At 43.4% G+C, this 144,179-nt stretch overlaps 1 protein-coding gene across 5 annotated transcripts; it reads right to left on the bottom strand.

Annotated features, from left to right (window-relative positions):
• Window positions 1-35,352: 35,352 nt before the first annotated feature.
• On the bottom strand, window positions 35,353-103,161 carry LOC138750372 (uncharacterized). 5 transcript variants are annotated; one of them, XM_069912442.1, is made up of 3 exons: window positions 102,946-103,161; window positions 73,497-73,637; window positions 49,793-52,745 (listed from the first exon to the last, which is right to left on the bottom strand). In XM_069912442.1, the coding sequence occupies exon 3, from the start codon at window positions 52,661-52,663 to the stop codon at window positions 51,671-51,673; it is 993 nt and encodes a 330-aa protein (XP_069768543.1). In that variant the 5' UTR covers window positions 52,664-52,745; window positions 73,497-73,637; window positions 102,946-103,161; the 3' UTR covers window positions 49,793-51,670. The 5 variants fall into 5 exon arrangements, 3 of the variants coding, with proteins under 3 accessions (XP_069768543.1, XP_069768544.1, XP_069768545.1); XM_069912443.1 differs by having other exon boundaries at window positions 103,003-103,161; XM_069912444.1 differs by having other exon boundaries at window positions 102,885-102,949.
• Window positions 103,162-144,179: the final 41,018 nt, after the last annotated feature.

The following is a 144,179-nucleotide window of genomic DNA, read 5'->3' as shown; positions in this document are numbered from 1 at the left end:
TAAGCTGTGTATCTGGTCAATAAGGTGTTTCCTCCAAGATGCAGGAAACATTGGTCTAATGTAGCCCAAAGACATGTCACAAAGTAAGGTTGGTCACCCAGTTGTGCTGCCCCCTACTTTATGTCCAGGTTAGTAATGGCCGTACTGTATGCCTGAACATCGGGGTCCATTGCCTGGATACTGGCTAATTCAGAAATATCAATGTTACCCTGAATATGATATATAGTCGGTCTGGACAGCATATTCGTGATGCCATTGTTTTTACCAGATGTTATCCAAGTAGATGTAAGGGAACTCTAAATCTCTGTCCAAAGTGCCTATAACCCGCTGGCAGGTTTGAACACCATTCTTCAACTCAAGTGGCATCCTAAGACATTCAAAAAGCCCAGAAGGGGTAATAATCACCGTTTTAGGAATGTCTTCCTTATGGATGGGATCTGATGGTATCTTATGACAAGATCAACCTTGGAGAAAACACAGAAATTGTGCAAATGGGAGGCAACATCTTGCACATGAGGGACGTTAAGACAGTGGGTCTTATCCTGAGATATGGTCTGCTGGGCTTCATAAATCATAGCATAGACTAGAGTATAGCTGGAAAGTGATGCTGCAACTGTTTACGGAATTGGTGAGGCCAGGTTTGGAGAATTGTTTTCAGTTCTGGTCTCCAAATAGAGAAAGGAAATGGATAAGGTGGAGAGGGTGCAGAAAAGATTTACAAAAATGATACGTGGCTTACAACATCTAGAGTACAGAGAAAGATGAAGGAGACAGCGACTTTATTCATTGGAACGTAGACGGATGAAGGGGGTTATGATAGAGGTATTCAAAATTATGAAAAGAATAGATAGACTAGACGTGAGTAGACTCTTTCCCCTGAGGGCAGGGGTGGTTGGAACAAGAGGGCATGAGTTCAAGGTAAGGGTGCAAAACTTTAGGAGGAATTTTAGAAGATGTTTCTTCACTCAGAGAGTGGTGGCAGAATGGAATCATCTTCCAGAAGAGATCATTGCGGCAGGGTCCTTGCTGTCATTTAAGAGAAGGTTGGATGTGTACATGGATATGAGGGGGTTGGAGGGATATGGCCAGAGTGTTGGAGGTGAAAACTAGTGGAGTTGTTCATGTGAACTGAAACAGACTCGAAGGGCCAATATGACCCGTTTCCATGCTGGAAACGGTCATATGGTTATATGTGCTGGGCTCCACAGGACAAGATGGGACATCATTAAGAGTTTGCTGCCGGCAGGTTTGAATTAAGCCCGATGAGTATTCTGCGCTTTCCGGCAGGAGACTCCAAAATTCAAAAAGATGAATTAACTATTTCCATGACCCTCCATTTTTACGTCTATTTTTCTAAATCCACTCCATATTCTAGACATCTTTACTTAACCCAACCCACATTTCTTCTCCCATTCAAAGTACTCAACAATATACCAAGGCAGTAAAATAAAAACTCAATGCTGGAAATACTCAGCGGATCATCTACTGGAAAAGTAATTGGAGCTAAAACCTTCAGGTCGATAACCTTTCACTGGGATTCAGAAAGAATATCAAATTAACCTGATTCTCTTTGCTGAGAAAAAAGAAGAGGGGAAATAACAAATTCAATATGTGGGATGAAATGCCCGAGCAACAGACATGGCAGTGGTGCTGGATGAGTGGAGTCGACTCGCTGATCAGCACATCTGTCTGGATGGAGGGGGAAAGGATAAACAAGACAAACATGATGCCGTCACTGTGAGGTTCAATATGACAGCTGCAGAGAATCTGAAATGAAGGAATGGGGAAAATACTTGTTTTTGGATCAATGTGACAAAATTTGACCTGACAAAAGAAAACAAAATTGCTTTGCTCTGCCAGAACTCTCTAGATCAAGGGGCACAATAAAATAGTCCAGAAGTCAACATTATGAAATTGAACAGAGAAGTGATAGAAATTGGCAAGAGATAAAACACAGTTACTTAATTCCATGAAAGTGGTGTCACAGGACGACAGGGATCTAAAGACAGCTTTTGTCATCTTGGCATTCATTAATTAACATATTGAAATTAGGAGTTGGGAAGTTATGGTGAGGTTGTAAAAGATGTTGGTGAGGGAAAAATTAGAGTATTGTGTGCAGTTCTGGTCACCTAGCTACAGGAAGGGTATTAGTAAGATTGAAAGAGTGCAGAGAAGATTTACTAGGAAGCTGCCAGATCTTCAGGAGTTGAGCTACAAGGAAAGGTTGAACATGTTGGGACTTTATTCCTTGGAGTGTCGAAAAATGAGTAAGAGATTGCTTAAAGTGGAATATGAATGGGAAAAAAGGCTGAGAAAGACTGCCGTTGACCCAATTGTGAAGGAAAAATTTTGCTTGAGAAAAATTGTCATTGGTCCATTTCCTCTAGAGTTATGAAACCACACACAGAATAAGTCAATGACGTACAATTAAAACAGTGGTTTTCAAACTTTTTCTTTCCAATCACATTCCACCTTAAGTAATTCCTTACTACAGAGCTCTTCTGGCACAAGGATTAAGTGGAATATGATCCAGGGGGTGGGGGTGTGGAGGAGGAGTTTGAAAATCACTGCTCGAGATGAAAATGATTCTCCATCTCCGTCTTAAGCAGACATCCTTTTATTCTGAGATTGTGCCCACTGGTCCTACACTCTCCCAGTACTGGCAAAATTCACTCTATCCAGCCCTTTCACTATTCATCAGATTTCAATGAGGTCCTGCCTCATCCTTCTAAACTCGGGCGAGTACTGGCCCAGAACCATCAAATTATTCCTCTCATCCCCAGGGTCATTCTTTTAAACCATCTCTGGACCATCACATCCTCTCTTAGAAATGGGGCCTAAAATTGCTCACAACACTTACGAGATCAGGACAACCAAAAGGTGGTCACGTGAGGGAAGACAGCTGCAGGGCTGCCTAGAGTTCATGGATTGGATGGTGTTCAAGGAGTCAGCTGAGGGGAGGTTGGGAGGGGGGGGTCGTGGAAAGATGGCATCGGAAAATGACGTGAGAAGACACCTCTCCCTGACTGAACTATTCAATACTCGAACTGTAGTGAATTATTTGACTTTATCAATGTTTTGAACATTAATTTACTACTGTAGGATTCTGGAAATGAAGAAAGGAAAACAGCAGTGTTGGGCACTGACAGTTGCCCTAATAATCAAAAAGACAAAGACTAAGGGGAGCGATAGGCTTTATTACACACAAGACTGCAGGCCCGCGTGCAAGCTAGGTAAGTGAAGGGATGGAAGACGTTGCTCGACCTTTATGGCCTGGGTCACTGGGGAGGAGTCCAGGGAGGAGTCTCGGAGAGGATGTCATCAGGAGGGTGGCCAGCCCATGCCGATACTGGTCAGTCAATACAATACCATTTCATTACCAGCAACTTAGAAAAAAACCTAGGTTTTCAACCTGTGAAAAGTGCAGAAGAAGCAAGGCCGACCTTCCAGAAGGAAACTCAGGAGCAGTTAGAGATAGATCCAAATCCTCAATGTGGAACCCAAGAGAAGCTGGAAGAAACGTCTGCATCCTCTGCGCCTCCAGAGACGCAAGATATCGCCAAGATCTTTGGCCTGGGGGTGGGCCAGGAGAGTGAGCGTGGAATCCGACCCAAGCCTGGCTTGACTAAGGAGACCAGGGGGGTGGGTGCCCGAATGTGCGCGCGTGTTCGCGGGAAGGCGAATGACTGTATGCAGCGGCCCATCTGAAGATGCTCATCTGGTGCTACTGAGCTTCTCAGCATGGATGGATGTTCTCACATGCAGGAAATCCACAGTAGGGCAGCCAGGTATGAGGTGGAGGAGGACAACTCAGAAATTCGAGAAGAAGAAGAGCACGAATGACTATTTGCTGCAGTTGGACTTACTGAAGGAAGGCCTTAGGCTTTAACAACATCTCCATCTCCAATGAAAGCTGTTGTTTAACCACAGACACCTTCCCCAGTCTTTAAGGCCCCTGCAACAGGGATGGAAGTCAACTTCATGTCTACAGAACTGATCCAACCAAATGAAAAGATGATGTCTTCTATGACCTAATATTTTGAAACTTTAAATGATCAATTTGCTGGTATAAAGGAAATAATGGCTGGTATGTGTGAATAAATTACATTTATTCAAGTTGATATTAATAAGAGTTTAACAGCAGTGGACACTAGACAAGATCAATTTAAGAAGATCGAAGACATTTTTATTGACTGTAAGGACTGTGGGGACCATTATGCGGAGAGCATAGATCATATTGAGGAGTTGTTTACAGGCTAGGATGTCCAGAAGAGAGATTTGTTAAAAAACATTGATTCGTTAGAAAATCAAAGTTGTCGAATTAATATTAAGATAGTTGGTCTGCCGGAAGATATTGATGGTTCAGATCCTGTAAAATTATTTCTGGAAATGGATTCCAGAGATGTTGGGAGTCGAGACCTTTTAGATAGGGCTCATAGGGTGTGAAGGAGAAAACCTTTTCTGGGTCAAATGTCAAGAGCAGTTATTTTAAGATGTTTGTGATATAAGGATAGAGAAATTATATTGTGGCTTGCGGATCAGAAAGTCGCCTTGATCAAAGCCCTACGATGTATCAAGGCAATAGGGTTTTATTTTAAGCTGATTTAAGTCAGGAGATTATTAAGTGATGGAAAGAGTTTAATCTGGTCAAAGCAGTGCTATGGAAGAAAGGGTATAAGTTTACTTTTCGGTGTCCGACGATATTTAAGGTGAATTATGGGCCAGATCAGTCTCAGTGTTTTAAGAGTCCTTATGGTGCATTATCTTTTGCAAATTCCTTCCCAGATTTGAAGGAATTGATGGGGAAAATGCCCAAGGTTAAAATTGGGAACAGAACAGGGAAACGAATTGGAATCAGAATTGGTGAGTGATGTTGAAGATGAAGCTCAAGCTCAATGTGGGTGTTATCACTGGTATGTTTTAATGTTCGGTTGGGGGGGTGGTGATTGACTCTGCTACTTCTAAAGTCATCTGTCAAATGTGGTATTAACTGCAGCTGGTCCACAGAGGGGGGTCCGACTTTTGTACTTGTAGATTTTTACATTTTTTACACGGGTTTCTTATTGTTTGAAAGGGGGGGTTTAGGTTTTTTAAAATATGTAATTGCTCTGTGAAGTGCCAATCTCAAGAGGAAATTAAGTTATGGCTCATTTAAATTTTGTGACCTTCAATGTTAAAGGACTTAATAATCTAATGAAAAGGAAGGGAATATTGGCATATATAAAGAAAATGAAGGTTGATGTTGCCTTTTTGCAAGAAACTCGTTTGTCTGAGAAAGAACATATGAAATTGATGAGAGATTGTGTAGGACATGTTTTTCATCTTCATTTAATTCGAAAGCTCGAGGTGAGTTGCTACTTTGGTTCATAAGAAGATACCGTTTCAGTTGGAATCATTCTCTGCCACATTGGGTAGAGAGCTGTTGGTGAATTGTAAAATTTTTGCTGAAGCATGGACTTTGATGAATGTTTATCCACCCAATGAAAATGACGAAGATGCTATTTCTGAAACTTTTTTGAATCTGGGTCAAGCTAATGAAAATATTTTGGTTGGTGGGGATTTTAATTGTGTGTTGGATAAATTTCTAAAAACTGTACAAAGAACCAAAATGGCTAAATGGATGTTAGACTCAATGAAAGATTTGAATTTGGTGGAAATGTGGAGTAAGTTAATTCTGACAGAAAAATACTTTTCTTTTTATTCACCCAGACATGATCCTTTTTTGAGAATCGACTTTTGCTTAACATCAGCACAATTACAGGGTAAATTTATACATGCAGAGTATATGAGTAGGATTTTATCGGATCATTCCTCATTGTTAAGTAGAAGTACACAATCCTTTTTCCAGACATCTAAAATCCGGAAAGCTCCAAACATCAGCAAGTGGGTGAGAGATGGCAGCGCGAGTCAGGCAGGTGAGGAGTGGAGCAAAAATATCAGTGTGACTGGAATGGAGTGGGGGTGGATACAGCAGCATAATTTGGGTGGGCTTAAATCTGGCTTTCCAAAATCCAAAAAAATCTGAAATTCAGAACACAGTGACCCCCACCCCCCCCAAAGGGATCTGGATAAAGGATTGTGCACCTGCACATGTTCTGGTTTGCATAATGTAGACACCCCTAACCGGTGAAGGTTTAATGGGATGTTATTGAAGCACCCAAAGTTTCTAAGTTAAATCAAAGACCATATTCAATCTTATTTGCCAATTAATACATATTCAGTACAAAGTAAATTTGTTCTGTGGGATGCTTCAAAAGCTTATTTAAGAGGTCTGATAATCAATTATTCTGCAAGAATTAAGACGCAGCATTTGGCAGAGAGGCAAAATTTGGAGAAGGAAATAACAATTTGAGAGAAGGAATTCCAACGAAATTCGACTGTGGATAAAAAGACTTTTTTGATTCAGTTGAAACTGTTATAATATAATGCAAACATATAAATATGAAAAATTAATACAATGATCTAAATAGAATTACTGTGAGTAAGGAGAAAGAGCGCATAAAGTTTTGCTTGGCAATTAAAGACTGAACAGGCATCAAGGACAATAAATGCGATAAGAAATAATATAAGAGTTACTTTTAAACCTCAGGAAATGAATGATGAATTTCACTCATTTTACCAGAATTTATATCCTTTTGATTAAAACAGGATGAGGAACGTGTTGAGTTTTTTTTAGGTAGTTTGGAGTTATCGGTTTTGGACGATAAAGATAGGACAGAATTGGAAGTTCCTTTCAGTGATTTAGAAATTGAAGAAGTGATATTGAATATCACCTGGAGAAGATGGGTTTACAGGAGGGTTTTATAAAGAATTTTATGAAGTCTTGTCTCCTGTTTTGATGGATGTTCTTAAACAAGCTACAGAAGAGCAAAAGCATTTCCAGAATCCTTTTCTAGAGCTAGACTTAGTTATTGCAAAAAAGGAAGAGCCCCATTGAAAATTGCCTCATATCGACCAATATCGTTATTAAATGTAGTTTATAAGATAGTAGCTAAGGTATTGGCTAATAGACTTGTGAAGTATTTATCATGTTTAATACATGTTGATCAAGCAGGTTTTATTAAGAATAGATTTTCTTCTGAAAATATTGTTAGACTGTTGACGTTGATTCCTGTGTCAAGACATTGTTTGAATCAATCAATGATAGTGGCATTAGATGCAGAAAAAGCCTTTGATCGAGTTGAAAGGTACTTTTTATTTAAATACTTGAAAGATTTAAGTTTGGACCTTTTTTGCCTGGTTGGGTTAAAGACTTGTATAAAAATCCCTTGGTGAGGATGGTGACAAATGGACAAATTTCAGATACGTTTAATTTAACACGCTTCACTGGGCAAGGTTGTCCTTTGTCACCATTGGTGATAGAACCGCTAGCCCAAGCTATAAGACAAAATGATAAAATTAGTGGGATTAAAATAAAGGAAGAGAATATAAGGTTCCTTTGTACCAATATATTTAACAAATCCTCAGTAATCGTTATGACATCTGCAAACCTGTTTGGTACAATATGGAGAAATGTCTGGTTATAAGGTTAATCAGGATAAGAGGAAGATATTACCAATTACAGAGGAAGATTATCCTGCTTGTAAACAGATTACACAGCTTAGATGAAAAATGAAACTTAAATATTTAGAGGTAATGGTTGATGTGGATTATCAACATTTGTGTAAGTTGAACTATGTTTCTCTATTGATAAAATTAAAGCTGATTTAATCAAATGGAAAAACCTTCCTTTGACATGAATGGCACATGTGAATTGTATTAAAAAGAATAATTTTCCTTATATTCAATACCTTTTTCAATCAATTCCATCTTCGCTTCCAAACATATTTTTAAAGAGTTATGCAGCAATCAGAATATTTTTATAGAAAGGTACATTGGCTAGAGTATTGTTGCAAAACTTAACATGGCAATATGCATTAGGGACGACAATGGCCTCATTTTCAGAATTATTCATTAAATTATTAGTTAATTATCAGTTAAAATTTATTAATAGGATGTTCAATGTTAATCAACCTCCACACTGGGCTAAAATGTTATTATCACAGATTTCACATTTTATTATACATCAGTGTATATTTAGATGGACTCCTCGTCTTTTGCATTATAATAATGTGCCAGTATTATGACATTTATGTGATACTTGGTATAAAAGAAATCTGGCAATAGGAACTGGAGATAAGGTTTCATTACAAATTCCATCATATCAGGATAAATACATCTCCCTCTCAATGAATAATCTCAGTGTTTAAAGATTTGCCAGATGAAAGGTGTTCAAGTGTTAGCAGATTGTTTTGAAGATGGGATTTTTTTTTCCTATGTTAGGCTTCAGGAAAAAATTGAGGTATTGTTAAATTCTTTGCTTGCATATTTTCAAGTACATGCTCCAGTAGTGAAGAGTTTTGGGCGGGAATTGAACATGCCTAAGTTAACTAAATTAAAAAATTTAATTGTAAATAGGGCAGAAAGGGATTTATTTCAGAAATGTATTCTTTGTTGCAAGAAAAAATAGCTAAACTGGATTTAGATAAATCGAAGCCTAAATGAGAGAAAGATTTATCCTTAGAATTATCCCAAGAAGGATGGACTACTCTGTGTGAAGATAGTGTGACTAAATTTGGTGAACTACAATTTTCTACATCAGTTGTATTAAATGCCTGAAAAGTTAAAAAGATATGGATTTAGTCATTCGGATTTATGTTTTAATTGTGGGACTCAAATTGGTACTTTTTTTTTTCAATTCTGTCTGGTTGTGTGATAAAGTAAGTCTTTTAGGATAAAAATTAAAGAGTTTAAGACGGAATTATTGGAGACTACTTTAATGTTAGATCCACTGCTTTTTTTAAAATGGGGTATATTACAACTTTAACAATGGGTTTAAGAATGGATAAATCTCTAATTGAATGTATTGGGATTACTTGGAAAAATTATGTGGATTTAAATATGAATAGTTGGCAAAATGAAAGCTTGTATTTATTTGGAAAAGATAACAAATTACGTGATTTTTTAAATGTGAAGATTGGTCTAAAATTTACAGTCTTTTGCCTCTCTTCCTTCTTAAAGAGTGGAGTAACATTTACAATTTTCCAGTCCAGACTGGGAAGACAAGGATAGATGGACTTTAAACATGAACATGGTGAGTAATTAGTGAAGCTATTCATTCAGATATACTCCTCACAACGAGGTAATTCCAAAACACCAAAGTTATAGGGTTCCACATGAGAGGCGAGGCCAATAGCCGCAGAGATCAAGACAAAGCTGAATCATACACACCATTACTACCAAGATTTACATTAGTGACATATCAGAGTCAATGTGATACTTCAAGATTAGTTACAGCACACTAACAGACCCTTTAGGCCCACAAACCTGTGCCTCCCAATTCACCTTCAACACGCTCATGCTTTTTGAACAGTGGGAAAAATCTGGACCCCCCTCCCCCACCCTAGGGAAAACCTACAAACACACATGGAGAACATAAAAACTCCTCACAGAGAGAGTAGTATTTGAACCAATGACATAATCAGCGGCAACTGGCACCGTTCCCAAAGCAGGCAGATACATCACCGTGACAGCCCCCACCTCCAGCCTCCGCTCCATGCAAGGAGGTGACTGAATGGAACTGTCCCCAGGGTAACGGTCTGGATGGTTGACAGTTCAGCCTGATCGCGTATGATACTGCAAGACAGGAGATGCAGGGGTACAAACGGTCCTCTGGCGCACTGGTCCTCTGGCGCACTGGTCCTCTGGCGCACTGGTCCTCTGGCGCACTGGTCCTCTGGCGCACTGGTCCTCTGGCGCACTGGTCCTCTGGCGCACTGGTCCTCTGGCGCACTGGTCCTCTGGCACACAGGTCCTCTGGCGCACTGGTCCTCTGGCGCACTGGTCCTCTGGCGCACTGGTCCTCAGGCGCACTGGTCCTCAGGCGCACTGGTCCTCAGGCGCACTGGTCCTCAGGCGCACTGGTCCTCTGGCCCTAATGCAGAACATGGACATTCAAAATACACTGGCTTCAACCTGTTGATGGCAACAGTGTTACCTTTTCCATTCCTGTCAATCTCAAAACACTATGGATGGTGCCATAAGACCTGGAAAGAACCATCGTAAATGGGCTAAAGTGGTTTACGAACAACATCATGCCAAAGAAACACACGAGTACAGTGTTGTAAATCATTTGGCACATCCACTGCAGATGATGCTGCCACATAGGAGAACATCAGAGTAATCTCATTTTTCCAAGAAAATCAAGATAACTGACCTGTTCATGAGCACTGTGTCTGGACTCAGATTCACAAACTCACCTGGCAAGGTCAGCATACAGTCATAGACTAGCTCTACCACTAAACATCCATGATCTGCCCTAAGAGCTGTAGTCACACAAAGGAGAACCATGGGCAAACGTTCGCTCCATGTCGATGATTTGCCACCTGATGTCAATGGTGCTTTTGATCGTCAAGGAAAATGCTCAAAGAAGCTGTTGGCCCTGAAATGCTTAGCCATAATTCAGGTAGTGCCCAGAGGATCAGTGAGAGCTCGGACCAATGCTGACTCGAACTGAGACCCTCGATCTGTTGTAATAGTGCCAAGAACACCAAATGATGGAATCCAATGATCCACAAAAGTCCCATCAATTGTCTCTGCAGAGATGCCGATGATAGGAATTTCATCCTTCCACCTGGTAGTCCTGTCCTCACTCGTGAGCAGAAAAGTACATTGCCGAGATGGCAGAAGTGGACCTTTCAAGCCACAAGGTGCACGTGCTGGAAATGGGAATCCAAAACAACAAAATCCCCTAGCTTGAATTTCATGTGCCTGGAGACTTTAGGGCATTGACCCAGCAAGCAAGTCCTTGCCCATAATCCAACATTCTGTTTTAAATGAACCCAGGTAAGATGTTCCTTAACCAGTTTGATTGATGCTGTTCCACCAGGAATAGATAGATTGTGAAGGGAAAATCTCCTGCCTCATAGCTGCCCACACAAATAGCCTAGTCCTTCCTGTTGGGGGAAAAAAGTCAGACCAACATTTCAGCCAATTCATCCAGGGTCACATCTTGAAGATGGAGACCAGAGTTGATCTGGTTACACCGGATGAAATCGGGATCAGTGCACCGTACATGAGCCATGGCATTGAAATTGATGTCAGTAGTTGTATGTAATCTCGCACCTGGATTGGGTACCAATTCGCTTTCTCTCAGATGTCACGTGTGTCCGATGAAAATTGAAGGATGAAGTGCAAGTGCTGAATCTCCCTTGGCAAGTAGAGATACAGTATGCATAAGAGGCTGGTGGTCTGTACAAATGGTCAAAGGATGACCTTCCAATAAAAAAGCTGAAATATTGGATTGGAAATTGGGATCCATGAGGGAATTACAAAGAAACATTTCCAAATTGTATCTTCTACTTCAAGAGGAATCTCCAAATCCAGACTTGAATAAATCATAAGAAAGATGGGAATTGGATTTGGGAACTGAAATTGACCCTTTTTGCTGGTCTGACATTTGTTGGGACAGTACTTAATGTTTTTGATAGATTAGTTAATAATAACTTATTCATCAATTATATTTAATGGCACATCAATTAATTTATTCCTAATTTTTCAAATTCATGTTTTAGATCTGAATCCCATCTTAAAATTGATTGTGGGGAAATGCAAAATTGTATTTCCTTAGCAAAGGTGACTTATAATATTAGAACTGGGTATGATACCTACTTCAAAATATGGAAACCATATTTAGATATGGGTTTGGATATCTAATGTATTCACTTCTCCACCCCACCACCACTTTTCTTTCATCTTAATGGTTGAACCTTATCATGTTGGTTTAATTCTACTATTTTATTAATATCCTGCCTTTCCTTTTGGGAGGGAATATTAATCACAGGAGCTTTGCACCTAGATCTGTATTTTTTTCTTTTATACTTTTTTTCTCTTCTCACTTTTATGTACAGAACAACATTTATTTTTTTATTCTATTTTGATCATTGAACGTATCATTTGGATACGATTCTATTATTATATTGAACTGTATACAAAACTATAAATATATATTTTTTAAAACAGAAATGTTTCACTGCGAGATAGATAGCTAAGAGTTCTTGCCCAAATGTACTATACTTTGCTTGAACCAGTGACCGCTTGGCTGAAAAAAAACATCAAAGGTTCCAATTGCCCACAGACTAGCTGTTCGAACACTGCTCCCACAGAACTGACAGATGCATCTGTTGTAAGAGAGCAAGGCCTTAGGCATTTGATGTACAAGCTTAGTGACATTTGCAAGAAAAGTGTTCACATCATGGAAAGCATACACAAAGTTAAGGTCTTTTTGAAGCAGACATCAGATCCTTTGAGTGGTTCAGCAAGAGGTAATAGAGATGCTGTGGCATTCACCAGGGAACAGCGATAAAAATTCCTCATACCTAAAATCCATCACAACTGGCCAAACGTAACGGAGGGAGGAAATTCTCAAATTTCATGCACTTTCCATTCATTAGGCAAAATACCATGTTGCATAACTCTAGATCCCAAAAATACAAGATCAGCAGCTCCTGAAACACTTTCCTGGGATTGATCACGGTACCACATTCCTCAAGCCTCGGAAACAATGAGATAAGGTGGCTCTTGTGCTTCTCTTCATCCACACTTACAACCAGAAACTCCTCGATCAACACAAGCACCAAAAAAAACCCAAGGCCAGTGAGTTCGTGGTCCATGAACCACTGGAATGTCTGAGCTGCATTCCATAGACCGAATGGTATTCTCAGAAACACGAACATGCCGAACGGGACCATCACTGCTGTCTTCGTGACATCCGAAGACTCAAATGGAATCTAATAGTAAGCATGTACTAGATCTATTTTAGCAAATGCATATTTGCCGTGGAGGTTGGCTGAGAAGTCTTGTCAATTTGGAATATTGTATCAGTCAGGCACGGTGGAATTGTTCAGGGGACGATCATCTCTGCAAGGCCGCCAATCCCTAGTATTTTTCAGAACCATATGCAACCGTGAAGCCCAGCAGCTGTCAGATCTGTGGACGACACCCAACTCTTGCCAATCCAATCTTGCGATTTTAAGATAATCTGGGGGCATTACGACCTGCGTCTCAGACCCTGCCTTTATATGGTGGCTTATTGCATGTCTGTACACCGTTACGATGGGGTCACGAGGCGAGGAAAACACTTGCGCAAGGCTTAGAAAGGGCAGGAATCAGGTTGAAGGCTTGTCAGGCAGCAGATGGCATTGGAAGGACAACAAATGCAGCTCAGTTGCATTCAAGAGCTGCAGTCCACACAACAACGTTTTTTCAAATACATCACGGAAAAACGTGACAAGAAATCCACTCCCAAAATGGAATTTTCCACATTTACAACTGAAAAACCACCCAAAAAGATTGTAAGACAGAAATGAAGCACGAGTAACCTGTGGCCATGTTTGAAAAAGAGAATCATTTGTAGCTGAAAGAACACATGACATATTAGAAAGACTATGTTCCTCAGGGATTGGAGGGACCAGCACTGATCCAAAGTGACAGATAATTTTGGAATTTTACATAGAGATGGCAAACAAATAACCTACTCCAACAATTGCCTCAAATTGTTTCCATTTTTCTCAGTTGCCTTCGATAATCTTTCTCAAATGAGAACAAGATCCCAAGACAAAAGAACAGAACCAGGCCACCAGGCCCATCGAATCTGCTCCGTAAATACACACTGAGCTACTCTACACTCCTTCCAATTTCCAGCCTTTTCCGCATATCCCTTCATGCCCTCACTAACGAGATACTTGTCTATTTCTTGTTTAAATACTCCCAGTGATCTGGCATCCACTGCTGTATGAGGCAATACGTTCCACAGCTCCATGACACTCTGGCGAAAGAAGTTCTTCCCAATCTCTGTTTTGGATGGATAACCTCTAATTTTCTTGTCCTCGACTCACCCACCAAGGGAAACATCTTACCCGCATCCACCCTAACTAAACCTTTCAAAATACAAAATGTCTCCATGAGCTTTCTTTTTTAATTTCCGATACCCCAATGAATACAATCCAAGAGCTGTCAAACACTCCTCGTACATTATATTTTGTATTCTGGGAATCATCCTGATCATTCTCCTCTGAACCCTCTCCAACAAAATCACATCCTTTCTCAGATAGGGGGCCCAAAACTGCACCCAGTACTCAAAAGGAGGTCTCACCAGTGCCCCATAGAGCCTCATTAACATCTCTTTTCCCTTGTACACTATTCATCTTGAAATGAATGCCAACATAGCATTCGCTTTCTTCATTACCAATTTCACCTGGTCATTAACTTTTAGTTTTCCTTGCACAAGGACACCCAGGTCCATTTGCACATCCAAGGTCTGAATTTTCATCCCATCCAAATAGTATGTTTCCTGTTTATTTCCACTGCCAAAATGTACAACTGTACATTTCTCGGTGTTAAATCTCATCTGCCATCATTTTGCCCAGTTTCCTAATCTGTCAATATCCTTCTGCAACTTTACGGTTTCTACATTTCCGACTCTGTCCCCTATCTTGATGACCTCCGCAAATTTGGCCACAAAACCATTTAAACCACAATTCAAATCATTAATTTCTTTTTCCTTGGAATATATCTATCCTGCATTCCTTTTATTATTGCCACATGCCATTCTAGAATCGATCATGACTGAACCTGAACATGTTTATTGTGATAAACATCTTCTAATAAATGTTCTGGGTTTAATTTTTAAAAATGTTGTTGTGGCTCCTCTTCATCAACTGTTTGGAAGCTGAATTCACAAAATTTTCCAAATATTTTTTCAGCAATAATTCTGTGGTACAGAGGATTACTCATCTTTCCTTGAGGTTAAAAGTTGCATTTTGATTTTCTTGTCTCAACTGAACATTGTACAAGGTGAAGGCTGATTAAAATGGATTCAGTAATGATGGCCTTCAAATGTTGCATTATTGCTGTAGCTACACAGCTTGAATGATAAACTGGTGTTTCTACAGGGAATTAACTCATGGAAATGTTCTAAATACATTCATTGGAGATAGACCTTTGTGAAAAGTTTATTGCCCATCGGCAACAATCCTTGAAAAGAGATGAAACATCACCCAACAGAGCATAATCCCATCTGTCAGCACATGGTCCATACACATCACCCATTATTCCCTCTTGTTCATGTGCCCAACCAAATACCTCTTAAATCGTGGTGATTTCACCACTATCCTGGCAGCGTGGGCCAGACCCCCACCGCACTGTGCAAAAACCTGCCTCACTTCTCTCCTTTTCCCCTCTCAGTTCAATATAGGCATCGTAGTATTTTTACATCTCCCACAGGGGAGGGGGAAGAAGAAATCTACCTTCTCCAGGACTACAATAATTGGATAAATTTCAACCAGGTCATCACTCAGCTTCCAATGTTCCAGAGAAAACTATCCAAATTTGTCCAACCTCTCCCCAGAACCAATGCTCTATCCCAAGCAACCCCCGATAAACTCTTTTTGTCATGCAGCAACTAGAAATGCAGAAAACACTTGAAATGTGGTCTAACCACGTTTATACTTCATGCCCTGCTCAATGAAGAATACTTTTTTTAACACCCTACACTTTTGTTGCCACTTTCAAGGAGCTCGCGCTTGCACCCCAAGATCCCTCATTGCAACACGACTACAACTCTTCTCAAAGTGCAAGACACTTGTCCAGATTAAACTCCATCTACCATTTCTCTGCCCACATTTATAAGTCATCTGGTTTGGAAGGGAAAATATGAGGGGAACTGGGTGGATCAACAGGACAGAGAGAAAACCTGGGGGGGTGTGGGCTGGTTACATGAACTTGGACAATTCCATATTCATACCATCGATTCACAAATTCAATAAGAGATGGTTCCTTTGTATTTGACCTCACCCAGACAATGGAGGAGGCAGAAGACAAAGGTCAGTGTGGGAATGGAATGGAACTTAAAACATCTTGTGGCCATGAGCCAAGATGGCCATTGTGATCCAAGTGGAGGCGCTCAGCCAATCTGTCATTTACTCTGGATTGGGTTTCTTGCCACAGAGGGAGCGGACATGGTTGGAGGAGGTGAATTTGAAACTTACCCTTCATGAGAATCCCTGGATGGTGGTAACTGATGTAGATTGCAGGAGAAAATGCCCGAGGACTGGGAGGAATTAGTAATCTATAATTATTTGAAAGATCGAACTGCAAGATTCATCACCAACGAGTTGGAAAGCCGCTTCACACTATTCTCCCTTTCAGAAAGATTTAGTTAATACACAAAACAATCTTTCAGCACAGCCAGGGGCAAAAGGGCTCTTAATTTAGTCTTACTATCAACAGACTTTGAAGTTACCCACCGTAAATGACTCAAAATTCAATTCTAGATTCTCTTCTGGTGAAAGTATAAGAGCCAGTGGCTTGCTAAATCAGATGAGCCTTATTCTGAGTTTCCATTTTGACTTTCACACCATCAAATGCAAGCCCCAGTTTTTTATCCCCAAGTATTTTCTATCCTTACCCACTTTGCAACCACACCTACCTGAAATTGGAACAAACAACAGCTAATTTTAACATGTATAAATCATATACAAAATAATTTACCCACATTTTCACATCACTGTCGCTACCAAGTGATAACTTGTGCCCGTCAGGAAACTGGACCAGCCACTAAAGGGTGCTATTTACCTTGGTGTTACTGACTCTTTTCCAGTGTTAATTTTAGACATAATGACATATTCAACATGCACAATATTTCTTTTCTTACTGATGAGATCTAGAAAGCATTGTGTAAAAAAGAGAAAAGCTCGTCAACCAGGAGATACAAACTCCTGACTGCAATGTTGCTGTGCACATTTGCTACATTATTGAAGTCTCACAGTACTTACAACAGATATTCAAAGTCAAGCAATAACAGAAATAACAGAATATTACGGCACGGTACAAGCCTTTTGACCCACGATGTGTTGATCTTGATATTTCTAACAAAAAAATAATACCCTGTAGCGGCTACTGCGGTAGATGCTACTAAACAAAGGCAAACACATACAAAGGTAGTCAACTCAAGACTGGTTTATTGCAGACATACACAGACCTTTTATTCCCTGCCTGTCAATGAGAATATTAGTGAACACCTTCCGGTCCACAGGACCAGCAAGTTAAAGCTACGAGCCATTAGTGCCCCATGCCTTTCGGCAGGGGCTTCATCTGATCCACTCACTGCACTTTGGTACCCAGCACTGTTAGCCCGCGACGTGTCAGGTAAGTCTGTGAACTGATGGTGGTGGTTTGTAATACTGCGCTGTGCATCCGCTACAACCCTGTTTTTCATTCACCCATATAAGCCTGTCTAAGAGTCTCTTAAATGCTCCTTACGTGATATTGTAATGGATAAATATATTTGGAGAATTTGGTAATATTTGGGATTTTGGTAAGATTTAGAGTAGGCAAAGGAGGAAAAACCCAACACCCAACCCCAACCAACCAATTTTCCCCTGCAACTGCTGCAACCGTGTCTGCCTGTCCCGCATCGGACTTGTCAGCCACAAACGAGCCTGCAGCTGACGTGGACTTTTTACCCCCTCCATAAATCTTCGTCCGCGAAGCCAAGCCAAAGAAGAAAAAAAAGAAGAGTAGGTTACATACATACACACACATACATTTTAAAACATCTTATTTGAATGACTGAAGAAATATTGAAGGTCTCTGGAGAATGTTATACACATTCACAAGTAGGTGTTAATCGAACTGATGTCATAAAATGAATGACCATTGTTTGGAAATGGAGCCAGGATGGCTACAAGTACCTTTCTGCAGGCTGCTTACAGGAAAGTCACTCCTAGGTTTTGTTTATCTAACACTAGGTTAAGCAGAAGAAAGAACTCCTGTTGTTTGGAATAAGAGGAATGGAACTCTATAGTAGCTTGCAGAAATAAGTTACCATCTGGAAAACCCTAACGGGGCAAAGTTCATCAGTGAGACATTGAGGTGACTAATGGTGGTACCTCAGTTGTGGAAATCCTGGAACAACACATCTCTCTAAAAACCCTACAAGAACTATCCTGAGCGGTAAACATTTACCTTTCGAGCACCAAATCCTGTTGAAATTTATACACATTCCATTCTGTGCACAGCGGAATTGCCTGCATCCAGAGAACTTGGAAGAAAGAGAAGTAAGATTGAACTGTGATCCAAATCACTTTTCTTAAATTTAAACACATTACAAATATGTGCACTTAGAATTATAAAGGGGTTAATTTGGGTTTGTTAAGTATAGAGTTAGGTTAAAGTTTAATTCTATTTTCATGATTAAATTTGATTAAAAATAACTTCTCTTTTAAAAACCACTTGTCTTGCTGCTGGGTTTTGGGATCCTTTGGGCTCTTAACAATATGTGCTTGGATAATGACATTGGGCCTGTTCAAAGTAGGAAATGGCTTCTACCAGCAGGAATTTCTATTTGATAAAAAAATATTGATAGGTGGCTGGCCACATACTTTTCCTAAAAATTAATACCCTCTCCCTCCCTAAACCACATTCAGCCCCGTGACATCTTTCTACGTTGCATTACTGGGACCACCAAAGACCTGACCCATTTCCCATCTCTCCTTGCAATGCCAATAATGGCAGCTGCCATTAAGAACTGACAAATCACATTTTAATTCAGCAAGCAAGATGAAAATCATCCTGACATACTGCTTAAAAAGAAGGGTCAACAAACCTTCCTAATTTTGTCACTTCATTTTTATTTTGCTTCCCATGGGGCATTAGCAAAAACTGTCCTATCCATTGGCTCACCAAATTATGAGTAAAATCATGATCCCTGTTCATGAAAACCCATAATTTTCAATGTTACACAGATAAACTAGGAAGAATTCTGTAATAAAAGTGAATAAAACATTGAAAGAATTTCCCCCTTATCAACGCTGAGATTGTAGCGCACCAGGCAACTGGGCAAGCAAAAAAGGCCAAATCACTGAAACACTTGGACAGTCCAAGATGGCACAGAGTCCCCTTTACCACTGAGCAGGAGCCTGGGCCTTGCACCATGTGCGGGCTGAGATGCCCTTCACTTCCGCGTAGCGGCCAGCCAGCTGGAGAGTGATGCTGGAAATCAGGGGTACGTCACCAGAAGTGGGTGGGCCAGTGAGCACATGTGGGGAATTTAAACCAGAAAAGCCAGTCTTTGTTTTACACTCACCTTGGTTGGATGTCTCTTTATTTGGTAGCGCTGCCGCAGCGGATGCTACAAATGGAAAACTTCTTACTTGCTGCAACCAAACAGGTCTGCAAGATACACCAACCTAAATAGAAAACATGACCAGAAATCTCAGAGATCATAAATTCAAAAGGATTGGTGAAATCTTTACACTGTATTTTTAACACCAAAGTCCCTATATTTTTAAGGCATTCGATCAAGTAACTGAGAAACATTACATTTTAAACACATGGTACATCAGGATCAGAAGGATTGGAGCATTATTGTTCAAGTAACACAACTTTAAAAAAATAACATCTAACTTTATGAAGAATGTGATACAACAACAGGAAAAACGGATGGAATCAGACACATTCTATGAGCATTGGGAAGCAAAAAATGGATTGGTTTTCCATCCCTTCCTCAGCGACCCAATGACCCCGACAGGTCCTCCCCGACCTGCGACCATAGTGTAGTCCAAAGGATCAATCAGACCCCACAATGGTCGCAAGTCGGCGTTTTGCCCCCGTGCGAGGAGCCCTGAAGTCTTGTAGGAGTTTATAAATAGTTATTATTTTAATTAAAGGAGTTTAGTCCAAAGGTCCCACAAAGGTCGAGTCGGGGGGGAGGGTGGGTCCACGATGGTCGCAAGTCGGGGTATTGCCCCCGAGCGAGGAGACCTGAAGTCTTAGAGCCTATTTTTAAAATCAAATGATTTGACAAACGAGAACAGTCACAGGATTGACTTTATGACTCAAGGTCCATTAGCTGGGGGCAGCCATCTTAATTTCTGTGCGCATGCGCCAGTCGTCAGTTGCCGCTAGCGCAAAGGGTTCGTTTCGTCGCCCTCAATCGGCACATGCGTATCTGCAACATACGCGCGAACTCACCACGCATGCGCAAACAAGACTTGCCAATCATCTGACCCCGCCCCTTCCCGCTGCAAGTAACCCCGCGGCCTCCAGCCTCGCCCTGTCGGCGGCATCAGGCCTTGCACCGTCGCCTCGGCTCCACCCAAACACCCCACCGGTACCGGCCGCTCCCGGGTGGGGCCCGGTGGGCTGCGGGTCGCCCGCTTACCCTGGACCGCGCGGCTGTGGAAGGTTCCGGCGCATCCGCCAACTTACTCCCATTCGCTCCCGAGGCGACACGACGGACCCGGAGCAGACGACGCTGCCGCAAATGTCCCGCCTCCTCACATCAAGAGCCAATCAACCCGCGAACCCGCCCATCAATCCAACCCGACTTCAGGGTCTAATCAAATAGCGGCCTCACCGAATCAACCCGTTGCCTCGCGTAACTGAAGCAACCAATCAGCGAGCGAGCGAGCGAATACACAGGTGAACCCAATCAGCATCAGAAGACAAATCAAGCAGTCGAAGGATCAGAAGACCCTTCGGCCCTTCCACTTTTTACTAATCCAACAACAATCAAATCCTTGGGAAACACAGGATCACTTTGTCTTGGCTCCAGGATTCCTCTGATCTCAAGCAATACATTGTACCCCAACTGCAAGGGAGACTATTTATTCTCAATCTTTCCTTCATATTTATTACCGCTTCCAATTTAATGTTTGCTACTTTTTTCAAAGTATCTACATCTAAGTTCAATGCATATGATCCCTCTACGAGTGGGTACGGCAATAAACTCATCACAAGTCCATGGATCCCAATTTCAAATGCACCTTCAAAAGCGGAGAGAATTCCAAGGATATTACATTTTCATTGAAGACATATCTTAAAGTCTAAGCAGCTGATCGGTTATTGGGAAATTGTGACACTTGGTGTTCGGCTCCTTTGCATTATCCTCTCTTGATCCGTGCTGCTGTGTCCTCTCATAATGTTGTAAGGTCATCTCCCTTTTTACCAACGACCAAGAGATCCACATTCAAACTTTCCTTCTATCACCTGCTTAAAACACCCCAGAAACAAATCTGACGATTTTTGTGCACTTCTCATGCTTCAGGTAAGGAAACTGTACACGTGACTCCCGATGTAAGATGAGCAAGACCATTCGATGTGAACTTGGAGCGTGTGCGCTACTGTGATGGGTGTAAAGGCGGACACACGCCCAAAAAAATCAAAGTCAAAGACTCCTTTATTACACTCGCAGCTCTGCTTCTATTCTCTCCCTGCTGCTATCGACTGGAGTGATGTCACATCCATGCCGGCCTCCAATTGTTCGGTGTTCCCTTCTTTGTTGATTCCTGCCGTGCGCGTTGTCCCCTGGTATGAAAGTTGTTGGTCCCCGTGGACTCTGAACAGTTGCCACATTCGTCGGCCATCTTGTGTACAGGGTGGCATCCCAGTTAGCATGATGCCCCACCTCCCTAGAACCAGCGCTGTTCGCTGCTTTCGGTCGCCTATATCTGGGTCGTGGGGGGTGAATTTGTTAATGTCCAGATGTGCTGGTTTGAGGTGGTCAATGGTGAAAGTCTCTTCCTTCGCACCGATATCCAGCACACTCACCATGATGTGTGGAATGAATGATACACACCCGTGAAGTCGAAGTCGAAGACTGGTTCATTGAACTGGCAGCTCTGCTTATATACTCTCCCGCTAGTGATGACAGGTCTTTCGAGACGGCAAAGCCAGCCTCGGATTGGTGGGTGTTCTCGCCATTGCTCATTGCTTCCCACTGTGTGGGATGTCACCTGGGACGAAGATGATTGGTTGCCGCAGGATCTGTGTAGTCACCGCGTTCGTCATCCATCTTGTGTACTGGCTTTCGTCCTGGTGAGCAGGCCGCCTCAACCATATATTGTGGAAGAATATGGACCCCATATTTAGAAAGGGTGGCTCTAACATTCCCTTTCTCCTTAAGGCCTCAGTTTTTGAAAAGGAACGTTAAAGTAATTGGTTCTCCTGTTGGGGGTCCCTTGTCCTCATTTTTCTTCTTTTTCTTTTAGCAAGGGGATGGAGGGCAGATGGGGTGGTTTAATGGGGGGGGGAATTTCTTTATTCCTTCTTTTAACTATGACAAGTGTATTTATATTTGATTTGTGTTATTATTAATTGTGTGAATTCTTTGTGGATTTTATTTATAATTAATATTTTTAAAAAATGATCAGAGGTCAATCCACAGGACGTAAAGTGGCCTAGAGCAACACTGGGGACACCCTCCTGCTCCCCACCATCACAAATATCAATGTGATCCACTATGATCATTGACAAAATCATCGAGGACCCCTTCACCCGGCCAACAGCATCATCCATCTATTCCCGTCGGGAAAGAGATCCAGGATTTCAGAGCCAGTACCTCCAGGCCCAGGAACAGCCTCTTCCTCCATGCAGGGAGAACGTGGAACAATTGATGAGCTGCTCATACAAATACTCCTCCACTCTGCTATTTACTCAACAATATCGAGTAATTTTTCTGGACGTGCTGCACATGTATCATTTGTCTGTTGTGTGAGGGCTTGGTTGTGTGTTTGCGTATGTTTATCCCAAGAACTCTGTTTTATCAGGTCGTACTTGTGCTATCCAAGGGTAATAAATTTGATCTTGTACTCTGGAGCGGGTGCAGAATAGATTTCCTGGATCGGAGAATGTATCTCATGAAGCAAAGTTGACTGAGTAGGGCTTTTCTCTTCCCCTCCCCCAACCCCGCAAACTTGACTTTATTTACAAATATTTTCCAAAGAGGAAGACCGTTCCGTCTTTTCTCCTCCTCCTGTTGTATCCAGATATTCCCTTCACTACACATTGCTGCATACGTCTCTGTTTACCTTCATTGCCACCACTTTGATACCGTGTGGTTACTGCCCCCCTCTGCTGTTGGAGGAGTTCCCCTTGCTCTCAGCCTCTCAGTGCACGGTTATGGAAGGATTATGATCCATCCCCTTAGTGCCTTCGTGCTGGCTACGCCAAGCCTCCGTGCATCCCTCAGCATGTACCCCTGCAGCCTGGAATGTGCCAGTCGGCAGCGGTCCCTCCCCGACATATCCGCTTGCTGAAAGACTGACAGGACACGTTTAACATAGAACATGAGAGCACAGTACAAGCACTTCAGCCCGCGATGTTGTGCCGACCGATGTATTCATACCAATATAAAAGTAACTAACCCCTTCCTCCCTCATAACCCTCCATTTTTCTTTCATCCACATGACTCAGAGCCTCTTAAATACCCCTAAGGTTTCAGCCTTCACCACCACCCCAGTTCTAGGGCTTGTCCCTTGTCCATGACCTGGTACACATACACTGCATTCCCTCCCCTTGTCACCCTCCTGCTCCCCCCACCCTGAGCCAGTAGTGAAGGTGGTTTCTGTCCCAACAGGTGTTGCGGAGCTCATCCAGGGAGCAGATCTGGGAGATGAACCTAAACTGCAACGAATTCAGCTTCCCGCAGATCAAAGCACGTCCGTGGGCCAAGGTGAGTGACCGGAGGTGAACCAGAGCTCCAGGGGTGGTTTTGTCGTCTGGGTCCTTCCCTAATACTGTCCCCTGTCACCCACCTGGCCCTTCCCCAAAGCCCTCATCTCCCACCAGGCCTGTCCCCAAACCCCTCCCCCTGCTGAGATCATCCCCAAAATACTGTCAAGCCTGTCAACAAAGCCCCTATTCCCCACTGGGCCCATCCCCAATGCTCCACCCATTGCTTGGACCGTCTCCAGAGCTCCTGTCTCCCACCAGGGCTTTCAACAAGCCCCTGTCCCACAACATGACCAGCCAAAAGTCCCTGTCCCCGTCCCCCACGCCAATTCGCCTGTATCCAGGTCTGTCCTCCCACCAGACCAGTTCCCTCACTGGGACCCTCTCCAATCGATTACCCATCACAACTACCCCACCAAAGTTCTTTAACCTTCCCCTTCCCCCACCCACAGGCCTTGGTATCTGAGCTGCTCCTAGGACCCCTAGACAGTAGAGATGTGGGGAGGGCAGTGGTCCATCTCCTTCCCGTTGACAGTGTCCCATACCTTCACAAAACTAGGGAATCCCCTGACCCTTGGCACACAGATATCTATCCCATCTGAGCCAGTCTTCTCTCTCTCTCTCTCCCCCACCCACCATCCTGGAGAATGTGGCCCAGTTCAGCTAGCTGCTACAGTACACACTGCCCTTCACCTCTTCCCCAGGACTCCTGCTCCCACTTGTCCTTCAACGAGCTGTGTGCCCACAGCCAGGAGCTTCCCCCTCCTAGTTACCCTTGGCCCTGTGGGTGAGTGGGTGGGACATGACAAGGGTTTGTAGGTGGTGGAATTGGGGTAAGAAAGTTTGGGTGAGACCTGGGAAAGAGAACGGTGATCATCCGGCCGGTGTGAGGCATTGAAGACGGAGTCAATGGGCAGTCCCCTGCCGGGTCCATCCCCCAGCATGTCTATCTCCAAAACTGACCCCGCCAGGTCCATCCTCAATATCATCCCCTGCCAGGTCCATCCACAATCCCGTCCCCTGCTGGGTCCAACCCCAAAACCGTCCCCCGCTGAATCTGTCCCCAATACCGTCCCCCGCCGGGTCCATCCCCAATTCTGTGCACGCCGGGTCCATCCAAAATCCCGTCTCCCTCTGAGTCCATCCCCAATCCCACCCCCCGCTGGGTCCATCCCCAATCTTGTCCCCCACTGGGTCCAACCCCAATACCATCCCCCACCTGATCCATCCCAATACCATCCCCCACCGGATCCATTCCCAAACGCATCCCCGCCGGGTCCATCAACATCCCATCTCCAAATCCCAATGCCATTCCCAACTTGGTCTGTCACTAATTCTTTTGCCCGACAGGTCCTCCCACAAACCCACTGGTCTCTCCCCAAAGCCCCTGACCCCCACCAGGTCCATTTCCAAAGCCATTGTCCCCCACCGGCTGGACCCCAAAACTCCTGCCTCCCCACGGGATCTGTCCTGAAGCCCCAGCCCTCATGTGTGTCATGTCTGTCCTCCCACTGGACCGATCCTCTCGATCACCATTCAGAACTACCCCACCCCAATTCCCGAACCTCCCCCTTCCCCCACTGACAGGCCTTGGAACCTGAGCTGCTCCTGGGATCCCCAGAAGGTGGAGATGTGGGGAGGGCAGTGGTCCAGTCTCCTTGCCGGTGGCAGTGTCCCAGACCTTCACTGAGCTGGGGAATTCCCTGACCCTTGGCACCGGGACATCTGTCCCATCTGAGCCAGTTCTCTCTCTCCCCCCACCCTGGAGGCTGTGACCCTGTGTAGCTGGCTGCTACAGTACACACTGCCCTTCACCCCTTGCCCCAGGACTCCTGCTCTCACTTGTCCTTCGACAAGCTTTGTGACTACAGGCTGGACCTTCCCCCACCTTGCTACCCTTGGCCCTGTGGGCGAGTGGGTGGGCCATGACGAGGGGGTTGTAGGTGGTGGAATTGGGTAAGAAAATTTGGGTGAGAGCCAGGAGAGACTGGTGATCATCTGGCCAGGGAGAGGCATTAGGGACAGAGTCACTGGGCAGGGGTCAGAGTCTCAGGGAAACAAGGGCACTGGAATTGGAAGCAATCACAGCTCATGGAAAGTAGGAGGAAGAACCCTGGGAATAATTGAGAGTGGCGAGGTTAGTGCCACAGTTAGAAAAACGCTGATAAGGGGCCAGCGAGCCGGGTTCAAATTTGACACTGTCTCTGGGGAGTTGTACATTCTTCCTGTGTCTGTGTGCATTTCCACCAGTTGCTCCTGGTCCTTCCACCATTTAAAACGGGGTTTGTAGGTCATTGGTGTAATTGAGTGGTTGTGGCTCAGAGGCTGAAAGGGCCTGTTCCCGGGCTGCATGTGTCAATCTTAAATCTCCATCTAAAATGATAGTCCTGCCTGTCATGAATTATTTAAGGATTCAACTCAAAAGTGTGGACAAGATAGACAACTCCGAAACCATCCTTTTGGCCCTTCTTTTCTGATGGCCAAGCTGCTTGCAAACAGTCCATATCCTTCTCATCCTTTTCATTCCACGGACCCATTCAACTCGCATTGCATTGTCAATTTCATGGCCTGTTGGAAGAAGTTATTTCCCTGTCTGGCAGCCTGATTTTGTTCCTCCATATCTCCTTCCTGATGGTAGTGGGTCAAAGATGCTGTGTGCTGGATGTCTGCGGGTCTATTTACAGGCCCCATCCCTGGACAATCAGAGGCCCCTTGTCTCGAAGTCCCATCCATGTGGCCCCTCACTCATCAATCCCTCGTCGGTACACAACTATCCCCTCCTACCTACCTCTACCAGCCCTTAGTATCCTCATGACAGTTCCAGGCACCTGTTATGTCGACCCTTGATGACCTGCGACAGCTCTAATTTGGACCCTGGCCTCACCTAAACCATTGGAATAACCTGCGCCTTCTACCCTTGAGAGCCTGAGGGAATCTGCACCCTCAGCAGCGTCCTGCTGGTGCACCATCGAATGCCCTCCATCCCCTTCCACGGGTTCCCTGCTGTTATCATGCTCCTGGATGGACCCCACCCTGGAAAAACTACCCATATTTTCACTGATCCCTCTGTACCTCTACATTCCGTCCAGGGGTCAGGGTTGTGCTGTGGGACTGGTGGAGAATAAAACAACAATATCAGGAGACACTGAGCAGTGTAGAGACCCCCAGATCTCCAAGAAGGGGACAGTGCAGAGACCCCCAGCTCCAGGAGACAGGGAGCAGCACAGAGACCCCCCAGTTCTGGGAGACCGGCTGAGTTGTACACAAGTCTGTAAGTGGCTGGACCAGGAAGTATACAAATCTATGTTCCAGGGTAAACTGGAACAAAAGCGAGGAATGCACTTTGGTAAATCAGTCCGCTGTCCTCTTCACAGTCAGATCTGACTACCTGAAGGTGTCAGGGAACTGGCTTGGAGAGGCCGAGGCATGCAACAAAAAAATGGTCAGAGCCGATTGTAAAAGTCCACCAGAAACTGGGTCTGTGGGAATGACATTCCCTCTCAGTAATGGGGAAGAACCTGGTCATCAGGTGCAAGGTGCTCTCGGTACTGCTGCGTGTGATGCAGGCGTGGCCCATCCCACACACCTCTGCCCTGGCTATTACCAGAGCAGTTTCCCTCTTCATGTGGGGGTCCAAAATGGATGGAGTGGGAAGGAGGTCCATGTACATCACCAGACTATGGTGTTATGAGCCCAAAGGATCCCAAAACCCAGCAGCAATAGACATTCACCAGGACGAGTCGTTATTTAAAAATAAGTTGTTTTATTTATTTTTAAAATGAAAACAGAATCAAACTTTAACTTATCTCTATTAACTTAACTAACCTTAATCCCCTTCTAAGTCTAAGTGCACGTGTATGATGTGTGTGTAAATTTAAGAAAAGTTATTTGGTTCACAGTTCAATCTCATTTCTCATTCTTCTAAGTTCATTGGTTGGAGGCAATTCTAATACTGTGCACAGAATTGAACATGTATAAAGTTCATCAGGCTTTGCCACTTAGGAAAGTTCTGTAGGGTTTGCAGAGAGAGGTTTGTTGTTCCAGGATTTTCACAACTGAGCTACCACCATTAGTTACCTCAATGTGTCGCTGATAAAACTTGGCCCATCAGGGTTCTCCAGATGATAACTTCTTTCTTTCAGGCTAGCACTGTGGTCCTTCCTGTTTCACTTATTCCGAGAGTAACATCAGTCAGCTAGCACTTCCAGCGAGCACCTAGGATTAGGTGGAGGTTAAACATGTGGCTCAAGGGGTGGAGTCAGAGACTGGGTTTCAATTCTTGGACAACTGGGACCTTTTTTGGGGAAGCTGGGACCTATACCATAATGATGGGTGACATCTTAATCTCAGACGGACCAGACTCCTGGCGGGGGCATTTGCTAGGGCTGTCAGGAGGGGTTTAAACTAGTATGGTTGGGGACAGGGTTTCAAGTTTGGCAGGATGGTAGGGTGAGGGTTAGTAGGATAAGGAAAGAGACAAGTTTAGATAATTTGAGCGAGGAAAAGCAGGAAGTAGTAAACAGATACTGCAGTGAAAATTGTGAGAATGGTATAGAGGAGGATATGCAGAAGGTAGGATGTTGGAGATCCCTGAGTTGTATTTATTTTAATGTGAGGAGCGTAGTAAGGAAGCTGGATGAGATAAAGGTGTGGATTGACATGTGGCATTATGATGTGTGGCCATTAGCGAGATATGGTTGAAAGTAGGTTGTGACTGGCAGTTGAATGTTCCAGGATTTCGCTGCTTTAGATGTGACAGAGTTGGTGGATTAAGAGGGGGAGGTGTGGCATTACATGTCAGGGATGATATTACAGCAGTGCTGAGGCAAGATAGACTGGAGGGCTCATCAAGAGAAGCAGTATGGGTAGAGCTGAAAAATAAGAAGGGTGAGGTTATTATTATGGGGATTATTAAAGGCCTCCAAATGGGGAAAGGGAACTAGGAGAGCAAATGTGCAAGGAAATAGGTGGGATATGCAGGTGAAATAGGGTGGTGTTGGTTGGGGATTTCAATTTTCCAAATATTGATTGGGAAATGCAGTCAATAAAAGGGCAGGATGGCTTAGTATTTATGCATTGTGTTCAGGATTGCTTTTTGCAGCAATATGTTGAGATGCTAACTAGAGTGGGAGCAGCGTTTGATCTGTTGTTTGGGAATGCAATGGGGCAGGTGACAGAGGTGAGCGTTAGGGAGAACTTTGGATCCAGTGATCAGGCTTTGCCACTCAGGAAAGTTCCATGGGGTTTGCAGAGAGAGATTTGTTGTTCCAGGATTTTCACAACTGATCTAACACCATTAGTCAGCTCAATGTGTCGCTGATAAAACTTGGCCCATCAGGTTCTCCAGATGATAATATCGTTCTTTCAGGCTAGCACTGTGGTCCTTCCTGTTTCACTTATTCCGAGAGTAACATCAGGCAGCTAGCACTTCCAGCGAGCACCTAGGATTAGGTGGAGGTTAAACATGTGGCTCAAGGGGTGGAGTCAGAGACTGGGTTTCAATTCTTGGACAACTGGGACCTTTTTTGGGGAAGCTGGGACCTATACCATAATGATGGGTGACATCTTAATCTTAGAGGGACCAGTCTCCTGGTGGGAGCATTTGCTAGGGCTGTCAGGAGGAGTTTAAACTAGTATGGTTGGGGACAGGGTTTCAAGTTAGGCAGGACGGTAGGGTGAGGGTTAGTAGGATAAGGAAAGAGACAAGTTTAGATAATTTGAGCGAGGAAAAGCAGGAAGTAGTAAACAGATACTGCAGTGAAAATTGTGAGAATGGTAGATAGGAGGATATGCAGAAGGTAGGATGTAGGAGATCCCTGAGTTGTATTTATTTTAATGCGAGGATTAATGTGGATTGACATGTGGCATTATGATGTGTGGCCATTAGCGAGACATGGTTGAAAGAAGGTTGTGACTGGCAGTTGAATGTTCCACGATTTTGCTGCTTCAGATGTGACAGAGTTGGTGGATTAAGAGGGGGAGGTGGGCATTACATGTCAGGGAGGATATTACAGCAGTGCTGAGGCAAGATAGACTGGAGGGCTCGTCAAGAGAGGCAGAAAAATAAGAAGGGTGAGGTTATTATTATGGGGGTATATTATAAGCCTCCAAATGGGGAAAGGAAACGAGGAGAGCAAATGTGCAAGGAAATAGGTGGGATATGCAGGTGAAATAGGGTGGTGTTGGTTGGGGATTTCAATTTTCCAAATATTGATTGGGAAATGCAGTCAGTGAAAGGGCAGGATGGCTTAGTATTTATGCATTGTGTTCAGGATTGCTTTTTGCAGCAATATGTTGAGATGCTAACTAGAGTGGGAGCAGCGTTTGATCTGTTGTTTGGGAATGCAATGGGGCAGGTGACAGAGGTGAGCGTTAGGGAGAACTTCGGATCCAGTGATCACTTTGACATACTCTTAAGAACTTGAAGAGGGAAATTAGAAAGGGAAAAAGAAGGGATGAGGTGTCCATAGCTAATAAGGCGAAGGTGAATCCTCAGGGTTTGTTCAGATATGTGAACAGTAAACGGAGGGTTAAACATAGAATAGGTCGACTGGATGATGGGACCGGAAACTATGTCAGGAACCGTATGAGATGGAGAAATATTGAACAATTTGTTCTCGTCTGTATTCACGAGGGAAACGGACATTGGGCAATACAAGATAAGAGAGGCAAAGGGGTTAGTTATGGAAAGGATAAGGATTAGTAAAGTGAGAGGTTTGGAGCTTCTTGGGTCAATTAAGCTGGATAAGTCTCCTGGTGCTGATGGGATTTTTCCCAGGACTTTAAGGGAGGTCAGGGAACAAATAGCGGGGGCACTGACAGCAATTTTTCAAAGATCACTGGAGGAGGGTGTGGTGCCGTGGGATTGGAGGGTTGCAAATATAGTTCTATTGTTCAAAAAAGGCAGTAGGTGGAGTCCAAGTAATTATCGGCCAGTAAGTTTGACTTCCGAGTGGGGAAGATTATGGATGGTATACTTCGAGATAGTATATACAAATATCTGTATAGGCAGGGATAGATCAGGGGCACCCAGCATGGGTTTTTGAAAGAAAAGTCATGTTTGATGAATCTTGTTGAATTTTTTTGAAGAGTTGACAAGAAAAGTGGATGAAGGTCGGGTGGTTGATGAGATCTATTTGAATTTTAGTAAGGCTTTTGATAAGGTGCTGCATGTAAGGTTATTTAGGAAGGTTCAGTCATCAGTGATTAATAGATAGTGGGATGGGTTCAGAAGTGGCTGGGAGATAGACAGCAGAGAGTCATGGTGGACAACTATATGTCATGTTGGAAGCCTGTGACAAGTGGAGTGCCTCAGGGATCGATGCTGGGTCCCTTGTTGTTTATCATTAATATTAATGATTTAGAGGAGGGTGTGGTTAACTGGGTAAGCAAATATGCAGACGATACGAAAATAGGGGGAGAGGTGGACAGTGAGGTAGATTTTCTTGTTTGGAAAAGATGGCAGATGGAATTTAATGTTGACAAGTGTGAGGTGCTGCATTCCGGAAAAAAAAATAAAAAATAGAACATATGCAGTTAAAGGGAGGGGGTAGAGGAATGAAGAGGAACAGAGGGATCTTGGAGTTATGGTACAGAGTTCACTGAAGGTGGGTTCCCAGGTAGACAGGGTGGTTAAGAAGGCAAATGACATGCTGGCCTTCATAAATCATAGCATAGGCTAGAGTGCAGCTGTTTAAGGCATTGGTGAGGCCATGTTTGGAGAATTGTGTTCCGTTCTGGCCTCCAAATTATAGGAAGAATATAGATAAGGTGGAGAATGTGCAGAGATTTATAAGAATGTTGCCTGGCTTCTTTCTTCTTTGGCTTGGCTTCGCGGACGAAGATTTATGGAGGGGGTAAAAAGTCCACGTCAGCTGCAGGCTCGTTTGTGGCTGACAAGTCCGATGCGGGACAGGCAGACACGATTGCAGCGGTTGCAAGGGAAAATTGGTTGGTTGGGGTTGGGTGTTGGGTTTTTCCTCCTTTGCCTTTTGTCAGTGAGGTGGGCTCTGCAGTCTTCTTCAAAGGAGGTTGCTGCCCGCCAAACTGTGAGGCGCCAAGATGCACGGTTTGAGGCGTTATCAGCCCACTGGCGGTGGTCAATGTGGCAGGCACCAAGAGATTTCTTTAGGCAGTCCTTGTACCTTTTCTTTGGTGCACCTCTGTCACGGTGGCCAGTGGAGAACTCGCCATATAACACGATCTTGGGAAGGCGATGGTCCTCCATTCTGGAGACGTGACCCATCCAGCGCAGCTGGATCTTCAGCAGCGTGGACTCGATGCTGTCGACCTCTGCCATCTCGAGTACTTCGACGTTAGGGGTGTAAGCGCTCCAATGGATGTTGAGGATGGAGCGGAGACAACGCTGGTGGAAGCGTTCTAGGAGCCGTAGGTGGTGCCGGTAGAGGACCCATGATTCGGAGCCGAACAGGAGTGTGGTTATGACAACGGCTCTGTATACGCTTATCTTTGTGAGGCTGTTGTGAGAATGTTGCCTGGCTTACAGCATCTGGATTACAGGGAGAGATTAAGGAGACTGGGACTTTATTCATTGGGACGTAGACGAATGAGAGGGGACAATATAGCTATTTAAAATTATGAAAGGAATAGATAGACGAGACATAGACAGACACTTTCCCGTGAGGGAAGGGAAGGTTGGAACAAGAGGCCATGAGTTAATGGTAAGGAGGCAAAACTTCTGGAGAAATTTTAGAGGATGCTTCTTCACTCAGAGAGTGGAGGCAGAATGGAATGATCTTCCGAATGAGATAGTTGCGGCAGGGTCCCTTCTGTCATTTAAGAGAAGGTTGGATGTGTACATGGAGGTGAGGGGGTTGGAGGGATATTGGCGGAAATCAGGAGGATTGAGCTAGTGGAGTTGTTCTAGTGAACCGGTGCGGTCTCAAAAGGCTGACATGGCCTGTTTCTGCTCTGTAAATGGTTATATGGTTGCATGGTGCCACAGTTTTCATTTCAATGTCCCATCTCTCGTTACACAACTCTCTGCTCTCCACGTTCATGCTGCACATTTCTTCACTGCTGTTATGGCTGGACTCAGAAAATGTTTTTGATATTTATTCAACTTCAGTTTTGTATCTGCTTCATATCTCTGACCAAGCTCAAATATTCTCACATCCTTTTGTATTTTAATCTTCATAATTTGTCCTAATAATAGACTGAAATCCTTCCACTTTTACACAGGTCCAAACCGAAAGGAAAGAAAAGTCTCAATCACCTGATTACATTGAAAACATTTCTCGGAATAATTGGAGATAGTTCATTTAATTTATATGTAGTATGGCAGAATTGATGTGGAGATTTTTATTTTTATATCTGGCATTAATCATATTTGTAACACTCTTGACACAATCCTGACCCTATTTCTTCTTGAATTTGTATATTTCAATCTTCACACCACTCTGAACAGCTTCTTTCTGAAATCGTCACATCCAAGCCCGACTCCCATCTTTCTCCTGACCTCTGCTATCCTAGTTTTGGATTTTCTCTCTGGAGAGCATCATACATTTCATTGATAACTTTGGGTGTATTTCCCATCCAACTCTTTGTTCCATTTCACTAATTTTAGGTGGCGTCAATGTTGGTCCCTATCTTTCTCATAAGAACGATCTAAGCGGGAGAAAACAGAAGAAGGTCCCACTTGCCTCTCCATATTTGTGTTTAATTGTTTGAAGAATTTCTTCCATGTAGCGTCTTCAAAATATCTTATACTCTGTCATAACATAAATTTAATATTCTATTGCCTCTGTTCATAGGCAATAACACATTTTGACATACTTTGCTTCCCCTCCTCCATTGTTGTCACATTCGTGTGGGTCCCACAGATTAAGAACCAGACCAAAGCGGAGGTACAAAGCACACATTTATTTCGGGGATGGAAACAGGACAACAGGGTTGATATGTTAGGCAAGCCTCTACACTTCTAATTAGGACGGAGAAACCGACAGAGACGGGGAAATTACATGAACATACACATTCAACATTCAGGATCAAGGTGATAAAAGGTGAGAAGGAATGCAGTGGTCATTGGGTCTCCATTGTCAGAGGTACAGACAAGAGATTCTGTGAGCCAGATAGGTATACCCACATGGCGTGCTGCCTCCCTGGTGCAAGGGTACAGGAATATCTCAAATCGGGTCCAGAGTATTCTGAAAGGAGACTGTGAGCAGCCTGATGTCTTGGTATATGCCTCATTGGGTACCAATGAGATAGATAAAAAGAGGGAGGAGGTACTAAAAAAGGATTACAGCGAGCTGGGACAGAAGCTAAAAAAAAGGACCGCCAGGGTGGTGATCTCTGGATTGCTACCTGTGCCAAGTGCAACTGAGGACAAAAATGGAAGGTTAAGACAAATAAATGTGTGGCTGAGGGGCTGGTGTAAAAGACAGGGTTTTGGCTTCTTGGATCATTGGGATCTCTTTTGGGGAAGTCATGACCTTTACAAGAAGGATGGGTAACACCTAGACCCAAAAGGGGTCAATATATTGGCAGCTAGGTTTGGTACAGCTGTCGGATGCGGTTTAAACTAATTTGGCAGGGGGATGGGAACCTGTATGATAGGGCAAAGGACAGGAAAGATAAAATAGGAAAAGTTAGGTTGGGCAGCGAAAGTAAAAAAATCAGAAAGAGCAGGGAAGGTAAAAAAAGCAAATTTGAAGGCTTTATATCTTAAGCATTCGGAACAAGGTAGATGAATTGGCTGTGGACATTGAGACAAACAAATACAATTTGATTGGGATTACAGAAACATGGCTGCAAGGTGGGTAAGCCTGGAAACTTAACATCCCGGGGAATATGATATTTAGGAGGGATCGGCAAGAAAGAAAAGGGGGTGGGGTAGCATTGATGGTGAGAGAAGGGACCGACACGATTGACAGAAAGGATATTAACTCGGAAGATACCGAATCTATATGGGTAGAACTGAGGAATAGCAAGGGGCGGAAAACGTTAGTGGGAGTGGTATATAGGCCTCCAAATAGTAATGTAGAGGTGAGGGAAGTCATAAAAAGAGAAATTAGATAAGGGAACAGCTGTCGGAGACTTTAATTTACATATTGATTGGACTAGCCAAATTTGTTAAAATACTGAGGAGGAGGAATTCCTTGAATGTTTACGGGACGGTTATCTAGACCAATATGTCGAGGAACCAGCTCGGGAGCAGGCCATTTTAGACTGGGTATTATGCAATGAAAAGGGGCTAATCAGCAATTTTGTTGTACGAGGTCCTTTGGGTAGGAGCGATCACAATATGATCGAATTCACACTCGACATGGAGAGTGAAGAAATTAAAACCGAGACTAAGGTCCTGAATTTAAATAAAGGGGATAATGATGGTATGTGATGGGAGTTGAGTAAGATTGATTGGGTGGTGTTTATGGGGGGGGGGGGGGTTGACGTTGGATAGACAATGGAAAGCATTCACAGATCTAATGGAAGAATTGCAGAAATCGTTTATACCAGTTTGGCATAAAAATAAACCAAAAAAGGTGACTCAACCGTGTATAACAAGGGAAATTATAGACAGCATTAGGTCCAAAGAGAGAGAATATCAATTGGCCAAAAAAGTACCAAATCCGAAGTCTGGGAACAGTTCAAGATGCAGCAAAGGAGGAGAAAGGGATTAATCAAGAGGGTAAAAATAAATTACGAGAGTAAGCTTGCGGCAAACATAAAAACCAACTGCAAAAGCTTTTATAGATATGTCAAGAGGAAAAGATTGGTGAAATCCAGAGTAGGTCCTGTTAGAAATAGAAGTACCTTTAAAGAAATTGCTCGAGACAAATATTGAGAATAAAGAACATTTATTACAACAACAATGCAAAGTTGGGTGCTTCCCCTTACCCTGGGAATACACACACACACTGGAGCTCACCCAACATTTATACAGTAAATTTCAGTATCAGAATACCCTCCCCCTTACATTCTTCTGCCCCCTGGATGGGTTTGGCAGAGCCAATCCTTCCTGCCTACATGCAGTTTCAGTATACTTGGAGGACCATGGGGTATCCTGTCGGTGTCTTCTTATGCCATTATTCCCATTGTACTTATTCACATCATAGCCCTTGTCCCCATTCACACCTTCCCGACTCCCAGGGCTTCAGTCCCTTCATCTGCAGGGTTCGTTAATCTTGTCTAGGGTTTACTAGTTAAATATGAATACTTGAAAAATCTGTTGTATGGCTTACTAATTATAGATGTATAACTTGCTAATACTGTCTACGGTCTTCTAATTATTTATGCAAGCCTTGCTAATTCTATCTGGGGCTTGGCGACCCTTATCTCGTTCAGACTAACTCTACTTCTATTCTCAATTGTCTGTCCTTCTCTCCTTCATTCAGTGAACTTGCTGGTGTAAGAGATTCTTATCTTACTCAGACAGTGTCGGCTTCCTGCCTTCTAATATCCATGTCTCATGTTGTTTGCACTGGCTTCATTCATTTACTTATGTATCAATTTTATTTTCTTCATTTCTTCATGTTCATATTACAATGTCAGTTTTTCTCATCTCTCACAATCCTCACTTTTCTTTTAGATCAGTAATACTGATCTCACACAATGATCAGTGTTACTGATCTCAGTGTTACTGGTCTCTCACAATCCTCCGTTTTCTTTTAGATCAGTATTACTGATGCGGTAAAGTGGAACTTGTCGGTTTTCCCAGCTGGTAAATAAACGGATAGCAGTTTCTATGTCCTCAGAAAGATGTTGGGAATTGTACATCCTTTGGGTGTAAGTGTTCTGACGAAAGGGTTGATGAGTTAAACGATGTGTACCAGTCTGTATGTAGGGAAGCAGTAAGATGGTGAGAGTAATGAGTCCAGCTGTTAAAAGGGTTGCGAGTATCAGATTCCAGTAACCGGTGAAAAGTCCAGTCGATCCTGCAGAGGACTGAGGTGGCAAAGTCTGTCCCTGGGCATGGGAAGTTTTTTGACGTCCTGAAGAAGTGTTCTTAACCGCCTGCCCGTTGTGAGTAGTGTCTTTAAGGAGTCTTTCACAAGTGCTGCGTTCAGCAGCGAAGCTGTAATCGAGAGGCAGGCGGTGTTGTTGAAGTGTGTCTGGTAAACGTTGTTTATCTTCAGCCCGTAACCTCAGGGCCATTGTGTTGTGTTGGATGATAATGCCCAAGGCTGCATGGAGTCTGATTAGATGTTTCAGGTGGCAAGGAGCGTTAGCGATCTGTAGCCGCTGTTGCCGTTTATAACTGGAACTTCCCTTAACGATGCAGTAGTAAGGATTGTAAATGCCGGCGGAACCCAAAGGATGTTTGAGAAAAGACCAGTCTGGGGAGGATTGTGCATTACGATTAGAGATGTGTTTAACAGTCTGAGTAGAATTGAAGTTGTGAGTCGAAGCCTGTCTGTGTACATTAGCAAACGTCTTCTCTCTCTTTCTCTGACAGGTGCATTGGTTACTAACATTCAGTGTGTCTGTGTCATATCGCTCTCTTTGTGCTACAGGTTTAGAACTCATACCTTTAATATCTATGTGGGAAGTTAAGTGACGGTCTCTACAGCTGTTCTGGTCCCCTGGTCCGTATTGGAATCCCTTATTAAAACATATCTTACTATGGCTAAAAACTAAATCTACACCTTGTCTAAACTCTAAAGGAAAAAAATTGTGACCTCTGCTGCCCCTATTCCAGGAGGACTTAATACATTGTGAGTAATTAAGTGATGTCCCAGAAATGGAGAAGCAACAATTAAACAATACAATAAAGAATAAAAACAACATTACGGCACTTTTTCACGGCGTAGTGTAAGTTTCAGGTCAGAAGGATGAGGCACTGCACGCCAGGTGGAGGGTTGAGTTTGAGTGTCTTGATCCTGTGGTTTGGTAGCTGGTTTAATCCGTTGGATGTGGGTCCAGCCTTTTTCTCTTGTTCGCACGGCAGCGTCTGAAATCAAAAGGACACAGTAGGGACTATCCCAGGCAGGTTTCAGTTGGTTATCTTGCCATGCTTTGACATAAACCCAATCACCAGGTTTAATAGAATGGATAGGAAATTCCAGGGGTGGAGTTTGGGCTAATAATCCCTTCTGTTTCAGGTCATGTATAGAAGTAGAAAGACCCTGTAGAAATTTTGAAATGTATTGATCATTAGCCTCAGGGATAGGGGTATCAGTGTGGAATCCCATAAATGGAAGTCCAAACATCATTTCGTATGGTGAGACTGCAAGGTCTTTACGAGGGGCTGTGCGAATTCTAAGCAGGGCTAATGGTAAAGATTTAATCCAGGAGAGGCCAGTCTCTTCATGAAGTCGAGTGAGTTGATTTTTCAAAGTTTGATTCATTCTTTCAACTCGACCTGAACTTTGGGGGTGCCATGGGGTATGTAGTTGCCAGTCTATTCCCAGTTTCTTGCAGACACCCTGGAGAACCTGAGAGGTAAAGTGTGTTCCTCGGTCTGAATCAATGGTTTGAATCAGACCATATCTTGGAATCACAGATTCAATAAGTATTCCGATTACAGTGATAGCTCGATCATTCGGGGTGGGGAAAGCTTCAACCCATCGTGTAAAATGATCTACCATGACTAGAATGTATTTGTAAATACCAATTTTAGGAAGTTCTGTAAAGTCAACTTGTATGCGTTGAAACGGGCGAACTGCTATGTCGCGACCGCCAGGCCGCATAGATTTTTTATTGATTCTCTGACAGATCGGACAGCTGCGAGTAGTAAGTTTAGCAATTGTATATATACCGGAGCAGTATGAAGATCGTTGAAAGGCATCAACAAGCGCCTGAGTTCCCCAATGTGTCTGTTGATGTAGCTGATCTACCACTTGGCGGGCTAATGCTTTGTTAAGGACTTGACGTCCGTCTGCTGTCCACCACAACCTGTCGGCAGTTTGGCGAAATCCCTGATCTTTCATTGAGACCTCTTCTTCCCGTGAAAAGATGGGTTTTTTTAAAATCTCTAGTGGTGTGGGCAGTAATAGGTGGATGTGAATCTTTTCCGCAAGTTCAGCCTGTTTGGCAGCTGCATCAGCTTGTCTGTTGCCGTTCGCTTCAGGACTGTCACCACTTTGATGTCCTCGGACATGTACTACGGCTATTTCAGTCGGGAGAGTCAGAGAATCTAGGGATTGGACAATTAACTGTTCATGGGCTAACTTCTGTCCTTTACCAGTTATCATTCCCCGTTCTTTCCAGATCTTCCCAAAGGTGTGGACTACACCAAAAGTGTACTTAGAGTCAGTGTAGATAGTGTCTATTTTGTTCTCTAAGCCGTGGAGTGCTCTACATAGGGCGTATAATTCACGGGATTGTGCTGACCAATGACCAGGGAGTCGACCGGCTTCAATCACTAGTCCTTGCTTCCCATCCACTACACTGTACCCACTATAGCGAGTTCCTGCAATGCATCGTGAAGAGCCGTCAATAAACCACCTTTCACCTTCTTTTAAAGGGACATCAGTTAGATCTTCCCTAATTTTGGTTTGTAGATCTATGACTTCTAAGCACTCATGTTCTAATTCATTTGTGGAATTGTCCGAATTTGGAGCAACGAGGAAGGCTGCTGGGTTAAGGGTTTTAGTCGTGAGCAAGGTCAAATCATCCCTATCCATTAGGATCGTTTCATATTTTAAAATTCTAGGGTCCGTGAGCCATCTCCCAGCACGTTGTAAGAGAATATTGCGGACTGTGTGAGGGGTGTGAACTATCATAGGGGCGCCGAAAGTAATTTTCCTTCCTTCCTCAACTAAAACAGCAGTGGCTGCGATGGCTTGTACACATTCTGGCCAGCCACGACAAACGGGGTCTAAAATCTTTGATAGAAAAACCACTGGTTGTCTATAGCCTGCCCTGTCCTGGGTTAGTACTCCGGTGGCTACACCTCCTTTGGCATTAGTATATAAATCAAAAGGCTTATTTAAGTCGGGTAGTGCCAAGACTGGGGCACGCGTAAGGCTATGTTTAACGAAGTCAAAATCTTTAATCTCATCATCTGTCCAGACTAGAGCTTCGGTCTCTATAATCGTGAGTTTATCGTAAAGAAATTTGACAAGGCTAGAATAATTTTCCATCCAGATTCTACAGAATCCCACTAAGCCAAGGAATTTCCTAAGTTCCTTGGCATTTTTGGGAGGGGGAATCTGCAGAATACCACGTATCCTCTCTGGACTTATTTTCCTAGTTCCCTGACTTACCAGATGACCTAAGTATTTAACTTCTGATTGAACAAATTGTAATTTGGATTCGCTCACTCTAAGATCTTTCTTTTCTAAAAAATTTAAAAGTGCAACAGTAAATTCTTTAGCCAATTCATATATTCTTCCAGTAATTAACAAGTCGTCTACGTATTGTATTAGCTGACAATTGTCTCTTCGAGGAGACTCATCTAGTATCTGTTCCAGGACCTGACCGAATAAATTTGGAGATTCTGTAAAGCCCTGAGGAAGGACAGTCCACCGGTATTGATTTTTACGTCCAGTAAAAGGGTTTTCCCATTCAAAGGCAAACATGTCTCTGCTTTCTGTTGCTAACGGACAGGTCCAGAAAGCATCTTTGAGGTCAATCACACTAAACTATTTACTATGGGGATCGATTTTACTCATGATCGTATAGGGATTAGGTACAACAGGGTGACGGGTGAGAATGATTTTGTTCAACTCCCTTAAGTCCTGTACTAATCGATAGGTACCGTCTGGTTTCTGGACAGGTAAAATCGGGGTATTAAAGGGTGACATACAAGGTTCGAGTATACCATCCTTAAGCAGCTGGTCAATTACGGGCTGCAGACCTTTGCGGCCAGCCATAGGAATTGGGTACTGTTTTCTTCTAATTGTTTGTTGCGAGTCTTTTAAAGTAACTTGGAGGGGAGGAATGTCTAAAACTCCTCTATTGCCTTTTTCTGACCATACTCTTGGATTGATAAGTTCTCGATCTTCCTCGCTTAAAATATAAAATTGAACCCCAATGCCTGATTCTAGTGGTCTGGTACCGATAGCCAATTGGTGCTGTAAGTCTCGTCCGAAGAAGCATACTCCAGCCTGGGGAAGTAGTAGAAGATCCTCTACTATTACCTTATTTCCCATTTGGATTCTGACCTCTCTTAATACAGGGACTGTGAAGTCTCTTCCTCCCACCCCCGAAACTATCATTGTCCCTTCTATTTTAACCCCCTTTGGTTGGTGTAAAATACTAGATCGGGCTGCTCCAGAATCAACTAAAAATATCATGTTGTCACTGTGGGGTCCTATGCATAAATTAACTAATGGTTCTCCGTGCAGCCCCACAGTGTGTATTGACTGAGAACCGTGACCCCCCTATTCATAATCTGCTTCCATCGGGGCATAGGATCGTGTGTCCCTGGCTCGCAGTGGGCAATCCTTTTTAAAGTGTCCTTCCTTTTTACAATGGAAACAGACAAATGTTCCCATTTCCCAATCTCTACCTGGGTTTCTAAGGTGCCCCGGGAAGGGTCTTCATCCCCGGAATCCTCCTCTACTCCTCCATCCACTGGGGTCTGCACTTCCCCACCCGTGGCTTCCCTCACCGCATACAGGAGCTGGCACACAGTCCCTATCCTTTTTATGTCGCTCATCTACTACCTCTCTGACTGCTTGGATTAATGTTTTTGCCTTCCCTATTTGCTTATCTTCAGACCTCTGGACAAATGCTTTCTGTGCAATCTGTAGTAGCTGGGTAATTCCTTGCTCATGCCAGTTTTCTGTTTTTTGTAATTTTCTTCTAATGTCTGGGGCTGAGTTGGTAACAAAACCAGTTAGTACCAATTGTTGCCCTGCTGGGGATTCTATGTCGAGACCCCCATATTGCTGTATTGCCGTGCGCAATCTATTCAGAAATGCGGAGGGGGTCTCGTCGGGACCTTGGGGAACCTCAAAGGCTTTCTTGAAATTCTGTCTCTTTGGGACAGATTCCTTGATTCCTCTTATCAAATTAACCCTGTACTCTTCCATCAATACCCGACCGTCATTGGTATTTTTATCCCAATTAGGTCTTGCCAAGGGGAATTTAGTTTCTCCTGGTACCGCATCTAGTCCCCCTTGGTGATCCCTATCGCAGACTTTAATCCCTGCCTGGCGGATCATTCCATGCTCATCCAAAGTAAACAGGGTCCTAAAGATAGATGTTAACTCCTCCCAAGTATATAGATTTGGTCCCAAAAATTGGTCTAACTGTTCGGCACATCCCTGGGGATCTTCTATCAGGGAAGTGAGTTCTTTCTTAAAGTTACGCACTTCAGTACTGGTCAGGGGCACATTTACGAAACCGAGACCCTCTCCTACGGGAACTTCCCACAGGGGTCGCATCCAGTTGGTTTCTGGCTTATTAGGTCTGGGTTCCTGCCCCCTGGGAGATGGATTGGGGGGCTCTGCCCTTTCTTCCTGAAGAGTCTCACACTGTTCTGAATTAAAGTTTCCTCTCTCTCCTGTCAACGGGGGTGGTAATCGAGTGCTTTGTGAGCGAGTCATCATACCACTCCTGCTCTCTTCTTTCTTCTCTAGTGATGGGGGAGGTGGGGAAGGTGCAGAAGGGTAGGTTATAGGAGGGGGAGGAAAGATAGGAGCCGGCATAGGAGGAACATAAGGTGGAGGGAGGGAATGTAGCACATCCCACCCTTGTGTTTCAGGGACAAAAGGTTCCTCCTCTCTCTTGTCCCTGTACTCTTTTTCTTTCAAAACCAATTGATCACACGATCCCCTAAGCCAGCAGGCTGCATATTCCTTGCTCTCTAGGTTCTCTCTCTGGTTTTGATAGAGCCAGATGTTCAAAGCTTGACACATCCAGTCATCCTCGGATCCGAGTTTTGGCCAGTACACGGAGCTCCCTTTTATCGGGTATTTAACCCAGTCCCTACAACAATACCTGACCATGGTCAGTTTGTCCTTTCCACGGGTCCTTCCCGTGCCCCAGTCAGATAACATCAACCCAAGCGGGCTGTGTGTAGTTATCTGATCCTCACATCCTTTACCAGGACTCTCTTCCTTGCTACCCATATTTCCCATACTGATAGGCAAGTAAAATTCCTCTTACCGGGTTCCAGTAGCAAGGCTCTAGCGCGCTTCCTTAACGTTCTTCCGTCGTTTGTTCTCAATGCCTCTTCTCGGATATCACTCGCTTCTTCCACTGACCAGCCATCCGTCGTCCGTGAGTCCAGCTGAATCAGCCGGGATGCACCTACTCTCGTCGTCGGGCACTCTGTCAGTGGAGGGAGTGTTATCCTGGACGAGCCCCCATTTGTTAGAAATAGAAGTACCTTTAAAGAAATTGCTCGAGACAAATATTGAGAACAAAGAACATTTATTACAACAACAATGCAAAGTTGGGTGCTTCCCCTTACCCTGGGAATACACACATACACTGGGGCTCACCCAACTTTTATACAGTAAATTTCAGTATCAGAATACCCTCCCCCTTACATTCTTCTGCCCCCTGGATGGGTTTGGCAGAGGCAATCCTTCCTGCCTACGTGCAGTTTCAGTATACTTGGAGGACCAGGGGGTATCCTGTCGGTGTCTTCTTTTGCCATTATTCCCATTGTCCTTATTCACATCCTAGCCCTTGTCCCCATTCACACCTTCCCGACTCTCAGGGCTACAGTCCCTTCATCTGCAGGGTTCGTTAATCTTGTCTAGGGTTTACTAGTTAAATACGCATACTTGAAAAATCTGTTGTATGACTTACTAAATATATATGTATAACTTGCTAATACTGTCTAAGGTCTTCTAATTATTTATGCAAGCCTTGCTAATTCTATCTGGGGCTTGGCGACCCTTATCTCGTTCAGACTAACTCTACTTCTATTCTCAATTGTCTGTCCTTCTCTCCTTCATTCAGTGAACTTGCTGGTGTAAGAGATTCTTATCTTACTCAGACAGTGTCAGCTTCCTGCCTTCCAATATCCATGTCTCATGTTGTTTGCACTGGCTTCATTCATTTACTTATGTATCAATTTTATTTTCTTCATTTCTTCATGTTCATATTGCAATGTCAGTTTTTCTCATCTCTCACAGTCCCTTGCGGTCAGAATCAGGGGAATATATAATGGGGAATAAGGAAATGGCAGACCAATTAAATTCTTACTTTAGTTCTGTTTTCACAAGAGAGGATACAAATAACCTCCCAAGGATGTTGGGAAACATAGAGACTAATGTAAGGGAGGAGGTGAATGAAATCAGTATCTCTAAGGACATGGTCTTGGGGAAATTGAAGGGATTGAAGGCCGATAAATCCCAAGGGCCTGATAATCTACATCCTAGTGTACGTAAGGAAGTGGACATTCTGAATTATTTTCCAGAACTCAATAGACTCAGGATCAGTGCCCATGGATTGGAGGGTAGCTAATGTTACCCCACTATTTAAAAAGGGGGGTAGAGAAAAAGCGGGGAATTATAGGCCGGTGAGGCTTACATCAGTAGTGGGCAAAATGATGGAATCCATTATTAAGGATGTAATAGCGGAGCCTATGACTAGCAGAGAAGGGATCGGACAGAGTCAACATGGATTTACAAAAGGAAAATCGTGCTTGACAAATGTATTGGAATTCTTTGAGATGGTAACAGGTAATATAGATGGGGGAGAGCCAGTGGATGTGGTGTACCTGGACTTCCGAAAGGCCTTCGATAAGGTCCCACATAAATGTCTGGCATGCAAAATCAAGGCTCATGGGATTAGGGGCAAGGTATTGATGTGGATTGAGAACTGGCTGGCAGATAGAAGACAGAGTTGGGATAAATGGCTCGTTTTCTGAGTGGCAGGCGGTGACCAGTGGGGTGCCACAGGGATCTGTATTGGGACCCCAACTGTTCACAATTTACTTTAATGATCTAGATGAGGGGATTGGATGTAATATCTCCAAATTTGCAGACGACACTAAGCTAGTGTGCACTGAAGAGGGGGTGAGGAAGCTCCAGTGTGATTTGGATAAATTGGGGGACTGGGCAGATACAGGCAAATGCACTACAATGTGGATAAATGTGAGGTTATCCACTTTGGTAATACAAACCAGAGGGCAGATTACTATTTGAATGGCAATAGATTGGGAGATGGGGAAGTGCAGAGAGACCTAGGGGGTTCTTGAGCACCAGTCACTGAAGGTGAGCATGCAGGTACAGCAGGCGGTTAAAAAGGCAAATGGTATGTTGGCCTTCATATCAAGAGGGTTTGAGTATATGAATAAGGATATCTTACTGCAGCTGTACAGAGCCTTGGTGAGACAACACCTGGAGTATTGTGTGCAGTTTTGGTCACCTTATCTGAGGAAGAATGTTCTTGCAATGGAGGGAGTGCAGAGGCGATTCACCAGGCTGATAACTGGAATGGCAGGAATGACTTATGAGGAAAGATTGCGCAAATTGGGATTGAACTCACTGGAGTTGAGAAGATTGAGACATATAAAATTCTGGCAGGACTGGACAGAATGGATGCGGAAGGGATGTTTCAAATGGTGGGGGAGTCCAGAACCCGGGGCCATGGTTCGAGGATAATAGGCAAACCATTTATGACTGAGATGAGGAGGAATTTATTTACCAAGAGGGTGGTGAATCTGTGGAATTCATTGCCACAGAGGGCAGTAGAGGCAGGTTCATTGAATATATTTAAGAGGGAATTAGATATATTTCTTCAGTATAAGGGAATGAGGGGTTACGGAGAGAAGGCGGGGACGGGGTACTGCACTTTAAGATCAGCCATGATCTCTTTGGATGGCGGAGCGGGCTCGAAGGGTCGAATGACCCACTCCTGCTCCTATCTTCTATGTATCTATGTAAGCTATATGGGGAAAACACCACTGTCAAGTCTTCTGCCTTAAAGGAGTAATTATATTCAAATGGGCAGTAGATCAAGAGATGGAAACAGTGAAATCAGACAGAGGTGAGTGGCTGCTTAAATTAGAAACATTCGTGTTCATGCTATCGAGTTTAAGGCTGCCCAGGAGGAATATAATGTGTTTTCTTTAAGATTGTTTGCCCTCATCCTGGCGAAGGATGGGGCCAACAGACATGTTGCTGGAAGGGTTCGAGAATTGATATGGTCGGCCACAGGAAGCTCAAGTTTTGATCTACAGAGCACATGTTTTTAGCAAAATGGCCACCCAGTCTGTATTTGGTCTTGCTGATATTGAGGTCAGCTGAGTCTACCAAATGTATTAGATTAGGTTGGATTGGATGCATGTGAAACACTGCCTCACCTGGAAGGCCTGATTGTGGCCTTGGATGGAGGTGAGAGGAGATGTAGGGACAAGTTTGGCAATTTCTGCAGTTCCAATGGGGAGTGCATCAGGTGGTGGTGGGTGGAGAGGGAAGTGCCTTCGAGGGAGTCACAGAAAGACGTGCACCTATGAAAAAAGGATATGAGTGGAGCGGGTTAGATGTAGCAGGTTAGAGGATGGTGCTGATGTTGGAAGTGTCCAAGGATAACGTGTCAGATGTGGCAGCTGATGGGTGGTAAGTGAGAAATCTGCGGGATTCTGTCCGTGTTTTGCCAGAAAGGAGATGGGGTAAAGGCAGAAAGATAATTGGAGATATGGTTGCAGGCTTTATCAATGAATGTATGGGGGAATCGGCAATTATTGAAGAAATAAGACATTTTGGGTATCCAGGTATGAAGACCTAAACTTGGGGTTGTTACAGGCCCAGAGGACCCCAAAACCTAGCAGCAATAGAAAATCACCAAGACAAACGGATACTTCAACAAATGTCTTTTTAATTTCCTTGAAACAAAAAGACAGGATCAAACTTTAAACTATCACTATTAATGTAACTGCCTAACATTAACCCTTTATAATTCTAAGCACAGGTGTATTTAATGTGTATAAAGTTCTTTGACACTCTTACAAGTTCACCGGTATCTATCAATTCTTATACTGTGCACAGAATTCAACATTTATGACTTTTCACCAAGCTCTGGTGCTTAAAAGTAAATGTTTACCCTCCACGAAGGCTCTTGTTGGTTTCAGAGAGGGATTTCTTGCTCATTGGACACACAAAAACTGATTCCCTCTGATCAGCCACTTTGGTGTCTTGCCAAAGAAACTTTCACCATCAGAGTTTTCCAAATGATAACCTCCTCTGCAGGTCACCATTGAGTTCCTTTTGTTTCACTTATTTCAGGTGAAACACCATTTCTAGCCAGCCATTTTCTCTTGTATGTAGAACAAGGTTTTTCAACAGGCTGAACTGAGAACTCACAAACCGTCTTCAAAATGGGGTTTCAACAAGATGCCAGCTTGCCATCTCTCTCTCTTTTAGCAAAAAGCCTATTTGGTGTCTCCTCTCTGCTTGCAAAAGCACATGACCTTCTTAGAACAGTTAACTTCTGAGTCCAATAATATGTTGTTTTAAAAACAATATTCCATTTTGCACCTGCTTTTAAAATTATTTAGCTAGACAGTCTTTGCAAAGGCTCTCGGCGGCTCTCGGCGCCTGCATGACTCACTCTCGGCAAAGCTCTTGCATTTTAAGTAAGAGCTGTTTTGCAAAGTGTTTGTATTTGTTTGTGACCTATACAACTCCTACAATCTATCCTTCAAAAACATCTCTATATACAATGTAAAATATATAATCTGTCACAGGACAGATGCAGCAGAGGAGTTGTGATAAAATTAATGGTGTCCTTGCAAAAAAATAAGTGGGAAGAGGTATAATCCAGGTAGCTCTGGTGAGTGGAGTTTATAATAGTTTGAAACTTGAACCTCTCTCTCTATTTCAGGAGACAATTTACTCTCATGTATTTAAAATGTGTCATATCACACAAAATTGTTTTTTTCTTGGTGAAAGACAGACAGATTCGCCATTGGCAGAAATTGGCTGAAATGCCTCTTGCAGCCAGAGAAGGAAGGAAAAGAGAGTCACTCTCCCCCACCCCCACCATCCCGAATCCTGGGTCAAGTCACTGAGGGTCTGTGGATTCTCTTTCAGTGCTCACAGACCAATCCAAGCCATTGGTAATGCGAGCTCCAGTTTTGAACCTCTGACACGATTAGGAATCCTTCAGCACCCACTCATATCCCAGGTCTGACACCCTTTTAGCCAGTTTTCAACCAGTCTCTAGGAATCCACGGCCTGGTGTGAGTTCCTTGACTGCTTTATCCGGAAGCCCACAGCCTGCGTGGGTTCCTCTCCTCAAGTCACCAACAGCCTGTCACCTGTGTGGGTCCTTCAGCTGCAGAACCCCTCACTGGTCTGCTTCCATTGTCACTGACCTGTGGATTGAATCCTCTGCTTCTAAGATGTTGATGGGGTTTGGTCTTCTTGTTTTCTGGTGCCCTGTGCTAGTCCTGCGCTTCCCTAGAGTTCGCGGTGCCGAGGAAATTTAACACATCTAAATTAAAATTTTACAACTTAGAGGAGAATCTCCCATGTCTAGAGGGATGGAAAGGGCATTATTACAAATTGAAGCCTAATATTTGAATATTCATGTGCCAAATTTGGAAAAGCATAGAGTATATATTTCTCAAGCTATATGTAATTTTTTCCAAAAGAATACAACTTTGAATGTTTGCATGTCATCTTGGCATCCCTAAAAATATATCTGATTTCCAACTAATGAAATACATTTCCTCATCACCACTAAGGCTAATTTAACAAATTTCAATTGATATATTAATAGTTTTAATTTGGGCCTTGTTCATTCAATATTTCCTAATAAAAATAAAGTTTGATTTTGCGGAAAAACATCTCCTGTAGCTTGTTTCAAAAAATTTATAATTCTCCCTAAAAAGATCTTACATTAGGACAAAGATAAGTTGAATGCAAGAAAGTTGCTACATCTTCACCACACTTAAAACATTGATCTGATAATTCTGATTTTATTCTAATCAATTTCTCTATTGTAAGAAGTAACTGTAGAAGAAAAACTAGTTGTAAATTCCTTCCTCACTGCTGTAGTGTGGAACTCTGGTCAATAATTCCAGACTGCTGAGTTGAAGTGAATTAATACAACTCCCCTGGATCACGTGATCCCTATTGCCAAATCAGCTTCCTGCAGTGCTTTTCATATCCAACTGCGTGAGTCACCTGATTCTAGGTGTAGCTTTCAGATAAAATCCTTGCTGACATCTGGTACATGACTGATGTAAAAACAATTATACTGAACTAATTTATATCATACATTACTACAACATTCAAATCCATTTCCCACATTTGTCTAGACTTATGAACTCCTCATTTAAAAATTCCTACTAGCAATAAAGAATACATTATCGAAGTAAACATTTTAACAATTCCTCTTTATAAGGAATTTCTATTTCAGTACAACATGGTTGGTCCTAACTTATCCTTCAAATATTTCCTTAGTTGGAAAGAGCAAAAAAGATTGCAATGAGTTATACGATATTTATTTCTCAGTTGCTCAAATGACATTATTTTACCCCTTTCATCACAATCTTCAACATTTATAATCCCCTTACGAAACCAGCTATTCAGAAATTGATGATCCTTCGAAAAAGAGACGAGGATTTGTATATCCACTTACACCAATTTCATAATTTATTTTATTCCATATATTAATCAAATGTTTAAACAATGGTTTATCTTTATCACCAACCATTAATTTCAATTCCCACTTGGATATAAATTCTTCTGCTTTTCCTCTCTCCTATTTTATTTGATTCAAATTTAACCCATGGCAATTTTTTCCCTTTCAAAAAAAGAAGCAAGAAATCTCATTTGAGCTGTTCGATACTAATTTTCAAAATGAGGAAGATGTAGTCCTGTCAATGTAGAATTTGCATTGAGAGAAACGCAGCTGTCTTTAGTTATCTTATTGAATTGGCTAAAATGGCATAACATGAGAGCAAATATCCTGGAGGAGTGTGGGTCACGTGTAGCATGCGATTCAATCGGAAATGGGTTCACATGACATAAACACATGATGCAGACTGTTTTCTAAGAATGGAAAACAACAGGAAGGTTGTCTAGGTCTCCAGCAGGATATAGATCACAAGATAAAGGAGTAGAAGTACGCCCTTTGAGTCTATTCCACTATTCTTGCACTCAGCCCCACTGCCCAGCTCTCTCCCCATTACCCTTGATTCCTTGACTAATCAAATACCTGTCAATCTCTGCCTGAAATACGCCCAATGACCTCAATTCCACAGATTCACGATCCACTGACAAAATAATTTGTTCCACATTTGTTTTAAATTGACACCCTTTTATCCTGAAATTATGCTCTCCTGTCCTAGAATCCCCTACCATGGGAAACATCTTTGCCATATGTACTCTGTCCAGGCCTTCCATTATTTGAAATGCCTCTGAGGACCCCCTTATCCTTCTGTACTCCAACTAGTACAGTCGAAGAGTCGACAATTGCTCCTCATACACTAACCCTTTCATTCCTGATATAATTCCAGTAAATCATCTCTGACCTTCTCAAACACCAGCACATCTTTTCTCAAATACGGCACCCAAAACTCTAATTCTGATTGAATGGAAAGGGAATTGTCCAACGACACAAACACAACAGTGAAATGATATTATGTCTTGTTGATATTTACCAAAAATTATTGAAGAGTCAAATAATAACTTTCAAAAGATGCCGGGGCCCAATTATGAACAAATATCACAACCTAAAGAATTCGGGTTGTTCTGAAGCTTGGTGCTTTGTTACGAGACCAGAGGATCCCAAAACACAGCAGCAATAGATATTCATCAAGACAAAAGGTTGCTTAAATAAAAGTTGATTTTAATTATCTTTAAGCATGAAAACAGAATTACTCTTTAACTTATCACCATTTTACTAACTTACTTTACCTAACTTACCCCCCCCTTCTAATTCTAAGTGCACATGTGTGTAATGTATGTGTAAGTTCAGAAAAGTTCCTTGATTCACAGTCCAATCTCACTTCTCATTCCTCCAAGTCCACTGTTTGCAGGCCATTCTTATACTGTGCACAGAATTGAACATATCAAAAGCTCACCAGACTTTGGTGCACAAAAGGTGAATGTTTACCACTCGGGAAGGTTCTTGTTGGTTTTCAGATAGAGGTGTGTTGTTCAGGGAAGCATTAGTGTTTATTTGTGCTCAACGAATCATCATCTGAAAACCGTTATATCATCAGAAAATCTCTGATAGCTTTAGCATCGAGCAGAGCTGAGCCAGGACTTTACAGGTATTCAAGGGAGTGTGTGGGCAGGGTTTGTTCTGGACCAACAATCTCACCAAATGACTTTGCTTGAAATCAAGATTCAAACCATTTTGAGGAATACAACAGGAATTGTTCAACAAGAGCCTGGTGTTCCCAGAGGAGTTTTCTTTCAATAGTGGAAATTATTTTTTTTAAAAAGCCCGTTAATCTTCCTGATGCAGATTATTGTATTTAACTTTCAGGTTGCTATTTGTTGAAACTGCAAGTCACAGCGTCATTTTTGTTTTTGAAAATGCAGATGTGAAAACTTTGGTCTCCTTGGTTTGCTTAAGTTTACAGAGGAGACGTTGGGTCAAGCTGAGAAGACAGAGGCTGGATGCCCATTTGGGGAATTGGCTGAGCAAAGCAGAAAGCACAAAACATGGGACTGAAAAAATAATGAAGGAGACTGAAGTGCCGTTGAACCAAACCCAGGTAAAGAATTTAATTTTGTGCAGCGTACTTTAGTAACCAAACAATTTGGGCTTTTAGTGGTGACCTATTTAAATTAACAAAATCTGACTAGAATTGAAGTTTATGGAATGTTTGGAAGTTACCACAAAAAAATGGAGCATATAAATTAGATATAGTAATTAAGATAAATGAACAATACAATGAGCCTGGTGTCACAATATCTGCCTCCCTCTACCATACATCACCATTAAACCTTCTCCCCAATATAGTTACAGCCAATCGCTGTAACTATATACACTATATACATTCGTGATAGATCTGTACCATCACAATGTCAAAGTATATGCCAGAATTTATTGTACATCACTGTTAAACCTTCTCATTCCAGTGAATCCGGTGTCAGCATTATCTGTCTAAGTTAACCGTACATCACCTTCAACATTCTTCCCACTCTGAACCTGGGGTCACAGTATCTAACAGAGTTTATCGTACAACACTGATAAACCTTATTACCCCTGTGAACCTGGGGTCACAGTATATTCCACAGTGGTAGCGTTGGCCGCGGCCGGTCCCCAGTCGGTCATGGTGGCCACATCAGCAGCGGCGTCGGCAGCGGCAGACGGGGAGCGGGCAGCAGTAGCGTCGGCCCCGGGGGTGTCTGTGGCGACAGCAGCAGCAGCAGTTGCCACAGTCGGGACCGTGGCTGGGTCGAGTGTTCCGCACGGGGGCGAGAGGTGGGCCAACACCATGGTTGCGAGGGTGGGCTGCCCCTTCCGGGTTTGGCATTTCCGTGACGTTAGGTGTTGCCGTGCAGGGAACCCTCGCTCTCATTGGACGAGAGCTCTGGGGAAGAAGAGTTTGAATGGGATAGTGGTGGTTGGGCTTCACACGAGGCACTGTGTTTGCTGGCGGCCATTTTAGACCTACAGACTGCAGCAAAGTGGCCCTTTTTAAGGCACTTCTGGGACCTGGCTTTTCTTGTTGGGGACTGGGACCTGCTGTGCTTGTCCCTCCCGCAGAAATAACATTTTGGGTTCGCAGGGGGCAGTGTAGCAGCAGCCGATAGGCCATCAGTATCTCGGGGGGTGGTAGGTAGAAGGGCACTCTACCGACATCAGAACGTGTGGTCCAGTCCCTAGAGAGCTCATTAGGCGTTAAGGCTGCATCCTCCATTGTGATCGAAATCCAGACCATGTCCTCTAGTTTTTCTACCCCTTGTTCGAGCAAGCACAGCCTCACTTCGTTCGATCGGAGCCCGGCCACATAGGCATCCCGGACAAGGTCGCTAGTGATCTCGGCAGCAGTTTTGTCCACACAGTTACAGTCCTTGCCCAATCCCTTTAATACTTGTAAATATGCCCTGCTGGACTCGCTGGGCTGTTGCTTCCTCGACGTAAGCATGAGCCGGGCATGAACTCTGTTCACCGGTTGATCATACAGTTCTTTCAGTACCTTTATGGCTGTGGTGTAAGTGGTCTCATCCTGGATGTTCTCGTAGACTCTCAAGGACACCATAGACAGCAATGATGTTAGACGCTGGTTATCCTCCTCCACCCGAATGAATCTCAGGAAGTTTTCAAAGTTCATTAGCCAGAACTTAAAGGCTTTGAAGGCTGTACCTGACTGTGGGTCGATGTCAAGTTCTTCTTGCCGAGTCAAACGCTCTATCCTGTTCAAAAAAAAAATTTTTTTCTTTTTGCTAATAAAATTGTAGAGCTCGTCAAAAGAATCAAAGACTTGTTGATACAAACCAAGGCTTTTATTAGCAAAAGACAGGAGCTCTTCACAGGTGGCCGACCAGTCCAGAATGATCCAACCTGGCTAGGGACAGAACCCTTTAAGGCCCAGACAGTAGGCGTGGCTAAGCTCTCAGCCAATCGCTGTAAATACAGTCTAGATACTGTAACTATATACACTATATACATTGGTGATAGATCTGTACCATCACAATGTCAAAGTATATGCCAAAATTTATTGTACATCACTGTTAAACCTTCTCACTACAGTGAATCTAGCGTAAGCATATCTGTCAAAGTTAACCGTACATCATCTTCAATATTCTTCCCACTCTGAACCTGGGGTCACAGTATCTAACAGAGTTTATTGTACAACACTGATAAACCTTATTCCCCCTGTGAACCTGGGGTCACAGTATCTTCCACAGTTTATCGTACATCACCGCTAAACCTGCTCCCCACTGTGAACCTGCGATTACAGTATCTTCTACAGTTTAGCATACATCACTGATAAACCTTATCCCCATTGTGAATTCGGTGTCACAGTATCTGCCTCAGTTTTCCGTACATCACCATTAAACCTCTCCCCAATGTGAACCTGGTGTCACTTTATCTGTCACATTTTATTTTACATCACCGTTAAACCTTCTTCTTACAGTGAAACTTCTGTCACTTTATCTGCCACATTTTATTTTTTTTTATCAACGTTAAACCTTATTCCCATAGTAAACCTGCTTTCACAGTATCTGCCACAGTTTATTGAACATAACTTTTATACCTTCTCACTACTGAAAACCCGGAGTAACAGTATCTGACTCAGTCTACCGTACATCATCGTTAAACCTTATACCCACTGTGCACCTGGCGTCACAGTATCTGACAGAGTTTATAGTACATCACTGTTAAACTTCTCACAAATGTGAATCCTGTCTCACAGTTTCTGCCTCAGTCTACTGTACATCACCTTAAAACATTATCCCCACTGTGAACCTGCTGTCACAGTATCTTCCATGGTTTATCGTACATTAGTGATCAACCTCTCCCCATTGTGAACCATGTGTCGAAGTTTCTGCCACAGCCTTCCATACATCACTGTTAAACCTGATTCCCACTGTGAATCTGGTGTCTCGTTAACTGACACAGTTTATTGTACATCACAGTTAAACCTTCTTACTTCTGTAAACTCGGTGTCACAGTATCTGCCAAAGTCTACCTTACATCACCATAAAACCTCCTCCCCGCTGTGAACCTGCTGTCACTGTATCTGCCTCAGTCTACAGTACATCACCATTAAACCTTATCCCCACTGTGCACCTGGTGTCACATTATCTATCTCAACATACCATACATCATCGTTAAACCTTATTCCCATGTGAACCTGGTGTCACAATATCTGCCTCAGTCTACCGTACATGACTGTTAAACTTCTGTATCTGACACAGTTTATCGGACATTACTATTCAACATTCTCACTGCTGTGAACCCATTGTCACAGTATCTGTCTCAGTCTACCGTACATCATCGTTAAACCCTCTACAACTCTGAACCTGGTGTCACTGTATTTGCCTCAGTCTACAGTACATCACCATTAAAACTTATCCCCACTGTGCATCTGGTGTCACATTATCTCCCTCAACATACTGTACATCACCGTTATATCTGATCCCTCTGTGACCCTGGTGTCACAGTATCTGACACAGTTCATAGTATATCACTGTTAAACCTTCTCACAAATGTGAATCCTACTATAAAATAATGCTCCCCTTCTAAGTCTCGCTGTATTCGAATCCCCACCTATTTTAAAAGTTCCAAAAAAAAAGAGAAAAATCAATCCCAAAACAATCTACTCAAAAGTAGTAGCCCCCTAAAAATCTGGGGGTGGTAAAGTCCACAAGTGGCAGGTGACTAAAGGACTCAGTGTCACCCACCCCCAGTCAGACTTTCACAAAGTCCTGAAACAAAAACATTCAACCCAGTGATTCCAGTCCCAATGATTGTTCCGGATCTTCAATATTGCGAAGACTTTGCTTCAATTCAACTTTTTTCCCATTCTTTCCATATTTTCCAATCTTCCCATTTCCATTCCCATTGACCCTTCCCTTCGGTGACAATGGTGATGATCGCCCATTTCCTCGTACATCTGGCAATGAATTAGCAAATATTAAAGCATCATGGTCATTTTCAAAAAACTGAGATTAAAAATTCCCATAAAAATCTTTCAATACTGCTGCATAATGAAAAGCAAATTTATATCCCTTTCGCCACAATACTTCTTAAGCCGAATTAAATTCTCAGCATCTTCTGATAATTTCTTGACTCAGATCTGCATTTAAAAAAAAACCTATTATTTTGAACCATCAGTGGAGCCTGATTTTGCCGTGTTTTCTGCACCACCAATTGGAGGATCACCTCTCTGTCTTGATATTTAAAACAGCGAATCAAAACTGCTCGTGGTAATTGGCCTGGAAACGGTTTCTTCCTTAACGCTCTGTTTGCTCGATCTAATTCCAGTCCATCTGGAATGAATTACCTGCCCTACACTTTTGGGATCCATTTCTTCAAAACCTTCACCGGATCCAAACCTTCCATACCTTCCGGAAGACCTACTATCATAACATTATTTCTACGACTTTGGTTTTCTAATGAGCCCAACTTCTTCAATAATTCCTTCTTCTGAATCCCCCAATCTACAAAAGGATCTTCCACTATTTCCATTTTTTCTCTATTACTCTCCACTTGACTCTTGCATTCAAGAAAGCCTCCTCAATCTTTTTAAAATGATTTTGCACAGTATCCACTGATCGTGTCCATCTCGTAACATCACTCTTAACTACATTAATATCTTGCTTCAGAAAAGTTCTTTCTTCACACACAGTGTTCATCTGAGTTTTCATTTCCAAAAATCCTTGAGTCATCTGATGAGTCATCTGCATTGATATATTTGCCATATCTTCCATGAGCTAAGCAATCTCTTCAAGAATTGGAAACACAGAATCCAGTCCAGGATCCATCACCTCCCTTTGAGGCCGACCGTCTTTTGCCTCAGTCCCCAGTTCTTCAAATTCAAATGAAGTTGAGCTCTCTTCTTCCTCCAAAGCAGTAGGTTCTCTTCCAGTGCAGCTGCAGGTCTGGACACCCGACAACAGCATGCCTACCTCGTCAGCTGGCCATCACTCGGGCTCCCCCATAGCCCACACCTTCTCCAAAGGTTCGTGGACCCTCGACGCATGGCGCATGCCTGGTCGGGCCACCCACCGCACACGTGTATCTTCCGACGCTACACTGCGCACCCCCGGACCACCAGGCAATGCTGCAGGCACGCAGTTGGCCCGTCCTCGCCCCCGAGTTAACGAGCGTATGAGTTGAAACCAGCCAAACTCATCGCTGAGCCTGCACCATCTTGCGATTGCACAAGATGGCGCTGCTGTAATACTAAGCCGGGCAGGAGTCTTCTGAGGCTTGGGGACTCCAGTCAACGACTCCATTGCTTCAACTTGAACTAGGCCTCGATTCTTCAACACTTTTGTAAGGTAATTTCTTCTGTAACTGAGTTTTCACTTTTTTTAAAATTTGCAGCTATTTCGATCCTCGACTATTCCAAAGTCTATAAACAGTATTTTTAATCAATTTTACAACTTTTAAAATTGAGCATTTAATAGTCTAACTGGGGAAGGGTGGAACCACATGTCTACCCTCTGCGCCATCTTGTCACAGTATCTGACACAATTTATAGTAAATCACTGTTAAACCTTCACAGTCCTCTGTTTCTGCCTCAGTCTACCTTTAATCAACATTAAATATTCTCCCCCTGTTAACTTGGTGTTAAAGTATCAGCCTAAGTTTACCACACATCACCATTAAACCTTATCCCCATTGTGAGACCAGTTTTACTGTATCTGGCACAGTTTATCGTACATCACTATTATACCTTCTCACTACTGTGAACTCGGTGTTACAGAGCCTGCCAGTCTACCGTACATCACCAGTAAACCTTCTCCTCAATGTGAGCCTGGTGTTACTGTATCTGCCACAGTTTAGTGTACATCATCGTTAAACATTCTCCACCATGTGAACCTGGTGTAACTGTGTCACAATATATTCCACAGTTTATTGTACATCACTGATATACCTTCTCCTTATTGTGAATGCAGTGTCACCGTATCAGCGTCAGTCTTCCGTACATCACCATAAACTTCTCGCCAATGTGAACTTGATGTCACAGTATCTGCCAAACTCTACCGTATATCACTGTTAAATATTCTCCCCAATGTGAACCTCGTGTCACAATATCTGACATAGTTTATTATCTTCTTTGGCTTGGCTTCGCGGACGAAGATTTATGGAGGGGGTAAAAAAGTCCACGTCAGCTGCAGGCTCGTTTGTGGCTGACCAGTCCGATGCGGGACAGGCAGACACGATTGCAGCGGTTGCAAGGGAAAATTGGTTGGTTGGGGTTGGGTGTTGGGTTTTTCCTCCTTTGCCTTTTGTCAGTGAGGTGGGCTCTGCGGTCTTCTTCAAAGGAGGCTGCTGCCCGCCAAACTGTGAGGCGCCAAGATGCACGGTTTGAGGCGTTATCAGCCCACTGGCGGTGGTCAATGTGGCAGGCACCAAGAGATTTCTTTAGGCAGTCCTTGTACCTTTTTTATTATACACTACTGTTAAAGCTGCCGGATAAGCTCCAGATAGCGAAAGAGGAGTTCTCGCATCTGCAGGAACTGGGGCCTCGCCGCTCCACCTGGTCCAGAGCCTCCTGTGGCTGGCGCCCCTGCAGAGATTAGCGATGGCTTAATGACACGACAGTACCTGACCCTTACCCCATCCCTCTCATTCAGGATTTTACGGCCAATCTGCATGGCGCGAGGTTATTCTCCAGGGTCGATCTGGTGCGCGTGTGTCATCAAATCCCATTGTAGCCTGAGGACATCCCCAAAATGGCCATCATCACCCCCTTCGGCTTGTTTGAATTTCTACGCATGCCTTTCGAGCTCAAGAACATCACCCAGACTTTCCAGCACCTCATGAATACGGTGCGCAGGGATTTGAATATCATGTTCATTTATCTGGATGACATTCTTGTCGCCAGCAGAGACTGGGCACAAATCAAGTCTCACCTGCACACCCACTTCTCCCGACTGGCCGAATCTAGCCTAACAATCAACCTGGCCAAATGCCAGTTCCGGAAAGAGTCCATGAAGTTTCTGGCCCACATCATCATGGCCGAAGGAGCTACACCAGCTGCTATGAAGGTCACTGCAATCAGAGATTTTCCATGCCCGGACAACCACAAGGGGCTACAAGAGTTCGCAGGTATGGTCAACTTCTACAACCGATTCATTCCAGGAGCTGCACACATCATGCAGACACACTTCGCCAAGGACAAGATACTCGCCTGGACTCCAGAGGCCAACAGGGCGTTCAAAGCCACGAAGGTTGCCCTCGTGAAGGCTACCCTGCTCCTCCACCCACGCACCGACCTTCCTATGGTGCTCTCCATCAATGCCTCTGCCACTACCATTGGTGCTGTCTTGGAGCAGCAGGTTAATGGACAGTGGAACCACTGGAATTCTTTAGCCAACTTCTTCATCCGCTAGACTGCAAGTATAGTGCTTTCAACCGTGAGTGGCTGGGCATGTACCTTGCTGTGCCTCATTTTTGCTATTTCTTGGAGGGGAGGCCTTTCACAATTTATACCGACCACAAGCCCCTCACTCAAGCTGTCACTATAGCTAGAGATCCCTGGTTGGCCCACTTACACCGTCACCTGTCCTTTGTATCGGAGTTCACCACCCACATTCAGCACAAGGCAGGGAAAGACAATGTGGTTACTGAAGCGCTCTCCCAACCGGCCATTTGCTCGCTGATACCCAGACTAGACTACGACCAGCTTGTCCCGGATCAGAAGTCCGACGAGGAGATGCAGGCCTTCAGGACTACCATCATGGGCCTGCGGTTCCAGATCCTCCCGAAGCCTCTCAGTGACCATGTGACCAGTGGTTCCCCAGCAGTGGCGCAGGCAAGTTTTCACCATATCCACGACCTTTTCCAACCTTCCATCAGGTCCAAGGTTCATATGGTGGCAGAACACTTCGTCTGGCATGGGCTTTGAAAGCAGATTGTGGACTGGGGCAGAACCTGCACCCATTGCCAGCTTTCCAAGGTACACAAGCACACCAGAATGCCCGTGCTCGATTTTGAACACGTCCGAGACTTTTCAGCCACATACATGTGGACATTGCCAGCCCCTTACCCGTTTCCCGAAGTAACTGTTATCCTTTCACATTGGTAGACTGCACCACTCGTTGACCTGAGGTGATCCCGATGCCAGATGTCTCCACGGACTCCTGTTCCCAAGCAGGTTGGGTTACCTGGTTCGGCATCCCGGCCCACCTCACTCTGGGCACAGCTCACCAACAGACTGGGAATTGAGCTGCATCACACAATGGCCTATCACCCACTTGCCAATGGACTGGTCGAACGATTGCATCGCCACCTTAAGTCGGCACTTATGGCCTGCCTCACCAGCCCCAACTCGGTGGATGAGCTGCCTTGGGTACTCCTGGGAATCCGCTCGACACCCAAAGAAGACCTGCAAATGTCATCTGCTGATCTGGTCTACGGTAAACCACTAGCCCTGCCTGGTGAGTTTATCAATGCACCTCACAATCTGCAACAGTCACCGCACGGTTTACTTCTCTGCCTGCGGGCCCAGTTGGACTCCTTCACACCCCCACCACCGCCCAGACATAGCACACAGGCCTCTTACATCCCCAGTGAGCTGTATTCCACAGAGTATGTTTTTTATCAGATGAGGCCCTTCCACAGCACTCCCTCAAAGACTATATGAAGGGCTGTACAGAGTCATCCAGCATTCGGGATCCACCTTCACACCAGACATCAGTGGTAAGAGGGAACTGTTTACTGTGGACAGATTAAAGAAAGCACACCTCGATCCCAACGAGGCAGTGGTTGCGGCTCAAACCAAGAAGCGAGGCTGCCCGGCAAAAAAGGCCATTGACGCCGGTTCTGGGGGGGTGTGTGGCGGCAAGCCATGAGGCAGGCGATCTAGCCCCTCATGTCACGCACGTGGCGGGGCAGCCAGCCAAAATGGCGCTGTCGGGGGTTTCTCGCCGACCTCGGCACCAGACTCAGAAGCCCGCAACCTGCGGCCCACGTGACCCCCCAGTGACATCAGGGCCCCCGGTGTGCTTCTCAGCCAGGTCCGGGCTCGGAGCATAAGACCTGAATAAAGGAGTTTTTGCTCACTAAACTCAACCCGTCTGTTTGTGAGGTCATTCAGTAACAGAGTAGCCGCCGCTACAGTCGTATCTTAGTTTCTTTTCCTTTCTTTTCTTTTTTATATGTTATCAACATATATTTGTAAACACTGTAACGTTGTGATTTGATATTAATTGTTATAATATTTGATTTAAAGGAGGCTGGTCCAAAAAAGGCATAAAAAAGATTTTAATATGGGGACAGGAATAAAAGAAAAACAGAGGGTACTGGTGTGAGGAAGGGAAGGGTAATATTGTTGTGGGGTAGGTTCAGATGGGTCAGCTGAAGGGACTCGACTGATCCATCCATGATTTGTCCAGCATCTTGCTGTCATGTAGTGGTGAACCAGGGTGTTGCCTGATGGGGACACGGTGCTCTGAGCTCTGCACAGATAGATTGTGCTTTTCTCAAAAACACACTTCCTCAGGTAAAGCAGAGGAAGTGGAAAGGCCCTAGTGTGAAGGGGTAGGGAGGGGGGTGATGGGGGAAGAATTGGGACCCTCCAAAATCATTATGATCAGGCCTCGGAGACCACATCTCTATCACTCGTATTTCTCTTCCCAGGAGAAGGAGTGATCTCAGAGACAAGACACAAGTCCAGAAGAACCTCGCATCCCAGCTGAACAGAGGATGGACAACATCATGATGGCCTGAATCTCTCCCCTTCTTCTCCCTCTGGCCCTGCCAACCCCATTCCCTGCATTTTCTATGTCCCTTTACCCACACCCCCTTTCTCCCCTGCACCTCCTCCATCCCAACCCCCTCCTGCTTACATTCCCCTTCCCTCAGCCCTCCTCCCTTCACCTCCCCTTCCCCCCCTTTCCCCTTCCTACCCTAACCGGGGGAAGGAGTGGTAGGGGAAGGGGGGTAGGAGAAAGAGGGTAATGGAAGCGGGGTGAGTAAGGGGTAGGCTTGGGGGTGTGGGTATGGGATAGGGGTAAGGGGTATGGTTTGGGGAAGGAGAGAGGTGTAGAGGATAGGGGTAGGGTTTAGGCTTGGGTTGGGTGAGAGTAAGGGTTAGGGCCGGGATTGAGGTAACATCATGGTTAGGGTTAGGAGACATGGGCTAGGATTAGGTCTAGGTTTAGGGTTAGGAGAGTTCGGGGAAGTGGGTTTGTATTAGGTTTAGGGGAAGGGGTTAGGAGTAGGAGATAGAGGTGCAGTGAGTGTTTGGGTTAGAGGAAGGTGGGCAGAATTAGGGTTGGGGTTAGGGGACGTCGTAGGGGTAGAGATAGAGTTAGGGGACGGGGTAGGGGTAGAGTTAGGGGATGTGGAGTAGTGATAGGGGGTATCGGTAGTGTTAAGGTTAGGGTTTGTTAGGGGTTAGAGTTAGGAGTAGGGGAATGGGAAGGGGGAGGGGAACCGGGAGGCGAGCGGGGGAAGGAAAGGGGAAGGGGAATGGGGAAGGGAATGTAATAGAAGATTTAAACCGTGTTTTTTTTTTTTTACCTTTGCAACCTTTGCTTCTGCAAGGCTGAGAACCTGCTTGTTTTTTACAATCAGCAGACATAAGCTAAATTCCACCAAGGGGCCAGAGATGCAGTTATCTGACAAAAGGACATCTGTGTACCAAGAACATTTAATCTTCCTGCTTGTTTTCGTCACAGACTGTCAGAGGCCTAGCCTTGATGCAAAATAACCATTGTATTCAAAGTGATAAGCTGAAAATTACGTTATTTCTTAGAAGCCTAACATGCTAGCTTGCTCGCTTATCTTTCTTACTGCGCTGGGAATACATGCTTGGGTAAGCAGTTTTTGGGTAATATAAGCCATGGTCCCGCTGCTGAAGTTTGAGACTCTCCGAGTGGTGGCAACATGTTTCAGCAAGAAGAACTTCTAGAGTCCAGCTAACGTCCCGGTCAAGGGAGGTGGAGAAGCTGCTACCGTCGCCCCGACAACCTATTACAAGTGTGCAGTCATTGCCTTGCTTTGGCACTTGGGGCCAGTCCAGGCGTTGATAAGTATAATTTTGAAGGGCTTGCATATTGTAGTTTGAAATCAGCTTTTGAATTTGTAATAAAAATTTGTTTTTCTGAACTGCTCTCGGTGTGGGTGTCTATTTTCTTTTGGTAACTCGAACACTGTGACCAATCTAAAATGAACAAAGTGAGAGGTACAAGTTTACCCAGGACAGAGAACGGGGTGGAGGAAAGGGGAGGTGAATGGAGGAAGGTATCTCTACCCCCTCCCTTCCCCACCCATTCCCCTACATTATCCCTGCATCTCCTCTCCTCCTTCAAGCAGAAGTTGGGCCTCATTCCGGCCAGAACCTCCCTGTGGTTTCAGAGCCTCCGTTTCAGGAAGTGCCTTCGATGCTCGCTGCTGGACAGACATCTTGTCTCTTGATTCATTCTGTACCGTTATTATTAAATTAAAAAATGGTTGGGTTTTTTTAAGCTTGAACTCAAAAGGCTGGTCCAGATAGACAACACAGAAACAGGACCTTCGGCCCCTCTCTCCTGCTGGCTTAGTTGTTGTAATCAGTCCATATTCCTCTCCCCCTTTTCATTCTTTGCTCCCAGACAGCTCATGTTGCCTTGTCAATCTCAAGGCCTGTGGGAAGAAGCTAACTGGCTGTCCTGCTTCTATTCCTCCATATCTCCTTCCTGATGGCAGGGGGACAAAGAGGCTCTGTGCTCGAAACCTATTTACAAATGCCATCCCTGCAAATAATCAGGGGTCCCTTACCTTGAGGTTCCACCCATGTTGCCTCTCCCTCAGCACTCTCTCGTCAGAACACTCCTGCACCCTCCTTCCCCTCCTCTCCCAAGTCTCAGTATCCCGCTGACAATTCCAGTCAGCTGCCATGTCTATACCCTGCCCCACCTAAACCGATGGATCAATCAACACCTTCCCCCCTTAAGAGTTCGAGGAATCCACTCTCTCGCAATGTCTTGCTAATGAATGTCCTGCATTCTCCTTCCCCCTTGGTTTCCACCTGTTATCAGGCACCTGGATGGACCCCACCCTGTTGAAACTACCCATGTTCTCACTGATCTCTCTGCACCTCTGCTCTCCATCCAAGGGTCTTGGTTGTCTTGTGGGGCTGGTGGAGAACAAAGCACCAACTCAAGGAGATGGGGAGCAGTACAGAGACCCCCAGCTCCAGGAGACAGGGAGAACCACAGAGATGCCCAACTCTGTCAATCGGATCATCAGTTGCAAGGTGCAACGAACTCTCAGTCCTGCTGCACGTGGGGCAGGTGTGGCCCGTCTCCACACCTCCACCCTGGCAATTCCCAAAACAGATTTCCTATTCATGTGGGGGTCCAAAATGGATAGTCTGGAGAAGGACCATGTATGTTCAATCAATGGGGACAAGGGTGTAACCAGAATGGCCATCATTGTGTGTGGCTGTCCATGGAACCAAAGTGCAAGGGCACCAAATGCCGCTATGTGCTGAGGTTCTACCTGGCTCAGATGTTGCGAAAGATTGGCCTGGCCCTGGTGCTGCACAATGTTCCAGTCAGCAAGACTTTGCCCCTTTACCTTCCTGGGAACGGTTTCATAGACAAACACATTTGACCACAAAGCCATCAGGCAGTGGTCAGCAGAGAATGTCTGACACAGAGACTCTAGGACTAGATGGGATACTGCGGGGTGGTCCACGGAGCTGAGCATCCAGAGACAGACATCCAGAACTACTGGAAAACCAGAAACTCGGTGAAAGATGCCCTTCAGTTTGCCTGAAACGCACATGGGAGTAGCAAACACTAGAAGACATCTGTCTAAAGCAAAGGGAGGAAGATTTAGGGGAGATATCAGGGGTATTTTCTTTTACCCAGAGTTGTGGGTGCCAGGAATGCCTTGCCAGGAGTGAAGGCCAAAACATTTGGGGCATTTAAGGGGCTCTTAGTCACATTGAGGGGCTGAGACCAAGGAATATATTCTCCAACAGCAGAGGGTGGCAGTAACCACAAGATATCAAGTTGGTGGCAATGAAGCTAAACAGAGACCACCTAAGGCGACTGTGCACCCGGCTGCAGGAATTTGGACTTACTATAAACCTTACTTATTGCCAGTTCAGGCTGGAAACGTTTGACTTCCTGGGGCATCAAATCAACAGGCACGGAACTAAGCCCCTGCTTGAAAATGTAGAGCCTGTTCAGTGCTTACCCAAACACACCATAAATTCACCAGTACAATTAATTTTTATAACCAATTCATACCAGTAGTGGCCCACATCATGCGGAGAAAGGTAAAGACATTACCTGGGACAATGAGGATTTGGAGGTGTTCCAGAGGGCCAACGATGCACTGGCCAACACCATCCTTCTGGTACACGCCAGGCCAGATGCACCCACCACTCTCACAGTAGATGCTTCCAGCACAGCAGTAGGGGGCGCAATGGAGCAATTCATTGAAGGGCAATGGCAGCCCCTGGCCTTCTTGAGCAGACACCTCTGGCCACCTGAACTCAACTACAGCACCTTTGGCTGAGTGCAATCGGTGTTGTATCTGGCAGACTGAGGCAGGTAATCTGACCACAGCTTCACAGTGGGGAGAATGTTTCACGGAGATGTACGAAAAACTGTCACAAACATTGTGACACTGGGTTAACGGCAGGGAGAAGGTTTAACACTAATGTACGATAAACTGTCGGGAGAAGGTTTAATGATAATGAGATAGATACTGAGACAATGGGTTTACAGCAGTGAAAAGGTTTAACTGTGATGTACGATAAACTATGGCAGAAGCAGTGACAAATGGTTCACATTGGGGAGAACATTTAACTTAATGTACGATAGACATGGCAGATATTGTGACAACAAGTTCACAGTAGTGAGAAGGTTTAACAGAGATGTACGGTGGACTGTGATGGATACTGTGAAACCGGGTGCACATTAGTGAGATGGTTTAATAGTGAGGTTCAATGAACTGTGGCAGGTACTGTGACACCGGGTTCACAGTGTGGAGGAGGTGTAAAGGTGACACGTGATACATTGGTGCAGATACAGAGACACAGATTTAACAGTGGGGAGAAATTTTAATGGTGATTTTCGGGAGACTGAGGCAGATACTATTTCACCGGGTTCACAGTGGGGAGAAGGTTTAACGCTGATGTATGGTTGACTGAGATAGATACTGTGAAACTGGGTAAACAGTGGGGAGAGGAATTATTGGTGATATATGGTAAACTGAGGTAGACATTGTGACACCGGGTTCACAGTCGGAAGAAGGTTTATCAGTGATGTAAGATAAACTGGGGCAGATACTGTGACACCAGGTTCACAGTGGGAAAGAGGTTTAACGGTGATACACAATTCAATGTTGCAGATACAGTGATACCGGTTTCACAGTAGGTAGATGGTTTAACATTAATGTACGGTAGAATTAGGTAGTTTCTGTGACAGTGGGTTCACATTAGGGAGAAGGTTTAACAGTGATGTATGATATAATGTGGCAAATACTGTGACAATGGATTCACAGTTGAGAGATAAATCAACGGTGATGTACGATAGACTGAGACAGATAATTTGACACCAGGTTCACAGTGGGAAGGAGGGTAAACAGTGATACACGATTCATTGTTGCAGATACAGTGATACCTGTTTTACAGTAGTGAGAATGTTTAGTACTCATGTCCAATAGACTGTGTAAGATACTATGACACAGTGTTCACAGTGGGGAGAAGGTTTAACTGTGATGTACAATAAACGCTGGCATAAACTTTGACAAATTGTTCACATTGGGGGATAAGGTTCAACGCTGATGTATGGTAAATTGAGATAGATACTGTGTCACCAGGTGCACAGTGGGGATAAGTTTTAAAAGTGATGTATGGTAGACTGAGGCAGAAGCTATGATACAGTGTTCACAATGGAGAGAAGGTTTAACTGTAATGCATGATAAATGCTCGCAGAAACTTTAACAAATGGTTTACATTGGGGATAAAGTTTAACGGTGATGTACAGTAGACTGAGGCAAATACTGTGACACTTTATTCACAGTGGGAAGAAGATTTAACGATGATATACGGTGAATTGAGGTAGATACCATGGCTCTAGGTGCACAGCGCGGAGAAGGTTTAATGGTGATGTACGATAAACTGTGGTAGGTACAGTAAAATCGGCCTCACAGTGGGGAAAAGGTTTACTGGTGATGTACGAGAAACTGAGGCAGATGCTACGACACTGACGGGATTGACGGTGGGGAGAACGTTTAACAGTTCTGTATGATAAACTGTGGCAGAGAAAGTGACACTGTTTTCACTGTTGGGAGAATGTTTAATGGTGATGTACGATAGACGTACGCAGATACTCTGACACCAGCTTCACAGTGGGGAGAATGTTTATCGGTGATGTACGGTGGACTGAGATAGATACTGAGACAATGGGTTCACGGGAGTGAAAATGTTTAACATTAATGTACGATAAATTGTGTCAGATACTGTGACACTAGATTCACAGTGGGTAGAAGTTTTAACGTTGATAAACAGTAGACTTAAGTAGGTACTGTAACACCAGGTTCACAGCGGGAAGAAGGTTTAACCTAATGCACAATTAACTGTGTCAGATACTGTGACACCAGGTTCACATTGGGGAGAATGTTTAACAGTAATGTACGATAAACTGTGTCAGATACTGTGACACCAGGTTCACAGTAGGGAGAATGTTTAACATGATGTACAATAAACTGTGTCAGATACTGTGACACCAGGTTCACATTGGGGAGAATGTTTAATAGTAATGTACGATAAATTGTGTCAGATACTGTGACACCAGGTTCACAGTAGGGAGAATGTTTAACAGTAATGTACGATAAACTGTGTCAGATACTGTGACACCAGGTTCACAGTAGGGAGAATGTTTAACATGATGTACAATAAACTGTGTCAGATACTGTGACACCAGGTTCACATTGGGGAGAATGTTTAATAGTAATGTACGATAAATTGTGTCAGATACTGTGACACCAGGTTCACAGTAGGGAGAATGTTTAACATGATGTACAATAAACTGTGTCAGATACTGTGACACCAGGTTCACAGTGGGGTGAAGGTTTAACAGTAATGTACGATAAACTGTGTCAGATACTGTGACACCAGGTTCACAGAGGGGAGAATGTTTAACAGTAATGTACGACAAACTGTGTAAGATACTGTGACACGAGGTTCACAGTTGGGAGAATGTTTAACATGATGTACAATAAACTGTAGCAGATACTGTGACGCCAGGTTCACATTGGGGAGAATGTTCAACAGTAATGTTCGATAAACTGTGTCACATGGAGGAGTCACGTGATGGAGTAGTGGCCAGTCGGGGAACTCCAGCCCTTTCTGGAAAAGTTTAAAAAAAACACAGAAAACACAAAGGCACAAACACAAAAATTAAAATAAAGTGAAAGTAAAGGTGGGAAGAAAATGGCAGCGAAGAAAGAAAAGTCGAAAGCAACGGGAAGAAGAGAAGAAGAAAAGACATCAGAAGAAGAAGGTGAAGGCCTTACCTGTCCGAGGAAGCCCGCTGTGGAGAGAGAAGCCCGCTCCCTCAGGTCAGTCAAAGTCCCAAAGTCCCGAGCTCGGGACTACAAAAATGGCTCGCGGAGCCAAGCAAAAGTGCACAACTGCGCTGGCGCGACTCCTCGCACATGCGCGATGCGCAGACAAAAAAAAATCACTGACGGGAGGGGGGATCAGCTGAGGAGTCGATCTCCACAGCTGAGAATGACAGCCACAGCACAACATCAAGAAGAGAACATAGAAAACAACGAGAACAAGAAAGAAGAGAGTAAAAATAAATCGAGGAAACAACAGATGACCAAACCAGAGGAAGAAGAAGTAGAAGAACACAGAGAAATGGAAGAAGAAGGGAAGGGCAAGACAATGGATATATTTTTTTAAAGAATATATGGAATCAGTAAAAGAATGGCAATTACAAGAATTTAATGAAATAAAAAGAAGAATTAAAAGTACAGAAGAAAAAATGAATAGATTAGAGATGATCATGTCAGATATAGGAAAAAGATACAAATTCATCAAACTGTGGGGTCAGAGTTTGCCTTCCACCTGTCTTGAAAGGTCCTGTTTTCTGTTTTTCGTTTGGCCATTTTTCATAAGGGGTTTATTACACGTGAGTTTGGCGACAGGTCGCAGATCCTAATGAAAGTAAAGAGAGGAGGTGGGGACGATTAGCAGGCTGATGGGTCAGTGCCAATTCATTTGCAAAGCATTCTGGGATTTGTAGTATTAGCTGTGCATGCGCTATACTGGCACGGCGGCCAACGGGCCAGCTCTAATACATATTTGATATGATCTTGCGGGCCAAATATAATTATATCATGGGCCAAATTTGGCCCGCGGGCCTGAGTTTAACATGTGTGATCTAAGGCGTCTGTGCACTCGACTGCAGCAATTTGGACACTATAAACCTTACTTAGTGCCAGTTCAGGTTGGAAACGTTCGACTTCCTGGGGTATCAAATCAACAGGCACGGAACTAAACCCCTGCTTGAAAAGGTAGAGGCTGTTCAATGCTTCCCCAAACCCCCCATAATGAAGGGGCTGCAGGAATTCACCGGTACAATTAGTTTTTATAACCAATCCATACTGGTAGTGGCCCACATCATGCGGAGAAAGGTAAAGACATTACCTGGGACAATGAGGATTTGGAGGTGTTCCAGAGGGCCAAGGACACACTGGCCAACACAATCCTTGTGGTACACGCCAGGCCAGAGACACCCACCACTCTCACAGTAGATGTATCCAGCACAACAGTAGGGGGCGCACTGGAGCAATTCATTGAAGGGGAATGGCAGCCCCTGGCCTTCTTGAGCAGTAACCTCTGGTCACCCAAACTCAACTACAGCACCTTTGGCTGAGAGCAATTGGTGCTGTACCTGGCAGACTGAGTCAGGTAACCTGACCCCAGCTTCACAGTGGGGAGAATGTTTCACGGAGATGTACGATAAATTTTCACAAACACTGTGACATTGGGTTAACAGCAGTGAGAAGGTTTAAAAGTAATGTACGATAAACTGTGTCAGATAATGTGACACCAGGTTCACAGTGAGGAGAAAGTTTAATGGTCATGTACAGTAGACTGAGGCAGATACTGTGACACTGTGTTCACAGTGGGGAGGAGGTTTAAAGGTGATGTATGGTAAATTGAGGAAGATACCATAACACCAAGTGTACAGTTGGGATAAGGTTTAACAGTGTTGTACGGAAGACGGAGTCAGATACTGTGACACTAGGTTCACAGGGGGGGAAGCTTTAATGATCATGTACGGTCGACTGAGACAGACACTGTTACACTGGGGGCACAGAGTGAGAAAATCTAACAGTAATGTATGATAAACTGTGTCAGATACTCTGATACCAGGTTAACAATGAGGATAAGGTTTAACAGTGATATACAGTTGATTGAGGCAGATGGTGTGACCCCAGGTTGACAGTGGGGATAATTTTTAATGGTGATGTACAGTGGACTTTGGCAGATACTGTGAGACTGAGTTAACAGGAGTGAGAAGGTTGAACAGATATTTAAGATAAGCTGTGGCAGATATTGTGACACCAGGTTCACTGTAGGAAGAAGGTTTAACGGTGATGTAGGATAAACTATGGCAGAAACAGTGACAAATGGTTCACATTGGGGAGAATATTTAATGTGATGTACGGAAGACTGAGGCAGATACTGTAACACTGGATTCAAAGCAGTGAGAAGGTTTAACGGTGATGTATGATAAACTCAGTCAGATACTGTGACACCAGGTTCATAGGGGGAGAAGCTTTAATGATCATGTATGGTTGACTGAGACAGAGAAAATCGAACAGTAATGTACGATAAACTGTGTCAGATACTTTGATACCAGGTTAACAGTGAGGATAAGGTTTACCAGTGATGTACAGTACATTGAGGCAGATACTGTGATCCCAGGTTCACAGTGGGGAGAATATTTAAGGGTGCTGTACGGTAGACTTTGGCAGAAACTGTGAGACCGAGTTCACAGGAGTGAGAAGGTTGAACAGAGATTTACGATAAGCTCTGGCATATACTGAGACACTATGTTCACCGTTGGAAGAAGATTTAATGGTGATGTAAAAAAAAGCTGTGGCAGATAAAGTGACACAAGTTTCACAGTTGGGAAAGGTTTAATGGTGATGTACTAAAGACAGAGGAAGATACTGTGACCCAGGTTCATAGTGGGGAGAAGGTAATATGGTGATGTCTGGTAGACTGAGACAGATACTGTGACACCAGGTTTACAGTGGGGATAATGTTTAACAGTAATGTACGATAAATTGTGTCATGTACATTGACACCAGGTTCACATTGGGGAGAATGTTTATGGTAAGTTTGGTAGAAATTGGAAGATACTGTGACACCGAGCTCAGAGTATTAAGAAGGTATAACAGTGATGTACAATAAACTGTGGCAGAGACTAGAAGACCAGGTTCACAGTGAATAGAAGGTTTAACTCAGATGTGTGGTGGATTGAGACAGATACTGTGGCACTGGGTTCACAGTCGGGAGAAGGATTAACAGTGATGTACAATAAACTGTGGCAGATACTGCGACAACAGGTTCACAGTGTGGAGAACGTTTAATGGTGATGTACGGTAGACTGGGACAGAAACTGTGACACTGGGTTCAGAGCAGTGAGAAGGTTAAACAGTGATGGGCATAAAACTTTAGCATACACTGTGACACCAGGATCACAGTGGGGACTAAGTTTAAAAGTGATATACGGGAGACTGAGGCAGATACAGTTACATTGGGTTCACAGTGGGGAGAGGGTTTAATAGTGACGTCCAAAAAACTCTGGCATATACTGTGACATCAGTTTCACAGTGCAGAGAAGGTTTAATGGTGATACATGGGAGACTGAGACTGATTCTGAAACACTGGGTTCACAATGGGGAGAAGGTTTAAAAGTGATGTATGTTAAACTGGGGCAGATACAGCGACACCGGGTTCACAGTAGGGAGAAGGTTTGCATTAATGTACGGTAGACTTAGGCAGATCCTGTGACAGTGGGTTCACATTAGGGAGAAAGTTTAATGGTGATTTTCGGTAGATTGAGACTGATACTATGACACAGGGTTCACAGTAGTGAGAAGGTTTAACAGTGATGTTCGGTAAATGTTGGCAGAAACCATGAAAATGAGTTCACAGAAGTGAGAAGGTTTAATAGTGATGTACGATAAACTGTGGCAGATACTGTGACACCAGATTCACAGTTGGGAGAAGGTTTAATGGTGATGTACAGCAGACTGAGCAAGACACAGTTACACCGGGACCTCAGTGGGGAGGTTTATCAGTGATGTATGATAAACTTTGGCAGAACCTCTGAAAACAGGTTTCCAGTGGAGATAAGGTTTAACGGTGATTTAACTGTGGCAGATACTGAGACACCAGGTTCAAAGAGGTGAGAATGTTTAACTGTGATGGATGGTTGACTGAGGCAGGTACTCAGACCCCGGGCTTACAGTAGTGAGAAGGTTTAACGGGTGATGTATGGCAGACTGAGGCAGATACTGTTATACCGGGTTCACAGTGGGGAGAAGGTTTAACGGTGATATACAGAAGAAAGAGGAAGATACTGTGAGACCGGGTTCACAGCAGTATTAAAAAGGTTTAATAGTGATATACAATAAACTACAGCAGATGTTGTGGCATCAGGTTAACAGTGGGGAAAAGGTTTAACGGTGATGTATGATATAATGTGGCAAATACTGTGACACTGGATTCACAGTTGAGAGATAGATTAACGGTAATGTAGAGTAGACTGAGGCAGATACTGTGACTCCGGGTTAACAGTGGGAAGGAGGTTTAATCGTGACACGCGATACATTGTTGCAGATACAGTGACACAGTGAGGAGAAATTTTAATGGTGATTTTTGGGAGACTGAAGCAGATTTGTGAAACTGGATACACAGTGGCGAGAAGGTTTAATAGTGATGTATGGTAGAATGAGGCAGATACTGTGAAACTGGGTAAACAGTGGGGATAGGATGTAGCGGTGATATATGGTAGACTAAGGTAGATATTGTGAACTGTGTTCACAATCGGGAGAAGGTTTATCAGTGATGTAACATAAACTGGGGCAGATTCTGTGACATCAGTTTCACAGTGGCGAGAAGGTTTAACGGTGATGTACAACAAACTCTGGCACAAACTGCCACACAGGTTCACAGTGGGGAGAAGGTTTAATGTTGATACACATGAGACTGAAACACATACTGAGACACTGGGTTCACAGTAGGGAGAAAGTTTAACGCTGATGTCCGGTGGACTTAGAGAGAAACTGTGACACTGGTTCAGAGCAACGAAAAGGTTTAACAGTGATGTACGATAAACGGTGGCAGAAACTCTGACAACAGGTTTCCAGTGGAGATAAGGTTTAAGAGTGATGTAAGATAAACTGTGGCAGATACTGAGACACCGAGTTCACACGAGAGAGAAGGTTTAACAGTGATTTACAATAAGCTGTGACAGATACTGTGACACCATGTTCACCACGGTAGGAAGAAGGTTTAACGATGATGTGAAAGGAACTGTGGTCGATAAAGTGACACCAGGTTGACAGGGGGAGAAGGTTTAACAATGATGTATGGGAGACTGAGACAGATATTGAGATTATGCCTTCACAACAGTGAGAAGTTTGAACAGTAATGTACGATAAACTATGATAGATACTGTGACACCAAGTTCACATTGGGGAGAATGTTACACAGTGATGTACGGTAGATTGAGGCAGATACTGTGACACCGATTTCAGAGTATGGAGAAGGTATAACAGTGATGTACAATAAACTGCGGCAGATACTGGGTTCACAGTGGGGAGAAGGTTTAACGGTGATGTACAGTAGACTGAGCAGATACTGTGACTCCGGGTTTACAATGGGAAGAATTTTTAAAAATGATGCCCATTACACTATTGCAGATACATTGACGGTGGGTTCACAGTAGGGAGGAGATTTAAGGGTGATGTATGGGAGACTGAGGTAGATACTGTGACACCAGGTTTACAGTGGGGAGAATGTTTAGCGGTGATGGACGGTAGACTGAAGCAAATACTATTACACCAGGTTCACAGGGGGAAGAAAGTTTAACATTGATGGACTATAGACTGAAGCAGAAACTATGAGACAGGATTCACATTCGTGAGAAGGTTTAACAGTGATGTTCAATTAATTGTGTCAGATACTTTGACATCAGGTTCATATTGGGGAGAACGTTTAATGGTGATGTACGGTAGAGGTAGGCAGATACTGTGACACCAGGCTCATTGTATTGTTCATTTATCTTAATTACAACATCTAATTTATACGCTCCATTTTTTGTGGCAACTTCCAAACATTCCATAAACTTCAATTCTAATCAGATTTTGTTCATTTAAATAGGTCACCACTAAAAGCCCAAATCGTTTGCTCTCTTAAGTACACAGCACAAAATTAAATTCTTTACCTGGGTTTGGTTCAACGGCACTTCAGTCTGCTTCATTATTTTTTCAGACCCTCGTTTTGAGCTTTCTGCTATGCCCAGCCGATTCGCCAAAAGGGCATCCAACTCTGTCTTCTCAGCTTGACCCAACGTCTACTCTGTAAACTTAAGCAAACCAAGGAGACCAAAGTTAATATTTTCACATTTGCATTTTCAAACACAAAAATGACGTTGTGAGTTGCAGTTTCACATCAAAATCCCACTTGCTAAACTTGCCGCAACTGAATCGCATCCAACAGCTGGAAAATTGCAAGAAAACTGCTTGGTTAAAGCAAAGATTCCATTAAAGGCCTCCAAGTTAACAACAGATAGCAACCTGAAAGTTAAATACAAAGATCTGTATCAGGAAGATTAACGGGCTTTTAAAAAAAATCATTTCCACTCTTGAAAGAAAACTCCTCAGGGAACACCAGGCTCTTGTTGAACAATTCCTGTTGTATTCCTCAAAATGGTTTGAATCTTGATTTCAAGCAGAGTCATTTGGTGAGATTGTTGGTCTAGAACAAACCCTGCCCACACACTCCCTTAAATAGCTGCAAAGTCCTGGTTCAGCTTTGCTCCATGCTAAAGCTATCAGAGCTTTTCTGAAGAGATAGCGGACTTCAGATGCTGGTACTTTGAGTCACAAAAACACTAGTGCTTCCCTGAACAACACACCTCTCTCTGAAAACCAACAAAAACCTTTCCGAATGGTATTATTCACCTTTTGAGCACCAAAATCTGGTGAACTTGAAAAGTCGCGCATGCGCACTGAAATTAAGATGGCTGCCCCCAGCCGAAGGACCCTGAGAAACTGAGTCACAAAGTCAATCCGCACATTTTGGGTCTTACGTGTCCTGTGTCTCTGTTCTCGTTTGTCAAATCATTTGATTTTAAAAATAGGCTCTAAGACTTCAGGGCTCCTCGAACGGGGGCAAAACTCCAACTTGCGTCCATTGTGGGGTCTGAATGATCCTTTGGACTCCACTACGGTCGCAGGTCGGGGAGGACCTGTCGGGGTCATTGGTTCGCTGAGGAAGGGATGGAAAACCAATCCATTTTTTGCTTCTCAATGCTCATAGAATGTGTCTGATTCCATCCGTTGTTCCTGTTGTAGCATCACATTCTTCATAGAGTTAGATGTTATTTTTTAAAGTTGTGTCACTTGAACAATAATGCCCCAACCCTTCTGATCCTGACGTACCATGTGTTTAAAATGTAATGTTTCTCAGTTACGTCCGAATGCCTTGAAAAATATAGGGACTTTAGTGTTAACAATACAGAGGAAATATTTCACCAATCCTTTTGAATTTATGATCTCTGGGATGGAGCGGAGATAACGCTGGTGGAAGCGTTCTAGGAGCCGTATTTGATGCCGGTAGAGGACCCATGATTTGGAGCCGAACAGGAATGTGGGTATGACAACGGCTCTGTATACGCTAATCTTTGTGAGGTTTGCCAGTTGTTTGTTTTTCCAGACTCTTCTGTGTAGTCATCCAAAGGTGCTATTTGTCTTGGCGAGTCTGTTGTCTATCTCGTTGTCGATCCTTGCATCCGATGAAATGGTGCAGCTGAGATAGGTAAACTGGGTGACCGTTTTGAGTTTTGTGTGCCCGATGGTGATGTGGGGGGGGGGGGGGGGGCTGGTAGTCATGGTGGGGCTGGTAGTCATGGTGGGGAGGTGGCTGATGGTGGACACGTATTAATACACAAAACAATCACACCTCATTATTGGTCAGAAGCGCCTACACTTCGCAAGGAGGCTGAGGCGGTCAAGGACAACGGCTCTCATCCTGAGATTTTACACAGGCGCAATTGAGTTTCCTGTCTGGCTGCATCATTGGATGGTCTAGTAGCTGTAAAGCATCAGACAGGAATGATACAAAGAGTTGTGAGGATCACTTTGGTCTCCCTTTCTTCTGTAGATGACATTTACTGGGAGTGTTTTTCAAATAGGACTCAAGGAATTGTAAAGAAACCATTTCCATCCAGTGCACAGCATCTTTAACCACGTCCATCAGCAAAATCAGGACTGACAGGCTGGGGAATAGCTTCTTCCCACAGGCTGTGAGATGGCTGTGAAAAGTATCCTGTAAGTGGGATAATCACCCCAAATATTTAAATATGTAGTGGCTACTTCGATAGAGCTATTAAAGCCACACACAGACACCAGGTTAGTCAACACAGGACTGCTTTATTCAGACTTTACAGGCTTCTTTCATTTACTGCATGTCCCGGGCTCCATGGGAGAAGGTGGGACATCATTCTGAGTTTCCTGCCAATCCACGGGACCACAGGTTTAAATTAAGCCCTGTGAGTGTCCCACGCCTTCCCGCAGCAGAATCCACAGATCAGCGTGCCATTCCTCGGCACGCAGCACCACGCGAGGGTGGTCAATTAAATGGATGAGTACCCAGCTCTCTGTCTTATGATTTTGCGCACCCGGCAAAGAACCGTGCCCACTCGGCCCACTAGACAGCTGCTACACCAACACCCGCCACCCCGAACTGTCACCAGAAACTAAAGCAGCAGCTGCATGCAGCTTAGGTGGACCCCCTCACCGTCTGGGTTGGGGGTACTGAATGGGTGAAGCGGGATCCACATGGGCAGGCTTGAGTCTGTCCACACTAAACAGCTGTGAATGTCCCCCAATGTCCAAAGTATACATACCTCATCCTTCTTCACCACGCGGAAATGGCCCTCATACGGTCGTTGTAACGGGACTCCTGGGACCTGTCTGTGCACAAAAAAATCAGCATCCAGGTGTGGTGGGGGCACATTCTGTTTAGGGGATCCATGTCAATAGGTAGGAAAAGGTTTGCTGATCACGACACCATGTCAAAGCTGTTGAAGGACGTTCAGATCAGAGTTGGTGTGAAATGAATGTCCCATGAAACTGTAAGGACAGTACCATACACCATCTCAGCGGACAATGCAGACGTATCTTACTTTGAAGCCAATGCGCACTCCCAATAGAACCCATGGCAACTCATTGACCTAATGGAGGAGCGCATTCAGTTGCCAGTGGAAATGTTCCAGAAGGCCGTTGGATTGTGGTTGAATTGTGTTCCGCGGTCTGAAGTAATGTGGGCCGGAAAACAAATCTAGCCATCCAATTGATGATGAATGTTCTGGCCCTTGTCTCAGTGTCACTGGATGGAAACTAGATGGCCTCTAGCAAGCGCGTGAAACATTCTGCGACTGTTAGAATGTATCTCATATTTTGAGATACTGGCAATGATTCGAGCAGGTCCACATGCACATGTTCCAACCGCCTGCGTACCACTGGGAAAGGTTGAAGAGGTGCCTTAGTGTGCCACAAAATTTTAGCAGTCTTGCAGGAGGTACATGTGCAGACCCATTGTGCGACGCCTTTTTGCAGACCATGCCATACATATTTATTTGACATGAGCTTGACAGATGTTCTGATGGACGGATGAGACAAGCTGTGTATCTGGTCAAAAAGGTGTTGCCTCCAAGATGGCAGAATCACTGATTGAGTGTAGCCCAAAGACATGTCACAAAGTAAGGTTGGCCACCCAGTTGTGGTGCCAACTGCTGTATGTCCAGGTTAGTAATGGCCGTACTGTATGCCTGAACATCGGGGTCCATTGCCTGGATACTGGCTAATTCAGGAATATCAATGTCACCCTGAATATGATATATAGTTTGTCTGGACAGAATATTCGTGACGAGATTGTTTTTACCAGATGTTATCCAAGTAGATCTAAGGGAACTCTAAATCTCTCCCCAAAGTGTCTATAACCCGCTGGCAGGTTTGAACACCATTCTTCAACCCAAGTGGCATCCTAAGACATTCAAAAAGCCCAGAAGGGGTAATAATCACCATTTTAGGAATGTCATCCTTATGGACTGGGATCTGATGGTGTCTCATGACAAGATCAACCTTGGAGAAAGCACAGAAATTGTGCGGTTGGGCAGCAAAATCTTGAATATGAGGGAGAGGGTATCTGTCGGATGTAGTTATTGAGCCCACGGCACACATATCAAACTCAGGCCCGCGGGCCAAATTTGGCCCTTGATATAATTATATTTGGCTCGCAAGATCATATAAAATATGTATTAGAGCTGGCCCGCTGGTCGCCGCGCCAATATAGCGCATGCACAGCTAATACTACAAGTCCCAGAATGCTTTGCAAATGCGTTGGCGCCGACCTGTCAGCCCGCTAATCGCCCCCACCTCCTCTGTTTACTTTCATTAGGATCTGCGATCTGTCGCCTAACTCACATGTAATAAACCTCTTACGAAAAATGGCCAAAAGAAAGACAGATAACAGGACCTTTTAAGACAGGTGGGAGGCAGACTATATGTTCATCATTTTAAAAGACAAACCTGTTTGTCTTGTGTGTGGAGCCAACGTGTCTGTAGTTAAAGAATATAACATACGGCGACACTATGAAACGAAACTCCAGGACATGTATAAGGATCTGAACGAGAAGCAAAAGCTCCAGAAGGTGGAGGAGATGAAAAGAAGTCTGGCTTTACAGCAAACTTTATTTTATATTTTATTTCTCATTTGTTAATGCTTCGTCTGGAAAGAGTTTAACCAAAAATATTATTAAACATTTATTTTAATGAGAAAAAGTTTAACATTACATATGTTGAAAGAAGAGAAAACATGCAGATGTTGTTGAAAATTTTCAATAAATATTTAGTTTGGCCCACGACTTAGCAAAAGTTTTTAATTTTGGTTCTCTGCGAATTTGAGTTTGACACCCCTGGCCTACGGTAATCGCCACAGAGTCTTCATCCACCTGTTTTCTTGGGTGCCATGTGTAACTGTGATGCCCAAGGTCTGTTGGAGTGCTGAATGATACCTAATTCCTCCATTGCACTAAACTCTGCCCTTGCCTGAGCAGTTTATCAGGTGGAAGACGAAGAGCCCTGGTGTAATTCAGCTGGCCTGAAGTGTCTATGTAATGGGACACATCCTGGGCTGTTTAGGAGGTATTGAAATTAGGTGAGAAAATACAGGTATATTCATTGAGAAGAGCAGCATAGGCATCTTTGTGCAGGGTTTGCACCCCTAGATGGGCAACTCTCCGTTTGCTACATACCAGTGGGTATATTTGAAAACTGGTAGCATGAACCAATTTCCTCCACGTCTACTGGCAAGTCATGGGACCTTAAAAAATCTGCACCCATAATGGGCTGGGCAATGGAAGCCAATACACAATTCCAATGGAATGTCACATCTCCTATCCCAATCATGACCCATCATGTGCCAAAGCAGGGAATTGTCTTCCCATTTGCTGTTTGAAGAGCCGGGTGATGTTATTTATTGTGGTTTTTATTTCAAAATAGGTTGGCAGGAGCAAACCGACCTCAGCACTTGTGTCTACAAGAAACTTGTGCCTACAAGAAACTTGTGCTTACCAGCGTCATCTTGTAGATACAATAGGCCCATACTTGTCCCAGCTGCCGAGGCCATTAATGGTAGCCGGCTTTTTTGTTTCCTGCCTTTTTGCTGAAATAGGTAAATGGTGGGACACATTTATGGGCATTTTTACCCCAATGGCCATGGTAAAAACACCACTCTCACCGCCCATCAGCGTGTTCATCCTTCTTTGACTGAACTGCAGATATAGGAGGCTCATGGGACACGGGAGATGGATCTGCTGCGAAAACAGTCTGGACGTGAGCAGACTCTTGCATTGGAGTATGATGGAGCCTGTCAGCCTCCTGCGCTATGTCATGGGGATGGTGGAAATCCATGTGAATGATTGGTATTGCAACATGACCTGGGAGTTTGGACAGGAATAGAGTCTCAAAAAGTAAACAATGAGAATGACCATCTGTTAATGTGAGCATCTCATTCATTAAATCAGATGGATTCCTGTCACCCAGACCCTCCATATTTAAAAGCCGCAAGCCGCACTCATGTCTTGTCAATTCCAGCATATCCAGGAAAAATTGGCAGAACCTGGTGTACTGGTTTTCTGCCAGGGTATTGGCAACAAATTCTCTTACTTGAGATGCTGTAGCAGCATCCAATGCACCTACTATATGCCAGAATTTCATGTCCTCTGCCATTATGCCACAAGGCAAATCTAGGTTTCAGCCTGATTAAGCAATACCCGAGGTTGATTGGTCCAGAAAGGAGGCAAGTGAAGTCCTAACATCAATTGGGAAACACAGTCAGTGAGAGGTCAGCATGGCTTAGAGTTCAAACAATGTGTTCAGGACTGCTTTTTGCAGCAGTATGTGGAGATGCCCACTAGAGGGGGGGGCAATGTTCGATCTGTGGTTAGGGAATGAGCATGTGGTGGAGTGAGCGTTAGGAGAACTTCAGATCCAGTGATCATGGGTTCATTAGATTGAGCTTAATTATGGAAGCGGATAGGTTGGGTGTGAAGTTGAAGGTCTTCGAGTGGGGGAATGCCAGATTTGAGGAAATGAGAAGGGATTTGTAGAGAGTTGTGTGGGCTGATCTTTTAGCTGGAAATGATGAAGAGGAAAATTGGAGGGTATTTAAAAGGTGAGATTTTGAGAGTACAGGATCTTTATGTTCCAGATCGGCCGAAAGGCAAGACTAAAAGTTCAAGGGAGCCGTGGTTTTCAAGAAAAATTAGGAACGGTTCAGGATAAAAGGGAGGCCCATGCTAAATATAAGAAACAAAAGATTGAGGAGATGTATGATCCTTACTTAGATTGCAGAAAGAACGTCAAGAGGGAAATTAGAAAGGCAAAAAGAAGGTATGAGGTGTCAATAGCTAATAAGGTGAACGTGAATCCTTGGGGTTTTTACATATATGTCAACAGTAAAAGGAGGGTTAAAGATAGGGTAGGTCCACTGGAAAATGGGAACGGTGGACGATGTTTATGTGAGGAGCTGCATGAGATGGGGGAGATATTGAACAATATTTTGCTCTTCTGTATTCACAAGGGAAAGTGTCACTGGACTATGTGAGATAAATGAGGTGAATAGCTTAGTTATGGAAAGAATAGGGATTAGTAAAGAGAGGGTTTTGGAGCTTCCAGGGTCAATAGAGGAGGATAAGTCTCCTGGTCCTGATTGGATTTTTCCCAGGACGTTAAGGGAGGTCAGGGAGAAAATAGCGGGGGCTCAGACAGTGATTTTTCAAAGATCACTGGAGAAGGGTGTGGTGTCGCAGGATTGAAGGGTTGCAAATGTAGTTCCGCTGTTTAAAAAAAGCACAAGGTGCAGGCCAAGTAATTATTGGCCAGTAAGTTTGACTTTGGTGGTGGCGAAAGATATGGAGGGTATTCTTAGAGATAGTATGTACAAATATCTGGATAGACAGGGATTGATCAGTGGCACCCAGCATGGGTTTGTGAAGGGAAAATCATTTTAACGAATCTTGTTGAATTTTTTGAAGAGGTGACAAGAAAAGTGGATGAAGGTAGGGCAGTTGACGAGATCTATTTGAATTTTAGTAAGGCTTTTGATAAGGTTCCACATGTAATGTTAGCTAGCAAGGTTCAGTCACTAGGGATTAATAGATAGTGAGATGGGTTCAGAGGTGGCTGGGACATAGACAGCAGAGAGTCATGGTGGACAACTGTCTGTCAGGATGGAAGCTTATGACGAGTGGTGTGCCTCAGGGATTGGTGCTGGGTTCCCTGTTGTTTATATTCATGATTTGGATGAGGGTGTGGTTAACTGGGTAAGCAAATATGCAGACTATATGAAAATAGGGGGAGTGGTGGATGGTGAGGAAGGTTTTCTTGGATTACAGGATTTGGTTTGTTTGGAAAAGATGGCAGATGGAATTTAATGTTGACAAGTGTGAGGTGCTGCATTCCAGAAAAAATAATCTTAATAGGACCTATGCAGTTAAGGGGAGGGGGTCGAGAAATGAAGAGGAACAGAGGGATCTTGGAGTTATGGTACAGAGTTCACTGAAGGTGGATTCCCATGAAGACAGGGTAGTTAAGAAGGGGTATGGCATGCTGGCCTTCATAAATCATACCATAGACTAGCGTTTAAGGCATTGGTGAGGCCAGGTTTGGAGAATTGTGTTCAGCTCTGGTTTCCAAATTATAGGAATGATATAGATAAGGTGGAGAGGGTGCAGAGAAGATTTACAAAAATGTTGCCTGACTTACAACATCTAGAGTACAAAGAAAGATTAAGGAGACTGCGACTTTATTCATTGGAATGTCGATGGTTGAAGGGAGTTATGATCGAAGTATTTAAAATTATGAAGGGAATAGATCGACTAGACATAAGTAGACTCTTTCCCCTGAGGGCGGGGGAGGTTGGAACAAGAAGGCATGAGTTAAGGGTAAGGGGGCAAAACTTTAGGAGAAATGTTATAAGAGGCTTCTGTGGTGGTGGCAGAAGAGATAGTTGCGGCAGGGTCCTTTCTGTCATTGAAGAGAATGTTGGATGTGTACATGGATATGAGGGGGTTGGAAGGATATGGGTGGAGTGTGGGAGGGGGAAACTAGTGGGGAGGTTCATGTGAACCAGCACGGAATCGAAGGGCCGACATGGCCTGTTTCCATGCAGTAAACTGTCATATGGTTATATGTGCCGGGCTCCACGGGACAAGGTGGGACATCATTAAGAGTTTGCTGCCAGCAGGTTTAAATTAAGCCCTGTGAGTATCCCGTGCTTTCCGGCAGGAGACTCCACAGATCAACGTGCCATTCCTCGGCCCACTGCACCACGCACAGTCCATTAAATGGGTGAGAACACAGCTGTCTGTCTTATGGTTTAACGCGCCAACTGAAGAACTCTTATCCTGCCTTATCACACTGACCAGCATCCAGTCCAGAGCCTGTCAACACCCTCGTATCCCTCAACTTGTCCAAGTTCTTCAATACAAACATTGAGCTCACATTTCCTCATGCAGCTGGCAGCTTGTTCCACTCTCCCACCACCTTGTGTGGAGAAGCTCCCCCTCATGTTTCCACTAAACTTTTCCCCTTTCATCCTTAGCCCATGTATTAAGGGCTTCTCCAAGAGGTGGAGTCTCAAGAAAACAACCTCTATCCTCCCCCTTACCACCCAGACCAGGCCTTCTTCACCCTGCTATCACCAGGGAAACAGGTCCAGGAGCATGAAGACGAACACCCAATGATACAAACATAGCTTCTCCCCCTCTGCAATCAGATTTTTGAATGTTCAAGGAACCACAGTCACTCCCTCACTTACTCTTCATTTTGCACAAATGGATTTCTTTTTTTTAAAATGTAATTTAGAACAATATTTGCATCTGTATTGTTGCCACAAAATGACAAATTTTCTGACATGTTCATCACAATAAATTTTTAATTCTGAACACTGCACGTACATCGGAAAACAATCATAGCTCAAAAAACAATTTTAAAAGATGATTTAACTATTTCCATGCACCCTCCCCTTTTATGTTTATTTTTCTAAACGCACTCCATGATCGAAACATCTCCACTTAACCCAACCCATATTTCTTCTCCCATTCAAAGCACTCAGTAATACATCAAGGCAGTAAAATAAAAACTTAATGCTGGAAATACTCAGCAGGTCATCTACTGGAAAAATAATCAGAGTTAAAACCTTCAGGTCGATAACCTTTCACTGGGATTCAGAAAGATGATCAAACAAACCTGATTCTCTTTGCTGAGAAAAAGAAGAGGGGAAATAACAAACTGAATACATGGGATGAAAAACCGAGCAGCAGAAATGGCAGTGGTGCTGCATGAGTGGGGTCGACTCGTTGTGTCTGGATGGAGGGGTAAAAGATAAACAAGACAAACATGATGCCGTCATGATGAGGTTCAATACGACAGCTGCAGAGAATCTGAAATGAAGGAATGGTGAAAATACTAGTTTTTGGATCAATGTGACAAAATTTGAGCCGACAAAAGAAAACAAAATTGCTTTGCTCTGCCAGACTCTCTAGATCAAGGGGCACAATAAAATACTCCAGAAGCCAACCTTATGAAATTGAACAGAGAAGTTATACAAATTGGCAGCAAGAAATAAAACACAGTTACATAATACCATGAAAGTGGTGTCACAGGACGACAGGGTTCTAAAGACAGCTTTTGTCATCTTGGCCTTCATTAATTAACATATGGAAAATAGGAGTTGGGAAGTTATGGTGAGGTTGGATAAGATGTTGGTCAGTCCAAATTTGGAGTATTGTGTGCAGTTCTGGTCACCTAGCTACAGAAAGGGTATTAGTAAGATTGAAAGAGTGCAGAGAAGATTTACCAGGACGCTGCCAGGTCTTCAGGAGTTGAGCTACAGGGAAAGGTTGAACAGGTTGGGACTTTATTCCTTGGAGTGTCGAAAAATGAGAAAGAGATTGCTTAAAGTGGCATATGAATGGGAAAAAAGGCTGAGAAAGACTGCAGTGGACGCAATTGTGAAGGAAATATTTTGCTTGAGAAAAATTGTCATTGGCCCATTTCCTCTGGAGATATGAAACCACGCATAGAAACAGTCAATGAGGTACAATTAAAACAGAGGTTTTCAAACATTTTCTTTCCAATAACATTCCACCTTAAGTAATCCCTTACTAACAGAGAACTTCTGGCACAGAGATTAAGTGGAATATGATCCGGGGTGGGGGTGTGGAGGAGGAGTTTGAAAATCACTGCTTCAGATGAAAAGGTTTCTCCATCTTCTTTTTAAGCAGACATCCTTTTATTCTGAGGTTGTGCCCACTGGTCCTAAACTCTCCCACTACTGGCAAAATCCTCTCAATCCAGCTCTTTCACTATTCATCAGATTTCAATGAGGTCCTGCCTCATCCTTCTAAACTCGGGCAAGTAGAGGCCCAGAACCATCAAATGCTCCTCAAACATTATTCCTCTCATCCCCAGGATCATTCTTGTAAACCACCTCTGGGCCATCACATCCTCTCTTAGAAATGGGGCCTAAAATTGCTCACAACACTTACTAGATCAGGACAACCAGAAGGTGGTCACATCAGGGAAGACAGCTGCAGGACTGCCTAGATTCTATGGATTGGATGGTGTTCAAGGAGTCAGCTGAGGGGGGGGGGTTGTCATGGCAAGATGGCGTCGGAAAAAGATGTGAGAAGACACCTCTCCCTGACTGAACTGTTCAATACTCGAACTGTAGTGACTTTTTTGACTTTATCAATGTTTTAAACAGTAATTTACTACTGTAGGATTCTGGAAATGAAGAAAGGAAAAAAGCAGGGTTGGGCACGACCAGTTGGCCCAATAATCACAGAGACAAAGAATAAGGGGAACGATAGCCTTTATTACACACAAGACTGCAGGCCTGGGTCCAAGCAAGAAAGTGAAGGGAAGGAAGAGGAGCCTCGAACTTTATGGCCTGGGTTACAGGGGAGGAGTCCAGGGAGGAGTCTCGGAGAGGATGTCATCAGGAGGGTGGGCCAACCCATGCCTATACTGGTCAGTTCATACAATACCATTTCATTACCAGCAACTTAGAAAAAACCTCGATTTTCAACCTGTGAAAAGTACAGAAGAAGCAAGGCCGACCTTCCAGAAGGAACCTCAGGAGCAGTTAGAGATAGATCCGAATCCTCAACGTGGAACTCAGGAGAAGCTGGAAGAAACGTCCGCATCCTCAGACGCAAGATGGCGCTGAGATCTTTGGCCTGGTGGCAGGCCAGGAGGAGCGCGAGTATGGAATCCGACATGAGCCGGCTTGACTAAGGAGAGCGGGGTGTTGGTGCCCGAATGCCAGCATGAGTTAGCGGGAAGGGAACTGCCTGTATGCATCTGGAGATGCTCCCCTGTGTTCTACTGAGCTTCTCAGCATGGGTAGAAGTTATCGCATTCAGGAAATTCTGGATCAGATCCGCAGTTGGGCTGCCAGGTATGAGGTGGCAGAGAAGAGGTGGAGGAGGACAACTTAGAAGTTCGAGAAGAAGAAGAGCAAGAATGACTACTTGCTGCAGTTGGACTCACTGAAGGGACGCCTAAGGATTTAAGAACATCTCCTTCTCCAATGAAAACTGTCATTTCACCACAGAGGCCTTCCCCAGACTTCAAGGCCCCTGCAACAGGGATGGAAGTCAACCTCATGTCTACAGAACTGATCCAACCAAATGAAAAGATGATGTCTTCTATGACCTAAGGTTTTGAAACTTTAAATGATCAATTTGCTGGTATGAAGAGAAAAATGGCTGGTATGTGTGAAGAAATTACATCTATTCAAGTTGATATTAATAAGAGTTCAACAGCAGTGGACACTGGACAAGATCAATTTAAGAGGATAGGTAACATTTTTATTTCTCTGTAAGGACCGTGTGGACCATTATGTGGAGATAATGGATCAAATTGAGGATTTGTTTACATACTGGTATGTCCAGAAGAGATATTTGTTGGAAAATCAAAGTTGTCGTAATAATATTAAGATAGTTGGTCTGCCAGAAGATCCTGTAAAATTATTTTTGGAAATGGATTCCAGAGATGTTTGGAGTCGTGTTTTTTAGATAGGCCTCATAGGCCATTAAGGAGAAAACCATTTCCGGGTCAAATGCTAAGAGCGGTTCTTTGAAGATGTTTGTGATATCAGGATAGAGAAATGATATTGTGGCTTGCGGTTCAGAAAGCTCGCCTTGATCAAACCCCAATGATGGTTTAAGGCAATAGGGTTTTATTTTATGCTGATTTAAGTCAAGAGATCATTAAGTGACGGAAAGAGTTTAATCTGGTCAAAGCAGTGCTGTGGAAGAAAGGGTATAAGTTTACTTTTCGGTATCCGAAGGTATTTAAGGTGATTTACGGGCCAGATCAGTCTCAATGTTTTGAGAGTCCTTATGGTGCATTCCCGTTTGCGAATTCCTTCCCAGATTTGAAGGAATCGATGGGGAAAATGTCCTGGGATAAGATTGGGAAGGGAATGGGGTAAAGAAGTTGGAATCAGAATTGGTGAGTGATGTTGAAGATGAAGCTCAAGCTCAATGTGGTTGTTATCACTAGGATGACTGATGGGTTTTAAATTTCGGTTGGGGGGTGGTGGTTGACTCTACTACTTCTAAAGTCATCTGCCACTTGTGGTATGAACTACACCTGGTCCACAGAGGGGGGTCCGGTTCTTGTAGGTTTTTACACTTTTTCAGGGTTTTCTTATTGTTTGAAAGGGGGGGTTGGGTTTATTTAAATATGTAATTGCTGTGTGAAGTGTCAATCTCAAGAGGAAATCAAGTTATGGCTCTTTTAAATTTTTTGACCTTTAATGTTAAAGGACTTAATAATCCACTTAAAAGGAAGGGAATATTGGTATATATAAAGAAAATGAAGGTTGATGTTGCTTTTTTGCAAGAAACTCGTTTGTCTGAGAAAGAAATTGAAAAGAGATTGGGTAGGACATGTTTTTGCATCTTCATTTAATTCAAAAGTTAGAGGTGAGTTGCAACTTTGGTTCATATGAAGATAACGTTTCAGTTGGAATCATTCTCTGCCACTTTGGGTAGAGAGCTGTTGGTGAATTGTAAAATTTTTGCTGAAGCATGGACTTTGATGAATGTTTATCCACCCAATGAAGATGATGAAGATGTTATTTCTGTAACTTTTTTGAATCTGGGTCAAGCTAATGAAAATATTTTGGTTGGTGGGGATTTTAATTGAGAGTTGGATAAATTTCAAAAAACTGTACAAAGAACCAAAATAGCTAAATGGATGTTAGACTCAATGAAAGATTTGAATTTGGTGGAAATCTGGAGGAAGTTAATACTGACAGAAAAATACTTTTCTTTTTATTCACCCAGACATGATTCTTTTTCGAGAATTGACTTTTGCTTAATGTCAGTACAATTACAGGGTAGATTTATACATACAGAGTATAAGAGTAGGATTTTGTCTGATCATTCTTCATTGTTAAGTAGAAGTACACAATCATTTATCCGGACATCTAAAATCCGGAAAGATCCAAACACCAGCAAGTGGGGAGAGAGATGCAGCGCGATTCAGGCGGACGAGGGGTGGGGGAAAAAGGCAGCGCAACTAGAAGGGAGTGGGGGTGGATACAGCAGCACAAATTTGGTGGGCTTAAATCTGTCTTCGCGAAATCCAGAAAAATCTGAAATTCGGAACAGAGTGACCCCTGCCCCACCTCAAGGGTTCTGGATAAAGGATTGTGCACCTGCACATGTTCTGGTTTGCATAATGTAGAGACCCTTATCAGTGAAAATTTCATAGGATGTTATTGAAGCAACCAAAGTTTCTAAGTTATATCAAAGACCATATTCAGTCTTATTTGCAAATTAATACATATTCAGTACAAAGTAAATTTGTTTTGTGGGATGCTTTAAAAGCTTATTTAAGATGTCTGATAATCAATTATTCTGCAAGAATTAAGACACAGCATTTGGCAGAGAGGCAAAATTTGGAGAAGGAAATAACAATTTGAGAGAAGGAATTCCAATGAAATTCGACTGTGGATAAAAAGACTTTTTTGATTCAGTTGAAACTGTTATAATATAATGCAAACATATAAATATGAAAAATTAATACAATGATCCAAATAGCATTACTATGAGTAAGGAGAAAGAGTGTATAAGGTTTTTGCTCGGCAATTAAAGACTGAACAGGCATCAAGGACAATAAATGTGATAAGAAATAATACAGGAGTCACTTTTAAACCTCAGGAAATGAATGATGAATTTCACTCATTTTACCAAAATTTATATCCTTTTGATGTAAGTCAGGATGAGGAACGTGTTGAGTCTTTTTTAGGTAGTTTGGAGTTATCAGTTTTGGACGATAAAGATAGGACAGAATTGGAAGTTCCTTTCAGTGATTTAGAAATTGAAGAAGCGATATTGAATATCACCTGGAGAAGATGGGTTTACGGGAGGGTTTTATAAAGAATTTTATGAAGTCTTGTCTCCTGTTTTCAGGGATGTTCTTAAACAAGCTACAGAAGAGCAAACGCATTTCCAGAATTCTTTTCTAGAGCTAGACTTAGTTATTGCAAAAAAGGAAGTGCCCCATTGAAAGTTGCCTCATATCGAGTAGTATCTTTATTAAATGTAGATTATAAGATAGTAGCTAATAGACTTGCAAAGTATTTATCACGTTTAATACATGTTGATTAAGCAGGTTTCATTAAGAATAGATTTTCTTCTGAAAATATTGTTAGAATGTTGACGTTGATTAATGTGTCAAGACATTGTTTGAATCAATCAATGATAGTGGCATTAGATGCAGAAAAAGCCTTTGATCGAGTTGAAAGGTACTTTTTATTTAAAGTACTTGAAGATTTAAGTTTGGGCCTTTTTTACCTGGTTGAGTTAAAGCCTTGTATAAAGATCCTTTGGTGAGGATGGTGACAAATGGACAAATTTCAGATACCTTTAATTTAACACGCTCCGCAAGGCAATTCTGTCCTTTGTCACCATTGGTGATAGAACCGCTAGCCCAAGCTATAAGACAAAATGATAAAATTAGTGGGATTAAAATAAATGAAGAGAATATAAGGTTCCTTTGTACCAATATATTTAACAAATCCTCAGAATCATTATGACATCTGCAAACCTGTTTGGTACAATATGGAGAAATGTCTGGTTATAAGGTTAATCAGGATAAGAGGAACATGTTACCAATTACGAGGAAGATTATCCTGCTTGTAAACAGATTACACAGCTTAGATGGACTAAGAAAATTAAATATTTAGGGGTAATGGTTGATGTGGATTATCAACATTTGTGTAAGTTGAACTATGTTTCTCTATTGATAAAATTAAAGCTGATTCAATTAAATGGAAAGATCTACCTTTGACATGAATGGTAGATGTGAATTGTGTTGAAGTGAATATTTTTCCTTGTATTCAATAACTTTTTCAATCAATTCCATGTTCGCTTCCAAAGATATTCTTTAAAGAGTTATGCAGGCATCAGAATATTTTTATAGAAAGGTACTTTGGCTAGAGTATTGTTGCAAAAATTGACATGGCAATATGTATTAGCATCTACAATGGCCTCATTTTCAGAATTATTTGTTAAATTTACGTGATAATTATTTTTTTTATGTGAAGACATGGTCTAAAATTTACAGTCTTTTGCCTCTATTCCCTCTTAAGGAGTGGAGTAACATTTGCGATTTTCCAGTCCAGACTTGGCAGACAAGGATAGATGGACTTTAAACATGAACATGGTGAGTAATTAGCGAAGCTATTCATTCAGATATACTCCTCACAACGAGGTAATTCCAAAACACCCAAGTTATAGGGTTCCATATGAGAGACGAGGCCAATAGCCGCAGAGATCAAGACACAGCTGAATCATACACACCATTACTACCAAGATTTACATTAGTGACATATCAGAGTCAATGCGATACTTTAAGATTAGTTACAGCACAGTAACAGACCCTTTAGGCCCACAAGCCTGTGCCTCCCGATTGACCTTCAAGCCCCCCCATACTTTTTGAACAGTGGGAAAAATCTGGAGCCCCCTCCCCCACCCCAGAGAAAACCTACACACACACACAGGGAGAACATAAAAACTCCTTACAGAGAGAGCAAGATTTGAACCCCATCCCTATCACTGGCAGCGCAACAGAGTTGCGATTGCGCCATCCACTGTCGAACCATGTTGGACAGGAAGAAACTCAAATCAAGAAAGTCAATAAATGGAGAGCATCAATATTTCATGAATTGGTACGGATTAGTCCAGATTTTGAGAAAAGATGGATGGACAGTACTTTGCAACAACATAATGACAGTCAGTACAAAAGAAGCCACAGGGAGCTTGCATGGGAGCCAGGAAGGGAAAGTAGCCACTTCATTGAAATGGAAGCAAGAGAATGGTCTCAGGAGCAAGAACCCATGTGAGAGAAATTCTGGTTCACGAGCAAGTCACGAAAAGCCAATGGTGCCTTCCAAAGTGCATTCCGATTTGGGAATACGAGGCATTCATCTCGACTTATTTATCCAGTTTGGGCATTTTAGATCATTAATATTCCCCTGAATTCCTAAAAATCTGATGATGAGGTGTTACATGTGTTGTTATGAGGTGGAACAATGCAGCTCGCAGTATTTGCACGGCAGATATAATAAGGGATCCATCCTTCCCCCTCTCCTTCATAGTGTCTATTTAAGACAAACATTTTTCTCTCAATTTGCCCATAATCTGCAAAGAAATGATGATGAGATCACGAGATGAAGCAATAGAACTTCCTTCATCTTTTGATTTGATCGTCTAAACAAGTTTAAAAAAAAAATACAGAGCAGTGAGGGTCTGGGATGCATTGCTTGGGTGGAGGTGGGGGCTGGTACAATAAAGACATTCAAAACACTCTAAGATACATGGATGGAAAAATAATAGAGGGTAATGAGTGTGAGGTAGGGAAGGGTTAGATTTGTAACGGCACTGATATACCATCGTTTACAAACAATTAAAGAATACCCTCACTCGTTTCCTCCAGAAGACAATGCAGTCGACCTTCTTTATCCTCCTCAGACACAACATTGCATTCTTCAACTCCCCAAACATCACCCAGCCAAACCCCTTTGACCTTCTCCTTAGCTCAGTGCCACATGGTGATCCTGACGCTCTCCCTCTCCCCCACTCCTGCATCCGAGATCCATCACCCATATACTGACGCTTAATGCACCTGCGCACGTGGGCTATTCCTCCAGTGCGATGATCCAATTACATCATCAGCGGCAACTGGCACCATTCCCAAAGCAGGCAGATGCATCACCGTGACAGCCCCCTCCCCCCACTCCCACCTCCAGCCTCCGATCCATGCAAGGAGGCGACTGAATGGAACTGTCCCCAGTGTAACGGTCTGGAGGGTTGACAGTTCAGCCTGATCTCATATGATTCTGGAAGACAGGGGATGCAGGTGCATGACTGGTCCTTTCGCTCTGGCCCTGATGCAGAACGTGGATATTCGAAATACACTGGCTTCAACCTGTTGATGGAAACAGTGTTACCTTTTCCATTCCTGTCAATCAAAAAACACTATGGATGGTGCCATAAGACCTGGAAAGAACCATCGTAAATGGGCTAAAGTGGTTTACAAACAACATCATGTCAAAGAAACACACGAGAACACTGTAGTGAATCATTTGGCACATCCACTGCAGATGATGCTGCCACATAGGAGAACATCAGAGTAATCTCATTTTCTCGAAGACGGTCAAGTTAACTGACCTGTTCATGAGCACTGTGTCTGGACTCAGATTCACAAACTCCCTGGCAAGGTCAGCATACAGCCATAGACTAGCTCTACCACTAAAAATCCATGATCTGCCCTAAGAGCTGTAGTCACGCAAAGGAGAACCATGGTTAAACGTTTGCTCCATGTCGATGATTTACCACCTGCTGTCAATGGTGCTTTCAATTGTTGGCCCTGAAATGCTTCGTCATAATTCAGGTAGTGCCCAGAGGATCAGTGAGAGCTCAGACCAATGCTGACTCGAACTGAGACCCTCGATCTGTTGTAATAGTGCCCAGAACACCAAAAGATGGAATCCAATTATCCAGAAAAGTCCAAACAATTGTCTCTGCAGAGATGCCGATGATAGGAATTTCATCCTTCCACCTGGTAGTTCTGTCCTCACACGTGAGCAGATAAGTACATTGCTGAGATGGCAGAAGTGGACCTTCCAAGCCACAAGGTGCACGTGCTGGAAATAGGAATCCAAAGCAACAAAATCCCCCAGCTTTAATTTCATGTGCCTGGAGACTTTAGGGCGTTGACCCAGCAAGCAAGTCCTTGCCTATAATCCAACATTCTGTTTAACACGAAGCCAGGTAAGATGTTCCTTAACCTGTTTGATTGATGTTCTTCTACCAGGAAGAGATAGATTGTGAAGAGAAAATCTCCTGCCTCATAGCCGCCCACACATACAGCCTAGTGCTTCCTGTTGGGGAAAAAAAAATCAGACCAACATTTCAGCCGATTCATCCAGGGTCACATCTTGAAGATGGAAACCAGAGTTGATCTGGTTACACCGGATGAAATCGGGATCAGTGCACCGTGCATGAGCCATGGCATTGAAATTGATGCCAGTAGTTGTATGTAATGTCGCACCTGGATTGGGCACCAACCACAGCATTCGCTTTCTCTCAGATGTCATGTGTGTCCGATGAAAATTGAAGGATGAAGTGCAAGTGCTGAATCTCCCTTGGCAAGTAGAGATACAGTATGCATAAGAGGCTGGTGGTCTGTACAAATGGTCAAAGGATGACCTTCCAGTAAAAAAGCTGAAATATTGGATTGGAAATTGGGAATCATGAGGGAATTACAAAGAAACCTTTCCAAATTGTATCTTCTACTTCAAGAGGAATCTCCAAACCCAGACTTGAATAAATCAAAAGAAAGATGGGAATTGGATTTGGGAACTGAAATTAACCCTTTTTTCTGGTCTGACATTTGTTGGGACAGTAATTAATGTTTTTGATAGATTAGTTAATTATAACTTATTCATCAATTATATTTAATGCCATATCAATTAATTTATTCCTAATTTTTCAAATTCATGTTTTAGAGCTCAATCCCATCTTAAAATTGATTGTGGGGAAATGCAAAATTGTATTCCCTTAGCAAAGGTGACTTATAATATTAGAACTGGGTATGATACCTACTTCAAAATATGAAAACCATATTTAGATATGGGTTTGGATATCTAATGTATTCACTTCTCCACCCCACCACCACTTTTCTTTAATCTTAATGGTTGAACCTTATCATGTTGGTTTAATTCTACTATTTTATTAATATCCTGCCTTTCCTTTTGGGAGGGAATAGTTATCACAGGAGCTTTGCACCTAGATCTGTATTATTTTTCTTTTATACTTTTTTCTCTTCTCACTTTTATGTACAGTACAACATTTATTTTTTTATTCCATTTTCATAATTGAAAGTATCATTTGGATAGGATTCTATTATTATATTGAACTGTATACAAAACTATAAATATATTTTTTTAAAAACTGAAATGTTTCACTGCGAGATAGATAGCTAAGAGTTCTTGCCCAAATGTACCATATTTTCCTGAGCTGGTGACCACTTGGCTGGAACAAAAAATGCCAAAGTTTCCAATTGCCCACAGACTCATTGTTCGAACACTGGTCACACAGCACTGACAGATGCATCTGTGGTAAGAAAGCAAGGCCTTGGGCATTTGATGTACAACCTTAGTGGCATTTGTAAGAACAGTGTTCACATCATGGAAAGCATACACAGCATTGTCTTTCAAAGTTAAGTTCTTTTTGAAACAGACATAAGATCCTTTGAGTCATTCAGCAAGAGGTAATAGAGATGCTGTGGCATTCACCAGGGAACAGCAATAAAAATTCCTCATACCTAAAAACCATCACAACTGGCCAACCATAACGGGGGGAGGAAATTCTCAAAATTCACGTACTTCCCATTCATCAGGCAAAATACCATGTTGCATAACTCTAGGCCTCAAAATTACAAGATCAGAAGCACCAGAAACAATTTCCTGGGATTGATCACGATGCCGCATTCCTCAAGCCTTGGAAACGATGAGATAAGGTGGATCTTGTGCTCCGCTTCATCCACACTTACAACCAGAATCTAATTGATGAACACAAGCACCAAACAAACCCAAGGCCAGTGAGTTCGTGGTCCATGAACCACTGGAATGTCTGAGCTGCATTCCATGGACCGAATGGTATTCTCAGAAACTCAAACATGCCGAATGGGAGCATCACTGCTCTCTTTGAAACATCCGGAGACTCAAATGGAATCTAATAGTAAGCACGTTCTAGATCTATTTTAGCAAATGCATATTTGCCGTGGAGGTTTGCTGAGAAGTCTTGTAAACTTGGAATATTGTATCAGTCAGGCACGGTGGAATTGTTCACGGTACCATCATCTCTGCAATGCCGCCAATCCCTAGTTTTTTTCAGAACGATATGCAACTGTGAATCCCAGCTGCTGTCAGATCTGTGGACTACGCCCAACTCTTGCCAATCCAATCTTGCGATTTTAAGATAATCTGGGGTATTACGAGTCTGTGTCTCAGACCCTGTCTTTATATGGTGGCTTATTGCATGTCTGTACACCGTTACGATGGGGTCACGAGGCGAGGAAAACACTTGAGCAAGGCTTGGAAAGGCAGGAATCAGATTGAAGGCTTGTCAGGCAGCAGATGGCATTGGAAGGACAACAAATGCAGCTCACTTCCATTCAAGAGCTGCAGTCCACACAACGTTTTTTCAAATACATCACGGAAAAATGTGACAAGAAATCCACTCCCAAAATGGAATTTGCCATATTTACAACTGAAAAACCACCCAAAAAATTGCAAGACAGAAATGAAGCACGAGAAACCCTTGGCCATGTTTGAAAAAGAGAATCATTTATAGCTGAAAGAACACATGACATATTAGAAAGACTATGTTCCTCAGGGATTGGAGGGATCGGCACCGATCCAAAGTGACAGATAATTTTGGAATTTTACATAGAGATGGCAAACAAATAACCTACTCCAACAATTGCCTTGAATGTTTCCATTTTTCTCAGTTGCCTTCGATAATCTCTCTCAAATGAGAACAAGATCCCAAGACAAAAGAACAGAACCAGGCCACCAGGTCCATTGAGTCTATTCTGTAAATACACACTGAGCTACTCTACACTCCTTCAAATTTCCAGCCTTTTCCCCATATCCCTTCATGCCCTCACTAACGAGATACTTGTCTATTTCTTGTTTAAATACTCCCAGTGATCTGGCATCCACTGCTGTATGAGGCAGTAAGTTCCACAGCTCCATAACACTGGTGAAAGAAGTTCTTCCCAATCCCTGTTTTATATGGATAACCTCTAATTTTCTTGTCCTCGATTCACCCACCGAGGGAAACATCTTACCCGCATCCACCCTATCTAAACCTTTCAAAATACAAAATGTCTCCATGAGCTTTCTTCTTTAATTTCCGATACCCCAATGAATACAACCCTAGAGCTGTCAAACACTCCTTGTACATTATATTTTGCATTCTGGGAATCATCCTCGTCATTCTCCTCTGCACCCTCTCCAAAAACATCACATCCTTTCTCAGATAGGGGGCCCAAATCTGCACCCAGTACTCGAAATGAGGTCTCACCAGTGCCCCATAGAACCTCATCAACACCTCTTTACTCTTCTACACTATTCATCTTGAAATGAATGCCAACATAGCATTTGCTTTCTTCATGACCAATTTCACCTGGTCATTAACTTTTAGGTTTCCTTGCACAAGGACACCCAGGTCCCTTTGCACATCCAAGGTCTGAATTTTCATCCCATCCAAATAGTATGCTTCCTGTTTATTTCCACTGCCAAAATGTACAACTGTACATTTCTCGATGTTAAATCTCATCTGCCATAATTTTGCCCAGTTTCCTAATCTGTTTATATCCTTATGCAACTTTACGGTTTCTACACTTCCTACTCTGTCCCCTATCTTGGTGACCTCCATAAATTTGGCCACAAAACCATTTAAACCACAATCCAAATCATTAATTTATATTTCCTTGGAATATATCTATCCTGCATTCCTTTTATTACGGCCACATGCCATTCTAGAATCGATCATTACTGAACCTGAACATGTTGAAAGTGATAAACATCTTCTAATAAATGTTCTGTGTTTAATTTTTAAAAATCTTGTTGTGGTTCCTCTTTGGAAGCTGAATTCACAAAATTTTCCAAATATTTTTTCAGAAATAATTCTATGGTACAGAGGATTACTAATCTTTCCTCGAGGTTAAAAGTTGCATTTTGTTTTTCTTGTCTCAACTGAACATTGTACAAGGTGAAGGCTGATTAAAATGGATTCAGTAATGATGTCCTTCAAATTTTGGAAGATTGAGAGGGGATCTCATAGAGACATATAAAATTCTGGCAGGACTGGACAGAATGGATGCAGATGGGATGTTTCCAAGGATGGGAAAATCCAGAACCCGGGGCCATGGTTTGAGGATAATAGGCAAACCATTTAGGACCAAGATGAGGAGGAATTTCTTTACCCAGAGGGTGGTGAATCTGTGGAATTCATTGCCACAGAGGGCAGTAGAGGCAGGTTCATTAAATATATTTAAGAGGGAATTAGATTTATTTCTTCAGTATAAGGGTATTAAAGGTTACGGAGAGAAGGCGGGGACGAGGTACTGAACTTTAAGATCAGCCATAATCTCGTTGAATGGCGGAGCAGGCTCGAAGGGTCGAATGACCTACTCCTGCTCCTATCTTCCATGTTTCTATAATAAACTGCTGTTTCTACAGGGAATTAACTCATGGAAATGTTCTAAATACATTCATTGGAGATAGACCTCTGTGAAAATTTTACTGCCCATCGGCAACAATCCTTGAAAAGAGATGAATCATCACCCAACAGAGCAGCCTAGGAATAGGCCATTTGGTGAACAATATCTGTGGTGACCATGATGCTCATTTAAATTAATCCCATCTGTCAGCACATGGTCCATACACATCACCCATTCCTTCTTGTTCATGTGCCCAACCAAATGCCTCTTAAATAATGGCGATTTCCCCACTATCCTGGCAGCGTGGGCCATACCCCCACCGCACTGTGCAAAAACCTGCCTCACTTTTCTCCTTTTCCCCCTCTCATGTTCAATATAGGCATCGTAGTTTTTTACATCTCCCACGGGGGAAGGAGAAGAAGAAATCTACCTTCTCCAGGACTACAATAATTGGATACATTTCAACCAGGCCATCACTCAGCTTCCAATGCTCCAGAGAAAACTATCCAAATTTGTCCAATCACTCCTCAGAGCCAATGCTCTATCCCAAGCAGCCCCCTGATAAACTCCTTTTGTCATGCAGCAACTAGAATTGCAGAAAACACTCAAAATGTGACCTAACCACATTTATACTTCATGCCCTGCTCAATGAAGAAAAATTTCTTTAACGCTCTACACTTGTGTTGCCACTTTCAAGGAGCTCGCGCTTGCACCCCAAGATCGCTCATTGCAACACTACTACAAGTCCTCTCAAAGTGCAAGGCACTTGTCCTGATTAAACTCCATCTGCCATTTCTCTGCCCACATTTATAAGTCATCTGGTTTGGAAGGGAAAATATGAGGGGAACTGAGTGGATCAACAGGACAGAGAGAAAACCTGGGGGGGTGTGGGCTGGTTACATGAACTTGGACAATTCCTTATTCATACCATCGATTCACAAATTCAATAAGAGATGGTTCCTTTGTATTTGACCTCACCCAGACAATGGAGGAGGCAGAAGACAAAGGTCAGTGTGGGAATGGAATAGAACTTAAAACAGCTTGCGACCATGAGCCAAGATGGCCATTGTGATCCAAGTGGAGGCACTCAGCCAATCTGTCATTTACTCTGGATTGGGTTTCCTGCCACAGAGTGCAAGGACATGGTTGGAGGAGGTAATTGTGAAACATTACCCTGCATGAGAATCCCTGGATGGTGGTAACTGATGTAGATTGCAGGAGAAAATGCCTGAGGACTGGGAGGAATTAGTAATCTGTAATTATTTGAAAGATCTTACTGCAAGATTCATCACCAATGAGTAGGAAAGCAGCTTCACTCTATTCTCCCTCTCAGAAAGATTTAGTTGATAAACAAAACAATCTTTCAGCACAGCCAGGGGCAAAAGGGCTCTTAATTTAGTCTTGCAATCAAAAGACTTTGAAGATACCCACCATAAAAGACTCAAAATTCAATTCTAGATTCACTTCTGGTGGAAGTATGAGAGCCAGTGGCTTGCTTAATCAGATTAGCCTTATTCTGAGTTTCCATTTTGACTTTCACACCATCAAATGCAAGCCCCGGTTTTTGATCCCCAAGTATTTTTTATCCTTACCCACTTTGCAACCACACCTACCTGAAATTGGAACAAAAAACAGCTAATTTTAACATGTATAAATCATATACAAAATAATTTACCCACATTTTCACATCACTGTAGCCACTGGGGGATAACTTGTGCCCATCAGGAAACTTCACCAGCCACTAAAGGGTGATATTTACCTTGGTGTTAATGACTCTGTTCCAGTGTTATTTTCAGACATAATGACATCTTCAACATGCACAATATTTCTTTTTTTACTGACCAGAACTATAAAGCATTGTGTAAAAATGTGAAAAGCTCAAGTCAACCAGGAGATACAAACTTCTGACTGCAATGTTGTTGTGCAAATTTGCTACATTATTGAAGTCTCACAGAGCTTACTGTCATGATAATGAATATGTATGAGATGTACCAGAAGTCACGTGGTATGAGAGGGAGATAAGAGCACAAGCAGGAGAACAAAGGAAACTGGAAGATAAAGACACTGAGAAGTTTACCTGATAAAACTTGTGTTTGATGTTTTATTAACTTCACATTTCGGGCCACAAATGTGACATTGGCGATGAGGATGGGATCCGAACCCACGCGTGCACAGCACGAGATGAGGACCTGTTACATTATACTCAGACAATGGTCCACAATTCATTTCAGAGACATTTGCGGAATACATGAGGACCACAGGTATCCACCATCATAAAGTAACTCCGAAATGGCCGCAAGCCAACGGAGAAGTAGAGAGACAAAATCAGTCCATTGAAAAATGATTGAGGATTGCACAGGCAGAAGGACAAAATTGGCGAGAAGCATTGCTATCTTATGTGGCTGTCTATCGAGCAACGACTCATGCAACCACTGGAAAAAGTCCTGCAGAAGCATTTTTTGGGAGAAAAATCCGCACAAAAATGCCAGAAATAAAGGAAATCCGAGACGACCAGGAGATGAGGGACCACGATGCTGAAAAGAAAGGTGCAGCAAAGCTGTAAACAGATTTGAAACGTGGAGCTAAGTACTCAGTCATCATGCCAGGAGATAATGTTCTAGTGAGGCATGAAACTGGTGGTAAGCTAGACACACCTTATTACCATCAACCCTATACTGTTGTATCCAGAAGTGGCAGTATGGTGACAGTCAAGTCTCCGACTGGAGTCCTGTATAAGAGAAATGTATCAGGTGTAAAAAAGTACCAGTCCAGAGATACATCGAGCGAAGAGGTTGAAAGGCCAATACGAGATGCTGAAACTGAGAGACCTGATGATGTTCCAGAGGCAGTTATCAGCACTCCTGATGAAGTGACTAGAGCGCCAGAAACACCTGAAGCTGTGGCGAGCAGTATTTCCGACGCTGAGAGTGAACAACCGAGAAGCGACGACAATATCGCAGGCAGGCCGAAACGAAACCGGAAAGCGCCCAAACGATACGAATACTTTGTGCCATAGTTTTAATTAGAACTTTGGGACAGTATTTTAATCTTATATCATAAAGTGCATCTATGAGTGCTGTAGGAAGTAAACTTTATGTAGTTGAGTTATAGTATTACCATTAGTTACGATGTTTGTATGTTTCCGAGGGATATTGGTAAGTGAAGGTAAAGTTTATTTCTGATTAAAGGAGGGATGTCATGATAATGAATATGTATGAGATGTACCGGAAGTCACGTGGTATGAGAGGGAGATAAGAACACAAGCAGGAGAACAAAGGAAACTGGAAGATAAAGACACTGAGAAGTTTACGTGATAAAACTTGTGCTTGATGTTTTATTAACTTCACATTTCGGGCCACAAATGTGACACTTACAACAGATATTCAAAATCAAGCAATAACAGAAATAACAGAATATTACAGCCCGGTACAAGCCCTTTGGCCCACGATGTTGTGATGATCTTGATATTTCTAACAAAAAAATAATACCCTGTAGGAGCTACTGCGATAGATGCTACTAAATAAAGGCAAATACATACAAAGGTTGTCAACTCAAGACTGGTTTATTGCAGACATACACAGACCTTTTATTCCCTCCCTGTCAATGAGAATATTAGTGAACACCTTCCGGTACACAGGACCAGCAGGTTAAAGCTACGAGCCATTAGTGCCCCGTGCCTTTAGGCAGGGGCTTCATCTGATACACTCACTGTACTTTGGTGCCCAGCACTGTTAGCCCGCGACGTGTCAGGTAAGTCTGTGAACTGATGGTGGTAGTTCGTAATATCGCGCTGTGCTTCCTCTACAACCCTGTTTTTATTTCACCTATGCATGCCTGTCTAAGAGTCTCTTAAATGCTCCTTACATGATATTGTAATGGATAAATATATTTGAAGAATTTGGTAATATTTGGGATTTTGGTAAGATTTAGAGTAGGTTACATACATACACACACACATACATTTTAAAACATCTTATTTGAAAGACTGAAGAAATATTGAAGATCTCTGGAGAATGTTATGCACATTCACAAGTAGGTGTTAATTGAACTGATGTTATAAAATGAATGACCATTGTTTGGAAATGGAGCCAGGATGGCTACAAGTGCCTTTCTGTAGGGTGCTTCCAGGAAAGTCACTTCTCGGTTTTGTTTATCTAACACTAGGTTAAGCAGAAGAAAGAATTCCTGTTGTTTGGAATAAGAGGAATGGAACTCTGTAGTAGCTTGCAGAAAGACGTTACCATCTGGAAAACCCTAACAGGGCAAGGTTCATCAGTGAGACACTGAGGTGACTAATGGTGGTAACTCAGTTGTGGAAATCCTGGAACAACAAATCTCTCTCTAAAAACCCTACAAGAACTATCCTGAGCGGTAAACATTTACCTTTTGAGCACCAAATCCTGGTGAAATGTATACACATTCCATTCTGTGCACAGCAGAATTGCCTGCATCCAGAGAACTTGGAAAAAGGAGAAGTGAGATTGAACTATGAACCAAATAACTTTTCTTAAATTTAAACACATTACAAACATGTGCACTTAGAATTAAAAGGGGATTAATTGGGGTTTGTTAAGTATAGAGTTAAGTTAAAGTTTGATTCTATTTTCATGATTAAATTTGATTAAAAATAACTTCTGTTTTAAAAACCAATTGTCTTGGTGAATGTCTCTTGCTGCTGGGATTTGGGATCCTTTGGGCTCTTAACAATATCTGTTTGGATAATGATATTGGGCCTGTTCAAAGTAGGAAATGGCTTCTACCAGCAGGAATTTCTATTTGATAAAAAAAAATATTGATAGATGGCTGGCCACATACGTTTCCTAAAAATTAATACCCTCTCCCTCCCTAAACCACATTCAGCCCCGTGACATCTTTCTACGTTGCATTACTGGGACCACCAAGGACCTGACCCATTTCCCATCTCTCATTGCAATGCCAATATGGCAGCTGCCATAAGAACTGACAAATCACATTTTAATTCAGCAAGTAACATGAAGGTTATCCTGACATCCTGCTTAAAAGGAAGGGTCAACAAACCTTCCTAATTTTGTCACTTCATTTTTATTTTGATTCCCATGGGGCATTAGCAATAACTGTCCTATCATAATTTGGCTCACCAAATTCTTCACTAGGAAGAATTCTGTAATAAAAGTGAATAAAACATTGAAAGAATTTTCCCCTAATCAATGCTGAGATTGTAGCGCACCAGGCGACCGGGCAAGCATAAAAGGCCAAATCACTGCAACACTTGGACAGTCCAAGATGGCACAGAGACCCCTTTACCACTGAGAAGGAGCCTGGGCCTAGCACCATGTGCGGGCTGAGATGCCCTTGACTTCTGCGTAGCGACCAGCCAGCTGGAGAGTGATGCCACAATGCAATGACGTCACTGCTGGAAGTCAGGGGCACGTCACCAGAAGTGGGTGGGCCAGTGAGCACACGTGGGGAATTTAAATCAGTAAATTCACCTTGTGGGAACGTCTCTTTATTTGGTTGCGCTGCTGCAGCGGATGCTACAAATCGATAACTTCTTACTTGCTGCAACCAAAAAGGTCTGCAAGATACACCAACCGAAATAGAAAACATGACCAGAAATCCCAGAGATCATAAATTCAAAAGGATTGGTGAAATCTTGACTCTGTATTGTTAACACCAAAGTCCCTATATTTTTAAGGCATTTGGACAAGTAACTGAGAAACATTGCATTTTAAAAACATGGTACGTCAACTTTATAAAAATAACATCTAACTTGATGAAGAATGTGATACTACAACAGGAAAAACGGATGGAATCAGACACATTCTATGAGCATTGGGAAGCAAAGAAAAATGAATTGGTTTTCCATCCCTTCCGAAGCGACCCAATGACACCGACAGGTCCTCCCCGACCTGCGACCGTAGTGGAGTCCAAAGGTCCCACAATGGTCGCTTCGGGGTGGGGGAGGGTCCACGATAGTCGCAAGTCGAGGTTTTGACCCCGTGCGAAGAGCCGTGAAGCCTTAGAGCCTATTTTTAAAAATCAAATGATTTGACAAAGGAGAACAGAGACACAGGGCACAAAAGACCCAAAATGTCCGGATTGACTTTGTGACTCAGGATCCATTGGATGGGGGCAGCCATCTTAATTTCTGTGCGCATGCGCCAGTCATCAGTTGGCGCTTGCGCAAATGTTTCGCTTCGTCGCCCTCAATCGGCACATGCGTATCTGCAACATATGCGCGAACTCACCACGCATGCGCCAACCAGACTTGCCAATCTCCTGCCCCCGCCAACTCCCGCTGCAAGTTACCCCGCGGCCTCCAGCCTCGCCCTGTCGGCGTCATCAGGCCTCGCACCCCGCCGGTACCGGCGCTCCCGGGTGGGTCCCACCGGGCTGCTGGTCGCCCGTTTTCCCTGGACCGCGCAGCTGAGGATCCCGGCGCCGCCGCCAATTTCTTCCCGTTGGGCAAGCGGGGACGCGACGGACCCTGAGCAGACGATGTCGCCGCAAACGTCCCGCCTCCTCACAGCACGAGCCAATCAGCCCGCGAATCCGCCTATCAATCCAACCCGACTTCAGCGTCCAATCAAGTAGCGGCCTCACCGAATCAGCCCATTGACTCGTGCAACGGAAGCAACCAATCAGCGAGCGATCGAACACAAAGGCGCACCCACTCAGCATCGCAAGACAGAAGACAGGCAATCGAAAGAGCAGGAGACCCTTCAGCCCTTCCATTTCCAGCTACCCCAACAACTCAATCAAATCCTTAGATTTCATAGGATCACTTTGTCTTGGCTCCAAGATTCCTCTGATCTCAAGAAATACATTGTACCCCAACTACAAGGGAGACTATTTATTCTCAATCTTTCCTCCAAATTTATTAACGCTTCCAATTTAATGTCTGTTAATTTTTTCAAAGTATCTGCATCTACGTTAAATGCATGTGATCCCTCTACGAATGTGTCCGCCAATAAACTCATCACAAGTCCATGGATCCCAATTTCAAATGAACCTTCAATAGGGTAGAGAATTCCAAGGATATTTCATTTTCATTTAAGACATTTCTTAAAGTCTAAGCAGCCGATCGGTTATTGGGAAATTGTGACACTTGGTGTTCGGCTCCTTTGCATTATCGTCTCTCGATCCGTGCTGCTGTGTCCTCTCATAATGTTGTAAGGTCATCTCCCTTTTTTCCAATGACAAAGAGATCCATATTCAAACTTTCCTCCTATCACCCGGTTAAAACATCCCAGAAACAAATTTGACAGTATGTGTGCACTTCTCATTCTTCATATAAGGAAACTTGACACGTGACTCCCGATGTGAAATTGGAGTGTTCGCGCTACTGTGAAGGGTGGAAAGGAGGACACACACTCAAGCAATCAAAGTTAAAGATGCTTCATTACACTGATAGCTCTACTTCTATTCTCTCCCCGCTACTGTCGACAGGAGTGATGTCACATTTGCGCCGGCCTCCGATTGGTCAATATTCCTGTCCTTGTTGATTCCTTCCGTGCGGGTTGTCCCCTGGGATGAAAGTTGTTGGTCCCCGTGGACTCTGTGCAGTCACCACGTATGTCAGCCATCTTGTGTATAGGGTGGATTCCCAGTTAGCATGATCCCCCACCTCCCCAGAACCAGTGATTGGAGCACTGTTCGCTGCTTTCAGTCGCCTATATTTGTGTCGTGGGAGCTGAGTAGAGGCCAGTTTGCTAATGTCCAGATGGAGGGGGGATGAGGTGGATTATGGGGGGATTTCTTTATTCTTTCTTTTATATATACCACATATATTGGTATTTAATTTGTATTATTATTAATTGTGTTAATTTTTTGTGTATTTAATTTATAAATAATATATTTTTTAAATGATCAGAGGTCAATCCACGGGACCTGAAGAGGCCTAGAGCAACACTGGGGACACCCTCTTGCCCCCCACCACCCCAAATATCAATGTGATCCACTATGATCATTGACAAAATCATCGAGGACCCCTTCACCCGGCCAAAAGCATCATCCAGCTATTCCCGTCGGGAAAGAGATTCAGGAATTTCAGAGCCAGTACCTCCAGGCCCAGGAACAGCTGCTTCCTCCAAGCAGGGAGAACGTGGAACGATTGATGAGCTGCTCATACAAATACTCCTCGACTCTGCTATTTATTCAACAATATGGAGTTATTTTTCTGGACGTGCTGCACATGTATCATTTGTCTGTTAGTGTGAGGGCTTGGTTGTGTGTTTACATGTGTTTACCCCAAGAACGCTGTTTCATCAGGTCGTACTTGTGTTATCCAATGGTAATAAATTTGACCTTGTACTTTGGAGCAGGTGCAGAAGAGATTTCCTGGATCGGAGAATGTATCTCATGAAGCAAAGTTGACTGAGTAGGGCTTTTCTCTTCCCTAACCCCCCACCCCACAAAATTGACATTATTCAGAAATTATTTCCAAAGAGGAAGACCGTTGCAAGTCCTTTCTCCTCCTCCTGTTGAATCCAGGTATTCCCTTCACTGCACATTGCTGTATACGTCTCTGTTTCTCTTCATTGCCACCATTTTGATACCGTGTGGTTACTGCCCCTGTGCTGTTGGAGGAGTTCCCCTTGGTCTCAGCATCTCAGTGCCCAGTAATGGGAGGGTTATGATCCATCCCTATAGTGCCTTGGTGTTGGCAACGCCAAGTCTCCGTCCATTCCTCATCATGTACTCCTGCAGCCTGGAATGTGCCAGTCGGCAGCATTCCCTACCCAACATCTCCGCTTGCTGAAAGACTGACAGGTTTTAACATAGAACATGAGAGCACAGTACAAGCAGTTCAGCCCTCGATGTTGTGCCGACTGATGTATTCCTACCAAAATAAAAATAACTAACCCCTTCCTCCCTCATAACCCTCCATTCTTTTTTCATCCATGTGACTCAGAGCCTCTTAAATGCCCCTAAGATTTCTGCCTTCACCACCACCCCAGTTCTTGGGCTCGTCCCATGTGCCTGACCTGGTACGCATACACTGCATCCCCTCCCCTTGTCACCCTCCTGCTCCCCTCACCTTGAGCCAGTAGTGAAGGTGGTTTCTGTTCCAATAGGTGTTGGGGACTTCAACCAGGGAGCAGATCCGAGAGATGAACCCCAAGTGCACCGAATTCAAGTTCCCGCAGATCAAAGTACATCTGTGGGCCAAGGTTAGTGACCCAATGGTGAACTGGAGCTCCAGGGGTGGTCTCCTTCCTCTGGCTCCATCCCCAATACTGTCCCCTGTCACCCACCAGGCCCATCCCCAAAGCCCCCACCTCCCACCAGGCCCGTCCCCAAACCCCGCCCCCTGCTGAGATCGTCCCCAAAGCCTTTGTCCCCCACTGGGCCCATCCCCAATGCTCCACCCATTGCTTGGACTGTTCCCAGAGCTCCTGACTCGCACCAGGGCCTTCACCCAGCCCCTGTCCCCAAACATGCCCAGCCCAAAGTCCCCATCCCATACCCCCTCACCTATTTGCCTGTACCCAAAAGCCCATCCCCATCAGGTCTGTCCACCCACCAGACCCGTTCCCTCACTGGAACCCTCTCCAATCAATCACCCATCACAACTTCCCCACCCCAGTTCTTGAACCTCCCCATTCTGCCACCCACAGGCCTTGGAATATGAGCTATTCTTGGGACCCCCCAGACAATGGAGATGTGGGCAGGGTAGTGGTCCATCTCCTTACCGGTGGCAGCGTCCCATACCTTCACCAAGCTGGGGAATCCCCTCACCCTTTGCACAGGGATATCTGTCCCATCTGACCCAGTCCTTTCTCTCCCTCCACCTTGGAGAATGTGGCCCAGTTCAGCTGGCTGCTACAGTACACGCTGCCCTTCACCTCTTGCCCCAGGACTCCTGCTCCCACTTGTCCTTCAACGAGCTATGTGACCACAGCCAGGAGCTGCCCCATCCTCATTACTCTGTGGGTGAGTGGGTGGGACATGACGACGGGGTTGTAGGTGGTGGAATTGGCGTAGGAAAGTTTGGGTGAGACCTGGGAAAGAGAGCAGTGATCATCTGGCTGTGATCATTCGGCAAAGATGGTGTGAGGCATTGAAGAGTGAGTTAATGGGCAGTCCCCTGCTGGGTCCATCCCCCACCGGGTCCATCTCCAAAATTCTCCTCCACCACGTCCATACTCAATATTATCCCTCGCCGGGTCCATCTCCAATCACATCCCCACTGGGTCCAACCTGAATACCGTCCCACGCTGGTTCCATCCCCAATCCTGTCTCCGCCGGTTCCATCCAAAATCCCGTCTCCAGACGAGTCCATCCCCAATCCCAACCCCCGCTGGGTCCATCCCCAATCCTGTCCCCGCCGGTTCCATCCAAAATCCCGTCTCCCGATGAGTCCGTCCCCAATCCCGTCGTCTGCTGCATCCATCCCCAATCCATTCCCCCACTGCATCCAACCCCAATACCGTCCCCCGCCAGATCAGACCCCAATACCATCCCCCACTGGATCCATTCCCAATCGCATCCCCACCGGGACCTCCCAACTCCTACCGATTCCGTCCCCAATACAGTTCCCAACTCGGCCTGTCACTAATTATTTTGCCTGGCAGGTCCTCTCACAAACACAATTCCCCACTGGTCCCTCCCCAAAGCCCCTGACCCCCACCAGGTCCATTCCCAAAGCCATTGTCCCCCACTGGCTGGTGTCCAAAGCCCCCGCCTCCCCACTAGACCCATCCTGAAGCCCCAGCCCTCCACTGGGCCTGCCCCAAAGGCCCATTCCCCATCATGTCTGTCCTCCCACTGGACCGATCCTCTCACTAGGCCCATCTCCAATCGATCACGCATCGGACTGCCCCACCCCAGTTACTGAACCTCCCCCTTCCCCCACTAACAGGACTTGGAACCTGCTGCTCCAGGGACCCCCAGACGGTGGAGATGTGGGGAGAGCAGTGGTCCAGTCTCCTTGCCGGTGGCAGCATCCCAGACCTTCACTGAGCTGGGGAATTCCCTGACCCCTGGCACCGGGACATCTGTCCCATCTGAGCCAGTCCTCTCTCTCCCCCCCCCTGCCCCACACTGGAGGCTGTGCCCCTGTAGCTGGCTGCTACAGTACACACTACCCTTCACCATTTGCCCCAGGACTCCTGCTCTCACTTGTCCTTCAACAAGCTGTGTAACTAAAGCCTGGACCTGCCCCCACCTCATTACCCTTGGCCCTGTGGGTGAGTGGGTGGGACATGACAGGGGGGTTGTAGGTGGTGGAAATGGGGTAAGAAAGTTTGGGTGAGAGCCGGGAAAGAGAGCGATGATCATCTGGCCAGGGAGAAGCATTGGGGACAGAGTCACTGGGCAGGGGTCAGAGCCTCAGGGAAACAAGGGCACTGGAATTTGAAGCAATCACAGCTCATGGAAAGTAGGAGGAAGAACCCTGGGAACCATTGAGAATGGCGAGGTTAGCGTCGCGGTTAGAACAACGCTGTTAAGGGGCCAGCGAGCCGGGTTCAAATTTGACACTGTCAGTGGGGAGTTGTGCGTTTTTCCCATGTCTGCGTGGGTTTCCACTAGTTGCTCCTGGTCCTTCCACCATTTAAAACGTACCGGGGGTTGTAGGTCATTGGTGTAATTGAGTGGTTGTGGCTCATAGGCTGAAAGGGCCTGTTCCCGGGCTGCATGTGTCAATCTAAAATCTCCATCTAAAATGATAGTCCAGCCTGTCATGAATTTTTTAAAGATTCAACTCAAATGACTGGTCCAAATAGACAACTCTGAAACAGTCCTTTCGCTCCTTCTTTTCTGCTGGCCAAGCTGCTTTCAAACAAACCATATCCCTCTCAACCTTTTCATTCCACGGACCCATTCAACTGACATTACATTGTCAACCTGTGGGCCCGTGGGAATAAGTTATTTCCCTGCCTAGCAACCTGATTATGTTCCTCCATAATGGTGAAGTTTTGGAAGTCTGGTTGGCGCATGCGCTGTGGATTTGTTACTTGGAGTTGGGTTCGCGCATGTGCGGCTGATACGCACGTGCCGACTGAGGGCCACTCAGCAAAGTCCTTGTGGAAGCGCCAACTAACAAGTCGCGCATGCGCACTGAAATTAAGGTGGCTGCCCCCAACCGATTGACCCTGAGAAACGGAGTCACAAAATCAATCTGCACATTTTGGGTCGTACGTGCCCTGTGTCTCTGTTCTCATTTGATTTTAAAAATAGTCTCTAAGACTTCAGGGCTCCACGCACAGGGGCAAATCTCCGACTTGCGTCCATTGTGGGACCTTTCGGGTTTCATTACGGTTGCAAGTCGGGGAGGACCTGTCGGGGGTCATTGGGTCGCTTAGGAAGGGATGGAAAACAAATCTGAAGGAGTTTAGAGATAGTTATTATTTTAATTGCAGGAGTTTAGAAACAGTTATTATTTTAATGTTAGGAGTTCTGAAACAGTTATAGAAGGTAGAAAGAAAAAGCAAGATAAAAGCTAAAATGTTCTTTGTGTAAAATGGCGCATGAAAAACAGCAGAACAGAGTAAACAAGATAACAGAGGAATTTAAGAAATATGCACGTACACACACAAAGAGCTTGTTTAATAGGGGGTGGGGAAAGGAGGTGTGAGAACGGGATAGGAGAAAGTCGGACTCAGTCAAGAGTCAGGTGAATAGGGAAAAGTGCCAAACCAATCCAAGAAGGATAAATGTAGGAAAAATGTAAGGGGAGGTGAATTGAAAAATGTATAAAAACAAAGAAGCTTCCCGCCCTCGGTGTACTTTCCCGAGGTAGGGGGAGAGTACCCAACCTTGCAATGTTGTAAATGTAAATAAATGTTCTTTGTTCTCAACTTTTGTCTCGAGCATATTTTGTGAACGTGAAGCCACTTCTCACAAATCCATTTTTCTTTGTTTCCCAATGCTCATAGAATGAGTCTGATTCTATCAGTTGTTCCTGTTGTAGTATCACATTCTTCATCAAGTTAGATGTTATTTTTTAAAGTTGTGTCACTTGAACAATAATGCTCCAATCCTTCTGATCCTGACGGACCATGTGTTTAAAATGCAATGTTTCTCAGTTACTTGTCCGAATGCCTTAAAAATATAGGGTCTTTGGTGTTAATAATACAGAGTAAAGATTTCACTAATCCTTTTGAATTTATGATCTCTGGGATTTCTCGTCATGTTTTCTATTTAGGTTGGTGTATCATGCAGACCTGTTTGGTTGCAGCAAGTAAGAAGTTATCGCCTTGTAGCATCCACTGTGGCAGCGCTACCACATACTGTTTTAAATTCCCCATGTGTGCTCGCTGGCCCACCCACTTCTGGTGACGTACTCCCCGACTTCCAGCTTTACGTCATTGTGTCGTGTCGTCACTCTCCAGCTGGCTGCCGCTACGTGGAAGTGTAGGGCTCCTCAGCCCATACATGGTGCTAGGAGTGGGCTCCTACTTGTCAGTGAAGGGGAGTCCGTGCCATCTTGGACTATCCGAGTGTGGCAGTGATTTGACCTCTTTTTGCTCACCTGGTCTCTTGGCGCACTACAATCTCAGTGTTTATAAGGGGGAAATTCTTTCAATGTTTCATTCAACTTTATTACAGAATTCTTCCTAGATTATCTGTGTAACATTGAATGTTATGGGTTTTCATGAACAGGGATCATGATTTTACTCATAATTTGGTGAGCCAATGGATGGGACATTTTTTGCTCATGCCCCATGGGAATCGAAATAAAAATGAAGTGACAAAATTTGGAAGGTTTGTTTCCCCTTCTTTTTAAGCAGGATGTCAGGATGATTTTCATCTTGCTTGCTGAATTAAAATGTGATTTGTCAGTTCTTAATGGCAACTGCCATATTGGCATTGCAAGGAGAGATGGGAAATGGGTCAGGGTCTTGGTGGTCCCAGTAATGCAATGTAGAAAGATGTTATGGGGCAGAATGTGGTTTAGGGAGGGAGAGGGTATTAATTTTTAGGAAAAGTATGTGGCCAGCCACCTATCAATATTTTTTTTATCAAATAGAAATTCCTGCTGGTAGAAGCCATTTCCTACTTTGACCAGGCCCAATGTCAATATCCAAGCACATATTGTTAAGAGCCCATAGGATCCCAAAACCCAGCAGCAAGAGACATTCACCAAGACAAGTGGTTTTTAAAACAGAAGTTATTTTTAATCAAATTTAAACATGAAATGAGAATGAAACTTTAAATTAACTCTATACTTAACTAATCCAAATGAACCCCCTTCTAATTCTTAGCACACATATTTGTAATGTGTTTAAATTTAAGAAAAGTTATTTGGTTCACAGTTCAATCTCACTTCTCCTGCTTCCAAGTTCTCTGGATGCAGGCAATTCTTCTGCTGTTCACAGAATTGAACGTTTCTAAATTTCACCAGGTTTTGGTTCTCGAAAGGTAAATGCTTCCCACGCAGGAAGGTTCTTGTAGGATTTGGAGAGAGTTATTTGTTATTCCAGGATTTCCACAACTGAGGTACCTTCATTAGTCACCTCAATGTCTGGCTGACGAAACTTGCCCCGTCAGGATTTTCCAGATGGTAACTTCTTTCTGCAAGCTACTACAGAGTTCCATTCCTCTTATTCCAAACAACAGGAGTTCTTTCTTCTGCTTAACCTAGTGTTATATCAACAAAACCTAGGAGTGAATTTCCTGTAAGCACCCTGCAGAAATGTACTTGTAGCCATCCTGGCTCCATTTCCAAACAATGGTCATTCATTTTATGACATCAGTTTGACTAACACCTACTTGTGAATGAGAATAACATTCTCCAGAGATCTTCAATATTTCTTCAGTCTTTCAAATAAGATGTTTTATAATGTATGTGTGTGTATGTATGTAACCTACTCTAAATCTTACCAAAATCCCAAATATTACCAAATTCTCCAAATATATTTATCCATTACAATATCACGTAAGGTGCATTTAAGAGACTCTAAGACAGGCATACATAGGTGAAAGAAAAACAGGGTTGTAGCGGACGCACCTCCACCGTCAGTTCACAGACTTACCTGACACTTCGTGGGCTAACAGTGCTAGGCACCAAAGTACAGTGAGTGGATCAGATGAAGCCCCTGCCTAAAGGCACGGGGCACTAAAGGCTCGTAGCTTTAACCTGCTGGTCCTCTGGACCGGATGGAGTTCACTAATGTTCTCATTTTCAGGCAGGGAATAAAAGGTCTGTGTATGTCTGCAATAAACCAGTCTTGAGTTGATAACCTTTGTATGTGTTTGCCTTTATTTAGTAGCATCTACCGCAGTAGCTGCTACATGGTATTATTTTTTTGTTAGAAATATCAAGATCAACACAACATCGTGGGCCGAAGGACTTGTACCGTGCTGTAATATTCTGTTATTTCTGTTATTGCTTGACTTTGAATATCTGTTGTAAGCTCTGTGAGACTTCAATAATGTAGCAAATGTGCACAGCAACATTGCAGTCAGGAGTTTGTTTCTCCTGGTTGACTTGAGCTTTTCCAATTTTTACACAATGCTTTATAGTTCTGGTCAGTAAGAAAGGAAATATTGTGCATGTTGAAGATGTCATTATGTCTGAAAGTAACACTGGAACAGAGTCATTAACACCCTGTAGTGGGTGGTGCAGTTTCCTGATGGGCACAAGTTATCCCTCAGTGGCGACAGTGATGTGAAAATGTTTGTAAATTATTTTGTATATGATTTATACATGGAAAAATTGGTTGTTGTTTGTTCCAATTTCAGGTAGATGAGGTTGCAAAGTGGGTAAAAATAGAAAATAGTGGGGGAACAAAAACTGGGGCTTGCATTTGATGGTGTGAAAGTCAAAATGGAAACTCAGAATAAGGCTAATCTGATTAAGCAAGCCTCTGGCTCTTATACTTCCACCAGAAGTGAATCTAGAATTGAATTTTGAGTCATTTACGGTGGGTAACTTCAAAGTCTGTTAATTGTAAGACTAAATTAAGAGCCCTTTTCCCCCTGGCTGTGCTGAAACATTGTTTTGTTTATTAACTAAATCTTTCTGAGAGGGAGAATAGACTGAAGCTGCTTTCCTACCCGTTGGTGATGAATCTTGCAGTAGGATCTTTCAACTAATTACAGACTCCTAATTCCTCCCTGTCCTCGGGCATTTTCTCCTGCAATCTGCATCAGTCACCACCATCCAGGGATTCTCATGCAGGGTAAAGTATCACAATCACCTCCTCCAACCCTGTCCGTGCCCTCTGTGGCAGGAAACCCAATGCAGAGTAAATGACAGATTGGCTGAACACCTGTACTTTGATCACAATGGCCATCTTGGCTCATGGTCTCAAGCTGTTTTTAGTTCTATTCCATTCCCACACTGACCTTTGTCTTCTGCCTCCTCCATTGTCAGGGTGAGGTCAAATCCAGAGGAACCATCTCTTATTGCATTTGTGACTCGATAGTATGCATATGGAATTTTCCAAAATCATGTAACCTGCCCACCACCTCCCCACTCCCCAGGTTTCACTCTCTCTCCTGCTGATTCACCCAGTTCCCCTCGTATTCTCCCTTCCAAACCAGATGACTGATAAATGTGGGCAGAGAAATCGCAGATGAAGTTTAATCTGGACAAGTGTCTTGCTCTTCGAGAGGACTTGTCATACTGTTGCAAAGAGGGATCTTGGGGTACAAGCGTGAGCTCCTTGAAAGTGGCAACACAAGTGTAGGGTGTTAAAGAAATTATTCTTCATTGAGCAGGGCATGAAGTATAAATGTGATTAAGCCACATTGTGAGTGTTTCCTGCAATTCTACTTACTGCATGACAAAAGGAATTTATCTGGGAGTTGCTTGGGATAGCGCATTGGGTCTGAGGAGAGGTTGGACAAATTTGGATAGTTTTCTCTGGAGCATTGGAGGCTGAGAGATGACCTGGTTGAAATTTATCCAATTATTGTAGTCCTGGAGAAGATAGATTTCTTCTTTCCCCTGTCCCCGTGGGAGATGTAAAAATACTACGATGCCTATATTGAACATGAGAGGGGAAAAGGAGACAAGTGAGGCAGGGTTTCGCACAGTGCAGTGGGGGTCTGGCCCACATGGCCAGGATAGTGGTGAAATCACCACGATTTAAGAGGCATTTGGTTGGGCACATGAACAAGAGGGAATGGGTGATGTGTTTGGACCATGTGCTGACAGATGGGATAAATTTAAATGAGCATCATGGTCACCACAGACATTGTTCACCAAATGGCCTATTCCTGGGCTGCTCTGTTGGGTGATGATTCATCTCTTTTCAAGGATTGTTGCCGATGGGCAGTAAACTTTTCACAGAGGTCTATCTCCAATGAATGTATTTAGAACATTTCCATGAGTTAATTCCCTGTAGAAACACGAGTTTATCATTCAAGCTGTGAAGCCACAGCAATAATGCAAAGTTTGAAGGCCATCATTACTGAATCCATTTTAATCAGCCTTCACCTTGTACAATGTTCAGTTGAGACAAGAAAATCAAAATGCAAATTTTAACCTCTAGGAAAGATGAGTAATCTTCTGTACCACAGAATTATTGCTGAAAAAATATTTGGAAAATTTTGTGAATTCAACTTGCAAAGAGGTGATGAAGAGGAGCCACAACGAGATTTTAAAAAATTAAATCCAGACATTTATTTGAAGATGTTTACCACAATAAACATGTTCAGGTTCAATAATGATCAATTCTAGAATGGCATGTGGCCGTAATAAAAGGAATGCAGGATAGATATATTGCAAGGAAATATAAATTAATGATTTGGATTGTGGTTTAAATGGTTTTGTGGCGAAATTTGCAGAGGTCACCAAGATAGGGGACAGAGTAGGATGTGTAGAATCCGTAAAGTTGGAGATGGATGTAGACAGATTAGGAAACTGGGCAAAATGATGGCAGATGAGATTTAACACTGAGAAATGTACAGTTGTACATTTTGGCAGTGGAAATAAACAGGAAGCATACTATTTGGATGGGATGAAAATTCAGACCTTGGATGTGCAAAGGGACCTGGGTGTCCTTGTGCAAAAAAACCTAAAAGTTAATGACCAGGTGAAATTGGTCATGAAGAAAGCGAATGCTATGTTGGCTTTCATTTCAAGAGGAATGGTGTACAAGAGTAAAGAGGTGTTGATGAGGCTGTATGGGGCACTGGTGAGACCTCATTTCGAGTAGTGTGTGCAGTTTTGGGCCGCCTATCTGAGAAAGGATGTGATGTTGTTGAAGAGGGTGCAGAGGAGAATGACTAGGATGATTCCCAAAATGCAAAGGATAACGTACAAGGAGTGTTTGACAGCTCTAGGGTTGTATTCATTGGAGTACAGGAAATTAAAGAAGTAATGTCATGTAGACATTTTGTATATTGAAAGGTTTAGATAGGATGGATGTGGGTAAGATGGTTCCCTTGGTGGGTGAATTGAGGACAAGAAAATTAGAGGTTATCCTATAAAACAGAGATTAGGAAGAACTTGTTTCGCCAGAGGGTCGTGGATCTGTGGAACTGCTGCCACATACAGTAGTGGAAGCCAGATCACTGAGTATTAAATCAAGAAATAGTTTTGTGTCAGTTTACGGAGCAGATTCGATGGGCCTGGTGGCCTGGTTCTGTTCCTTTGTCTGTGATCTTGTTCTCATTTGGGAGAGATTATTGAAGGCAACTGAGAAAAATGGAACAATTCTAGGCAGTTGTTAGAATAGGTTCTTAGTTTGGCATCTCTATGTAAAACTCCAAAACTATGTCACTTTGGAGCAGTGCCTGTCCCTTCAACTCCTGAAGAACATAGATTTGCTAATATGTCATGTGTTCATTCAGCTACAAATGATTCTCTTATTCAAATATGCCCAGAGGTCACTCGCATTTCATTTCAGCTTCACATCGTTTTGGGTGGGTTTTCAGTTGTAAATGTGGCCAGTTCCACTTTGGGAGAGAATTTCTTGTCACATTTTTCAGTGATGTATTTGACAAAATGCCGTTGTGTGGACTGCAGCTCTTGAATGCAAGTGAGCTACATTTATTGTCCTTCCAATGCCATCTGCTGCCTGACAAGCCTTCAACCTGGCTCCTGCCCTTTCCAAGCCTTCCTCAAGTCTTTTCCTCGCCTCGTGTCCCCATCATAATGGTGTGCAGACATGCAATAAGCCACCATATAAAGGCAGGGTCTATGAGACGCAGGCTTGTAATACCCCGGATTATCTTAAAATCTCAAAATTGGAATGGCAAGAATTGTGCCTAGCCCACAGATCTGACAGCTGCTGGTCTTCACGATTGTATGTGGTTCTGAAAAAACTAGAGATTGGCAGCCTTGCAGAGATGATCGTCCCCTGAACAATTCCACCATGCCTGACTGATACAATATTCCAAATTTACAAGACTTCTCAGCAAACCTCCACGGCAAATCTGCATTTGCCAAAATAGATCTAGAATGTGCTTACTATTAGATTCCATTTGAATTTTTGGATGTCACAAAGACAGCAGTGATGCTCCCGTTCGGTATGTTTGTGTTTCTGAGAAAACCATTCTGTCTATGGAATGCAGCTCAGAAATTCCAGTGGTTCATGGACCACGAACTCACTGTCCTTGGGTTTGTTTGGTGCTTGTGTTGATTGAGGAGATTCTGGTTGTAAGTGTTGATGAAACGGAGCACAAGAGCCACCTTATCTCATTGTTTCTAAGGCTTGAGGAATGTGGTACCGTGATCAATCCCTGGAAAGTGTTTCTGGTGTTTCTGATCTTGTATGTTTGGGAGCTAGAGTTATGCCACATGGTATTTTGCCTGATGAATGGAAAGTGCGTGAAATTTGAGAATTTCCTCCCTCTGTTACGTTTGGCCAGTTGTGATGGTTTTAAGGTATGAGGAATTTTTATTGCTGTTTCCTGGTGAATGCCACTGCACCTCTTGCTGAACGACTCAAAGGATCTGATGTCTGCTTCAAAAAGACATTATCTTTGGGAGACCATCCTGTTTATGCTTTCCATGATGTGAACACTGTTCTGAAAAATGTCACTAAGGTTGTACATCAAATGCCCAAGATCTTGCTCTCTTACCACAGATGCATCTGTCAGTGCTGTGGGAGCAGTGTTCGAACAACGAGTCTGTGGGCAATTGGAACCTCCGGTGTTTTTTTTCAGCCAAGCGGTCACCGGCTCAGGCAAAGTGTTGTACATTTGGGCTAGAACTCTTAGCTATCTATCGCGCAGTGAAACATTTCAATTTTTTTTAAAATTTATAGTTTTGTATTCACTACAATATAATACCAGAATCGTATCCAAATGATACATTGATCAAAAGAGAATAACAAATAAATGGTTGTACTGTCCATAAAAGTGAGAAGAGAAGAAAAGTATAATGAAAAAAAAACAGATCTAGGTTCAAAGCTCCTGTGATAACTATTCCCTCCCAAAAGGAAAGGCAGGACATTAAAAAAATATTAGAATTAAACCAACATGATAAGGTTCAACCATTAAGATTAATGAAAAGTGGTGGTGGGGTGGAGAAGTGAATACATTAGATATCCAAACCCATATCTAAATATGGTTTCCATAGTTTGAATAATGTATCATACCCAGTTAATATTATACATCACCTTTGCGAAGGGAATACAATTTTGCATTTCCCCACAATCAATTTTAAGATGGGATTCAGATTTCCATGGAATTGCTATACATCACCTGGCCACTGTCAATGCAATTTATAAAAATAATTAATTGTTCTTTGAGAAATTGAATTAGGCTTCCAAATCATATACATTTCCCAAAAGTAAATGCTCAGGTGTTGATGGTAAACATTATTATAATTTGTTCCAAAAACTTGGCCACATCTTTCCAAAATGATGTCACCTTGAGACATGACCAGAGAGAATGTATAAACGTACCAATTTCTGTGCCACATCTAAGACATAAATTTGAAAAAATTGCAATAAATTAATTGATATAGCATTAAATATAATTGATGAATAAATTTGTAATTAACTAATCTATCAAAAACATTAATTATTCTCTCAACAAATGTCAGACAAGCATAAAGGGTCAATTTCAGTTCCCAAATCCAATTCCCATCTTTCTTTTGATTTATTCAATTCTGGGTTTGGAGATTCCTCTTGAAATAGTAGACACAATTTTGAAACAAATTTATTTGTAATTCTCTCATGAATCCAAATTTCCAATTCAATATTTCAGCTTTTTATTGGAAGGTCATTCTTACACAATTTGTACAGACCACCAGCCTCTTCTGCATACTGAAAGTAGAAGCACACATCTCTATTTGCGCAGAGAGATTTGGCACTTGGAGTTCATCCTACAATTTTCATCGGACACACAGCATATCTGAGGAAAAGCGAATGCTATGGCTGGTGCCCTATCCAGGCGCGACATTACATCCAACAATTGCCATCGATTTCACTGCCATGGCTCATGCACGGCACACGGATGCCGATTTCATCAGGTGAAACCAGATCAACTCTGGTCTCCATCTTCAAGATGTGACCCTGGATGAATCGGGTGAAAAGTTGGCCTGTGATTTTTTTTCCCCCAACAGGAAGGACTCTGTCATTTGTGTGGCAGCTATGAGGCAGGAGATTTTCTCTTCACAATCTATCTCTTCCTGGTAGAAGAGCATCAATCAAACTGGTTAAGGAAGATTTTATCTGGTTTCATGTTAAACAGAATGTTGGATTATGGGCAAGGACTCGCTTGCTGGTTCAACGCCCTAAAGTCTCCAGGCACATGAAATTCAAGCTGGGGGATTTTGTTGTTTTGGATTCCCATTTCCAGCACGTGCACCTTGTGGCTTGGAAGGTCCACTTCTGCCATCTCGGCAATGTACTTATCTGCTCACATGTGAGGACTGGACGACCAGGTGGCAGGATGAAATTCCTATCATCGGCATCTCTGCAGAGACAATTGCTTTGGCTTTTGTGGATCATTGGATTCCATCTTTTGGTATTCTGGGCACTATTACAACAGATCAAAGGTTTCAGTTCGAGTCAGCATTGGTCCGAACTCCCATTGATCCTCTGTGCACGACCTGAATTATCGCTAAGCATTTCAGGGCCAACAGCTTCTTTGAGCATTTTCATTGACAATCGAAAGCAGGTGGTGATGCATCTACATGGAGCAAACGTTTGCCCGTGGTTCTCCTTTGCATGCCTACTGCTGTTAGGGCAGATCATCGATGTTTCGTGGTAGAGCTAGTAAATGGCTGTATGCTGACCTTGCCACGTGAGTTTGTGAATCTGAGTCCAGACACAGTGCTCCATGAACAGGTCAGTTATCTTGATTGTCTTCAAGAAAATGATGTGGCAGAGAATGATTCCAACTCAAACGGTATCTTCTTATCAGCCAAAGTAGCAACACCTCGAGCTTTCGAATTAAATGGAGATGAAAAACATGTCCGACCCAATCTCTTTTCAATTTCATATGTTCTTTCTCAGACAAATGAGTTTCTTGCAAAAAAGCAAGATCACCCTTCATTTTCTTTATATATGCCAATATTCACTTTCTTTCAATCGGATTATTGTCCTTTAACATTAAAGATCACAAAATTGAAATCAGCCAAAACTTAATTTCCTCCTGAGATTGACACTTAACACAACAATTACAATTATATATCTATAAAAAAACCCAAACCCCTCTTTTCAAAGAAAATCCTGTAAAAAAACCTACGAGTATAAGAGTCGGATCCCCCTCTGTGGACCAGGTGCAGCTAATACCACAAGTGGTAGATGGCTTTAGAAGTAGTCGAGTCAACCACCACCCCCCAACCGAACATTAAAACCCATCAGTCATCCCAGTGATAACACCCACATTGAGCTTGAGGTTCATCTTCAACATCACTCACCAATTCTGATTCCAACTTCTTTTCCCCATACCCATCCCAAACTTATCCTCGGACATTTTCCCCATTGATTCCTTCAAATCTGGGAAGGAATTCACAAAAGTTAATGCACCATAAGGACTCTCAAAACATTGAGACTGATCTGGCCCATAAAGTAAAGTAAACTTATACCCTTTCTTCCACAGAACTGCTTTGGCCAGATTAATCTCTTTCCGTCACTTAATAATCTCCTGACTTAAATCAGCATAAAATAAAACCCTATTTCCTTGAACCATCGTAGGCCTTTGATCAAGGCGAGCTTTCTGAACCGCAAGCCGCAAAATCATTTCTCTATCCTGATATCGCAAACATCTTAAAAGAACCACTCTTGGCATTTGACCCGGAAAAGATTTTCTCCTTAACGCCCTCTGAGCCCGATCTAAAAAAACTCAACTCCCAACATCTCTGGAATCCATTTCCAAAAATAATTTTACAGGATTTGAATCTTCAATATCTTCCAGCAGACCAACTATCTTAATATTATTACGACAACTTTGATTTTCCAACGAATCAATGTTTTGTAACAAATCTCTCTTCTGGACATCCCAGCCTGTAAATAAATCTTCAATATGATCCATTCTCTCTGCATAATGGTCCACACGATCCTTACAGTCATTAAAAACTTCTTCTATCCTCTTAAATTGATCTTGTCCAGTGTCCACTGCTGTTAAACTCTTATTAATATCAACTTCAATAGATGTAATTTCTTCACACATACCAGCCATTTTTTTTCCTTCATACCAGCAAATTGATCATTTAAAGTTTCAAAACCTTAGTTCACAGAAGACATCATATTTTCATTTTGATGGATCAGTTCTGTAGAGGGGCCTTGAAGTCTGGGGAAGGTATCTGGTGAAACAACAGCTTTCATTGGAGAAGGAGATGTTCTTCAAGCCTCAGGCCTTCCTTCAGTGAGTCCAACTGCAGCAAGTAGTAAATCTTGCTCTTCTTCTTCTTGAACCTCTGAGTTGTCCTCCTCCACCTCTTCTCTTCCACATCATACCTGGCAGCCGGACTGTAGATCGGATCCAGAATTTCCTGCAAGTGAGAACATCTCCAGATGCTCCGCTGCATACAGGCAGTCCCCTTCCCGGTATCTAGAGCTCACATTCGGGCATTCACCCCCCACTCTCCTTAGTCAAGCCCGGCTCGTGTCGAATTCCTTACTAGCGCTCCTCCTGGCCCGGCCAAAAATCTTGGCGCCATCTTTCATCTCCGGATGTGCAGAGGATGCAAACATTTCTTCCAGCTGCTCCCGACTTGCACGTTGAGGCTTCGGATCCATGTCTAACGTGTCCTGAGGTTCCTTCTGGAAGGTCGGCCTTGCTTCTTCTGCACTTTTCACAGGTTGACAACCTAGGTTTTTTCTAAGTTGCTTGTAATGAAATGGTATTGTATGTACTGACCAGTACAGGCACGGGCTGGCAACCCCCCTCCTGATGACATCCTCTCCTGGATTCCTCCCTCGACTCCTCCACTGTGATCCAGGCCTTCACTTCCCTCACTTGGACCCGGGCCTGCAGTCTTGTGTGTAATAAAGCCTATCGTTCCCCTCAGTCTTTGTCTCTGTGATAATTGGGGCAACTGATCGTGCCCAACACTGTTTTTTTTCTTTCTTCATTTCCAGAATTCTACAGTAGAAAATTATTGTTCAAAACATTGATAAAGTCAAACGAGACATTACGGTTCGAGTATTGAACAATTCAGTCAGGGAGAGGTGTCTTCGAACTTCTTTTTCCTACGCCATCTTGCCACGGGACTCCCCCTCAGCTGACTCCTTGAACACCATCCAATCCATGGACTCTAGGCAGACCTGCAGCTGTCTTCCCTCCCGTGACCACCTTCTGGTTGTCCTGATCTAGTAAGTGTTGTGAGCAATGTTAGGCCCCATTTCTAAGAGAGGATGTGATGGCCCAGACTTGTTTTACAAGAATGATCCTGGGGATGAGAGGAATAATGTTTGAGGAGCATTTGATGGTTCTGGGCCTGGACTCGCCCGAGTTTATAAGGATGAGGCAGGACCTCATTGAAATCTGATGAATAGTGAAAGGGCTGGATAGAGAGGATTTTGCCAGTACTGGGAGAGTTTAGGACCAGTGGGTACAACCTCATAATAAAAGGATTTCTGCTTAAAACGGAGATGGAGAAATCTTTTCATCTAGAGCAGTGATTTTCAAACTCCTCCTCCACACCCCCACACCCTGGATCAAATTCCACTTAATCCCTTTGCCAGAAGTGCTCTGTTAGTAAGGAATTACTTAATGAGCTATGTGATTGGGGAAACAAAGTTTGAAAACCACTGTTTTAATTGTACGTCATTGACTTGTTCTGTGCGTGGTTTCATAACTCCAGAGGAAATGGGCCAATGACAATTTATCTCAAGCAAAATCTTTCCTTCACAATTGGGTCGACTGCAGTCTTTCTCAGCCTTTTTTCCCATTCATATTCCACTTTAAGCAATCTCTTACTCATTTTTCGACACTCCAAGGAATAAAGTCCCAACCTGTTCAACCTTTCCCTGTAGCTCAACTCCTGAAGACCTGGCAGCGTCCAAGTAAATCTTCTCTGCACTCTATCAATCTTACTAATACCCTTCCTGTAGCTAGGTGACCAGAACTGCACACAATACTCCTAAGTGGGCCTCACCATCATCTTATCCAACCTCATCATAACTTCCCAACTCTTATTTTCAATATGTTAATTAATGAAGGCCAAGATGACAAAAGCTGTCTTTAGAACCCTGTCGTCCTGTGACACCACTTTCATGGAATTATGTAACTGTGTTTTATCTCTTGCTACCAATTTCTATAACTTGCTGTTCAATTTCATATCGTTGGCTTTTGGATTATTTTATTGTGTCCCTTGATCTAGAGAGTTCTGGCAGAGCAAAGGAATTTTGTTTTCTTTTGTCAGGTCAAATTTTGTCACATTGATCCAAAAACAAGTATTTTCACCATTCCTTCATTTCAGATTCTCTGCAGCTGTCGTATTGTACCTCACAGTGATGGCATCATGTTTGTCTTGTTTATCCTTTATCCCTCCATCCAGACAGATGTGTTGATCAACGAGTCGACTTCACTCATCCAGCAGCCAATTCTGCTGTTGATCTTTTCATCCCACTTATTCAGTTTGTTATCTCTCCTCTTCTTTTTCTCAAAAAGAGAATCAGGTTTGTCTGATCATCTTCTTGAATCCCAGTGAAAGGTTATCAACCTGAAGGTTTTAAAGCCGATTATTTTTCCAGTAGATGGCTTGCCGAGTATTTCCAGCATTGAATTTTTATTTTACTGCCTTGGTGTATTACTGAGTGCTTTAAATAGTAGAAGAAATGTGGGTTGGGTTAAGTGGAGATGTCTTGATTATGGAGTGAATTTAGAAAAATAGACATAAAAGGGAAGGGAGCATGGAAATAGTTAATTCATCTTTTAAAATTGTTTTTTGAGCTATGATTGTTTTCTGATGTACGCGCAGTGTTCAGAATTAAAAATTTATTATGATGAACATGTCACAATATTTGTCATTTTGTGGCAACAATATAGGTGCAAATATTGCTATAAATTACATTTTTAAAAAAGAAATCTATTTGTGCAAAATGAAGAGTAAGTGAGAGAGTGACTGTGGTTCCTTGTCCATTCAGAAATCTGATGGCAGAGGGAGAGAAGCTGTGTTTGTACCATTGGGTGTTCGTCTTCAGGCTCCTGGACCTGTTTCCCTGGTGATAGCAGGGTGAAGAAAGCTTGGCCTGGGTGGTGAGGGTCCTTGAGGATAGAGGTTGTTTTCTTCAGACTCCGCCTCTTGGAAAAGTCCTTAATACGTGGGCCAAGGATGAAAGGGGAAAAGTTTAGTTGAAACATGAGGGGGAACTTCTCCACACAAGGTGGTGGGAGAGTGGAACAAGCTGCCAGCTGCATGAGGAAATATGAGCTCAATGTTAGCATTGAAGAATTTGGACAAGTTCAGGGATACGAGGGGGATGGAGGTCTCTGGACTGGATGCTCGTCAGTGAGACAAGGCAGAATAAGAGTTGTTTAGTGGGCGCACGAAAACATAAGACAGACAGCTGTGTACTCACCCATTTAATGGACTGTGCTTGGTGCAGCGTGCCGAGGAATGGCACGTTGATCTGTGGAGACTCCTGCCGGAAAGTGTGGGATACTCACGGGACTTTTTTTAAACTTGCCGGTAGCAAACACTTCATTATGTCCCACCTTGTCTCGTGGAGCCCGGCACATATAACCATATGACAATTTACAGCACAGAAACAAGCCATAACAGCCTTTCGAGTGCATGCCATTTCACATGAACCACTCCACTCCCTAACCATTCCCCAGCCCCTTCCCACACTCTGCCCATATCCTCCAACCCCCTCATATCCATGTACACATCCAACATTCTCTTCAATGACAGAAAGGACCCTGCCGCAACTATCTCTTCTGGAAGATCATTCCATTCTGCCACCACACTCTGAGTGAAGAAACATCCTCTAACATTTCTCCTGAAGTTTTACCCCCTTACCCTTAACTCATGCCCTCTTGTTCCAGCCTCCCCTGCCCTCAGTGGAAAGAGTCTACTCATGTCTTGCCTATCTATTACCTTCATAATTTTAAATACCTCTATCATAACCCCCTTCAATTGTCCACGTTCAAATGAATAAAGTCGCTGTCTCCTTCATCTTCCTCTGTACCCTAGATGTTGTAAGTCAGGCAACATTTTTGTAAATCTTCTCTGCACATGGCCTCACCAATGCCTTAAACAGCTATACTCTAGTCTATGCTATGATTTATGAAGGCCAGCATGTCACATGCCTTCTTAACTACCGTGTCTACATGGGAAACCACTTTCAAGGAAATCTGTACCATAACTCAAGATCCCTCTGTTCCTCTGCCTTCCTCGATGCCCATCCCTGAACTTCATATGTCATATTAACATTATTTTTTCCGGAATGCAGCACCTCATACTTGTCAACATTAAATTCCATCTGCCATCTTTCAGTCCACTTTTCCAAACAAACCAAATCCTGTAATCCAAGAAAACCTTCCTCACATTCCACCAGTCCCCCTAATTTTGTATCGTCTGCATATTTGATTACCCAGTTAACCACCCCCTCATCCAAATCATGAAAATAAATGATAAACATCAGGGGACCCAGCACCAATCCCTGAGTCACACCGCTCGTCACAGGCTTCTATCCTCACAGACAGTTGTCCACCATGACTCTCTGCTGTCTGTTTTACAGCCACCTCTGACTCATCTCACTATCTATTAATCCCTAGTCACTGAACATTCCTAACTAACTTTACATGCGGAACCTTATCAAAAGCCTTACTAAAATTCAAATAGATATCGTCAGCCACCCTACCTTCAGCCACTTGCCTTGTCACCTCTTCAAAACATTCAACAAGATTCATTAAAATGATTTTCTCTTCATAAACCCATTCTGGGTGCCCCTGATCATTCCCTGCCTATCCAGATATTTGTACATACTATCTCTGAGAATACCCTCCATAACTTTTGCCACCACCAAAGTAAAACTTACTGGCCGATAAATACTTGGCCTGCACCTTCTGCTTTTTTTAAACAGTGGAACAACATTTGCAACCCTCCAATCCCGCGACACCACACCCTTCTCCAGTGATGTTTGAAACATCACTGTCAGAGCCCCGGCTATTTGCTCCCTGACCTCCCTTAATGTCCTGTGGAAAATCCCATCAGGACCAGGAGACATCCAACTCTATTGACCCTAGAAGCTCCAAATCCCTCTCTTTACTAATCCCTATCCTTTCCATAACTAAGCCATTCACCTCATTTATCTCACATAGTCCAGTGTCCCTTTTGCTCGTGAATACAGAAAAGAAAAAAAATTGTTCAATATCTCCCCCATCTCATACAGCTTCTCACTTACACATAGTCCACCGTTCCCATTTTCCAGTGGACGGACTCTATCCTTAACCCTCTTTGTACTGTACTCGTATCTGTAAAAACCCGAAGGACTCACTTTCACCTTATTAGCTATGGATACTTCATACCTTCTTTTTGCCTTTCTAATTTCCCTCTTGAGGTTCTTTCTTCAATATAAGTAAGGATCATAAATCTCATCAATCTTTTGTTTCTTATATTGAGCATGGGCCTCCCTCTTATCCCGAATCATTCATAATTTTTCTAGAAATCCACAGCTCCCTTGAACTTCTAATCTTACATTTCAGCCGATCTGGAACAAAATGATCCTGTACTCTCAAAATCTCACCTTTAAATACCCTCCAATTTTCCTGTTCATCATTTCCAGCTAAAAGATCAGCCCACACAACTCTTTGCAAATCTCTTCTCATTTCTTCAAATCTGGCCTTCCCCCACTCGAAGACCTTTGAGTTCAGACATGACCTATCCCTTTCCATAATTAAGCTAAATCTAATTAACCCATGATCACTGGATCTGAAGTTCTTCCCAATGCTCACCTCCGCCACCTGCCCCATTTCATTCCCTAACCACAGATCAAACACTGCCCCCCATCTCGTGGGCATCTCCACATACTGCTGCAAAAAGCAGTCCTGAACACGTTGTCTAAACTCTAAGCCATGCTGACCTCTCACTGACTGTGTTTCCCAATCGATGTTAGGACTTCACTTGCCTCCTTTCCAGACCCATCAACCAAGGATGAAACTTAGTTTTGTCTTGTGTCATAATGGCAGAGGACATGAAATTCTGGTACATAGTAGGTGCATTGGATGCTGCTAAAGCATGTCGTAGAAGAGAATTTGTTGCTAATCCCCTGGCAGAAAACCAGTACACGAGGCGTCGCGCAATTGGTCTGCACATGTACCTCATGCCAGACTGCCAAAATTCAACGGCACACTAAGGCACTTCTTCAACCTTTCCCAGTGGTACACACGTGGTTGGAACATGTGCATGAGGATCTGCTCAGACCATTGCCAAAATCTCAAAACTTGAGATACATTCTAACAGTCGTAGAACGTTTCACACGCTGGCCAGAAGCCATCTCGTTTCCATCTTGTGACACTGAGACAAGGGCTATAGCATTCATCATTAATTGGATGGCTAGATTTGGTTTCCCGACCCACATTGCATCAGACCACGCACCACAATTCACCCACAGTCCAACGGCCTTGTGGAACGTTTCCATCGGCAACTGAAGGCCCTACTCTCCGGACACAATATAGTCGATGAATTGCCATGGGTTCTATTGGGAGTGTGCACGGCTCCAAATGAAGATGTCTGCATTGTCCGCAGAGATGGTTTATGGTACGGTCCTTACAGTTTCATGGGACATTCATTTCACACCAACTCTGATCTGAACGTCCTTCAGCAGCTTCGACATGGTGTTGTGATCAGCAAATCTTTTCCTACCCACTGGCATGGTTCCCCTAAACAGAATGTGCCCCCAAAACTCCTGGACACTGATTATGTTTTTGTGCACAGATAAGTCCCAGGAGCGCCATTACAATGACCGCATGAGAGCCCTTTCCTTGTGATGAAGAAGGATGGGGTTGTGTATACTTTGGACATTGGGGGGCATTCACAGCTGTTTAGTGTGGACAGATGCAAGCCTGCCCATGTGGATCCAGAAATAATTTTACAGGATCTGAATCATCAATATCTTCCGGCAGACAAACTATCTTAATATTATTACGAGAACTTTGATTTTCCAACGAATCAATGTTTTTTAACAAATCTCTCTTCTGGACATCTCAGCCTGTAAACAAATTGTCAATATGATCCATTCTCTCCGCATAATGGTCCACACGGTCCTTACAGTCAATAAAAATGTCTTCTATCTTCTTAAATTGATCTTGTCCAGTGTCCACTGCTGTTAAACTCTTATTAATATCAACTTGAATAGATGTAATTTCTTCACACATACCAGCCATTTATTTCCTCCATAACAGCAAATTGATCATTTAAAGTTTCACAACCTTAGTTCACAGAAGACATCATCTTTTCATTTTGTTGGATCAGTTCTGTAGACATGAGGTTGACTTCCATCCCTGTTACATGTGCCTTGAAGTCTGGGGAAGGTATCTGGTGAAACAACAGCTTTCATTGGAGAAGGAGATGTTCTTAAAGCCTTAGGCCTCCCTTCATTGAGTCCAACTGCAGCAAGTAGTAAATCTTGCTCTTCTTCTTCTTGAACTTCTGAGTTGTCCTCCTCCACCTCTTCTCTTCCACCTCCTACCTGGCAGCCGGACTATGGATCGGATCCAGAAATTCTTTCAAGTGAGAACATCTTCAGATGCGCCACTGCATACAGACAGTCCCCTACCTGGTAACTCATGCTTGCATTTTGGCACTCACGCCCAACTCTCCTTAGTCAAGCCTGGCTCGTGTCGAATTCCACACTTTTGCTCCTCCTGGATCGGCCAAAGATCTCGGTGCTATCTTTCATCTCCAGATGTGCAGAGGATGTAGATGTTTCTTCCAGCTGGTCCTGACTTGCACGTTGAGGCTTCAGATTCATTTCTAACTGGTCTCGAGGTTCCTTCTGGAAGGTCGGCCTTGCTTCTTCTGTACTTTTCACAGGTTGACAACCTAGTTTTTTTCTAAGTTGCTTGTTATGATATGGTATTGTATGTACTGACCACTACAGGCATGGGCTGCCCCCCCCTCCTGATGTCATCCTCTCCTAGACTCCTCCCCTGTGACCCAGGCCATAAAGGTCAAGCCACCTCTTCCTTCCCTTCACTTCCCTCACTTGGACAGGGGCCTGCAGTCTTGTGTGTAATAAAGCCTATCATTCCCCTCAGTCTTTGTCTCTGTGATTATTGGGCCAACTGGTCGTGCCCAACACTGCTTTTTTCTTTTCTTCATTTCCAGAATCCTATTGTAGTAAATTTCTGTTCAAAACATTGATAAAGTCAAAAAAGTCACTACAGTTCGAGTATTGAACAGTTCAGTCAGGGAGAGGTGTCTTCTCACGTCTTTTATCAACGCCATCTTGCCACGACCCGACCCCCCCCCCCTCAGCTGACTCCTTGAACACCATCCAATCCACGGACTCTAGGCACTCCTGCAGCTGTCTTCCCTCCCGTGACCACCTTCTGGTTGTCCTGATCTCGTAAGTGTTGTGAGCAATTTTAGGCCCCATTTCTAAGAGAGGATGTGATGGTCCAAAGGTGGTTTACAAGAATGATCCTGGGGATGAGAGGAATAAAGTTTGAGGAGCATTTGATGGTTCTGTGCCTATACTCGCCCGAGTTTAGAAGGATGAGGCAGGACCTCATTGAAATCTGATGACTAGTGAAAGGGCTGGATAGAGAGGACTTTGCCAGTCGTGCGAGAGTTTAGGACCAGTGGGCACAACCTCAGAATAAAAGGATATCTGCTGAAAAAGGAGATGGAGAAACCTTTTCATCTGGAGCAGTGATTTTCAAACTCCTCCTCCACACCCCCACCCCTACCTCCCGGATCATATTCCACTTAATCCCTGTGCCAGAAGTGCTCTGTTAGTAAGGGATTACTTAAGGTGGAATGTGATTGGAAAGAAAAAGTTTGAAAACCACTGTTTTAATTGTACCTCATTGACTTGTTCTGTGCGTGGTTTCATAACTCAAGAGGAAATAGACCAATGACAATTTTTCTCAAGCAAAATATTTCCTTCACAATTGGGTCCACTGCAGTCTTTCTCAGCCTTTTTTCCCATTCATATTCCACTTTAAGCAATCTCTTACTCATTTTTCAACACTCCAAGGAATAAAGTCCCAACCTGTTCAACCTTTCCCTGTAGCTCAACTCCTGAAGATCTGGCAGCTTCCTAGTAAATCTTCTCTGCACTCTTTCAATCTTACTAATACCCTTCCTGTAGCTAGGTGACCAGAACTGCACACAATACTCCTAAGTGGGCCTCACCATCATCTTATCCAACCTCATCATAACTTCCCAACTCTTATTTTCAATATGTTAATTAATGAAGGCCAAGATGACAAAAGCTGTCTTTAGAACCCGGTCGTCCTGTGACACCACTTTCATGGAATTATGTAACAGTGTTTTATCTCTTGCTGCCGATTTGCGTAACTTGGCTGTTCAATTTCATAATGTTGGCTTCTGGACTATTTTATTGTGCCCCTTGATCTAGAGAGTTCTGGCAGAGCAAAACAATTTTGTTTTCTTTTGTCAGGTCAAATTTTGTCACATTGATCCAAAAACAAGTATTTTCACCATTCCTTCATTTCAGATTCTCTGCAGCTGTCGTATTGTACCTCACAGTGACAGCATCGTGTTTGTCTTGTTTATCCTTTACCCCTCCATCCAGACAGATGTGTTGATCAATGAGTGGACTCCACTCATCCAGCATCACTGCCATTTCTGCTGCTCGGGCTTTTCATCCCATGTAATCAATTTGTTATTTCCCTCTCTTCTTTTTCTCAGCAAAGAGAATCAGGTTTATTTGATCATCTTTCTGAATCCCAGTGAAAGGTTATCGACCTGAAGGTTTTAACTCCGATTATTTTTCAAGTAGATAACCTGCTGAGTATTTCCAGCATTGAGCTTTTATTTTACTGCCTTGGTGTATTACTGAGTGCTTTGAATGGGAGAAGAAATGTGGTTTGTGTTAAGTAAAGATGTCTAGATTATGGGGTGGATTTAGAAAAATAGATGTAAAAGTGGAGGGTTCATGGAAATAGTTAATACATCTTTTCAATTTTTGGAGTCTCCTGCCGGAATGCGTGGGATAATCACGGGGCTTAATTCATACCCGCTGGCAGCAAACTCTTAATGATGTCCCACCTTGTCCCGTGGAGCCCAGCACATATAACCATATGACAGTTTACAGCACAGAAACAGGTCATATTGGCCTTTCAAGTCTGTGCCAGTTCACATGAACAACTCCACTAGTTTTCCCCTCCAACACTCTGGCCATATCCCTCCAACACCCTCATATCAATGTACACATCCAACCTTCTCTTAAATGACAGAAAGGACCCTGCCGCAATTATCTCTTCTGGAAGATCATTCCATTCTGCCACCACTCTCTCAGTGAAGAAGCATCCTCTAACATTCCTCCTGAAGTTTTGCACCCTTACCTTGAACTCATGCCCTCTTGTTCCAACCTCCCCTGCCCTCAGGGGAAAGAGTCTACTCACGTCCAGTCTATCTATTCCTTTCATAATTTGAATACCTCTATCATAACCCCCTTCATCCGTCTACGTTTGAATGAATAAAGTCGCTGTCTCCTTAATCTTTCTCTGTACTCTAGATGTTGTAAGACACGTAACATTTTTGTAAATCTTTTCTGCACCCTCTCCACGTTACCTATTTTATTCCTATATTTGGAGACCAGAACTGAAAACAATTCTCCAAACCTGGCCTCACCAATGCGTTAAACAGTTGCTGCATCTCTTCCAGCTATACTCTAGTCTATGATATGATTTCTGAATGCCAGCAGATCATATCTCAGGATAAGATATTGGACCAATGTTTCCTGCATCTTGGAAGAAACACCTTATTGACCAGAGACACAGCTTATCTCATCCATCCATCAGAACATCTGTCAAGCTCATGTCAAATAAATATGTATAGCATGGACTGAGAAAAGGTGTCGAGCAATGGGTTTGCATATGTACCTCCTGCCAGACTGCCAAGATTCAGTGCCACAATAAGGTACCTCTTCAATATTTCCCGACAGTATGCAGGCAGTTGGAACACGTGCATGTGGACCTGCTTGGACCATTGCCAGAATCTCAAAACATGAGATACATTCTAACAGTTGTAGAACATTTCACGTGCTGACCAGAGGCCGTCCCGTTGCCATCCAGTGACACTGAGACAAGGGCCAGAGCATTCATCGTCAACTGGATTTGGTTTTCCCACATTAATTCAGTCCGCAGAACACAATTCACCCTCATTCCCACTGGCAACTGAAGTCCACTTTTAAGGCCCGACTCACTGGTCCCAGTTAGGTTGATGAGTTGCCATGCATTCTTTTGGGAGTGCACACAGCTCCAAAGTAAGATATGTCTGCATTTTCCGCAGAGATGCTTTATGGTCTGGTCCTTACAGTTTCATGGGACATTGATTTCACAACCAATTCTGATCTGAACATCCTTCAGCAGCTTCGACATGGTATCACGATCAGCAAAGCTTTTCCTACCCACTGGCTTGGATCCCCTTAACAGAATGTGCCCCACCACTCCTGGACGCGGATTTTGTTTTTGTGCGCAGACAGGACCCAGGAATGCTGTTACAACGACCGTATGAGGACCTTTTCTGCGTGGTGAAGAAGGATGGGTTTGAGTATACTTTGGACATTGGGGGACATTCGCAGCTGTTTAGTTTGGACAGACACAAGCCTGCCCATGTGGATCCCGCTTCACCCATTCAGTGCCTCCAGCCCAGACGATTAGCGTGTCCACCTAAGGTGCATGCAGCTGGTGTTTTACTTTCTGGCGACGGTTCTGGGGGGTGTAGCAGCTGTGTAGCGGGCCGAGTGGGCAAGTTTCTTTGGCGGGCACATGAAATCGTAAGGCAGACAGCTGGGAACTCATCCATTTAATTGACCACATGCACGTGGTGCTGCGTGCCAAGGAACAGCACGTTGGTCTGTGATTTCTCCTGCCGGAAGGTGCGGGACGCTGACAGGGCCCGTGGATCTGCAGCAAACACATAATGATGTCCCACCTTGACCCATGGAGCACAGGACATGCTGTAAATAGAAGAAACCTGTAAAGACTGAATAAAGCAGTCTTGTGTTGACTAACCTGGTATGTGTGTGTGTGTGTGTGTTGCTGTAATAGCTCTGTCGAAGTAGCCGCTACATATATAAATATTTGGAGGATTATTGCACTTAGAGGATACTTTTCATCCATCTCACAGCCTGTGGGAAGAAGCTATTCCCCAGCCTGTAAGTCCTGATTTTGATGATGGACATGGTGAAAATGGTCTTTGTACTATTGCTTGAGCCTGATTTGAACAACACTCCCAGTAAATGTCATCTACAGAAAAAGGGAGATCCCAGTGATCCTCACTACTCTGCATCATTCCTGTCTAATGCTTTACAGCAACTAGACCATCCAATGGTGCAGCCAGACAGTAGACTCAACTGCGCTCCTGTAAAATCTCAGGATGAGAACCGTTGGCCTTGACCTCCTCAGCCTCCTTGGGAAATGTAGGCCCTTCCTGACCAATAAGGAGATGTGATTGTTTTGTGTATTAATACGTGTGCTGTATGGATGGGAATTTTATGTGATTGTATTGTCTATTCTTGCTCTTCAACAATTTTTAGTGGATAGAAAAAGCGCAAATCTAAATAGGTCATATGCATTAAATGGTGGACTATTGAGATGTGCCTCAGTTTTCTTCTTCTTCAGGCTGACTTCCAGGCCAAACATTTTGGCAGTTTCCGCAAAGCAGGACGTCAAGCGCTGAAGAGCTGGCTCTGAATGGGCAACTAAAGCGGCATCATCTGCAAAGAGTAGTTCACGGACAAGTTTCTCTTGTGTCTTGGTGTGAGCTTGCAGGCGCCTCAGATTGAAGAGACTGCCATCCGTGCGGTACCGGATGTAAACAGCGTCTTCATTGTTGGGGTCTCCATCAGCCAGCTCCCCACCATGACTACCAGCCCCCCCACATCTCCATCGGGCACACAAAACTCAAAACGGTCAACCAGTTTACCTATCTCGGCTGTACCATTTCATCAGATGCAAGGATCGACGATGAGATAGACAACAGACTCGCCAAGGCAAATAGCGCCTTTGGAAGACTACACAAAAGAGTCTGGAAAAACAACCAACTGAAAAACCTCACAAAGATAAGCGTATACAGAGCTGTTGTCATACCCACACTCCTGTTCGGCTCCGAATCATGGGTCCTCTACCGGCATCACCTACGGCTCCTAGAACGCTTCCACCAGCGTTGTCTCCGCTCCATCCTCAACATCCATTGGAGCGCTTACACCCCTAACGTCGAAGTACTCGAGATGGCAGAGGTCGACAGCATTGAGTCCGCGCTGCTGAAGATCCAGCTGCGCTGGATGGGTCACGTCTCCAGAATGGAAGACCATCGCCTTCCCAAGATCGTGTTATATGGCGAGCTCTCCACTGGCCACCGTGACAGAGGTGCACCAAAGAAAAGGTACAAGGACTGCCTAAAGAAATCTCTTGGTGCCTGCCACATTGACCACCGCCAGTGGGCTGATAACGCCTCAAACCGTGCATCTTGGCGCCTCACAGTTTGGCGGGCAGCAACCTCCTTTGAAGAAGACCGCAGAGCCCACCTCACTGACAAAAGGCAAAGGAGGAAAAACCCAACACCCAACCCCAACCAACCAATTTTCCCTTGCAACCGCTGCAATCGTGTCTGCCTGTCCCGCATCGGACTTGTCAGCCACAAACGAGCCTGCAGCTGACGTGGACTTTTTACCCCCTCCATAAATCTTCGTCCGCGAAGCCAAGCCAAAGAAAAGATTGAGATGTGCAGAACAACAACAAAGGGATGTAGGAGTGATGGTAAATAGTTCCCTCAAGGCTGATACTCAGGTAGATGGTGTGGTGTAAAAGGCATTTGGAATGTTGGCCTTCATAAATCGGAGTATTGAATTCAAGAGCAGGGAGGTTATGATGAAATTGTACAAGGCATTGGTGAGGCCAAATTTGGAGTTCTGTGTACAGTTTTGGTCACCAAATTATAGGAAAGATATAAACAAAATAGAGAGAGTGCAGAGAAGGTTCACAAGAATGTTGACAGGATTTCAAGGTTTGAGTTACAGGGAAAGGTTGTGCAGACTGGGGCTTTTTTCTCTGGAGCGTAGAAGATTGAGAGGGGACTTGATAGAGGTGTTTTAAGATTTTAAAAGGGACAGACAGAGTAGATGTGGATAGGCTTTTTCAATTAAGAGTGGGGGAGATTCAAACTGGAGGGCATGGTTTAAGATTGAAGGGGTAAAATTATAAAGGGAACATGAGGGGAAATTTCTTTACGCAAAGGGTGGTAGGGATGTGGAATGAGCTTCCGGCAGACGTAGTTGAGGCGGGATCATTGGTTACATTTAAGTATAGACTGGATAGTTACATGGAGAGGAGAGGACTGGAGGGGTATGGACTGGGTATTGGTCAGTGGGAGTAGGAGGGTGGGAATTTGTTATGGCACTAGTTGGGCCGAACTGGCCTGTTCTGTGCTCTAACTGGTTATATTGTACCTTAGGATGTACAATCATGTACAGATTGTCTTTAAATAGTCATTTGGCCCAGATGTCTTTTCAGTCCAAGAATACTTTCGGTTACAGGCTGATTTTGAACAATCACGCCATTGATTCTTAAACAAACATCGTTTTTAATTTTCTTTAAACAAACAAAAAATCAGGATCAAACTTTAACTTATCACTATTAACAGTCTTCCATTACCACCATCTAATTTTAAATGCAGGTGTATTTAATGTGCATAAAGTTCTTTGACACAACTCCAAGTTCACCGGTGTCTATCAATTCTTATACTGTGCACAGAATTCAACATTTATGAATTTGCACCAAGCTCTGGTGCTTAAAAGTAAATGTGTACCCTCCAGTAAGGCTCTTATTGGTTTCAGAGAGGGATTGCTTGCTCATTGGACATACATAAACTGATTCCCTCTGATCAGCCACTTTGGTGTCTTGCCAAAGAAACTTGACCCATCAGGGTTTTCCAAATGATAACCTCTTCTGCAGGTCACCATAGAGTTCCTTTTGTTTCCCTTTTTTCAAGTGAAACATCATTTCTATCCAGCTATTTCTTCATATGGACAACAAAGTTTTTCAACATGCTGAACTGAGAACTAACACCCCGTCTTCAAAACAAGATGCCAGCTTGCCATCTCTCTCTCTCTCTCTCTCTCTCTCTCTCTCTCTCTCTCTCTCTCTCTCTCTTAGAAAAAGCCTATTTGGTCTCTCCTCTCTGCTTGCAAAACCACATGAACTTCTTAGAACAGCAAACTGGAACCAGCCAGATTACTGCACCAGACCCAAACTTCTGAGTCCATTCATCTGTTCCTTTAAAAGCAATAATTAATTTACACCTGCTTTTGAAATTCTTTAGTAAAACAGTCTCCTTGTTTTGTCTTTGAAAAGGCTCTTGGTGCCTGAATGACTCACTCTCAGCCAAGCTCTTGCATTTTAAATAAGAGCTGTATTGTGAAGTGTATGTGTTTGTTTGTGACCTAAACGACTCCTCCAATCCATCTCTTTCAAAAACATCTCTATATACAATATAAAATATATAATCTGTCACAGGACAGACGCAGCAGAGGAGTTGTGATAAAATCAACGGTGTCCTTGCAAAAATAAAAAGTGGGAAGAGGTATAATCTGGTGAGTAGAATTTGTAATAGTTTGAAACTTGAACCTCTCTCTCTATTTCAGGAGACAATTTACTGTCATGTAATTAAAAAGTGTCATATCACACAAAATTGCTTTTTTCCTGCTGTAAGACAAACAGATTCACCTCTGGCAGAAGTTGACTGAAATACCTCTTGCACCCACCATCCCCTGCCACCCTGAACCCTGGGACAAGTCACTGAGGGTCTGTGGATTCTCTTTCAATGCTCACAGACCATCCAAGTCATTGGCAATGTGAGCTCCAGTTTTGAACCTCTGACATAATTAGGAACCATTTAGCACTCACTCGTATCCCAGGACTGATACTTGACACCCTTTTAGCCAGTTTAGACCCAGTCTCTAGCATTCCACAGCCTGGTGTGAGTTCCTTGACTGCTATGTCCAGAAGCCCGCAGCCTGCGTGGGTTCCTCTCTTGAAGTCACCAACAGGAGACTTCTTAGTTACAAATTAACTAAGAGGAGAATCTCACATGTCTAGATGGATGGAAATGGCATTATTACAAATTGAAGCCTTATATTTGAATATTCAGGTGCCAAATTTGCAAATGCATAGAATATATATTTCTCAAGCTATTTGTAATCTTTTTCCAAAGGAATACAACCTTGAATATTTGCATGTCATCTTGGCATCCCTAAAAATATATGTATATCTTATTTCCAAGTAAGTGCAATACATGTCCTCATCACCGCTAACGTTAATTTAACAAATTTCAATTGATATATTAATAGATTTAATTTGGTCCTTGTTCCTTCAATATTTCCTAATAAAATTAAGGTCAGATTCTGCGGAAAAACATATCCTATAACTTGTTCCATTAATATTGTCATTCTCCTCAAAAAGATCTTGCATTAGGACAAAGATAAGTTGCAACATCTTCAACACACCTAAAACATTGATCTGATAATTCTGATTTTATTCTATTCAATTTCACTGGTGTAAGAAGTAACTGTAGAAGAAAAACTAGTTGTGAATTCCTTCCTCACTGCTGCAATGTGGAACTCTGGTCAATAGTTCCAGACTGCTGAGTTGAAGTGAATTAATACATCTCCCCTGGATCACATGATCTCTATTGCCAAATCATCTTCCTGTAGAGCTTTTCAAATCCAACAGCCTGAGTCACCTGACTCCAGGGGCAGCTTTCAGATAAAATCCTTTCTGACATCTGCTACATGACTGATGTCAAAACAATTATACTGAACTAATTTGTACATTACATTGAGATCCTTATATGGATCTGCCCATATTTGCCAATCAATTACAATATTCAGATCCATTTCCCACCTTTGTCTCAACTTATGAACTCCTCATTTTAAAGTTCCTACTTGTAATAAAGAGGACATCATCAAATAATTGTTTTTAACAATTCCTCTTATAAGGAATTTCTATTTCAGTACAACATAGTTGGTCCTAACTTATCCTTCAAATATGCTCTAAGTTGGAAATAGCAAAAAGATTGTGATGAGGTATACGATATTTATTTCTCAATTGCTCAAATGACATTAATTGACCCCTTTCATAACAATCTTCAACATTTATAATCCCCTTATGAAACCAGCTATCCAGAAATTGATGATCCTTTAAAAAAGATACGAGGATTTTGAATCAAAGCCATTCTGGGTGATGTACATCCACTTACACCAATTTCATCATTTATTTTATTCCATATATTTTAATCAAATGTTTCAACAATTGTGTATCTTTATCACCAACCATTAATTTTGATTCCCACTTGTACATAAATTCTTTTGCTTTTCCCTCTCCTATTTTATTTGATTCTATTTTAACCCTTTCAAAAAAAGAAGCAAGAAATCTCATTTGAGCTGCTCCATAACAATTTTTAAAATGAGGAAGCTGCAGTCCTCTCAATGCAGAATTTGCATTGGGTTACTTGTAACATGGGATTCAATCGGAAATGGGTTCACGTCACATAAAACCACGATGCAGCATGTTTTCTAAGAATGGGATGCAAGAGGAGGGTTGACTAGGTCTCCAGCAGGATATAGATCACAAGATATAGGAGCAGAAGTAGGCCCGTCGAGTCTGTTCCACCATTCTTCCACTCACCCCCACTCCTCAACTTTCTCCCAATAACCCTTGATTCCTTGTCAATCTCTGCCTTAAATACACCCAATGACGTCACGTGGGTTTCACGACCCACTGACACAATCAATTTGTTCCACATTTGTTTTAAATTGACACCCTTTTATCCTGAAATTATGCTCTCGTGTCCTAGAATCCCCTACCATCGGAAATAATCTTTGCCATATGTACTCTGCCCAGTCCATCTAGCATTTGAAATGCCTCTGAGGTCCCCCTTATCCTTCTGTACTCCAACTAGTACAGTCAAAGAGTCGACAATTGTTCCTCATACACTAACCCTTTCATTCCTGATATCATTCCAGTAAATGATCTCTGACCTTCTCCAACACCAGCACATCTTTTCTCAAATACAGCACCCAAAACTCGAATTCTGATTGAATGGAAAGGCAATTCTCCAACGACACAAACACAACAGTTACATGATATTATGTCTTGTTGATATTTACCACTCGGGAAGGTTCTTGTTGGTTTTCAGATAGAGGTGTGTTGTTCAGGCAAGCATTAGTGTTTTTGTGACTCAACGTACCAGCATCTGAAGTCCGTTTTCTCTTCAGAAAAGCTTGATAGCTTAAGCATGGAGCAGAGCTGAGCCACGACTTTGCAGGTATTTAAGGGAGTGTGTGGGCAGGGTTTGTTCTGGACCAACAATCTCACCAAATGACTCTGCTTGAAATCAAGATTCAAACTATTTTGAGGAATACAACAGGAATTGTTCAACAAGAGCCTGGTGTTCCCTGAGGAGTTTTCTTTCAATAGTGGAAATTATTTTTTTTTAAAGCCCGTTAATCTTCCTGATACAGATCTTTCTATTTAACTTTCAGGTTGCTATCTGTTGTTAACTTGGAGGCCTTTAATGGGGTGACTGGGTGGAATCTTTGCTTTAACCAAGCAGTTCTCTTGCAATTTTCCAGCTGTAGGATGAGGTGCAGTTGCTTGCAAGTTTAGCAAGTGGGATGATGATGTGAAACTGCAAGTCACAGCGTCATTTTTGTTTTTGAAAATGCCAAGGTGAAAATTTTAACGTTAGTCTTCTTGGTTTGCTTAAGTTTACAGAGGAGATGTTGGGTCAAGCTGAGAAGACAGAGTTGGATGCCCATTTGGCGAATCGGCTGAGCAAAGCAGAAAGCACAAAACGAGGGGCTGAAAAATTAATGAAGCAAACTGAAGTGCCGTTGAACCCAAACCCAGGTAAAGAAATTAATTTGAGCAGCAATACTTAAGAGATCAAACGATTTGGGCTTTTAGTGGTGTCCTATTTAAATGAACAAAATCTGATTAGAATAGAAGTTTATCTAATGTTTGGAAGTTGCCACAAAAAAATGGAGCATATATATAAGATGTTGTAATTAAGATAAATGAACAATACAATGAGCCTGGTGTCACAGTATCTGCTTCAGTCTACAGTACATCACCATTAAACCTGGTCCCCACTTTATTCCTGGTGTTAAATTATCTACCTCAACATACCGTACATCACTGTTAAACCTTCTCCCTCTGTGATCCTGGTGCCACAGTATCTTACACAGTTCATAGTATATCACTGTTAAAACTTCTCACAAATGTGAATCCTACTATAAAATAATACTCCCCTTCTAAGTCTCGCTGTATTCGCATCCCACCTATTTTAAAAATTCCAATAAAAAGAGAAAAATCAATCCCAAAACAAACTACTCAAAAGTAGTAGCCCCCTAAATATCTGGGTGTGGTAAAGTCCACAAGTGGCAGGTGACTAAAGGACTCAGTGTCACCCACCCCCAGTCAGACTTTCACAAAGTTCTGAAACAAACACATTCAACCCAATGATTCCAGTCCCACTGATTGTTCCAGATCTTCAATATCGAGAAGACTTTGCGTCAATTCAACTTTTTTCCCATTCTTTCCATATTTTCCAATCTTTCCATTTCCATTCCCATTGACCCTTCCCTTTGGTGACAATGGTGACGATCACCCATTTCCTCGTACATCTGGCAATGAATTAGCAAATATTAAAGCATCTTGGTCATTTTCAAAAAACTGAGATTGAAAATTCCTGTAAAAATCTTTCAATACTGCCGCATAACGAAAAGCAAATTTATATCCTTTTCGCCACAATACTTCTTAGGCTGAATTAAATTCTCGGTCTCTTCTGATAATTTCTTGACTCAGATCTGCATTAAAAAAACCCTATTATTTTGAACCATCAGTGGATCCTGATTTTGCCGTGTTTTCTGCACCACCAATCGGAGGATCATCTCTCTGTCTTGATATTTAAAACAGCGAATCAAAACTGCTCGTGGTAATTGGCCTGGAAACGGTTTCTTCCTTAAAGCTCTGTTCACTCGATCTAATTCCAGTCCATCTGGAACGAATTACCTGCCCTAAACTTCTGGGATCCATTTCTTCAAAACCTTCACCGGATCCAAACCTTCCATATCTTCCGGAAGACCTACTATCTTAACATTATTTCTACGACTTTGGTTTTCTAATGAGTCAAACTTCTTCAATAATTCCTTCTTCTGAATCCCCCAATCTACAAAAGGATCTTCCACTATTTCCATTTTTTCTCTATTATGCTCCATTTGACTCTTGCATTCAAGAAAGCCTCCTCAATCTTTTTAAAATGATCTTGCACAGTATCCACTGATCGTGTCCATCTCGTAACATCACATTTAACTACATTAATATCTTGCTTCATAAAAGTTATTTCTTCACACACAGTGTTCATTTTAGTTTTCATTTCTGAAAATCCTTGAGTCATCTGATGAGTCATCTGCATTGATATATTTGCCATATCTTCCATGAGCTGAGCAATCCCTTCCCGAATTGGAAACACAGAATCCAGTCCAGGATCCATCACCTCCATTTGAGGCTGACCTTCTTTTGCCGCAGTCCCCAGTTGTTGAAATTCTAATGAAATTGAGCATCTTCTTCCTCCATAGCAATAGGTCCTCTTCCGGTGCTGCTGTGGGTCTGGACACCAGACAACAGTGTGCCGACCTCGTCAGTTCACCGTCGATCAGGCTCCCCCACAGCCCACACCTTCTCCAAAGGTTTGTGGACCCTCAACACACTGTGCATGCCCAGTAGGGCCACCGACTACGCAGTGCGTCTTCTGATGCTACACTGTACCTCTCCTGACCACCAGGCAATGCTGCACGCTTATGTGCCTGTCCTCGCTCAGCTGGCCCGCCCTCACGCCTGTGTTCATGAGTGCACGAGTCAAAACCGCTGAACTCATCGCTGAGCTGGTGCCATCTTGCGATAGCGCAAGTGGTGCCGACGAAATACTTCGCCGGGCAGGAATCCTCTGAGGCTTGGAGACGCCAGTCAACGACTCCGTTGCATCAAGTTGAACTCGGCCATAATTCTTCAACACTTTTGTAAGGTAATTTCTTCTGGAACTGAGTTTTCGATTTTTTCACATTTGTAGCTATTTTGATCCTCCACAATTCCAAAGTCTATAAACAGTATTTTTAATCACTTTTACAACTTTTAAAATCAAGCATTTAATAGTCTAACTGGGGAAGGGTGGAACCACACGTCTACCCTCTGCACCATCTTGTCACAGTATCTGACACAGTTTATAGTAAATCACTGTTAAACCTTCACATTACTGTGAATGCTGTCTCTCAGTTTCTGCCTCAATCTACCGTTCATCAACATTAAACCTTCTCCCCCTGTTAACTTCGTGTTAAAGTATCAGCCTAAGTTTACCACACATCATCATTAAACCTTCTCCCCATTGGGAGACCGGTTTAACTGTATCTGCCACAGTTTATCGTACATCACTATTATACCTTCTCACTACTGTGAACTCGGTGTTACAGAGCCTGCCACTCTACCGCACATCACCAGTAAACCTTCTCCTCAATGTGAGCCTGGTGGTACTGTATCTGCCACAGTTTAGTGTACATCATCATTAAAAATTCTCCCCAATATTAAGCTGGTGTCACTATATTTGCCAAAGGTTATCGTACAACTCTGTTCAACATTTTCCCCACTATGAACCCGGTGTCACAGTAACTGCCTCAGTTTCCCATACAACACCAATAAAGCTTTTTTTCCCCACTCTGAGCCCAGTATCAATGTATCTACGTAGTCTCCTGTACATCACCATTAACCTCCACCCACAGTGAACCAGATTTCACAGTATCTGCCTCAGTTTATTATACATCATTTTAAAACCTTCTTACTACTGTAAACCTGGAGTCACAGATTCTGCTTTATTCTACCATACTTCTCTGTTAAACCTTCTCAGTACTGTGAACACAGTGTCTCAGTATCTGCCAAGGTCGTCGATTGTACATCTCCGTTATATATTCTCCCAACTGTGAACCTGGGGTCATAGTGTCTGATACAATTTATCGTACATTACTGTTAAACCCACCAGATAAGCTCCAGATAACGAAAGAGGAGTTCTCGCATCTGCAGGAACTGGGGATCATTCGTCGCTCTGACAGCCCTGGGGCTCACCGCTCCACCTGGTCCCAAAAGCCTCCGATGGCTGGCACCCCTGCGGAGATTATCAACGGCTTAATGATATGACAGTATCTGACCGTTACCCCATCCCTCACATTCAGGACTTTATGGCCAATCTGCATGATATGAGAGTATTCTGCAAGGTCAATCTGGTGTGCGTGTATCATCAAATCCCATTGCACCCCGAGGACATCCCCAAAACGGCCATCATCACACCCTTCGGTTTGTTCGAATTTTTATGCATGCCTTTCAGGCTCAAGAACACCGCCCAGACATAATGCACCTCATGGATACGGTGCGCAGGGATTTGAATTTTGTGTTCATTTATCTGGATGACATTCTTGTCGCCAGCAGAGACTGGGCACAACACAAGTCTCACCTGCACACCCTCTTCTCCCGACTGGCTGAATTCAGCCTAATGATCAGCCCGGCCAAATACCAGTTTTGTGCAGAAGAAAATTTGGATGGGATGAAACTAATCCAGAATCCATTGCACAAGATTGGAAAAATTAGATTGAGCGTCTTCAAATACTTGGAAATTTTGAAGTCAACAGACTTTGGAGTGGCCACATTTGCTCAGTTACACCATTTTTCTGATGTAAGTGAAGGTGGTTTTGATCCTGTCACTTACTGAGTCCTGTGAAATAACCAAGTGTGAGTAGATGGTGGATTTGTAATGGGAAAAGACAGAGTGGCTCCATTAAAGTCAGTCACCAGACCTTGAATGGAATTGTCTGCTGCTATTATGGCGAGCAAAATGGACGCTATGTTAAGAAGACAATTACAGATGGAGTTAGCAGATCCTGTGTTTTGGACTGATAGAACATCAGTGCTTAAATATATTAATAATGAAATCATGAGGTTTCATCGCTTTGTGACTAACAGAGAGAATGAAAACCTGGACAACAACAAATGGCAGATTTACCACAGGACAGAGTTTCACCTGATGAATTCCCATTTACATCTGTGGAAGTTGATTATTTTGGTCCTTTGCAAGTAAAGTGAGGACGAAGTGTTGAAAAACGATATGGAGTTATTTTCACTTGTTTGACTATGAGAGCAATTCATATTGAAGTAGCGTCATTGCTTGATACAGACTCTTTTATTAATGTTCTTTGGCGTTTTATTCCTAGACATGGTCAAGTAAAAGAATTATGTTCTGATAATGGATCTAACTTTAAAGGAGCTGAACGAGAATTATGAAAAGTTATTCAAAATTGGAATCAACATCAAATTCATGATGCATTACTTCAGAAAGTAGTTAATTGGATATTTAATCCACCCATAGTTATGGGTGTGGTACGGGTAAGGGTTAGTTGGTTGTGGAGAACGTTTACAAAGGTCTGTACTGGGCAGTACTGGGCAGCAATGCTTAATGTTGTAATGGATGCGGAAGCTCTGGGAAGGGGTAAGGGAGGGACTGGCCAGGAAGTCTGCAGATGCTGGGGCCGAGGGCAATGCACAAACATGCTGGGGAAACTCATGGATAGTTTTGTGAGGAGCAGGTCCTGCATCACGAGTCAAATTGAGTATTTCGAGGAGGTGTCAAAGGAAATCGATGAAGGTCAAGGTCTGTATGTGCTGCACGTGGATTTTAGTAACGTGCTTGACAAGGTCGTCACGGTAGCCTCATTCAGAACGTCGGGAGGCATGGGATCCATGGAGCCTTGGCTGTGTGGATTCAGAATTCGCTTGTCTGCAGTAAACAGAGGGTAGTAGTAGATGGAACAATGACTAGTGGCTCTCCAAAGGGATCTGCTCTGGGACCCCTGCTCTTTGTGATTTTTATGAATGATGATGGGAGTGGAAGGGTGGGTACGTCAGGGGATGACACAGAGGTAGAGATGTTGTAGATAGTGCAG

The sequence above is a fragment of the Narcine bancroftii genome, unplaced genomic scaffold (genome assembly GCF_036971445.1).
Source record: "Narcine bancroftii isolate sNarBan1 unplaced genomic scaffold, sNarBan1.hap1 Scaffold_125, whole genome shotgun sequence".
NCBI classification, from domain to species: Eukaryota; Metazoa; Chordata; class Chondrichthyes; order Torpediniformes; family Narcinidae; genus Narcine; species Narcine bancroftii.
Note: the sequence above shows the minus strand (reverse complement) of the source record. Positions and strands in the feature narration are given on the sequence as shown.

Coding starts and splice junctions, on each gene's coding strand:
- LOC138750372 (XM_069912442.1), bottom strand. CDS start 52,663: ATGAACTTTGAAAACTTCCTGAGATTCATTCGGGTGGAGGAGGATAAC.